General features: G+C 41.2%; 1 long non-coding RNA gene and 1 pseudogene across 1 annotated transcript; both read right to left on the bottom strand.

Moving 5' to 3' along the window:
• Positions 1–62,219: 62,219 nt before the first annotated feature.
• LOC148039449 (uncharacterized) lies at positions 62,220–113,836 on the bottom strand. The gene is made up of 3 exons (XR_015688309.1): positions 113,527–113,836; positions 62,369–62,488; positions 62,220–62,281 (listed from the first exon to the last, which is right to left on the bottom strand). It is a non-coding gene; the product is annotated as an uncharacterized LOC148039449 (long non-coding RNA).
• On the bottom strand, positions 94,898–95,967 carry LOC148039450 (ankyrin repeat domain-containing protein 2A pseudogene; annotated as a pseudogene).
• Positions 113,837–144,179: the final 30,343 nt, after the last annotated feature.

Genomic DNA, 144,179 nt, shown 5'->3' with positions numbered 1-144,179 from the left:
CAAAAACCCAGTATCCTCCATTGCGGGTAGTGAACCACAAATGTCTTAATTGATTAGGATAGACCATTCACATATTTTTTTTGAGGCTACATGTCTAGGATCCCACAAGAGGAGGCTCTCAATCTTGAGAGGCCTTTTATAGAGAAAGAGGTGAAGTATGTTCTTCACTTGATGAAGCATAGTAAATCAATCGAGGTGAATGAGATCCCCCCTATTGAGAAATAACAAATGATGTATGCTCTAGGAAGAGAAGTCTTGAATTCCATAGGCACAATGAGGATAGTGGAGAAGCTGGAAAGCTATAAAGGCATGTACTTGGTTCACTTTTTATGCAATGCTACAGTACTTTGTACTACACTCTGTGTCATTGTCACATCCTGCTTGAGATTGTGTTTATGAGTCCAAGCATTCAATATTGGAACCTAATTCACTCAAGTAACAATTAGCATCATCTATCCATGTTGCAATGATTCTAGTCATCACTTTCCAACCTCCATATTTCAGCCATGCTCAAGATCCATGCATTCTCACACCCCCTATACTTATTCTAGATGATTTGGTAAGTGTGCACAAAGGACTTGGTGATCTAGTCAACTAGGTTGAACAATCAAAGGTGTTGCTAGAATATTATAACTATGGGATGATTGAGTTAGTGGCCAAGGTGTTTAATAGATCTAGACCCAATCATTGCCAAACAATGGTCCTCTTTACATAAAAGATCATGGTAAAGATTTTGATAACAAGGGTCAAGCATTTGTTGCAAGAACTATATGCCCAAAGTAGTATGGATTTTCATACAATCGAAAGACTCATGACTATTCAATCTAATCCTATCTCTTGATTATGCCATGTCATTACAAACAATTTTTGTCTTTATCAATCTTGATCTAGAAAAATTATGTGGCCATATTAGTTGGTCTCTTATGACACTACTTTGAATGCATTTGCCTTTGTTCCAATAGCTAAAGTTTCTTGATGGTAGGGTATTTGGCTCTCCTTCAAAGAGAAGATCATAGTGCTCAAGACAATACTTGTTGCTTTTGTAGGGTTGATGCACTCACCGCCAACACAAGTAGGATGGGGGACTTGGCCTAGAGATGCTATAGGAAAGGCCAAAGACTCAATTTGGGGCCATTCAAATGTGGTGTGAAGGAGTCACAATTGTGGGCCATACTTATCACGCATAGGATTAGCTTGGCTAACACTATAGGTGGCAATGTCTACTATGCATTGGCTACCCAACAAGAATTCCATAGTCCTCGCATGTTGTATAAGACATAGTCAAGGCAACACTCACTAAGGACTCCAATCGCGTGAAGGAGTTGAAAAGCAATGGGGATACATCCATATTGATTAGCATTTGGTAGAGTCCCTCTAGCCTATGCATGACCTTCCTTTAGCACCATCCAAGGGAGGAACCCAAACTTGCCGAAGCAATTCACAACAACAAAGGCATAAGATAATGAAATGACACTTGAGTAGCCAAGTCAATTCTTGGACAAATAATGAATATGATAGTGCTTCATGCTAAATCACACACACACACACACACACACACATGTTTTGTGTATGTATGTGTGTAATGTGTATATACATATGCATGTACAAACATAAGTGCACATGTATCTAGCAATGTATGTATGCGTGTATGTATCTCCATGCAAGTCCATCACAAACATGATGATTGGATTCATTTATGATCAAACCCTTGGACATAAGTATAGTTGGAGTTGTTGTACTAGATGACCTAAGAAGATAGTGGAGTTGAGGGTGTCTTTCATGTCCAATCAACATGTTGAAGAGGGCATTTGTAAGGTGTTGGGACCAATGGAAGAAAGTGATGGAGCGTAGGGCCTATGCAATAGAGAGCCATGGAAGAGAGTAGTTAACATATTGAAGAAGTATAGGTTGAAAATACATACAAAAGAATGAAATTTCACACACACATGCATGCACACACACATGCATGCGTGCACGCGTGCACACATAGAGACACACTCTATCTTGCAAAGAGAAAACCTCAAATTAAGTTATTGTACTAATAAAACAATATGCTCTCATTTGTTTATTTTCCTAACTAGATCTCTATTGACTATAGACTTGACTATAGACAAAGGTGGAGTTACCACACTCTCTATGGTGGGGCTGCATCAAGCAAGTTCTCTCTCTCTCGCTCTCTAAGCCTAAATCTTAGCTTGAATGCATATATGGAGAAATGCAAAAATATTGGGAAGAAGGGAGATGGAAAGAATATGGAACTTTGATACTCTTTCTCACTCGCTCTTTACTACCATGTCCCTCCTTAAACTAGAGTATAGAAGAGGACACCCTCTCTCAAGCTCAATTTTACTCTTTGGAAGCTAATCTATAGGAAGCTTCCAACCAAAGATAGAATCTCAAAGTTCAAATCAATCTCTCCCTTGTGTCCTATGTGCAAATTGGTGGTTCCATGACAATCTAGAGAGTGTTAAAGCCTGTTCCTACAAGGCTAGTCTCAAATCTAATATTTCTACGAGATTGGCTCTTTTTGGTGATTAGATAGGTTTCAATTTGAATTCATTGGAGTGATGTAACCTTGCATGTTCTATGGTTATATGATAATTATGGAATAATAGAAGTAGGGTGCTCATGCAAAAAATACCCAATGTCGTATGGATGATCGTACCAAGAAGATACTTTCCACCTTGAACAAGTTAAGAAATTCCTTGTATGCCTTTAAAGCAAGTCTACTTTGCTTAACAAATCTTTAGGCTAAGCAGGTATATCCCCCACTACATGTAAATGATATTTGTAATGCCTTCAACATTAATTTATCTATTTTACTTTGCAATTAAAAAGAACTTCTATATATTATTGATAAACACCAAGGCACTTACCAAAATAACTCATCTTAAAATTTCTTTAATTGTAGCAATAATTTTTTGGATATACACCATCACATTTATTATGCTAAGTGATCTTCAAAATAAACAAACCAACTACATCAAGGTTGCATGTGAAATTTCACATGTTATATTTTCCTAGGTCCATTATTGCTTCAACTTACAATTAATACATTACTAATCAACAAAATGTCGTTAAGAAATTATTTGTGGTCAAAATTTATTTTGTTGTAGATCAATACTATCATTTTGACATAGGATGGATTTTGTGAATAAAAACCCAAAAAGTTGCGCTTTCATATTGCGTATATGTGACTCAAGCATCTACAATAAATAGCAAACACTAATATGGATTCTTTGTTATGAAGAACATAAAGGGCTATTGATGTGCTCATCTATTTGAAAATAAAGGAGAGTTGTTAAAATTGTTTCAAGCTTGTCGATTTGACTTTCACATAGAGATCACTAACTATTACTAAAGGTAGCTAAATGTTTCTATATTTACAAGGATAGACATGTGGATGTACATGTGTGAGAGAGAGAGAGAGAGAGAGAGAGAGAGAGAGAGAGAGAGAGAGAGAGAGAGAGAGAGAGAGAGAGAGAGAGAGAGAGAGAGAGAGAGAGAGAGAGAGAGAGAGAGAGAGAGAGAGAGAGAGAGAGAGAGAGAGAGAGAGAGAGAGAGAGAGAGAGAGAGAGAGAGAGAGAGAGATCTCAACTCATGAAAAACCTAGTAACACTAAATGAAAAATAGTTATTATCTTAGAACTACAACAATAAAGAAAAGGAGATACAAAGTTGGTTTGAAAATTACCCTCCAAAAAAAGACTCAAGCTCTAAAACAAATATTTGAGCTTTGAAACTTGTGCACTTACCTTTTTGGCATGACTTGCTTATTTTATTAGTTATGCTCAATTGTTTAAGTTCACTTACTTTGTGAAATATTATCTTTGCAAAATCTCAAATGGTCACACATTTCTATGCCATGTTTGTCATGGTGCTTCAAACGTGGTGTTAGACATTGGGTTTTTATATCTTAAAATGGCTTGAGAAGCTCATTCACTAGTAGTTATAAAAGATTTGCAAATTCCAATGACTCATTATATCATAAAACATCAAAATAGAAGGTTGTTGCACACTCTCATGAATATCTAGCATAATCTTTTTGGAAGGTAATCTTTTTGGCCTTCCAGACACTAGACCATTGACTTTAATCTTAAAGTTTCCAAAAACACACATGCATGCATAGGTGCACATATGCGAGCATGCGCGCGTGCAGACACACACACACACACACAAAAAATGAGAGAGAGAGAGAGAGAGAGAGAGAGAGAGAGAGAGAGAGAGAGAGAGAGAGAGAGAGAGTGTGTGTGTGTGTGTGTTACAATGCTTGGTTTTCCTCTCTCCTCATGTGGATAAGTAACACCTTATTCTTTTTGTCTTCTTTACAAAGCATCTTGATATAAGTACCTCTCTATTTGTGTCTATTTTCAAATTCTCTTCAACTAAACAAATATTGTAACTTGTTTAGAGCCTTACCAACTATTTTGTAATACACATACTTTCATGCAAACATACACAAGACCTATACATAATTATGTTTCTTGTATGCACACATGGTTATGTATATCTCTAAACATGAACACATTGAAATTATAGAGTCCATAGGCACCCATCATATATACATATGCTTATGCACTTTTTTTAATGAGTAACTTGCAACCATGCATGTTTGAATATAATTTACTAAAAGTGTATATATAAGTACATGTCTAAGCACACCTACACAAAACAAATGATGTTACCTAGGAAATTCGTTATACCTAGTCAAAGAGTGCATGTATAAGTGTAACACATGTAACTCAAACCAAACAAAAATGATAGCCTTACTATATTGGTTTCTATTTAACTTTTACTATCAAACCTTAACATTGGCTAATGAAGTATGAATGTTGATATATTGGTTTCTATTTAACTTTTACTATCAAACCTCAACATTGGCTTATGAAGTATGAATGTTGATATTATCCACAATTTTATTAAATCTTATCTATTTTACATATTTAGTACAAAAGTTAGCTCTAATTGTTATCTTTGATGTTCATTATTATTTATGGTCAGACAATCCCTTCAGCTTCACTAAGCCTGTCAACCTAGCTTCTACTCTTACCTTGATATGCACGTCTTTCTCTTAGAGAGCACCAAAGAAGAGCAAGGTAACTCAAAAGACCAAGGAAAGAAGTGCCACAAAAAAGTATGGTGAGATAGGACACATCCGAAAGGGATGTCCCAATAATTGATACTTTCATTCCAATGAGCTAGGGCATTCAAGTTGATTGTCCTAAACTAGATCCAAAAGATGAGACACCATTAGCGAAAAGAAGATGTACAAGTTCAGTATTTGGTTTCCCTCAAGAATTGGATAATGAGAAAGACCTAGAGCCCACTAAAATCCTTGAATGAAGATGATTAGAAATCCTAGGAAGACCTTTATAAAATACAATAAACCTTAAACCTGTAATGAGTCTTATTGTTGCAATAATAGTTGAAGCATAATATATTGCAATAAATTTACTTTTTATTTTAGTGAATTGCGTTGAGGTTTGAGTACTCGTGTAATCAATGTAGCAGAATGGAAGCATGGAGGGTCTTAATTCGCAGGTCCTATGATGCGATAACAAATTACCCTAGATAACATTAAAGACTAAGTTCTTCTCAGGATGAAGACATCTCGATTCGATTTCTCTGGGGGAGAGGATATAATGTCCCAAGAGAAAAAAGGAAAGCCAAAGTACCACATGAGAATGTATACACTAAAGGTTATAGTCATTCTTATCACAAACTACCGCCGTACTTAATATCGCTTCCAAACTGCACGTCGTCATCATCAGCATAATCATTGTGGAGCTGATCAACGAACACCGACTCATCATCGAACTGATTGTTATCCTCGTGCATAACATCCTCAAATGTATCGAACTGATCATCGTACCAATCGCTCGGCTTTAGTCCGACCTCCAGTTCGCCAAATAATCAAACCAATAGCCATGAGGTAATCGAGGTTTTATAAACCTTAATAATAAAGGCTTTTGGTTCCTTCTGGACATTATTCTCTCCGTTATAATGCCAAAAAAAATCGACGCCAGAGAGAGAGAGAGGCGTAGAGAGAGATAGGGGAACAAAGAGAGAGAGAGAGAGAGGGAGGGAGAGAGGAAATAACCAAGGAGAGAGGGAGGGAGAGGGGAAAGAAGCAAGGGGAGAGAGAGAGAGAGAGGGGGCGGGTGTGATGCATCTGCACTCATTCACTCACTCAACACGGCATAGAAAAGTAACACAATATGTGAGAGCAAGGTATACTATTGTATTATTCAATCAAAGAAAAGAGTACAACATAGACACATCCTAGGATTATACCCTCATGACGCCGCATATAAGAGGGTTCACCACTAGGTATAGGGAATCACATGTAGAGTGGAAACCACGTGGGGCTTAGAGTCACTACTACTCCCTATATAGGTATTTCTGGTAGCAATGCCGTGGTATAGCTACAAAGCCCTTACACTTACCCTCACTTATTGGATTATTGTCCTTAGCAATCTAAAGGTAGAGGTTATTTGACTCATCCATGGTCTTAACACACCTTCTACTAACAACTTGGCCAATGTTTGTCGATCTAGGATTGTGAGATGTTCACGGGGTCTTAACGGAACCTTTACTATCAAACTGGTTAGTGTTTGCGCCATACTAGGACTTGGGGTTCTTAACACAACTTTTTCTAGCAAGTTGGACAGTATCTGCCCATCTAGACTTGTTGGGGGACTTTTGGTTTATTCGGACTACCATGCAAGTCCACCCTCGATTCAATTACATTTGAGGAGTGGATGTGTTACTGGGCCTATGATGAGTGCCTTTGGGATGACTCAAGGGACATTTGAAGAATTGGTGGGATTTTCTTCGAGCCAGATGATAAAGGTATCTTTTCCACGTTCGTATGCCTCCGCTTTTGACATCAAAGTGGATTTATTGAGAGGGCGTCCTCCCCACTTGGTGAGATAATTAGGATACCCTTTGTATTCCTGACGTGTCGAAGGAATGCTTCTACTTCGAAGGGTCCATTGGAATGAAGCATTGGTACATGCCGCCCCCATTGGTTGCCAGGATAGAACTTGCGCAAAAGTCGAGCATGAAATGCATTATGAACACAAATAATTTTTGGGAGGTCAAGTTTGTAGGTGACTTTATTCAACACTTGAGTATGCATTTAGGTCCATAGTAGCAGTGATTGAATTTAGGGCTCATATTCTTTGGTGTCAAGAATCAGAGACCTAGAACTAGATGAGCTATGGTGGACGCAAATCAAACACACAATACATGATCAAATTGAGAAATTCTAACTCAAGTGAATTAGGTTCCAAGATAGATTAGCTTGGACTCATAAACACAATCTTGAGTGACTCAAACTGATTACACCATGTCATAGAAATTAGTCTCAAGTACATGTCTTTAAAGCTTTTTGGATAGTACCACTTTTTCTCTTTGTGCTTATGGGATTTAGGACCTCTCTTTCTAAAGCATACATCTTTGTCTATCTCTCATACGAAGCCTCTTATGGGCATCCTCTTCTAGGCATACATCCAGTCTCTATGGGCACACATGCATGTAACAAGCCGCTACCGTATAATGTTGTCTCTCCCCTTTTTCTTTCTGCTACCGTCGCCGTCAATCTTCCCCCCTTTTTTTCTTTTTAAACAAATTAACAAAGTAAATTTTTTTCGTCTCCCCCCTTATCAACGCCATCAGTTGGCGGTGGGAGGGGGAGTTGGATTGGGAAAAAGCAATGATGAGGGAAGGGATGTCTAGTACCTGACGGGGAAGGAGTAGATCACGATGGGAAAAGATGGGACGTGTGTTGAGATATCGAGCTCCACTCGTGATACGCCAGGGTGACCGTTGTGTATTTATGTCACCGACTTGTCAGTTGCATACGCGGTTGGTACACCGCCCATGAATAATAGCTACATGATAGCTATCCTTATCTACTCTAGTTCGTGGCTCAGTTAGTATACCACCTTAGTTAGTTGAGTTTGGTTTGAGACCCATATATAGGGTTTTTCTATTTCTTTGTACTTGAGTTCTTTTGGCTTACACAACTAAGAAGAGAAAAACTATTTTTAGCCTCCACCCTTGTGTGTATCCCCCCATTGTGCAAGCAAGAAAGCTTCAAGTGAGACTCCTTCCTTCTCTCCCACAATCTTGACATGGTATCAGAGCCTTGTTCGTGGTAAGGAGCTCAAGAAAGCAAGCCAAGCTCACGGTGTTCTGGTAAGAGGAGCAGTGTTGCTTTCATTTTTTGTTTTGGGAGCAGATCTCTGCAGGTAGCACAGCCGGAAAGTGCAGGAGTGCATTGTCTCAGGTTGAGACACCTTTCGCGGTGAAGCAAGAGGGCAGTATATGCTGCGGGTAAGGGCTTTAGCCCTTGGCGACCTTGTTTTTTTGATTTGAGGCCATTTCGGGGCCTGTTTTGGAGGCGAAAGTTTTCTGCACGCACTCAGGAAAAGGCCCAGTTTTATGCTGTGCGACCACTGTTCTACAGGTCGGTGAAAAGTTACTGTAGAAATTGCATTGTATGCATGTGCGCAGAGACATTGGGAGTTACAGAATCATCCCTGTTGCCTGTTGATGCAAAATCGTCACTAGGAAGTGACTGTGTGGTCAAATACCACTTTCGTCAGTTTTGCAGATTTGCCCTTGTGAGGCTGAAGCTGTGTTCTTTGCAGTGACAGAATTTTTTGCAGTGTTCTGTAATGGCGTCTGATTCTCTTTCACAGATTGTCACTGAAAAGCTTGACAAGAACAACTTCCAAGCATGGAAGTTTAGAATGACAAATTTCCTTATGGGAAAAGGATATTGGGAATTTGTTGCAGGAAATGAAGAAGAACCAGTTCTTCCTGATGTTCCCAATCAACAGCAAATGCAGGCATTCAAAACATGGCATGAGAGAGCCAGGAAAGTTATGTATTGGCTGTCTATCAGTATTTCAGACTCTATGATTGTGCATATTTAGGATGCAAGTACGCCAAAGGAGGCATGGGATACTTTGTCAAAAATGTATAGCACAAATACGCAAGCCAGGAAAATGCAGCTCAAGCAAGAGTTGCATAATGTGCAAAGAGAAAGTATGAGCATCAACGACTACCACATGAAGGTGAAGAAGATTGCAGATGCACTTGCTTCCATTGGGTCGCCAATGGAAGATGATGATTTAGTTTCCGTGACCTTGAATGGTCTAGGAAAGGATTATGCACAGTTCCGAACATCCATTTCCATTCGTGAAAGATTTCTTGATTTTGAGGAGTTGATTGCTCTTCTAATTTCTGAGGAGCAAAGAAATGGTGGTGCATCTTCTTTAGGAGGAACTTCAAAAGAAGATGTCTTCTACTCAAATGCTGGAAGAGGTAGAGGCAGAGGTAGAGGAGGCCGATTTGGAGGCCATGGCAGAAATCAGAATATGCAGCAAACTCAAGAAAACCAGTCCTATGGAGGAGAACGTGGTAACTCTAGAGGCAGGGGGAGCCAAAGAGGTCGTGATGGATGGCAAAGAGGCCAAAATGAAAATAGTAATGTTGAATGCTACTACTGTGGTAAAATGGGTCATATGGCTAAAGACTGCTATAAAAAGCAGAATGACATCATGAATGGAAAACTGCAACAAGGGAATTATGCATCTTCTAGTAGACAAGGTGATGACAGAAATGAGCACTTGTTTATGGTGCAGCACATGAACAATTCTGTGACAAGTGCAGAAGAAAGCAATGATGTATGGTATGTTGACTCAGGTGCATCAAACCACATGACAGGTCATGCAGAATGGATGGAGGATGCAAGAAAAATGGAAAAACCAGGATTTGTGGAGACTGGTGATGATACTGCACATCCTATTGTGCAGATTGGAAAAATTCCCTTGTCTATGCAGGATGGGAAAAAGAAATACCTGTCCGATGTATTTCATGTCCCGAATATCACCAAGAATCTGGTTTCTGTTGGTCAAATGGTTGAGCAGGGCTTGCAGGTCAGATTTAATCCTCATGGATACTTTGTTGAGGATATGAAAAATAAAGGTCGCTTGATAGCAAAAGGAAAGAAGAAGGGCAGAATGTTTACATTGGATGCAGACATGTCTGAATTGAGTGCAGCAATGTTTGCACATGGGACCGGTGTAGTTGTAGATATTGATGTCTGGCATAAACGCATTGGTCATATTAATGTACAGCGACTTAAATCAATGCAGGCCCAAAATATTGTTGTAGGTTTGCCAAAATTCAAGGTTGTAGAAATGCATAAGGTACGTGAAGCCTGTCAGTTTGGAAAACAGGTAAGGAAACCATTTCCTAGACATGTTCAGGAGAGTAAGAAGCCATTGGAATTAATCCACTCTGATGTGTGGACAACTAAAGCTGCATCTCTTGGAGGCTGTCATTATTTTGTCAGTTTTATTGATGACTATAGCAGAAAAGTTTGGGTGTATTTTATGAAAAAGAAAAGTGAAATTTTTGGGCATTTCAAAACTCTTAAAGCGATGGTTGAAAAAGAAACAGGCCTGCAGATAAAATGCCTAAGGTCAGATGGAGGGGGAGAGTACCTCTCAAATGAGTTTGCAAGGTTCCTACAGGAGCATGGCATAAAGCAACAATATTCATGCAGTCATACACCACAACAAAATGGAATTGCCGAAAGGAAAAACAGGCATATTGGAGAGGTATCTCGTGCCATGCTCAATGAAAAAGACTTGCCAGATTTTTATTGGGCTGAAGCAGTTGCTACAGCAGTCTACATAATGAACAGGACTCCCACTGCAGCAATACATGGAATGACTCCAGAGGAGAGGTATACTGGTAGGAAACCAGACATTTCTCATTTGAAAATTTTTGGTTGCATTGCCTATGTACATGTGCCAGATGAGTTGAGATCCAAGTTGGATCCAAAAGCTGAGAAGTGCATCTTTATTGGTTACTCTCTGCTGCAAAAAGGGTATAGATGCTATAACCCTTCTACTCGTAAGTTTACAGTGAGCAGAGATGTTGTTTTTGACGAGATGAGTAGCTGGTATAAACTAGTAAATGTGATTGATGATGTAGATGCACAAAATGGTAATGCTGCACACAATTCACAGCCGCAGTCACAAAATATTAGTGGACCTGGAACGTCCTCTAGCAGTGGTTCACATTCTTCGCCATGGACAGGCAGATTGAGATCAAGAGAATCTTCTCAAAGTAATGCAGATAGTGATATGCAGGTATCACGAAAAGGAAAAGAGAAGGTTGATCAGCCCATGTTTGATGTGAATGCAGGTCACTCTTATGTGGATGGTGAATCCAGTGGCTCAGAACAGAGCATTGATGATGAGTTGGGTATTCCTTCTATTGTTACACCTGGAGTAAGGAAGACCAGGGATGTTTTGAGAGCACCTGGGAGTGAACCTACTTTGCGCAGGTCTACAAGAGCTAGGTATCCTGTGGATAGGCTGAAATATGATGGATTTACAGCCATTCACTATGCATATATGGTCAAAGTGATACAGGAACCAGAACCCACTTCTTTTGAGCAAGCCATGGGAAAAGAAAAATGGAAGAAAGCCATGGATGAAGAAATGGATGCCTTGGAAGCAAATGCTACATGGGAATTGGTACCTTTGCCTAAAGGTAAAAATGCAATTGGCTGTAAGTGGGTTTATAAGGTGAAGCACAATGCAGATGGTTCTGTGAATAGATACAACGCAAGATTAGTAGTCAAGGGGTATGCACAAACATATGGCATTGACTATGAAGAAACATTCAGTCCGGTTGCAAGGATGGCAACCGTAAGAGCAGTTATTGCTATGGATGCATCAAAGGGATGGTCTTTACATCAGATGGATATAAAGAATGCCTTCTTGCATGGTGATTTGCAAGAAGAGGTCTATATGGAGCAGCCACCAGGTTATGTGCATGCTGTTCATCCTGAGTTTGTTTGCAGGTTGAAGAAAGCCTTGTATGGCTTGAAGCAAGCACCTAGAGCATGGTCTGACAAGATAGGACAGTATCTTGTCACTATTGGCTTTTAGATTTCCAAGGCAGATTTCTCACTTTATGTGAGAAAAACAGAGAAAGATATTATGCTACTTGTCATTTATGTTGATGATTTGATTATGACAGGTGACAGTGATGAATATATCTTTCATGTGAAAATGCTATTGAAGCAGAAGTTTGAGATGAAGGATTTGGGAGAGCTGCGTTATTTCTTGGGCATTGAGGTGATTAGATCACCAAGTGGGATACAGCTCTTGCAGAGGCAGTATGGATTGGACATGCTGTCCAAATATGGGATGACAAGCTGTAAGCCTATTTCAGTTCCTTTGGAGCAAAATGTGAAGCTGAGCACAGATGCAGGTGAGCTTCTAGAAGACCCTACTATGTACAGACGCATAGTAGGAAGTTTGATTTATATGACTATTACCAGGCCAGATTTGAGCTATGCTGTTGGATTGGTAAGTCTGTTTATGCAGGCTCCAAGGAAACCACATTTGGATGCGGCTAGATGCATACTCAGGTATGTGAAGTCCACATTGCAGTATGGACTATTTTATGACACTGGGGTTCAGATACAGTTGCATGGACACACTGATGCTGATTGGGCTGGTAGTATCTATGATAGATTATCTACTAGTGGATATGTGTTCTCTTTTGGGAGTGCTGCAGTCACTTGGAGCAGCAAGAAACAGCCTATAGTTGCCTTGTCGAGCACAGAGGCTGAGTACAGGGGTGCAGCAATGGCTGCATGTGAGGTAGCTTGGCTGCATAAGCTACTTTATGATATTCATCAGTCTACAGATGGGCCAGTTGTCATTTATTGTGACAACATGAGTAGTATACACTTGGCAAATAACCCAGTCTATCATGCTAGAACAAAGCACATTGAGGTGCATTATCACTATGTGCGAGAGAGGGTTTTACTAGGTCTTATTGATCTAGTTTATGTCAGCACAGAGGATCAGGTAGCTGACATATTCACGAAGGCATTGGGCGCAGAGAAGCTGCGCAAGTTTAGAGACCTGCTTGGTGTGCAGGAATTGGGATTGAGCTCGAGGGGGAGTGTTGAGATATCGAGCTCCACTCGTGATATGCCAGGGTGATCATTGTGTATTTATGTCACCGACTTGTGAGTTGCATACGCGGTTGGTACACCGCCCATGAATAATAGCTACATGATAGCTATCCTTATCTACTCTAGTTCGTGGCTCAGTTAGTATGCCACCTCAGTTAGTTGAGTTTGGTTTGAGACCCATATATAGGGTTCTTCTATTTCTTTGTACTTGAGTTCTTTTGGCTTACACAACTAAGAAGAGAAAAACTGTTTTCAGCCTCCACCCTTGTGTGTATCCCCCCATTGTGCAAGCAAGAAAGCTTCAAGTGAGACTCCTTCCTTCTCTCCCACAATCTTGACAACGTGGCGGGCAGAGGAGGTCGAGGATCATGAAAATGATAATTGTGATGGGGGAAGGGGCACACGTGTGCCACCTCCTGTCAAGATTGTGGGAAAGAAGGAAGGAGTCTCACTTGAAGCTTTCTTGCTTGCACAATGGGGGAATACACACAAGGGTGGAGGCTGAAAACAGTTTTCCTCTTCTTAGTTGTGTAAGCCAAAAGAACTCTTTTACAACGAAATAGAAGAACCCTATATATGGATCTCAAACCAAACTCAACTAACTAAGGTGGCATACTAACTGAGCCACGAACTAGAGTAGATAATGATAGCTATCATGTAGCTATTATTCATGGGCGGTGTACCAACCGTGTCTGCAACTGACAAGTCAGTGACATAAATACACAACGGTCACCCTGGCGTATCACGAGTGGAGCTCGATATCTCAACACTCCCCCTCGAGCTCAATCCCAATTCCTGCACACCAAGCAGGTCTCTGAACTTGCGTAGCTTCTCTGCGCCCAATGCTTTCGTGAATATGTCAGCTACCTGATCCTCTGTGCTGACATAAACTAGATCAATAAGACCTAGTAAAACCCTCTCTCGCACATAGTGATAATGCACCTCAATGTGCTTTGTTCTAGCATGATAGACTGGGTTATTTGCCAAGTGTATACTACTCATGTTGTCACAATAAATGACAACTGGCCCATTTGTAGATTGATGCATATCATAAAGTAGCTTATGCAACCAAGCTACCTCACATACAGCCATTGCTGCACCCCTGTACTCAGCCTCTGTGCTCGACAAGGCAATTGTAGGCTGTTTCTTGCTGCTCCAAGTGACTGCAGCACTCCCAAAAGAGAACACATATCCATTGGTAGATCGTCTATCAGAAATACTACCAGCCCAATCAGCATTAGTGTATCCATGCAACTGCATCTGAACCCCAGTCTCATAAAATAGTCCATACTGCAATGTGGACTTCACATATCTGAGTATGTGTCTAGCCGCATCCAAATGTGGTTTCCTTGGAGCCTGCATAAACTGACTTACCAATCCAACAACATAGCTCAAATCTGGCCTGGTAATAGTCATATAAATCAAACTTCCTACTATGCGTCTGTACATAGTAGGGTCTTCTAGAAGCCCACCTGCATCTGTGCTCAGCTTCACATTCTGCTCCAAAGGAATTGAAATAGGCTTACAGCCTGTCATTCCATATTTGGACAGCATGTCCAATCCATACTGCCTCTGCAAGAGCTGTATCCCACTTGGTGATCTAATCACCTCAATGCCCAAGAAATAACGTAGCTCTCCCAAATCCTTCATCTCAAACTTCTGCTTCAATAGCATTTTCACATGAAGGATATCTTCATCACTGTCACCTGTCATAATCAAATCATCAACATAAATGACAAGTAGTATAATACATTTCTCTATTTTTCTCACATAAAGTGAGAAATCTGCCTTGGAAATCTAAAAGCCAATAGTGACAAGATACTGTCCTATCTTGTCAGACCATGCTCTAGGTGCTTGCTTCAAACCATACAAGGCTTTCTTCAACCTGCAAACAAACTCAGGGTGAACATCATGCACATAACCTGGTGGCTGCTCCATATAGACCTCTTCTTGCAAATCACCATGCAAGAAGGAATTCTTTACATCCATCTGATGTAAAGACCATACCTTTGATGCACCCATAACAATGACTGCTCTTACGATTGCCATCCTTGCAACCGGACTGAATGTTTCTTCATAGTCAATGCCATATGTTTGTGCATATCCCTTGACTACTAATCTTGCCTTGTATCTGTTCACAGAACCATCTGCATTGTGCTTCACCTTATAAACCCACTTACAGCCAATTGCATTTTTACCTTTAGGCAAAGGTACCAATTCCCATGTAGCATTTGCTTCCAAGGCATCCATTTCTTCATCCATGGCTTTCTCCCATTTTTCTTTTCCCATGGCTTGCTCAAAAGAAGTGGGTTCTAGTTCTTGTATCACTTTGACCATATATGCATAGTGAATGGCTGTAAATCCATCATATTTCAGCCTATCCACAGGATACCTAGCTCTGGTAGACTTACACAAAATAGGTTCACTCCCAGGTGCTCTCAAAACATCCCTGGTCTTCCTTACTCCAGGTGTAACAATAGAAGGAATACCCAACTCATCATCAATGCTCTGTTCTGAGCCACTGGATTCACCATCCACATAAGAGTGACCTGCATTCACATTAAACATGGGCTGATCAACCTTCTCTTTTCCTTTTCGTGATACCTGCATACCACTATCTACATTGCTTTGAGAAGATTCTCCTAATCTCAATCTGTTTGTCCATGGCGAAGAATGTGAACCACTACTAGAGGACGCTCCAGGTCCACTAATATTTTGTGACTGCTGCTGTGAATTCTGTGCAGCATTACCATTTTATGCATCTACATCATCAATCACATTTACTGGTTTATACCAGCTACTCATCTCATAAAAAACAACATCTCTGCTCACTGTAAACTTACGAGTAGAAGGGTTATAGCATCTATACCCTTTTTGCTGCAGAGAGTAACCAATAAAGATGCACTTCTCAGCTTTTGGATCCAACTTGGATCTCAACTCATTTGGCACATGGTTTCATATCCTCAACAAAGCATCCATGAGGATTAAATCTGACCTGCAAGCCCTGCTCAACCATTTGACCAACAGAAACCAGATTCTTGGTGATATTCGGGACATGAAATACATCGGACAGGTATTTCTTTTTCCCATCCTGCATAGAGAAAGGAATTTTTCAAATCTGCACAATAGGATGTGTAGTATCATCACCAGTCTCCACAAATCCTGGTTTTTCCATTTTTCTTGCATCCTCCATCCATTCTGCATGACCTGTCATGTGGTTTGATGCACCTGAGTCAACATACCATACATCATTGCTTTCTTCTACACTTGTCACAGAATTGTTAATGTGCTGCACCATAAACAAGTGCTCATTTCTGTCATCACCCTGTCTACTAGAAGATGCATAATTCCCTTGTTGTAGTTTTCCATTCATGATGTCATTCTGCGTTTTATAGCAGTCTTTAGCCACATGATCCATTTTACCACAGTAGTAGCATTCAACATTACTGTTTGCATTTTGGCCTCTTTGCCATCCACCACGACCTCTTTGGCTCCCCCTGCCTCTAGAGTTACCATGTCCTCCTCCATAGGACTGGTTTTCTTGAGTTTGCTGCATATTCTGATTTCTACCACGGCCTCCATATCGGCCTCCTCTACCTCTGCCTCTACCTCTTCCAGCATTTGAGTAGAAGACAGCTTCTTTTGAAGTTCCTCCTGAAAAAGATGCACCACCATTTCTCTGCTCCTTAGAAATTAGAAGAGCAATCAACTCCTCAAAATTAGGAAATCTTTCACGGACGAAAATGGATGTTCAGAACTGTGCATAATCCTTTCCTAGACCATTCAAGGTCATAGAAACTAAATCATCATCTTCCATTGGCGACCCAATGGAAGCAAGTGCATCTGCAATCTTCTTCACCTTCATGTGGTAGTCATTGATGCTCATATTTTCTCTTTGCACATTATGCAACTCTTGCTTGAGCTACATTTTCCTGGCTTGCGTATTTGTGCTATACATTTTTGACAAAGTATCCCATGCCTCCTTTGGCGTACTTGCATCTTGAATATGCACAATGATAGAGTCTGAAATGCTGATAGACAGCCAGTACATAACTTTCCTGGCTCTCTCATGCCATGCTTTAAATGCCTGCATTTGTTGTTGATTGGGAACATCAAGAAGAACTGGTTCTTCTTCATTTCCTGCAACAAATTCCCAATATCCTTTTTCCATAAGGAAATTCGTCATTCTAAACTTCCATGCTTGGAAGTTGTTCTTGTCAAGCTTTTCAGTGACAATCTGTGAGAGAGAATCAGATGCCATTACAGAACACTGCAAAAAATTCTGTCACTGCAAAGAACACAGCTTCAGCCTCACAAAGGCAAATCTGCAAAACTGACGAAAGTGGTATTTGACCACACAGTCACTTCCTAGAGACGATTTTGCATCAACAGGCAACGGGGATGATTCTGTAACTCCCAATTTCTCTGCGCACAAGCATACGATGCAATTTCTACAGTAACTTTTCACCGACCTGTAGAACAGTGGCTGCATAGCATAAAACTGGGCCTTTTCCTGAGTGCGTGCAGAAAACTTCCGCCTCCAAAACAGGCCCCGAAATGGCCTCAAATAAAAAAAACAAGGTCGCCAAAGGGCTAAAGCCCTTTACCACAGCATATACTGTCCTCTTGCTTCACCGCGAAGGGCGTCTCAACCTGAGACAATGCACTCCTGTACTTTCCGGCTATGCTACCTGCAGAGATCTGCTCCCAAAACAGAAAATGAAAGCAACACTACTCCTCTTACCAGAACACCGCGAGCTTGGCTTGCTTTCTTGAGCTCCTTACCACGAGCAAGGCTCTAATACCATGTCAAGATTGTGGGAGAGAAGGAAGGAGTCTCACTTGAAGCTTTCTTGCTTGCACAATGGAGGAATACACACAAGGGTGGAGGTTGAAAACAGTTTTCCTCTTCTTAGTTGTGTAAGCCAAAAGAACTCTTTTACAAAGAAATAGAAGAACCCTATATATGGGTCTCAAACCAAACTCAACTAACTAAGGTGGCATACTAACTGAGCCACGAACTAGAGTAGATAAGGATAGCTATCATGTAGCTATTATTCATGGGCTGTGTACCAACCGCGTCTGCAACAACTGACAAGTCGGTGACATAAATACACAACGGTCACCCTGGCGTATCACGAGTGGAGCTTGATATCTCAACACCTCCAACTTCCACTAATCTCCCCTTCTCCTTCCAAGAGGCATACTCTGCATGGCGGGAGGGTCAGTCTGGCCGCCGTGATTATGACAAAGGGAGGGGGGCTCCCGTGCTGATACCCCCATAACACTCTTCCTTCCTACTCCCTATAAAAATCCCTCCCCCCCCCCCCCCTAATGAGAGAGATAATCCTTTTCTTTCATCCTCCTTAACGATCACAATCCCTCCATTATAATTCGTGTTCCTCCCTTTTTTCTATCAGGAGACCTGTTATTCCTCTTTTTCCCCCCTTTGTTACCAAAATTTTGAGAAAGAGAAGGAGAGGGAGAGATAGTGAAGGAGAGATGAGAGATAGAGGAGAGGGAAGGGAAATCTAGAGTAAAGAAGAGTAAGAGAGGGAGAGAAGTGGTTCAAGGATAACTCCCTTATTAGTCAAAGGCCCGAGTACTGCCTCTCCTCACTGCAAATCCCGTAGTCACTCCATTGACTGCCTCCAGAGATGCGAGAGTCAAGGTGAGTGCAGGGAACTCCGGCACTAAGGAATCCTTCGAAGGAAGTAAATGTCACTTCCAACTCCAAAATGGCCCCAAAGTGTAAGCCCTCCCAAGTAATTGGAAAAGCCACAACTACAAGAGAAGGATCGGGTAAAGACGCCACTATCTGTCAAGATTATGGGAGAGAAGGAAGGAGTCTCACTTGAAGCTTTCTCACTTGCACAACGGGGGAATACACACAAAGGTGGAGGCTGAAAACAGTTTTTCTCTTCTTAGTTGTGTAAGCCAAAAAGAACTCTAGTACATAGAAATAGAAGAACCCTATATATGGGTCTCAAACCAAACTCAACTAACTAAGGTGGCATACTAACTGAGCCATGAACTAGAGTAGATAAGGATAGCTGTCATCTAGATATTTATTCATGGGTGGTGTACCAACCGCATCTGCAGACAACTGACAAGTCGGTGACATAAATGCACAAAGGGTCACCTTGGCATATCACGAGTGGAGCTCGATATCTCAACACTCCCCCTCGAGCTCAATCCCAATTCCCGCACACCAAGCAGGTCTCTGAAATTGCGCAGCTTCTCTGCGCCCAATGCCTTCATAAATATGTCAGCTACCTGATCCTCTGTGCTGACATAAACTAGATCAATAAGACCTAGTAAAACCCTCTCCCGCACATACTGATAATGTACCTCAATGTGCTTTGTTCTAGCGTGATAGACTGGGTTATTTGCCAAGTGTATACTACTCATGTTGTCACAATAAATAACAACTGGCCCATCTGTAGGATGATGCATATCATAAAGTAGCTTATGCAACCATGATTGGGCAAGAAGGCCATGTGTGGCTTGTGTCACCATTTAGATGAGGGGGTAGAGTGTGAAGGTACCTCACATGCAGCCATTGCTGCACCCCTGTACTCAGCCTCTGTGCTCGACAAGGCAACTATAGGCTGTTTCTTGCTGCTCCAAGTGACTGCAGCACTCCCAAAAGAGAACACATATCCACTAGTAGATAATCTATCATAGATACTACCAGCCCAATCAGCATCAGTGTGTCCATGCAACTGTATCTGAACCCCAGTGTCATAAAATAGTCCATACTGCAATGTGGACTTCACATACCTGAGTATGCATCTAGCCGTATCCAAATGTGGTTTCCTTGGAGCCTGCATAAACAGACTTACCAATCCAACAGCATAGCTCAAATCTGGCCTGGTAATAGTCATATAAATCAAACTTCCTACTATGCGTCTGTACATAGTAGGGTCTTCTAGAAGCTCACCTGCATCTGTGCTCAGCTTCACATTTTGCTCCAAAGGAACTGAAATAGGCTTACAGCCTGTCATCCCATATTTGGACAGCATGTCCAATCCATACTGCCTCTGCAAGAGTCGTATCCCACTTGGTGATCTAATCACCTCAATACCCGAGAAATAACGCAGCTCTCCCAAATCCTTCATCTCAAACTTCTGCTTCAATAGCATTTTCACATGAATGATATTTTTATCACTATCACCTGTGATAATCAAATCATCAACATAAATGACAAGCAACATAATACCTTTCTCTGTTTTTCTCACATAAAGTGAGAAATCTGCCTTGGAAATCTAAAAGCCAATAATGACAAGATACTGTCCTATCTTATCAGACCATGCTCTAGGTGCTTGCTTCAAGCCATACAAGGCTTTCTTCAACCTGCAAACAAACTCAAGATGAACAGCATGCACATAACTTGGTGGCTGCTCCATATAGACCTCTTCTTGCAAATCACCATGCAAGAAGGCATTCTTTATATCCATCTGATGTAAAGACCATCCCTTTGATGCATCCATAGCAATGACTGCTCTTACGATTGCCATCCTTGCAATCGGACTAAATGTTTCTTCATAATCAATGCCATATGTTTGTGCATACGCCTTGACTACCAATCTTGCCTTGTATCTGTTCACAGAACCATCTGCATTGTGCTTCACCTTATAAACCCACTTACAACCAATTGCATTCTTATCTTTAGGCAAAGGTACCAATTCCCATGTAGCATTTGCTTCCAAAGCATCCATTTCTTCATCCATGGCTTTCTCCCATTTTTCTTTTCACATGGCTTGCTCAAAAGAAGTGGGTTCTGGTTCTTGTATCACTTTGACTATATAGGCATAGTGAATGGCTGTAAATCTATCATATTTCAGCCTATCCACAGGATACCTAGCTCTAGTAGACCTGCGCAAAGTAGGCTCACTTTCAGGTGCTCTCAAAACATCCCTGGTCTTCCTTACTCCAGGTGTAACAATAGAAGGAATACCCAACTCATTATCAATGCTCTGTTCTGAGCCACTGGATTCACCATCCACATAAGAGTAACCTGCATTCACATCAAACATGGGATGATCTACCTTCTCTTTTTCTTTTCGTGAAACCTGCATACCACTATCTGCATTGTTTTGAGGAGATTCTCCTGATCTCAATCTGCGTGTCCATGGCGAAGAATGTGAACCACTGCTAGAGGACACTCCAGGTCCACTAATATTTTGTGACTGCTGCTGTGAAATCTGTGCAGCATTACCATTTTGTGCATCTACATCATCAATCACATTTACTGGTTTATACCAGCTACTCATCTCATAAAAAACAACATCTCTGCTCATTGTAAAATTACGAGTAGAAGGGTTATAGCATCTATACCCTTTCTGCTACAGAGAGTAACCAATAAAGATGCACTTCTCAGCTTTTGGATCCAACTTGGATCTCAACTCATCTGGCGCATGAACATAGACAATGCAACCAAAAATTTTCAAATGAGAAATATCTGGTTTTCTACCAGTATACTCAAGAGATTAAGAAGTGGAAATAGTTTCGAGAGGGGAGAGCGAAAGAGAAGATGGTTAAATCGAGGATCGAGATAGAGGAAAATTGTGCAGCCTCTCGGGTAACTCTTCTCTCTCTCTCTCTCTCAAGCTCCCTCTCACAATCTCTTGGAGGGGTATACTCTCTCTCTCCCTCTCTCTTGCAGCCTTTCAGGGTCTCCTTATGCTCCCTTGTGCCTCCCCATGCCTCATATTTATAATGAATTAGAAAGGAGGGGATAAGTCTGAGAACAAGAGTGGAGGGGCTCTTGGAAGACTCAGTGATTTGATGCTCAGATCATAAATTTGATGGTTGCATTGGCTCCAAAAGGGGGGTAAAATTCCAAGACACTTGCTTAGACTACTCTTAGTTCACTCCTTCTTCTTTTCTCTGTTCGAAGTGCTGTCTACTGCCTGTAGACTGCGATCGTAGCGTGCACGATTTTTCCAGTCACTTTTCTTTATTTCTCTTTTTATAAAATCTCCAAAACTAACTAAAACATCACTTGTCTTTTCTTTTAAATGACATCTAGTTCTAAAAATCTCCATATCTTTTTTAGGATAATATCTAAAATATACTAGTTTTGCCCAAAATCTAATATTTTGGACCATCCAAACTATACACATTAAAACTAGTGATTAATATAGCTTATAAGTCTTGTTCAGGTTGTAACTTATGTAAAGGGTGGCTACGGTCCTTGTGAATCCGAGAAAAATATTGGATTTACGACTCTCCTTTTTTTAAACGTATATTTTCAATTAAATAAAAATCCTTAGTTGTTAACGTTAGTTAGTTTTTTACTTTAGTTAGTATTTAGTTAGTAACCTTACTAACTTATTAATTGACTAACTAACTTTCGAACTAACCAACTAACTTTTATTGTGTGAAAATATTACACTAATATTTTCACAAAGGCATTGAGTGCAGAGAAGCTTCAAAAATTTCAAAGCTTATTTGGAGTTGCAGAAATACAATTGGACTTGAGGGGAGTGTTGAGATGGCAAGCTCAGCATATGTGAATTTTAATGATGGACTATCTGGTTAGATAGGTCTACACATTTATACTTAGCACATCAATCATCATTATGATCCTCACATGGCCATTAACTTATTACTTATTATATTTAGTTTATTTCATCTACCTACAACTGGCATAATTATAATGCTAGTTGATTAGTATAGTCGATTATGCAATATTTGACTTAGTAGGTCACTTTCCTTTATATTGTATCTTATCTATACTTTGTGTACATTGTATTGTGTGTAAAGGAAGAAGAAGAAACCAACAAGAAAATGTGTTTTCCTCCATTTCTCTTCTTATGTTCTTGAGTGAGCTCCCTCTTATGTATATGGTATATGTTTGGCGCAATAGCTCAAGCAAGTCCCCCACCATATAATTTTTGATAAATAAGTATTAAATAATACCAAAAATACCAAAAAAATACCAAGTGATGGGGGTACTTTCCAAGCAATGGGGGACTCTCTACCAAAGTGATGGGGAGTCCTTTGCCAAGAGATGGGGAGTAGCAAACAATATTTGATATTCAAAAATAAAAAATACCAACATTACCAAAAATATTGAAAAAGTACTAAGAGATGGGGGTCCTCCCCCAAGTGATGGAGGTTCCTCTGCCAAGTGATGGGGGGTCCCCCACAAAATTTCACATGAAGGTCGCCACCAAGTGATGGGAGACCCTCCATCATAGTGATAGGCCTCCCTTTCTTACTGTTAACCTATCTTATGATTGGTGCATATGAGGGTCATCATCAAGAGATGCAAGGGCCCTCTGCCTAGTGAGGAGCCTCCCTTGCTTGGTGGTGATCCATAGGGCATTCGGTGCACATGAGGTCACCACCAAGCAATGTGGTGCCCTCTGTTGTAGTGAGGGGCCTCCCTCACTTGATGGTGATCCATATGGCTTTCAATGCATATAAGGATTGACACCAATTCTAATATACTAAAATCTACCAAAAGGTTTCAAAAGGTGTAAAATTTTTTGGGAAAAATGTACCAAAAGTACCAAAATTTTCTAAAATGATCCAAATTTTTGACAGGAACAAAATTAAATACAACACTAAGCCAATAGAGTATATTAGCTACCAAAAGAAAAGGATGATGCCAAAAGGTAAGGCAAAAGTACCTATTGAGCTTTCACCACTTAAGCAAGAAGTTGCAAATCCTTAGTGATTCCAAGTTGACGGAGCATGCACTTTGATGCATTCATATTAGCCTCTACTTCATTTAGCTCTTTAGCATAAAGTGGACCTTGCCAATGTAGTTTCTCCAGACATTGCTCAAATATGGTAATGTTGTCCTTAATTCTCTTAGCCATGACATTGGAGCCCTCAATACTCAATAAGCTCTCCTTCTTTCATTGGAGAGATGCCCTCAAATGATGTAACCTACTCAACTTCTATGCATGCAGCTTGTTAGAACCCTCTCACCAATGCCCTACAAATAAAAAATGTAATCTACTTCTAAATTTTTTGACTGAAAATGTTATCATCTTTAGTGTACATGTTGCTTGCACCCTATATACAGTTGGTCTTTCTATTCCACCCATACAACAAGCCACCTTGAAATATGTTGCTTATGCTCCTCCAATTGTCTAACTTGTTTTCCACCCCTCCAAGCTTTCTTTTGCATATGTCTAGCATGGTCGCCCTAAACTTTGCCCGTGAAATCTTATGCAAGGAAGGGTCTTCTTTTGCAACACTACAACTCTCAAATACATAGTACGTAGCAAACTTTTTCGACCGTTATCTCCCCACACAATCAAAGAGCCTAATAAACCTTGTGGAAGAGTAGTCTATAGTCCTCAAAAAATTCAAGTTGAAGATGGTTTAGGTATATCTTGGCATTCTTTCAATGTTGTAGCCTGAAAAATTGTGAGCCATTGTTCATTGGGGAGATCAACATCCCAAGAGACCTCCCCCCCAAGTCTTAGGCCATACTCCATGTGTAGTTCCCATGCTATAAAGCGATATTTGATGAGTACTAGCTACTCCTTCCTTTTTTTTCCCCCTACAATGCACAACCATATAATTAGTTACTACATGCACCCAAAATTCATCCTATAACTAACTACATGTGACCATGCAAGTGATGATGGGACTACTTACCCCTCATCCTTGTTGTTGACTTATTTCACTGCTAAGATAAAGTAATTTCTATGGTCTCACCAAAGAGATTGTATGTCCTCTTTAGCATTGGGGCAATGGCTATGGGGATCACCCTTGGTACACGTTTGTGTGCTAGTAGCCTCATAGTAGCTAGAAAAATGGAACTCAAAAAGCCTGAACCTTTGTACTTTTGGCACAAAAGACACTCGGAATAAAAACTCTCAACACAGTAGTCCTCATTGAGCAACAAGAATAGACCACTAAGTAGGAAGAACAAACCATTGAGTAGGAAGAATACACCACTAAGCAAAAAGAACACACCTAAAGGAATAAGAATTGTAGAAAACCCAATCATTGCATGGACATTCAATAGTCTAATCTCATGGGTAGTCATGTCTCCATGCAAGCTTCGAAGCCCTATCATTTCATGGACATTCGATAATCTAATCACGTGGATAGTTATGTCTCCATGCAAGCTTTGCTTCTTTCAAATTTTTATATGCCATTCTAAGTCCAACTTTGTGTTACATAGGTTTCTTCAAATGCATAAAAAGAGATATGAAACTCCCTCCAAGTTTGCAAAAAAGAAAAAAATGGAAAAAATAAAAATGAGTATAATCCTTGTGAAGTAAAATCAAATATCAGATGCAATAGAGGTTTGCGATATCCTGGAGGGACCAAAGCATTTCTATCCAACCAAATATGCTAGAGGTATACTCCCCTAATGCATGTCCATTGTAGAATTGGGAGGTTGTTTGTGCAATACTAGATACATTATCCTTTTGCTCGCTCACTGGGAGACCTTAAGTTTGCTTACACCAATATCATGCCACAGTTGAGCAAATGTCCTCCCATGACTTTCTTTTTTGTGATATTGCAATGGTGCCATGATCCCTTTCTTTAATCTTTTACCCAGGACTCTTTGTAGTATTGCATTGGTATTGAACTAACATCCACAGGATGCATTGGCTCGAAGTCATCACAACTTGGGAAGCATCTTAACTAGGATTCTCCATTTCCATACATACATACATACATACATACATACATACATACATACATACATACATACATACATACATACATACATACATACATACATACATACATACATACATACATACATACATACATACATACATGCATGCATGCATATATATATATATATATATATATATATATATATATATATATATATATATATATATATAGAGAGAGAGAGAGAGAGAGAGAGAAAGGAAAAGGGATGCTGAGTTCTAACCTCAACCCCTCCCTCCTAACCCTGCCATATCCAGAATTAGTTGCAACGGTGGGACCATGGTACTTTAGTCCTTGGATTTAAATATGTTAATCCTTCCACTTCTTTAAAAAAAATAGCCAATGGGGTCATATCATAGTGGTTGGTGCATGGGTTGAGTTTCATCAAAGGCACAATCATTAAGTGACAAAATTGATTTACTCTATGCATAATTCACCAAAGAATGTGGTTTTGTGCCACCAAACCATCTATTGTCTATCATTCATTTTCAATGAACTTTGAAGATGTCACATATACCACCTTCAATGCCTTGCCATTTCATAGAAACTACCATTAGATGACTCTCTCAAAACCTTCCCTCTCCATTTTCAAATCTTTGTTTTTGGAGACTCTAAATCACATCAACATTGCAAGTGTGGATCACTACTTGTAACTCGATTGCAAATATGACTGGCCATAAATGTCTATGCCATCTCCATATTGATCTAGAAGATGAGTATGATTCCATTTGCAAGACAAAACAGGTGTTTGTTAACATGCCAATGCATTGGAGGCAATGAGATCTGAGGGTAGAAAGATATCAATATGTGGTTTAATAGCAAGTTGTATCTTGTGGATTCCAAAATGAGAAACACCCTTTCATTCTCATCATGTTTCTCATTACTAAGGTTTTTTGGAGACGACAACTAAGGGTATCTAGCCTATATATAGAAACTAGTAGGTCAATCAAATGTTTTGAAGTTGCAAAACTAGTGGTTACTCCTAAGAGAGAGCTACAATGATGAAACAACTGGAGGAGAGCTAAGGAAAAATAAGGAGGCTTGAAACCTTGCTACATGCAACCAAGTGGAAGGAAACAATGCTCTGGTGGCATGAGAGCCAAATAATTCTCAAAAATATCAAGAGTCTCAAGCTTGGAAGCTAATGTTGGAAGAGAAGAATAACAGCAATACGGTAGCAATTGGTGACTCACCTTGAACTACTTGTATTATTCTATTCTGTGTTAGGAACATCAAGTCCAAAGTACGTAGTCATTCTGTGAATGTGTTATGAATCCACTCTCATATGCATGACATTGTTGTTATACCGGGCATGGCCATTCTCCATCTAGACAAAGGAATGAGGAACGTGGAGAAAGCTTTGAAAGCCTATAGCAACACCATTCCTCCCTAAGCTATAAGGATCTTGTTGATCGAGAAGAGGTTTAAGAAAGCCAAGGCTCAATGTGTTGGAAAGTTCCTACAAAGGTCTCTCTTAGAAAAAGAGGACATCCAAAGTACCCTAGATAGGGTGGGGATTAGTAGACAAAGCTACACCCAACTCTTCAAAATTATGCAAGAGACATTGAAGAAGAAAAGGGTCAAGGGGTCTTTGCTTCCAAAGCCATCTTCAGTTCAACAAACAAGATGTAACATCAACTAGTGAGTTCCTTGGCGAGCCCTTTTACATCATAGACAATTATCCTAGAAAGAAGACAATGCCAAACTATGATAGCTATAACAACATATTCTTTGAACTTGAGGACATTGCAAATAGCAATGATCATGTTTTACATGCTAGATCATGAAAAAGCAAATGAGATTGCCATTTTTATTATCAAGCTGGATGAAACTAAGATCGTGAAGGGCAAGAAAATTGAGAGAGTGACTATCACCTTGGTGAATGGGCTCTTTAGCCACATACTAAGGGGAGTGAAGGCTCAAAGAACTCAATGAACTTCAGCATGCAATCAAAGAAAAACATCTAGTAGTTGGGAGCACTTTAGGTTGACACGGAAGATTTTGATGTGTTGAACTACTGTTTCAACAAACTTCTATACCCAAGGTGATAAGTGCTCAATAATTAGGGAAGGAACTAAGCATCAAAGGATTTGGACAATATAAAGTGGAGTGGCACATGGCTACATATTTAAAGACACTACAGTGCATGTATAATGTGTCAAAAGGTGCTACTACAAAGAGTTCTTGCATTTACTACATGGCCAGGGCCAAGGAGTGCAATGTTGCTAGTTGGAACAAGGCACCTGATAGACACACTAAAGATCCAAACTTTCATGCCATTCTAGATATCCCTTTAACAAATATCCACATGTGCATATTGTGTGCCTGGTGTAGAATAGTTGAGAAAATTGTGCATATGTACAAAAGATTTCATGGAAATGGCAATCTCAAAAGACTAGGGGTGGTTCTATCAAGGCTATTGGAGAGGATTTTGTCAAACATTGGTCTCCATGGGAAAAATGTTGTGATCAAGGCAGATCCTTAGAGATCTAAAAATGGAAATACTATTTTCATAAAACCCTTAATAGGTGGAGTTAAGGCCAAAAGGTTTTTGGGCCTCCATGGCAAGCCCAAAAACGATTGTTCTCACATTCATCACAACCGATGGAAAGCGCTACACAATGTAATCAAAGACCACGGGGATGATGGAAGATCAAGGAATAGGAAGTTTGAAGTTTGGGAGGTATGGGACACACTATTCCTATATTGTGATAAAATAGCTTGGTCCATTTAGGATCTCCCAACCTTCAAGAAGACCCTCAACAAATGCAAAACCTCCATTAAGGATACCTGGGGAGAAAACAATTTCATGCATTATATGGTGAGAAAGTTCCTTCGATTTAAATTTTTTTTTTTGGTAAAAGGGATAGAAAATATGAGGTTTAAGTAGCACTTACAAAATGGGTCACTACCAACAAGCGATATGGGTTCCTCTCTGAGGGAGGTGCTTTTTTTGCTTGGTAGTGACCCTCCCTAGAAATGAGGTGCCCAACATTGCAACTCACTGAATTCAAGGTAGACGATAAAAAGAGGTCACTACCATGCAAAATGGTGGCTTTCTTATGCAGGAGCTCATTTTTCTTGGTTCTGACCCTCTCTGGGAATGAGATGCCCAACGCTCCAACTCACTTCGTTCAAGGTAGATGATAAGTAGATGACACAGATAATTGATTGGAATGAACTCACAATCAAGTAGATAGAATTTGACTTTTTTCAAACTTCATATGGAGCTTCAATAGGCCTTGAACTTACTGCTTAGCACTTGACTAATTCCGTCCCTTTTCTAATATATAGTATATTATTTATAGTCACAATCCCTAGTTTGTGAGACAAGATGTGAGTTTGTCGATTTGGTCCACCCAAGGAATGGAGAAGTCTCATTACCAAGCAAGGACTAGATACTTAGCCATACAAGACACGATGATAGTGCACAAAAGGAAAATAGCCAACTGGAAAATTTCCAATGGTTTTACATATGAATTTGGCACAAAACAAGGTTGGAATAAGCAAAAAGGATGTGCCAAAACTCAAACATTACTCTTACATTAAAATGATTGAAACAAAAGAGATAAAAAGCATACAATAACTCATGTGCAAAGTGAAAAACTTTTACAATGGCTAGAATCTACGGAGAGACAAGGTGAGAGATGGGGCTCAAGGAGTAGATAAATAGGCATTCATTCCTCACTACGTGGGCTCAAAAGGGATGGTTTTATCTTCTTTGTTGGAATTTCCTCATCCTCATTACCATCATCCCCCAAGGTTAGCAGCTATATGAGTGGTGTTGCCTCCATTGGAGATAGTGACTCTATAGCTAGCACTCTTGGAGGGGCATACTTTATAAAAACCCTATAGTTCATCCACTTCAAGAATTCTCATCTTCATAAGGATAGAAATCGCCCAGTTTTCAAACTCCCATTGCAATGGCATGAGTAGTGTACAATACGTAGTAAGGGACCCTCAAAGATTGGCATCCATATCCAACACCAAACACCTATAATGCATATCACTTCTTGACCAAAAATTATTTTCTCTCCATTTGTCAGAAGGGCATATCTCCACAAAACTTGGTAAGCACCTTAATCTCAAAAATGGGGAGCCTTGCATTATTTGGAGAATATTTAGTGTAAAACATTATAATCCATAATACCAAAGTCATTTATTTAGATCAATACATAATCTTTCTCTATAACAAGTTGCCTTATCCCCCTGTGGTTACCAATGAGAGCTATAATTAGGAGCTAGAAATTAAGTACAAAATGAGGCACTTGTGAGCAAAATGAATTGGCACCAAAATTTTCCAGAGCAAAAGAAGTGGCCCGGAACACATTAGAAGCATCTATTTGTTAATCAAAGTTTGTTAGAAGGCCCATCTAAAGAGGTGCAACTTTTGCATTACAAAGCAACTACTTGATCCAAAAGTCAAAAATAGCATCCAAGAGGCCAATCAGCAGTGGAAAAAAATGCAAGGAATGTCCTTGTGTTTTCAAATTTTGAATCTAAGTTTGTTGGGGCCTCAAATTTTAAGTAAACCACTTACCGACAGTGTGAACACAAAGGGTTGAATCAAATTTTTGACTCAATAAGGCTCAGTCTACATCCATTTATGTATAGAAGTGCCTATTTAGGGAGTGCTTCTATGAGAAAACGAGAGATAATATGTGAAGAACACTCCACATAATGAATAAATATCAAACAAGGATTGAAATATCAAATTTTTGCATTTAAAAAATAAATATTATGCATTGAACTACAACATTTAGGTTTCATTGAATATATAAAGAAACAAAAGGACGACTTAGCTCGATCGCGTCTTCTCAATGTAGCATCGTGTTAGAGAAAAGCATGCAAAGAATGTCTTTGCACAACACGACTGTTTGATATTCAAAAATTATTTGAGCACGTTAGGATATTCCACACTACATGTTCATTAAACATGGTATCAATTATGAACTCTTGGATGCATAGCACTTCTCTTTCACATTATTGGCCTACGATATTGAGTGAAAGAGACTTCCCTTGTTATAGGTTAGATCGGTTATCTAAGGGGACATTTGTATGAGAAAATAAATCTATCTCTTGGATCGTGCAACATCAAAAGTATGGACTATGTTTTGTTGTTCTTTATGTGTTAATGTGGTGCATCCCAAGGCCATCCCTGGTGGGCTGTAGGAGAGCCATAGGAGCCGCAGCATTCGGATGGGGAGTGCCCTTTGTATATGTAAATCGAAGTGAAGTATTCACCTATGTATGGGAAGCTCCCTGTTCTTGGAGCCAGGATTGAAAAAATGTTGGACTATAGTGACACTCATGTTTACAAATGTAGTATTTAGATAGATTAGTTCATATTATCCAAATACTCATGGCCACAAGGCTGTGAGGGTTATCTGGTGTGTGTAGGTTCCTTATTGGAGCCAATAGAGCTAGTGTGTGTCGGGTTATATTTAAAATTGTATGAGCACAATGAGTCATACACGTTTCATTTGCATTTAAGCTTGGTATCAAAAGGAAAACTCCTAGATGTATAGTACTTGTATGCCTAGTTGTGACCAATACTAAGTATGCGAGGTTCCTTTGCTGTAGGGTAGCATGGTGATCTTTGGGGAGATGTTATATAAAGCTGAAATATTATTGGATAATTATATACATCATGAGAGAATTTTTTCACATCAACTCTATCCTTCTTGCTCTCCAATAGTAAGATTTTATTGTTTGTTTTTTGGGTATCTCAATCCTTGATCTCATTTTGTTGGTATGTTGCCTTAATAATATTTTTCATGTCCCTTGCTTGATAGCTATACAATATCATTGTTGCCATCTCAAATCCAGATATTCGTATTTTATCTTGACCCACTACTATCAGTGGGTCCTCTACAAGACGAAGATGTCTTATAAATAGATGTTTTGAAGTAGTGGAGTTACATGTCGATTGATGATATAGTTGTTTTTATTTTGTACTATCAGTAGTAAGTGCTTAATTAAATAGGATTGCATGTTTAAGTACACCTAGTTATTTTATCTTTGTTTTGGGTTATTTTGTTTAACGATTGTATAGGTCTCATTGGAGTCTGATATTGTACAATGTACATCAAAACATCTATTATTTTACAAATCCTACTAGTAGGGGCTACGATAGAAGAGCTTGACAGTAAGTATATGCGCCTCTCCTTTGATATTTATCTCTTGATCTTTAAAGTTATTGACCCTAAACTAACTTCCCATGAGTCTCTAGGGCTAAGCGTAAACTTATGGCCTGTATGGAGGATGTTCTTTTTGTGCAAGATGTGCCTTAATGTGTTTCTCCTTCTAATAAAAGGTTATATAAGATCTTCCAAATATGAGGGATCTTTATAATGCAAGCTTGTTTTGCCACTCAAAGCTCACAGTTTGTAAGGCCTCTACATTGTAAATTTTTTGTGGTAGTTTACCACTTTGTAAATGGGAATGAAATGCAAAAAACAAAAAAAGGAAAGATTCTCATACGCATTACTAAACTTGTTATTTACATTTATCTCAGGGAAGTTACTATATGTATATCCTCTACATCACGTGCGTTCAAGGCCTATTTATAAATATCCTTATTTGTGAATTTTTCACGAATAAAAAATAACCATTTTCTATTCAATTTGTAAATAACCCGTGTATATTACACCCTTTTGTATGTTAAAAAATGTATAAAATTTGTATTTTAAAATACCTTATTTCGAACCCACGTGATGCACACATATATTCATGAGTAACTTATTTGAGACATTTATTTGATGGAGTATAAAAGCCTCATCAAATGTTCATCTTTTTTGTGGAAAATACATGTGTCTACAAAGCTTCCTCTATATTTGAACATTTAAAGCTATCTTTAGGGGTGATTAGCACTCAACATGTAAAAATTACACGACACAACGAACAGAATCTGAGAAAGAGATAGAGTGTACACAATAGATAAGAGGAGAATTTTAAAAAAATTCTGTAGCTCCAAACAACTGATACAAAGATGGCTATGTCCACCCATGGGCTTCCATTGTGGAGCTTAGATGGCGATCTAGACAGAAGATAGGTGAAGAGCTTAAAGCTAGCTGAAACAACTCTGACTAGGTGAAAGATAGATTATCAATGGTTGTGAAGGGGTTTAGCTTTTATAGCCCGTGAAGGCGGCTAGGTTGGCCTAATTGACCTACCATATGAGCCTCCACTAGTCAACAAGTGAATATTCCCTTTACCAGGGGTCAAGGGCACTGCCCCCGGACCCCCACCAGGGGGACTGATAGCCCTCCTAGGACTCCCCAACCAAGGGCTTCTTCCATGGCCCTCGGACCCCAAAATAGGGCCCCCTGATAACTCCCTTACCCTCCAACTCGATGCAATGTGCCTCGAGTTGCTACTAGCTTAACTACTCCATCTAACCTAAAGATTAGATCCACAATGGTCACCTTTTTGCCATCCAGTCACATAGACCTCATCTGGCATACAAGTCAGGACTCAAGCAATTGAATCCTTCTCAACCATATTGCTTCACATGCATCCAAACAAGCTACCTTGTACTTTGCTTTGGTAGAAGACAATGCCACTATTGGCTGCTTCTTACTAATCTAAGAGAAAATTCCTGAACCCAAAGAGAAACAATAACTAGAAACTAACTTCTTGGAATCACTGTCTCCTACCCAATTTGAGTCACAATTCCCCACAAGAGAAGTTCTGAAATTGTATGTGATACCATAGTCAAGAGTTTCCTTCAAGTATTTGAGCAACTGCATCCTAGCTGTCCAATGACTCTCATGAGTTTTTTTAAAGAACCTGCTCAAAACACCAATAGAAAAATTGATATTCGGTCTAGTGTTACACAAGTAGATCCCAACCTCTTGTACCTCCCAATGTCTGCTAGTGTTGATGTATCCTCAATGGATAACTTTGCATTCAACTCCATAGGTGTTACTATCTCCTTGCAGTTGGTCATGCCAAATGCCTTCAAGATCTCCCATGCATACTTCCTTTGAGAGATGAAGATCTCTCCTGACTTCAATCCCCAAACAATAGTGTAGCAAGCCCAAGTCTGTCATTTCAAACTCAGAACTCAAAGAGTTTTGAGTTTGGTTGATCATATCTTCATAGTCACCTGTAATATGAAGGTTGTCCACATATAGGACAATCACTACATACTTTTCACCATCTTGTAAACATACAAGTTAGCATCTAAGGCACATCTTTTGAAGTTTAAGCTTAAAAAGAACTTATCTATCCATTAGTATCATGCTCTGGGGGCTTGTTTCAACCCATACAATGCCTTCTTTAGCTTATACACTTTGTTCTTAGAATGGGGAACCTCAAACCTTGGTGGTTGAGCCATGTACACCTCCTCCTTGAGGTCACCATTTAAGAATGTTGACTAAACATCCATTTGGTGAACTCGCCACTGCTTGTGGGCAGGCACTACAAGTACTATGTGAATAGTGGTCATTCTGGTAGTTGGGAAAAATGACTCTTGAAAATCAAACCCTTCAATATGTGAAAATCCCTGGGCAACTAGTTTGGCTTTGTACTTTTCTAAGGTACCATCAGCATTATACTTTACCTTCCAAATCCACTTGGTGCAAATAATCTTCTGCTTTGCTGTCCGATCCACTAGCTCCCAAGTGTCATTTTTCATTATGCTATCATACTCGACTTACATAGCTACCTTCCATGCTGGATCTACAAGTGCTTCTTTTAAGTCAGTTGGCTCCTTTACTTCTCTCATAATCTTAGCCGTCAAGGCCATATTGACTATGTGAGCAGAAGCCCTCCTTTGCTCCTATATTCTCTAAGACCTCCTTGGTCCCATTTGCCTTCTCCTCAACAGATGTAGGCATAGGATTATTGTGGTCATAGAGCTACTTCACCCAATGCGGCAATGACTTTTCCGGTGGGGTGATGTCACGTTGGTGAACTTTTTCCTCATCATTTGAAGATAATGCTTCCTCCTCCTTAAGGATAGGGACAACTCATGGGATAGGTTCATAGTGGACTACTTCTTTGCTTGATGATAAACTGGAAGAACTTGCCTTCTCCTCCTCCACTGTATGTGGTTGCTCCTTGAACACCACATCATGGCTCGCAATGATATTCTTTGCCTCTTGGTCATATAATTTGTAAGCCTTCTGCTCATCACTATAACCTAAGAAGATACATTTTTTGCTTTTTGGTTTTAACTTGCTTCTCTTCTCATCTGGAACATATGTAACATTCACATCCAAAATTTTTGAAATGTGAGACAAATGGTTTCTTACCATTGTATGCCTCATGAGGTGTTTTTTCCTTGAGAGCCTTTGTGTAGATCCAATTTAGAATGTAGAATATAGTATTAACAGCTTCAGCCCAAAAATGGTCTCCACAATGGTGCGATTCCTACGTTCCACAACATTGTTCTACTAAGGTGTGTGAGGTATCGTCAATTGATGCTTGATCCCTTTGATCTTGAAAAAGTCTTTAATCTCCTTTGAGTTGAACTCACCACCACCATCTATTCTAAATTTCTTCACGCTTTTCCTTGTTTCATTCTCAACAAGTTTTAGCCATTCTTTAAACTTACCAAAATCTTGAGTCGTATCACGAAGGAAGGGTACCCAAATCTTCTTACTATAGTTGTCAACAATCAACATAAAATAAGAAGATCCCCCCAAGACCTATGTTGTAGGCATCTTACTGCACAAGTCTCAGCATGCACCAACTCTAGAGGAGCCTATGCTCTATTCTTGCTTTCTTGTGGAAATGCCTTTCTCTATTACTTGCTCATTATACAAGCTTCACATGGTTCCTTCAATTCAGTCACTCACTGCAAGTAGGTGAGAAACCATACCTTGCTTGTGCATCTCCTTTAAAACTGCAAATCCAATGTGTCCAAAACTTTAATGCCAAAGCTTATTTGTGCCCACTCTAGTGGTGGCTGTAAGAGCACTTAGTTCATATAGGTTGTTCCTTCTTTCTCTAATAACAAATTTCTCCTAATTTTGGGAACATACAACACATTTGAAAGATTTTTTACTTCACCATTTGTAGCAACAAAAGAAATAGTACCTATGCCCGCATTAGGGCATTTTGCATCATTTCCAATTGTCACAGACATGGATTCTTGTAGAGATTGCATAGAACTGTATAGACCTTTCTTGTTGGTCCTGTGATAGGAGGCCCCACTATCCAACATCCATGAGCTAGTGGTAGATTCTTCTTGTGCCGAGGAGCACACTTCCTCAATGGTTGCCATGAATAACTCCAACTCTACTTCAACCATATTGGTTGTCTCTTTCCCTTTACTTTTAAGGGTACCATTCTTTTCATCTGCCTTCTTGACACGACAATCTGCAATTGCATGTCCTTTCTTCTTGCAGTAGAAGCACTCTCCTTGAAACTTCTTCTTACCGCCCTTTTTCTTTTTGTCACCATCATTTTTGGTGGAGGAACCACCTTTGCCTTTTTCATTGGCAGAGAATACAACATCTCCATTATTGCTTCCTTCTCGGGCTTTCAGCCTCAACTCCTCCTCCATTAATAGTGCACAAAACTCCTCAAAAGTCAAAACTTGAGGTCTCACTTGAGTATTAAGGGTAGTTATTAGTCCAACAAACTTTTGTGGACAAATCCGAAGACACCTCCTCACTAGCTCCTCACTAGTCTTTTATATCCCAGCGCCAGCCATCTAGTTGCACAGATTCTTAATCTGAGTGATAAATGCTTCAGTTGTCTCTTCCTTAGCAAACTTCTCTGCTGCTAGTTGATTCTCCAAGTTCTGAATCCTTGTTTGGTTTCACGTTTCATACTGACTCCTTAGTACATTCCAAGCCTATGATGCTTTGGTTGTATGCTAAATCAAAGTCAAAACACTATTAGAACATGCACACAATGCATCTGCATTCCTTTGTTTCCAAGCTCGTAGAAGATCTGCATTTGGAGGAATCATCACACTAGAATTTGATGGGTCGAGGGTAGGCTATGGTTCTGCATCAGTCCTCGGCATATTCTCTAAAAGCTCATAAGAATCAAGACGAATCCTTAGTGTTTGAATAGCTGGTACAACAGCATCACCTCCTCCACCGCTTCCTAATGCATCAGAACCGCTTTTGGAAGATGACATTGCTCCTCTTTGCCATTGAAGCCTTTGCCTCTTAAGCACTCTTTGATCCCTAGAGCCCCCTAGGCTCTAATACCATGTAAAAATTACATGGTGCAGCAAATAGAATCTAAGAAAGAGATAGAGAGTACACAACAGATAAGAGGAGAATTTCTTTAGCTCCAAACAACTGATATAAAGATGGCTCCGTCCACTCATGCACTATCACTGTGAAGCTTAGATGGCGATCTAGATAGAAGATAAGTGAAGAGCTTAAGGCTAGCTGGAACAAGTCTGACTGGGTGAAAGATAGATGATCGATGGCTATGAAGGGGTTTAGCTTTTATAGCCCACAAAGGCAATTAGGTCAGCTTGACCAGCCTACCATATGAGCCTCCACTAGTCGGCCAGGGAATATTCCCTTTGCCGTGGGCCGAGGATGCTGCCCTCGGACCCCTGCTAGGGGGAGTGCTAGCCTCCCTGGGACCCCTCGGCTATGGGCCGCTTTTGCAGCCTCCTCCGGACCCCAAAATAGGGGGCCACTGATAACTCCCTTACTCGCAACTTGATCCAATATGCCTCGATTTTCTATCAACTTAACTACTTTGTCTAACCCAAAGATTAGATCCACAACTCTCACCTTTTTTCCATCTGGTCACATAGACCTCATCTAACATATAAGTCAAGACTCAACCAATATCTAGGCTCACATATGGCTTCTCCTCATAATGGGGGCCTTGCAACTTTGAGCACCATGGATCATTGGTGGCACCTTATGAGGGTGGGGCATTGAGCATATCTAACACAACAATCCTAAGAGGTGACAGGTTTGAATTACATAGTGAAGATGTTAATGGAGAACCTTAAGTGCAAATTTGGCAGCATTACAACTCGTTGTATGGGAAGCACACATTGCAAGGTAAGAATTGTGTATATACTTGTCTTCCCAATTTCACAAGAACACATATTTTTGAAATTAAATTACATGAAAGAAATTATCTTATATTTTGATGACTTGAAAAGCTAGATATAGGACATACACTAGTAGATCAAGAATCAGATGATAGGAAAGAAATAAAGGCTTCAATAGAGAAGTTAAATTCTTACATGGAGAAACATGAAGCTGTTATTTCCTTCTTCATTTAAGTTTATGGATATAATTTTTTTCCTCTTTTAAGAATGATATTATGTATCAGATGGGATTTTTTAATGCCAAACTTATTTATCAATATAATTTTACTTTTCATGTAGATTTGGATTTTGGAGTCATTGCAGCTACATTATATGATTTTAAAGAAAAAAGCTTTGTTCATCTGAGATACAAGTATGATGATACATGGTTACATTTGTGCCCGTCCAAGTCCAAATTATTTACCATTTTGATTGAGCATACAAATCCAATCTTGCATACAAAGGTGTTTGTGCCCTTCTTCAAGGTCCGATTTACATACCATTTTGACAAAGCCTTTCAAGCCTGATGGATCATATCTTCATAGTCACATGAAATAAGAAGGTTATCCATATATAGGACAATCACTACAAAATGTTCATCATCCCTGTAAAGATACAACTTATCATCTAAGGTATATCTTTTGAAATTCAAGCCTAAAAGGAATTTGTATATCTGCTAGTACCATGATCTAGGGGCTTGTTTTAGTACATAAAATGCCTTCTTCAGCTTACAAACTTTGTTCTTAGAAAAAGTGGGGTCTCAAACCCTAGTGGCTAACCCATGTACACCTCCTCCTTGAGGTCTCTATTTAAGAATGTTGATTTAACATAGATTTGGTAAATTGGACACTTCTTATGAGCAACCACTACAAGTACTATGTGAATAGTAGTCATTCTAGTAGTTGGAAAAAATTATTCTTGAAATCAAATCCTTCAACCTATGAAAATCCTTGTGTAGCCAGTTTAGCTTTGTAGTTTTCTAAGCTATCACCAACCTTGTACTTTGCCTTCTAAACCCACTTGGTGCCAATAATCTTCCTCTTTTTTGGCGATCCACTAGCTCCCAAGTATCATTCTTCATTATGCTATCATACTCGCTTGCATAGATGCTCTCCATGCTGGATTAGTACGTGCTTCTTCCAAGTCTGCTTGCTCCTTTATTTCTCTCATAATCTCAGTCATCAAGGCCACATGACTATGTGAGTAGAAGCCTTTCTTTGTTCCCCTATTCTTAGAGACCTCATTGATCCATCTTCCTTTCCCTCTCAACTATGGTAGGCATAGGATTACTATAATCATAGAGCTACTTCACGATCATGGCAATGGCTTTTCTAGTGGTATGATTGAAGGTTGGTGAACTTTTTCCTCATCATCCAAAGATTATGTTTCCTCCTCCTTGACGGTAGGGGAAAATCTTGGGATAGGTTCAAAGTGGACTACTTTTTTTTTGGAAAATAAAGTGGAAGAATTTATATTCTCCTCCTCCATTGTATATGGTTGCTCCTTTAATACCACATCACAGCTCGCTACTATGATCTTCTTTGCCTCTTGGTCATACAATTTGTAAGCCTTTTTCTCATCATTTTAACCTAATAAGTTACATTTTGTACTTTTTGGATTTGACTTATTTCTCTTATCCTTTAGAACATGTGCATAAAATTCACATCTAAATGTCCTAAAATGTAAGACAAAGGATTTCTTACTAGAATAGGCCTCATGAGGAGTTTTGCTCTCAAGCGCCTTTGTGTAACTCTGATTGAGAATGTAGACTATAATATTAACAACTTTTACCCAAAATTGGTTAGGCAATCACATGCATTTAAGCATGCAGCTTGCCATTTTTACAATGGTGCAATTTAGGCATTCAAAAATGTCATTCTATTGAGGTATATGAGGCATCGTCAATTGATGTTTAATCCCTTTGCACTTGCAAAAGACTTTAAACTCCTTTGTGTTGAACTCACCACCGCCATCTGTTCTAAACTTCTTCACACTTTTTCCTATTTCATTTTCAAAAACTTTTAGCCATTCTTTAAACTTACCAAAATCTTGAGCCTTATCACAAAGAAAGTACCACCACATCTTCCTACTATAGTCATATCAACATACAATAAGAAGATCCTCCCAAGGCTTGTGTAGGCATTTTATCACATAAGTCAATATGCACCAACTCTAGAGGAGTCTTCACTCTGTTCTTGCTTTCTTGTGAAAATGCCTTTCTTTGTTGCTTGCCCATCACACAAGCTTCATATGGTTTTTTCACTTTAGTTACTATAGGTAGATAAGCAACCATACCTTACTTATGCATTTCTTGTAACACTACAAAACTAGTGTGACCAAATCTTTCATGCCAAAGTTTACTTATGTCCACACTAGTTGTGACTATAAGAGCACTTAGCTCATATTGGTAGTTCCTTCTTTCTCCTTTGTAAATAACGTTTCCAACACTATTGATGATTTTTGCAAGGTATTTTACATTATTTTCAACCGTCCACAATGATAGATTATTAAAAAGGCTTCATAGACCTATATAGACCTTTCTTGTTGGTCATGTGATGGGAGGCACCACTATCCAATACCTATGGGTTAATACTATTTATTTCTTGCACCAAGGAACACACTTCCTCAATGGTCGCATGAATAACTTAGTTGTATTGGCTATCTTCTTCCCTTTGGTCTTCATGGTACTATTTTTTTCATCTTCTTTCTTAACACAACAATCTACAATTGCATGTCCTTTCTTCTTTTGCAGCAGTAGAAGTACTCTCCTAGAAACTTTTTCTTACCACCCTTCTCCTTCTTGTCACCATTGGTAGAGGAATCACCTTTTCATTTTGAATTGGTAGAGAATGCAATATCTCCATTGCTACTACCTTCTCAGCTTCTCTATTAGTAGTGTACAAAATTCCTTAGATATCAAAGCTTGGGGTCTCACCTAAGTATTTAGGGCAGTTACCAATCCATCAAAATTTGGTAGACAAATCTAAGACACCTTTGAGCTAGCTCCTCACTAGTCTTTTGTATCCTAATGCTAGCCATTTGGTGGGTAGATTCTTAATCTGAGGGATGTCAAGACGTCAACTATCTCTCCTTCAGTAAACTTCTCTACTGTTAGTTGATTCTCCAAATTTTGAATCGTTGTTTGATTTCGAGTTTTGTATTGACCACTCAATATCTTCCAAGCCTCTAATGCCTTGGTTATATGCTAATCAAGGTCCAAAATACTATTAAAATAGCTTGTAGCTAAGGCACCCAATGCATCTATATTTCTTCATTTCCAAGCTTATAGAATCTCTATAATTGGAGGAACCTTAACACTTGAAGTTGATGGATCAAGGGTGAATTGTGGTTTTGGGTTTGTCCCTAACACCGTCTCTATAAGCTCATAAGAATCAATGATATTTGTAATATCTATAATTGGAGGAACCTTAACATTTGAAGTTGATGGATCAGGGGTGAATTGTGGTTTTGGGTTTGTCCCTAACACCGTCTCTAGAAGCTCATAAGAATCAAGGATATTTGTAATTTTAAACTTCCACAAAGTGTAGTTTGTACCATCTAACTTGCCTTCACTGAGGGTTGATAAACGAATCTTTAGTGTTTGAATTATCACTATAGCACCACCATCACACCTGATACACCAGTACTTCTACCTAATATAGCAGATGGCATTTCTCCTATTTGTGATTGAAGCCCTTTTCTCTTGTATACTCTTCACTTCTCAGAGTCCCCCTAGTCTCTAATACCATTTAGAAATTACATGGCATAGTGAATATTAGAATTTGAGCAAGTAGATAACACACAACAAATATGAGAAGAATGGAAACTGCTTTAATTTCAAATGAATTGATATACATATGGCTCTATCTGCCCATGTGTTTCGAGTGTGAAGCTTAGATGGCAATCCAAATAGATAAAAATGCGAAGAGCTTAAGAGTAGCTAAAAGAACTCTGATTGGGTGAAAGATAAAATGACAATGACTTTGGAGAAGTCTTCCTTTTATAGAGTGGGAAGATAGTCTAGTCGGCTTATCTAACCATATTACAAACCTTCCCTAGTCAACCTGAGAATATTCAAGGAATATTTCCTTCAGCGTCGAGTTGGGGGTGCTACCCTTGGACCCCCATCAAGGGGGCCACTAGTCCCCTTGAGACCCCCTAGTTAGGGGCCCCTATGTGGCCCTTGGGCCCCAAAATAGAGATCCCTAATAACTCCCACACCTTGCAACTCAATGCATTGTGCCCACTTGAGTTGCTATCAACATAACTATTCTATCTAACCCAAAGGCTAGATCCATAAAGGTCAGATTTTTACCATCCGGTCACATAGATCTCATTTGACATGTAAGTCACGATCCAACCGTACTCACACATGGCTTCTTCTCATAATGGGGGCCTTACAACTTAGAGCACCATGGATCATTAGTATGGCATCATATGAGGGTGGAAAATTGAGCATATCTAATAGATCTTAGGCAACAATTGTTGCCGAATGATGTGTAAGAGATTTTACTCTTAATTTATGGACAACTAAATCTCAATATGTATAATGTCTCGAGTTCATCATCACAAACTTAACTCTCAAGCTTTTCCTAGTGTGCAAATCGGATGTCGTATGCATATGTAACGAGTACCAGAAGGTCCCCAAGAACAAAGAACTCTACTTTTTGCTCAAAATCCAAGAGAATAGACTTGCATGACATGAAGCAAAAAGACCAATTGGATACAATCTCCCCTCATGCCTTGTGTGAGCGCTCCACAAAGCATGTATTTAATATTTTATTCATCTCCAAGCTCAAAAATAGCCCAAGTTTACAATTATCATGCTTTAGCTTTTGTATTTGCTTTTGTCCAAATAAAGAATAAAGCGGTTGGGCACCTTAAGAGTCGGGCTATGCCCAAATACAATGACCAATAATGAATATTTAAATCGTGTGCCCATGCGCATACAAAATAATAAATATATGTCAAGGGCTTCAACAAATAAGCGTGTCAAAATAAATATTAGCGCCATGCCTAAGACGCGCGCCCATCAAAAATGATAATTTCTTCTAAATAACTTGAATACACGCTATCGCCCGGTGCTTCCCAGTGCCACCGCTGCCTGCTCTACACATCAACTGAAGCATTCACAATTGTTAGAAAATAATAAAATTAAACCAATAAAAGTGAATACCTAGTAGTCTTCAGCTACAAAATATATAAATAGGTTGGAACTCTGTCCTAACCTTAATTTAATACGAGTGCGCACTCTAAACTCATAAACATCCATTAATTTAAATATGTATTTTGCGAAATCACCCACTATGGAATGACCCACTTGCACATTAAATTAAGGTAACATCCACCGAAAAGGACAGGCATCCCCATCAATTTTTCGCACAAGGAATTCACCTTGTGTATGAGCCCTGGCAAATAAATATAATTTTACGGAATCCACTGCAAAACCTCACAGAATCCACCGTGGAATGTACCTCTTGGCATCATACACCCGGGGCGGGATAGCAATTGTCCTCAATTGCTATTAGCTTAATGTGGAGTGAGCAGTGAGGGGTAAGCACTTAGGTCGCGAGCGTGCATCCATTGGGCCTCTTCAATAGTGTAACGGGCCATAGGAACCCTCCCCATGAAATTTTAAAAGAAAAGGAAAAAAAAATTATCATTAGTTCAAATTTTTTTACTCCCCCCTCTCTCCCCGCCGACAACACATTGGGGAGAGAGAGAGAGAGGGAGTGAAGATGCTGGGGGGCATGCAACCCCCCAGGTGGGAGGGGTGGCCATGCCACCTACCTCCTCCCCTCCCCTATATAAGGGGAGGCTTCTCCCCTCCCTAGGCAGAGAGAGGAGGCTACGTCGCCACCCTCCCCCCTGTCAGCTATTGTACCACCCCCTGGCTGTCTGATCAAAGTCCCCCCCTATGATTTGCTCCAATGGTAGCCTCTGGCTGACATGCTGCTCCGTCACCCAGCCTTTCTCATGTCCTCCCCCCCCCCCCCCCGTCTACGCTGCGTAGGGCCACCTTGGTCCTTAGACTATAGTCAACCCCCCTCCCCTATTTACTGATGCTGCGGGACCCTCCCAAGGCCCTCCAAACAAGCTGCCTCCCCCCTAGTTGCCATCCAGTTTGGGCCGTGAGAGGAGAAGGAGAAGGAGAGGATAAGAAGGAGAATGAGAGAGAAGAAGAAGGAGTGGGGGAAGAGAAGGGAAGAAGAGGGAGAGAAGGAGGAGTGGGAGAGAGAAGGGAAGAAGAGGGAGAGAAGGAGGAGAGAAGAGAAAGGAGGGAGAGAGAGAAGAGGAGGAAGAGCGAGAGAGAAGGAGAAGGAGAGAAGAAGAAGGAGTGGGAGAGAAAAGGGAAGTAGTGGGAGAGAAGGAGTGAGGAGAGAGAAGAAGGAGTGGGGTAGAGAAGAGGAAGAGAATGAGAAGGTGAGAAGAGAAAGAAGGAGGGAGAGAGAGAAGAGGAGGAAGAGGGAGAGAGAAGGAGAGAGGTAGAGGAAGAAGAGGAAGAGGTAGAAGGAAAGAGGAGAGAAGTAGTAGAAGAGGAAGAAGAAGAAGAGTAGAAGGAGAAAAGAAGAGAAAGAGAGGGAAGGAGAAGAAGGAGAAAAGAAGTGGGAGAAGGAGAAGAAGAGAGGGAGAGAGAGAGAGAGAGAGAGAGAGAGAGAATAGGAGAATAAGTGAAAAGAAGAAGAAGAGAGAGAGGGAGAAAGAAAGAAGGAGAGGGAGTGAGAGTTGGTAACTGCAACAAGCCACACCCAAACCACTCCCTCGGCAAAGGACCCCATCCAACGGTCTTTCCCACCCAAACGTGTCAACCCAAAACCCGTTAAGGTCCGGACTGCCCAATCTCCACAAGGCGAATGGCTCCCAAGAAGAAAGTCGCAAGAAGCGTAGGCGCCCAAGCTACCAATAATGTTGGAGAGGCAAGCGGAGTGACCAACGCCGCACATACGAATCAAGCCCAGGTTCTAAGCTTTAAAATTAATTAGGAATTATTTCTCGTGGAAGGGATGAAAGGATTGATGACGTGCACGGAACAAGAACGAGTCTTAGGGTTCTGTTTACTCTAAGTAATAAGATGCATGCACAAAATGGTAGAGTTTGGAATTCGCATAAGATTTTAAGCATGAAATGATAGCTTTTACTCACATAAAATGATAATATTATCGCCTTACTTCACATAAAATGATAGCTTTTTAACGAATTCAGTGCATGAATAGTCATTTAGAATTCACGTTTTACAATCATGGTTAAAAGAAACACATGAAATGTTAATTTATGTTCATGAGATGCACTTGCAATGTTAGACAAAACCCTAGACTTCATATACGCAAGTCACATTGTGAGAGCTTTCGCTCAACCGCCAAGACCCACGGACCGCTTATTGTTTCAAGTGTTCCAAGCCGAGAACTAATGGCTACCTCTCACATAGCCAACGTGCCATCCATACCTACGGGTGTAGTGAGCTTACCTCCATGCCGTTCAAGTTACCTCCTCTCCCGCGCACTCCGGTAGCTCCATGATCCAAGTGCAAGCTTCAAGCAAGCTCCATCCTCAAGCTCCATGCTCCAAGCTCCAAGCTCCATCACCGTGAGAAGAGAAGAGAAGAAAAGAGAAGAGAAGAGAAGAGAAGAAGAGAGGAGAAGATGGAGAGCTTCTCCACCCCACGGTCCCTCACCCTCACACACTCACTCCCTCACACTCTCACACTCCCTCTCACAAGCACAAGCTCAAGCAAGCCAGAACAAGAAGAAGAAGAAGAAGAAGAGGAGGAGGAGAGCCACTTTTTGCCACACACAAGAATGAGCTTCTCATTCACTTTTCAACTTTATATGCAAAACCCTAAATCCCTTTTGGGCAGTGATCCCCTTTTTCCCTTTTTTACATGGCCGGCCGTAGCCTAGGCCCTTTTTCCCATCGTCATTCTATCTTCCTAGCTTCCTTTTCATTGCCCGTCTACATTTATAAATTGCACGGGTGAGAGCTCGGCGCTCCTTGAATTAAACCGCGATGCGCTTGTGCTCTTTTACACAAGTTTTGTCTTGTGCTTTTCCTTGTGCGCCTTTGCCTTTCATTCCTCTTGCCTTGGCCTTTGTCTTTGTCTTTTATTTTAGCTTTTTGGATTTTCCACCACCTAGCACTCTTTTACAAGATTTTAGGGTGCGCCTTTGTATTTTAAAATGCACCTTTTCCCTTTTGCAGTTGCCTTGGACTTTTAAGGTTGCCCTTGCGCTTTTGGCATTTTCTCCTCTTCTTTCTTCAGTCGAGCTATCTTTTTTCTGCCTTTGCCTTGTGTCTTTTTTATTTCCTTTTGCTTTCTTCGTTTTGGGGTTAACACACATGTGATCCGGTGCATTGGAAATAAGTACTTGTTGCCGGAAATAAAGAAAGATAAAAGTCGTTTAGGAGGTACAACTATACTAAAACGCACAATGTGCATGATGATTAAGGTTGCTTGGGAAATCCTACATAGAACCACACTAAGAAAATTGGAAGGATCGCATGCATCTAGTCTGCATCTTGAAGGTCTAAATGAAGAATCAAGTGTTGCCATGTATGTTAACTGAGCTTGGTTGGAATTAGAGATTAAAATAACATTGGTTGGGTTGCGAATAAGGCATGTCTGTTGCCTTGACTGACCAGCTAATGCTTGAGTTAGGGACTAAGATACCCTAAGGTAAAATCCCAAGGGAAAGGGCAAGTATAAGTTACCAAGACCATTTGCTTGCGTAATCTTGTTTGAAATCATTGGGTTCTCGCCAAGTCGCGAAAAGACCCAAGATCAGACGCTGGGAGCATCTGGGGAAAAAAGGAGTCACACCTTAGCAGTCGGTCGTACAAACGACTTCCGAAATGTTAGTGCTTGTACTTAGGTGTATTATTTGATCTCTTTGCTCAAAGAACTAATTCAAGGGAAACACTTAATACTTCAGGTTGAAAGCCTGGAGGGAGAGGCAAGAACAGATACCTTCGACTGTCTGACTGGCCCTATCCAAGGGGGTTGTTAGCTGCACCGCGTATATGGACCTAACCCATCGCGAGAGGTCTCTCCGTGGGTGCTACTGGGAGAGGGAGGACGCTTGGGTACCAGGGAAGGCTGTGGCTGTAAATCCCTTGCCTCTGGATCTTGTACAAGAGGCCGACGTGACTCGAGATGGGATCTCGAGGCCCGTGTACTAGTCAACGAACGGAACTTAGAGCAGTAATCTTGTAGATTGCTGGGATAGCTTTCGGGTGTGATATTGATATACTCTAGGGTTTTGATAAATAAAGAGCAGTTATTGGAGAAAAAGGAACTTGCTTGGCATTATTTTTGTGTCAGTGCCTAAGTTACGTGAAGGAACCCGTGATTAATTTTTTTAATTAAGGAAGCTAGTTTTTCATGTCAAAACGTAATGTGTTAGGTAACTAGATAACTAAAGCAAACTGAGAAAAGTGTGGTGGACGTGATTTAGGTCCATCCTATGGAAGCTAGGAACTTTTCTCAAATGATGAGATAGTAAGACAACGAAGACCCAATGTCAGTAGATGTAGAATTTCTGGTTTATTCTGTTTTAGGGGAAAGGAATGGGACTATGCCGTACAGCAGAGTGGTTGAGATTTGCATCTCTCTAATTTCCCATTCTCCATGAACCAAGTGCAGCTTGAAACCGCTTCATCTCTGTTGTTCCTACGAAAGGTGGTACAACTGGAGCTCGACGCTAGCTTCTTCCTAGAGACTTTGCTGATAGGAAAGGAACCCTGACCTCAGGTCGATCCCAAGTGGGAACAACTGGACACTTTCACTCGGGGAAGACTCGAGAAGACCTAGATCACAAACCCTATATCATTCCCTACAAGTGCAAGGCGGAGCCTTCTAGACTCTCCTCCTGATGGGCTGCTAAGACATGTCCCACAAGTGGACAAGTGGACACGTTACAGTTGGTATCAGAGCGAACAAATGGGATCTAAGATTTACAAAGGAACTTAATGGAGGAAAGTAAAGGGAATAAAGGGACAACCAGGGGAAGGTGAGTGGAATAGAGCAGTGTTTTCTGTTAAAAACATTTCTTACTCACTTATGGATGCTGGGTTGCAGAGTCACGAAGCATGGAACAAATTCTTGGTGTTCCAGGTTATGTTTATGACAACAATGCATGCTTCGGATTATTGACGGAGGCTAGGCATGATGAATATTCTAGACCGCATCTACAATCCTTCACCACTGTATGCGGAACGGAGATGGACGAGAGAATCAGGAATATACTACATAGCAGGCCACTGATTTGCGTACCTTCAGACCAACTTGAAGAGAAGCAAGTGGATGGAGGATTTAAAGATCGTGAAGTTGTTCATCTTTGTCGAAGCTCACGCAAACACAAGCCTGCATGTTGGCAGTCGACAAGTCAAGCAGAACAAATATGTGTATGAAGAAGTGACTCGGGTGATCCTTGCTGACAGAATCAAAGTGCTAGGGCGCTATGAGAAGAACGGGTATCAAAGGAAGGGATGCCCCAAGCTTCCTATGAATTATTGATTCTTGAAAATCCATGATCCCACTCCATATTATTACTTAGTCCCTATAGCCGATTGTAACACAATCCTATTTTCCCCAAACTGATACACCAATCAGCTTGTTCTACATTCCCAAAATAAATGTACTCAAAGGGCTATGTCCTCATGAATGAATAAGACTTCTTACTATTGTCTATCCTGATTGTAAATGTTGGCAAAGGAGTTAAGTGATTCGGTCTCTTGGCTAAAAGCTGTGCTGGTCATATTAACGTAATATGGGAAACATTTGATAAGTTTTTAACATAAAGAATCTTATTGCCCAGGCGCAACCCCAAGTGCAAGTTCCAAGTCGGACCCTTGCACTAAGTATAGCTGTGATTCAAGAGAAGAAGTTCCTTCTCAAACAAATTAAGCCACCTGAGTTCGATAGCAAGGGAAGGACTGTTCAAGTTGACGCTGAGATCTAGATCAAGTCCATGGAGGACTACTTTAAGGCAGCAGGAACTGCACTTGCTAACCAAGGTATGCTCGCCAAACTTAAGCTTGCAGGCAAAGCAAGACTTTGGTGGAAACAATGGTGCAGAGACCAAACAATCTCAGAAGGAACAATCACTTGGGAGAAGCTTAAGGAAGCTGTGCGAGGGAGGTATCTGCCACTTGCCTACCGCACACAAAAGATGAATGAATTCTATGAATTGAAGCAGCTTGGACTATCCCTTGATGCATATTATTCAAAGTTCATTTCTCTCCTAAAGTACATGCCTCCAATGGATATGACACAACAGGTGTCAAAGTTTTGTGCTAGGTTAAATCCACCCATAAACACCTGCTTGGAATCAATGCACCCAACAACGGACCTACAAGACACACTCATTCAAGATGCACCAATAATACAGGAGATGCAGACCAAGCCAAGGAACAACAGGACTTGGCCTTACAGGGATTAGAACAAGGGAATGTAAAGGGCTTAGACTAAGAGAACGCAGGGTCAGAATCAGGGACAAAGGAAGAAAGCTAGGACCAATGCTGTCAACAACTTTGTTCCTACACAAGGTAATGGCCGCAATCTATGTTGCATCCATTGCAACGAGCCTAGACACTTCAAGAGGCAGTGTCCCAAGCTTAGTAGAGGACAACGCCAAGGGAAATTCCAAGGAGCTGCCCATCGCCAAGGAGCCATAGTCATGGCCAGAGGGAGAACCTCCAGTGTTTCCAACAAAGAGCTGGGTGACAAAGAAGATCCATCCATGGACGCTGACATTGAGAGGGCAACGGTTCACGCCGCTCTTCATAAGAAGGGTTCAAATTGCCAATTCTTAGTGATCCAAACTCCATCGGATTATGAAGGTAAAAGCTTCAAAACCCTAATCGATTGTGGTAGTACACATTCCTTCATTTCACCGATTTGTGTAAAAAGGCTAGGGATAGCCACAATAGACGCACCTACTTTACTTGTGGAATTGGCAAATGGTCGTGAGGTCTCTTGTACTAGGCAAACTGCTAAGGTAAAATTCCTATTAGGTGGGAAGCCAACTTCGGTGAGATTCCTATTGGGTGGGAAGCCAACTTTGGTGAAATTTCTACTAGGTGGGAAGCCAACTTCAGTGAGATTCAGGGTAACAAACCTAGGTGTCCACGAATGTTTACTTGGAATGGATTGGCTAATACCCAATGATACCCACATCCATTGTGGAAAGGGCCAAGTCTCCTTCCAAAATTCTGAAGGGGAACTAGTTACAACTCAAGGAGAGGCTGGTAAGCCAAAAATTCAGTTGGCAAAAGCAACACGGATAATAAAAGGAGTTAGAAAGGGCCTACCTATCTATCTGATTAAACTGAATAAGCTAGATCAGAACGAGGAATCTGGGGAATGACCTTCATGGTTAAAGGAATACGCAAACGTATTTCTTGAGGAGCTGACAGAACTTCCTCCTCAAAGGGAAGTCGACCATGAAATCAAGCTGGGCCAGGAGCTGCACCAGTCAAAGAGACCATATAGGATGTCCATCCCGGAAGCTATTGAACTGAAAGAGCAACTCAAGCAATTGTTAGACCAAGGCTACATCCGTCCTAGCAGTTCACCATGGGGAGCTCCAGTACTGTTCCAAAGGAAGAAAGATGGAACGCTTCAGCTATGCATTGACTACAGAGGGTTGAATCAATCAACCATTAAAAACAAATGCCCCATTCCAAGAATAGATGAACTACTTGACCGTCTTCAAGGTGCGAAGATATTCTCTAAGATAGATCTCAGATCTGGATATTATCCAATAAGGATCAAGGAAGAAGATATCCCGAAGACTGCATTCAACACAAGGTATGGACACTTTGAATTCCTAGTGATATCGTTCGGGCTGACAAATGCTCCTGCTACCTTCAATAGGTTAATGCAGGATATCTTTAGGCCCTATCTTGATGACATCGTACTCGTCTTCTTTAATGATACACTAGTTTACTCTAAACAGGAAAAAGATCATGAACCCTAGCTTCGCATTGTTTTTGAAACAATGAGAGCACACAAGCTTTATGCCAAGAAGAGGAAGTGTGCATTTTTCAAGCAATAGATTGAATATTTGGGATTCATTGTATCAACGGAAGGAATTTCAGTAGATCCAGCCAAGGTCAGAGACGTTCTGGAATGGCCAACACCAACTTCTATCAAAGAAATACGTAGCTTTCTTGGATTGACAGGATGGTACAGGATCTTCATCAAAGATTATGCTTTGATTGCAACGCCTCTGACTGATCTACTAAAGAAGCAAGTAGCAATTGTATGGTCACCTGCCGAACAGACCAGCTTTGACAAGCTAAAGCAAAGCTTAGTATCAGCACCCATCCTGAAACTTCTTGATCTTAGTAAGGAGTTTGAAGTGGTAACTAATACTAGTGCACTTGCCTTAGGATGTGTGCTTATGCAAGAAGGTCATCCCATAGCATATTCTTCAAGGAAATTGAAGAGCCATGAAAGGAATTATGCTACGCACAATCTGGAGCTGTTGGCTATCATCCATGCTCTCAAAATTTGGAGACATTACCTGCTAGGTAATAAATTTTCCTTAGTGACGGACCACAAGAGTCTTAAATGGATCTTCACCCAGAACGAGCTCAACATGAGGCAAAGTCGATGGATCGAAGTGCTAGAAGAATATGACTTTGAAATCAAATACATGACTGGAAAAAAGAATGTATTTGCCGATGCACTCAGTTGCAAGGAATTTCTAAACTCTCCTATTTTGCAAGATCCATAACAGCAAGGTCACTAGCCACAAAGGTATCAATGCCAAACAACCCAATTCTTGAGCTAGCTAGAGAAGAGGCATGTCATGACCCAGTCTATCAGAAATTGCTAAGGGAGATCCCCTTCAAGGATCAAGACCTGAAGCTAAAAAAGAAGTATCAAGAATTCTCTGTCAGTAGTGGACTTGTCTATTTTAGGACAAGATTATGTATCCCCGCAAGCCAATCTCTCAAGCAGAAGATACTCTGGAAAGCCCATGACTCCCCTTTCTCAGGACATCCTGGCTATGCCAAGACCCTTGATGCGGTTAGGAAGAGCTATTATTGGGATCTCATCCCTGTCAAGACAAACTATAAAGCCTTAGACATTGCAAGATTATTCATCAAGAAAATATTCAAACTGCATGGGTTACCCAGAAGAATCATTAGTGATCGTGACTCTCTCTTCACATCACACTTCTGGAGGCCTACCTTCGAGGCCACTAGGACTCAACTCTGTTTCAGTACAGCTTACCATTCCCAAACTAATGGTCAAACGGAATGAGTCAACCAAATCATTGAAGATATGCTTAGGGCATACTGTTGTCGTAAACCCAAAAAGTGGATTCAATATTTGCCCCACTAGTTGAGTTTGCCTATAATGCTTCTTACCAACAAAGTATTCAGATGATCCCTTTTCAAGCATTGTATGGGCATGATTGTCGTACTCCTTTGAGCTTCTTGGATCCAACCTTGAGGGTAGAAACTTCAAGGTAGATGCTGGAAGACATGGATGACCAAATCAAATCAATAAGACAAGACATCCAAGATGCCAAGGATAGACAGAAGGCTTACTCGAACTTGAAACGGCAAGACAGATCCTTTATTGAAGGTGATATGGTCTTCATCCGTGTATGCCCTAAAAAGAGTTCACTATCCTTGGGAGAGTACAAGAAGCTAAGTCCAAGGTATTGTGAACCTTATAAGATCACTAAGTGCCTAGGACCTAATGCTTACAGACTACAGCTGCCTACAACCCTAAAGGTTCATAATGTATTCCATGTTAGCCTATTGAAAAACTATCTACCTAATCTGAAGCATGTCCTTAATGATCAACAAATTGTAATGCCTAGCCAAGGAGTTCTTGAGCTACGGCCTGATAGAGTCCTAGATGTCAGGGAGAGGCATTTGAGGTCAAGGACCTTGAGAGAATACTTCATCCAATGGAAAGATTATCCCAAAGAGGATGCTACCTGGATGGACAAAGATACTCTCAACCAACAATACCCCTAGGTCCTCTCGAGATGAGGACATCTTCGATTCCTCTAAGGGGGAGAGAATGTAACTGGCCATAGGAACCCTCCCCCTTAAATTTTAACAGAAAAGAAAAGAAAAGAAAATTTATCATTAGTTAAAAATTTTTTACTCCCCCCTCTCTCCCTGCCAACAGTACGTTGGGGAGAGAGAGAGAGGGAGTGAAGGTGCTGGGGGGCATGCAACCCCTAAGTGGGAGGGGTTGCCATGCCACCTACCTCCTCCCCTGCCCTATATAAGGGGAGGCTTCTCCCCTCCCCAAGCAGAGAGAGGAGGCTACATCGCCACCCTCCCCCCGTCAGCTTGCTGTACCACCATCTAGCCGTCCGATCGAAGTCCCCCCCTATGATCTACTGCAATGGCAACCTCTGGCTGACGTGCTACTCTACCACCCAGCCTTCCTCACGTCACTCCCCCCCCCCCCCCCCCCCCCGTCTGCGCTGTGTAGGGCCACCTAGGTCCTTAGACTATATTCAACCACCCTCCCCCATTTACTGATGCTGCGGGACCCTCCCTGGGCCCTCCAAACAAGCCGCCTTCCCCTTGGTTGCCATCTAGTTCGGGCTGTGAGGGGAGAAGGAGAAGGAGAGGATAAGGAGAGTGAGAGAGAAAAAGAAGGAGTGGGGGAAGAGAAGGGAAGAAGAGGGAGAGAAGGAGAAGGAGAGAAGAGAGAGAAGGAGGGAGAGAGAGAAGATGAGGAAGAGGGAGAGAGAAGGAGAAGGAGAGAAGAAGAAGGAGTGGGAGAGAGAAGGGAAGAAGAGGGAGAGAAGGAGAAGGAGAGAAGAGAAAGGAGGGAAAGAGAGAAGATGAGGAAGAGGGAGAGAGAAGGAGGAGAGAAGAAGAAGGAGTGGGAGAGAAGGAGTGGGGGAGAGAAGAGGGAGAGAAGGATAAGGTGAGAAGACAAAGAAGGAGGGAGAGAGAGAAGAGGAGGAAGAGGGAGAGAGAAGAAGAGAGGTAGAGGAAGAAGATGAAGAGGTAGAAGGAAAGAGGAGAGAAGTAGTAGAAGAAGAAGAAGAAGAAGAAGAGTAGAAGGAGAAAAGAAGAGAAGGGGAAGAGAAAGAGAGGGAAGGAGCAGAAGGAGAAAATAAGTGGAGAAGGAGAAGAAGAGAGGGAGAGAGAGAGAGAGAGTAGGAGAATAAGTGGAGAAGGATAGAGAGAGAGAGAGAGTAGGAGAATAAGTGAAAAGAAGAAGAAGAGAGAGAGGGAGAAAGAAAGAAGGAGAGGGAGTGAGAGTTGGTAACCACAACAAGCCACTCCCAAACCACTCCGTTGGCAAAGGAGCCCATCTAGCAATCTTTCCCACCCAAACGTATCAACCGGAAATCCGTTAAGGTCCGGACTGCCCAATCTCCGCAAGCCGAATGGCTCCCAAGAAGAAAGTTGCGGGAAACATAGGTGCCCAAGCTACCGGTAATGTTGGAGAGGTGAGCGGAGCGACCAACGTCGCACATACGAATCAAGCCCATGTTCTAAGCTTTAAAATTAATTAGGAATTATTCCTCGTGGAAGGGATGAAAGAATTGATGACGTGCATGGAACAAGAACGAGTCTTAGGGTTCTGTTTATTCTAAGTACTAAGATGCATGTGCGAAACGGTAGAGTTTGGAATTCGCATAAGATTTTAAGCATGAAATGATAGCTTTTACTCACATAAAATGATAAGGTTATTGCCTTACTTCACATAAAATGATAGATTTTTAACCAATTCAGTGCATGAATAGTCATTTAGAATTCACGTTTCGCAATCATGGTTAAAAGAAACACATGAAATGTTAATTTATGTTCATGAGATGCACTTGCAATGTTAGACAAAACCCTAGACTTCATATAGCAAGTCGCATGTGATCAGGTGCATTGGAAATAAGTAGCCAGAAATAAAGAAAGATAAAAGTCATTTAGGAGGTACAACTATACTAAAACGCACAATGTGCATGATGATTAACGTTGATTGGGAAATCCTGCATAGAACCACACTAAGAAAATTGGAAGGATCGCATGCATCTAGTTTGCATCTTGAAGGTCTTAATGAAGAATCAGGTGTTGCCATGTATGTTAACTGAGCTTGGTTGGAATTAGAGATTAAAAGAACCTTGGTTGGGTTGTGAATAAGACATGTCCGTTGCCTTGACTGACTAGCTAATGCTTGAGTTAGGGACCAAGATACCCTAAGGTAAAATCCCAAGGGAAAAGGGCAAGTATAAGTCAACTTACCAAGACCATTTGCTTGCGTAATCTTCTTTGAAATTATTGGGTTCTTGCCAAGTCACAAAAATACCCAAGATCGGATGTTGGGAGCATCGGGGGAAAAAAGGAGTCACACCTTAGCAATCAATCATACAAAGGACTTCCGAAATGTTAGTGCTTGTACTTAGGTGCATTATTTGATCTCTTTGCTCAAAGAACTAATTCAAGGAAACCACTTAATACTTCAGGTTGAAAGCCTAGAGGGAGAGGCAGGAACAGTTACCTCTGACTGTCTGCATGGCCCTATCCAAGGGGGTTGTTAGCCGCACCGGGTATATGGACCTAACCCGCCGCAAGAGGTCTCTTTGTGGATGCTACTTGGAGCGGGAGGATGCTTGGGTGCCAGGGGTGTCTCTGGCTGTAAATCCCTTGCCTCTGGATCCTGTACAAGAGGCTAACGTGACTCGAGATGGGATCTTGAGTCCCGTGTACTAGTCAATGGGCGAAACTTAGAGTAGCAATCCTGTAGATTGCTGGGATAGCCTTCGAGCATGATATTGGATGTACTCCAAGGTTTTGATAAATAAAGAGAAGTTATTGGAGAAAAAGGAACTTGCTTGGCATTATTTTTATGCCAGTGCCTAAGTTACGTGAAGGAACCCGTGATTAATTTGTTTAATTAAGGAAGGTGGTTTTGCATGTCAAAATGTAATATGTTAGGTAATTAGATAACTAAAGCAAATTGAGGAAAGTGCGGTGGATGTGATTTAGGTCCGTCGTATGGAAGGATGGTCCCAGTCAGCTAGGAACTTTTCTCAAATGATGAGATAATAAGACAACAAAGACCCAGTGTCAATAGATGTAGAATTTTCGGTTTATTTTGTTTTAGGGGAAAGGAATGGGACTATGCCATACGACAGTGCGGTTGAGCTTCGCATCCCTCTCGTTTCCCATTCTCCATGAACCAAGTGCATCTTGAAACTGCTTCATCTTTGTTGTTCCTACAAAAGGTGGTACAATTGGGGCTCGACGCTAGCTTCCTCCTAGAGACTTTGCTGATAGGAAAGGAACCCTGACCTCGGGTCGATCCCAAGTGGGAACGGCTGGACACTTCCACTCAGGGCAGACTCGGGAAGACCTAGATCACAAACCCTGTATCATTCCCTACGAGTGCCAGGTAGAGCCTTCTAGACCCTCCTCCCGATGGGCTGCTAAGACGTGTTTGCTTGTCCCACAAGCGGACAAGCGGGCACATTACAAACATGATGATTTTAAAATTTCACCAAATATCTAGAATATCTACGACCAATTCTAGTGGTCATAAAGTTGGTATCTAAAATAGTCTCAAGTTCAAGGATTTCAGTTTCTTCTTCTAACAAACGAGGATTTTCATAGACAGGGTGGACAAGTAATTGGCCTTTGAAAGGTCGTAACAAGTTGATATGAAAAGTGTTGTGGATTTTCCAGTGTTGGGTAGTTCTAATTTGAAGGCATTGTCATTGATTTTGTGAATGATTTTGAAAGGTCCATAAAATCTAGGAGCTAACTTTACATTAGGGTGTTTCTCAACACTTTGTAGTCTTCGCTTTTCAATTCGTAACCAAACATAAACATCAACTGTGAAATTCATTACTTTTCTTTTCTTGTTTGCTTGTTTAGTATATGATTGCTGGGCTTTCGCAATCATATACTTTGTTTGACAATGAAGTATTAGGTGTAGGCAATCTATATCCATAAATGATTTCAAAAGGTGCTTTTCATGTAGCTATATGTGGAGTGTTATTGTATGCAAATTGATTAAGTAAATGCAAGTGTGTATCCCATGTTTGTGGTTTTGAAATTGTGTATGCACGTAAAGGATCCAAGATTGTACTATTTGTAGCTTTTTTTTATCCATTTGTTTTAGGATGAAATACAGATGAAAAATCAATCTTTGATCCTAAGTTTGCAAACAAAGTAGTCCAAAATTTATTGCAGAATCTAGAACCACGATAAAAAATAATAACTTTTGGTAAACCATGGTTAGTGAAAATAGTTTTCAGAAACAATTGAGTAGCATGAGATGCAGTTAATGTTTTCTTGCATGGAATAAAATATGCATGTTTGCTAAAATGATCTACAATAGTCCAAATCATATCGTGATTAGCTTAAGTATTAGGCAAATCAGTAATAAAATCCATTGAAGTTTGTTCCCATTGTCTTTCAGGAATTGATAAAGGCATTAACAAACCATATTGCTTACCATGGTGTCGCTTAACTCTTTGACAAATTAAACACTCAAATATAAAGTTAGAAACATCAGATTCCATCTGTGGCCAATAAAAAACTTCAATCAATGCATGTAAAGTGGAAATAATACATCTATGGCCTTGATATGGGGAACAATGAATTTCCTGCAATACAAATGATCTAAATGTAACCGTTACACATAACCTTTTCTCATAAAACATGAATCTATCAGCATAAGACAATGAATCAATTGGAATCCAGTTATTGGCAATTATTTTATTCCAATCAGCTTGAAAACTGGGGTCTTGATCATATGTATCTTTCATAAGGATAAGGGAATCAAATGATATCACAGAGATATTATGAATAGATGGTCTTCTACTCAAGGCATCAGCAACAACATTTGCTTTTCTGGGTTGATATTGGATGGATGAAAACTTTGAATAAAAGCAGCCCATTTAATGTATCGGTCAGATATTTGTGGCTAACTAAGGAGATGTTTGATACTTTATTGGTCAATTTTAATCATGAATTCAGATCCCATTAAATAGTGTTTCCATTGGCGTAAAGCTTGTACTACAGCTAGCAATTCCTTATCATAGGTAGAATATTTAATTTCAGAGGGTTTAAGCTTGTAGCTAGAGTAGGCTATGGGATGTGAATCTTGCATAAGAACAACTCCTATTCCAAATCCACGAGCATCAGTGACTACTAGGAAAAATGGTCTATTAAAGTTAGGGAGTTGCTATACATGAGCATGGGTTAGAGCATGTTTCAGTAAATCAAAAGACTTTTGCTGATTTTCACACCAATGATATAGAATACCTTTCTTTAATAATTTTGTCAAAGGTAATGCAAGAAATGAAAAATTTATCACAATTTTTTTGTAAAAGCTAGCAAGACCTAAGAAAGAACGTAATTCATGCACATTTTTAGGTATCGGCCAATTCAAAATTGCTTCTATCTTTTTAGGGTCAACTTTAATACCTTCAGATGAAACAATTTATCCTAAGTATTCAATTTGGGTTTGGAAAAATTCACTCTTTTCAGGGTTTGCATATAATTGATTCTCTTCAATAATTTGAAAACCAAAGATAAATTTTCATCATGCTCATTCTCATTCTTACTGAAAACCAATATGTCATCAAAGAAAACAATGACACAGTGCTGATGCTTCAAAAATATGTGATTCATCATACGATTGAATGTGGCTGGTGCATTAGTTAAACCAAAGGCATAACAAGGAATTCATAATGTCCAAATTGAGTTCTAAATGCATTTTTGAAAATGTCCGATGTGTCTAGTCATACTTGATGGTATCCAAATTTAAGATCTACTATGCTAAATATTGTAGCCCCTTGTAGTTTATCCATGAGGTCATCTACCCTAGGGATTGGATATCTATTCTTGACAGTGATCTTATTTAGGGCATGATAATCAATGCACATCCTATAGGTGTTGTTTTTCTTTTTAATTAGTAGAATAGGTGCACCAAATGGAGAACTACTGGGCCTAATGAGTCCTCAGGTTAACAATTCTTCAACTTGAGTTTGAATTTCTTTCTGTTCAATTTGATTATGTCGATAAGGTGCTTTACATGGTGGTTGAGAACCTAGAATTAATTCTATTTTATGATCTTCAGGACGTGTGGGTGGTAAACTAGGTGGTAAGTCAACATTAAAACAATCTTTAAATTGTGAAAGAAATTGTGTGTGCTTAGGATGCATCTTATTTTCCTTAACTTCAATTTCATTTGCCCAGATTAAGTAGGATTTGCTACCTTTTCTTAATGCATGTTTTAGCTTGTGTATGACTAAGCAATGAAAAATTATCAGACGTGTGCATATCATGCAATGTGATTTGTTTTCCATTAGAATGAATTTTCATTGAATGCATGAAATAATCTATATCACGATTATACTGATGACACCAAGGCATTCCTAAGATAATGTCACTAGATTGCAAAGGCACAACTAAGAAATTTCTACATTCAATATAATCACCAATTTTAATTTCTAAGTCATGCACTTATTGTGTTCCATTGTATCTAGTGCCTAAGAATGCAGCCTTGATGCGATAATGAGTAGAAACATTATGTAAATTCAATTCTTTGACCAATTTTGCAGAAATAAAATTGTGTTTACTTCCATCATCATGTAAAACAGTCTTTTCTTTACCATGCACAAGAATTTCATCATTAATAAAGAATGAGAATTTGGTATACTTGGTAAAATATCTAAAGTAGTGCTGTTATCATCATCGTCTTCCATGAAATCTCGCATTTCTTCATGGTCTTCATCTTCAATCGCTCCCAAATAGTTGATATGAATAGTTGACTTTTTGGATTGACAATTCATCGCTAGATGTCCATGTTGATGGCATTTATAACAGACTATAGATTTGGCTTTAGAAAGATTATTGGTAATAGCGGAAAGTTTAGGAATGTTGGGATTTGGCTGAAGAGATGGCTTAGAATTTGGATTTGTGTTTGATGGTAAAGCAGAGGGTCGTGTCCTATATTTATGAAATGAAGATGGAACAAAGTAATTTTGATTGAATCTTTGAAAGTTAGAATTGAATTGCTTTGTACCAAAGCTACCATTGTTTGAGAATTGTTGTGGTCGCTTCTCTTGTCCTCGACTTTTGTCTTCAGCATCATGGGCCAAGGAAATTGCATCCTCGAGAGTCGTTGGCTTGAACATGTTCACTTCTGCATAGAAGTGACCAAGCAAACCAAACATAAACTTGCGCTTATGGGTCGCCTCATGTACATCTTTGAGCATTTGAAGTTGTAATAAAGCATTCCAAAAATGCTTGGTATATTGTGAAATAGGCTCGCAATCTCTTTGTTGCAGAAGATCCCGCTGTTTGATTGCTTTTTCGTGGAATTGGGGTGGAAGAAAATTCTGCAAAAATTTCTTTTGAAAAGTCTCCTAAGTAGTAGGACAGTCAATGCTTTTGCAGACAACAGTCCACCATAGCGACACTCTGTCCACTAAATGATTAGTGACACACTTAATTTTGTCTTTTTTGGCATATTGTTCTTCATGGAAATAATCATCAAATTGACTAATAAAAGCAAGTACAATCTTTCCATCGCGTAACCCATTGAAAGTATGAAATTTGAAATTTCCTTTACTTATCTTGGCTTCTTTCCGAATAGATTGTGCTTCAAGTGTCGCATTGATCGTATGTCTTATAATATCTTCAGGTTGCGGTCCATCTCGATCGGTAGTAGATCGTTCAAGACTGGCCAATTGAGCTTGCAAAGTTTGACGTGCTCTTCGTTCCTCTTGAAGCTGCATCATAATTAGGTCTAGTTTTTGTTCCATCGTTGGTTCCGATAAATCACCTTTGGCCATAAAATCTTCCATATTTTGATTGGTCATCCTATAAAATTTCAAACAACCTCACACACTTGAAATCTTGTTAGCGGGATGAGCGTAGCTCAAGGTCGGGTTTACAAGGCTTGCTTTTATTTTTAAAGTGGCTTTTTAACAATCTTTCTTCTTCACGATTACAGAAATTGATGTCGGCCTTCTTCCAAGCGGATACGTCTTCCGTATAGTCTGAGTGTGATTCTCTAATTGTTGGAATTCATCTCTTCACACCACAGGTGTGAACAGGGGCTAGCAAGGAGGTTGAAATAAATTCGGTTTAGACTGAGTGTGAATGCCCGCTAAGAGGAGATTGAAATTTGAAGGTTTGAAACCTTAGTAGCTTAGAAAGGAGTTAAGCTTTAATTAAAAAGCTTTAATCAATCATTTGCTGTCAACCAGGATAAGAGTATGTTGTCGACGGATTCAATACATGCTATCACCGCAGTCGACGAATTTATGGAGCTAAGCTTTCTTTTAAGCTTTTTTCAGCTAAACAAAGTTTAAACTTGATAAAGCTTCTTCTTTCTGTCTTCTAACTAAGAAAAAAAAAATGTGTTGATAAGGGAGCTTCCCAGGTGGTCCTTCATCAGTAGAGGCTAGTCCTTCACGATCCGACTGCATAGCAAGGGGTTCTTCACTGCCAGGAACACGCTGGTATTGACAGATTGTTGTGAGACTGACTATAGAGCTCGATCATTCCAAGAGCTTCGCCTTCGCGCAAGATGGTAAGCGATTGGAAGCCCTCAATCTTAGCTTCACTTTGATACCACTGGTGTGCAAATCGGATGTCATATGCATACATAGCAAGCGCCAGAAGGTCCCCAAGAACAAATAACTCTACTTTTTGCTCAAAATCCAATAGAATAGACTTGCACAACATGAAGAAAAAAGACCAATTGGGTACAATCTTCCCCCATGCCTTGTGTGAGTGCTCCACAAAGCATGTATTTAATATTTTATTCATCTCCAAGCTCAAAAATAGCCCAAATTTACAATTAGCATACTTTAGCTTTTGTGTTTGCTTTTTTCCAAATAAAGAATAAAGCGGTTGGGTGCCCTAAGAGTCGGGATGTGCCCAAATACAATGACCAATAATGAATATTTAAATTGTGCGCCCATACGCATACAAAATAATAAATATATGTCAAGTGCTTCAATAAATAAGCACGTCAAAATAAATATTGACACCACGCCTAAGACACGCGCCCATCAAAAATGATAATTTCTTCTAAATAACTTGAATACATACTATCACCCAGTGCTTCCCAGTGCCACCATTGCCTACTCTACACATCAACTGAAGCATTCACAATTGTTAGAAAATAATAAATTTAAATTGATAAAAGTGAATACCTAGTAGTCTTCAGCTACAAAATAAATAAATAGATTGGAACTCTATCCTAACCTTAATTTAATACAAGTGCACACTCTAAACTCATAAACGTCCATTAATTTGATTATGTATTTTGTAGAATCACCCGCTATGGAATCACCCACTTGCACATTAAATTAACGTTATCCCTGAAAGGATAGGCGTCCCCATCAACTTTTCGCACAAGGAATCCACCTTGTGTAAGAGCCCTTGTAAATAAATATAATTTTACAGAATCCACCATGGAATCTGCCTCCTGGTATAATTTTCATTTTCTAATCATGTGTAAAATGCTATCTTGGGATTAGTGTTCTCATAAAAGCATGAATGAGCATTCCAAAGTTGGCCCACATAAACAATACTCTCGATCCTTATTTCCTTCATTTTCTACCCAATGCAAAAAGACAAAGGTTAGTATGGGGGTTAGAAGTTTAAAAATAAAATTACAACATTTAAGAAACTTTTTTCACTTACCTTTTAGCTGCCTCTAAGTGATCGCCACCATCTCCCCTCCACATTGACATCATCATTACGTGCCATCAATCCATGTGCTCTACCAAATGTCGCCATCGACATAGCCTACTCATTGTCCCCCTACAAGCACATGCAATCGACACCTAGCATATTCAAGAAGAAGACATGAAAAGATTCCCTTAGCCTATATAAAGCTAGCCAACAAATAGGACTTGAGGGGTATGATTTGAACACTAATAGGTTGCTTTAGAGGGGAGAGGGATAATAGACTTGATGCTAGCCTTGGGAGAATAGAAGAGAAAGAGATAGATATGTGAAGATAGAGAAATAGATAGACAAAGAAAGAGATAGATAAGTGAAGATAAAAATAGATAAGAGAAGATAAGGGGTAGAAAGAGAGAATATAAGAGATAGAGAGAGAAGTGAAAGAAAGATATAGAATAAGAAGAATTTGTCTACTATCCACATGAGAATTATTCAAGTCTGGTCAGAGCACATTGAAGTCAAGAGCATACAATATGGCTCCTGTAATATTCCTGTCATAACACTTCATATTAAGAAATGAATTCCAGCTTGAGACGTTTTAAAAATTACTCATCAAGTTATCACATAAGTGACCACACATAATTTTTCTTAATTCTGCAATCCGACACGAGAAGATGCCTCAATGTTCCCAGTCAACAAGAAGCAAAGACACCTCGTAAATAATATTATGACAAGTTGATCATAAATTTTCTTGCATTATATTTGATTTAGTATTTCCGATTTCATTCAATGCACCAAAGATCGTATTGATTTCATAACCACAAGACAAATCGCAAAAGCCTTAATCGGTAGACAAAGAATGTGTAAGAACGAGTACGATATTGAGTAAGTTAAGTATCAAAGAGTATGGCATGCCTTTATAGACTAGATAAGTCATAAGGTAACTTGGCCAAAAACCACTAGATGAAGTCATTTTGAAGAAAAAAATACATTTTTTAAAAAATAGGGCCAAAATCATGACTTTTTGATGCCTTGAGGGAGAGAAAGCTTTTTAAAATCATCCCCATTCCACCATCCAATAAGTAGGCAATCAAAAAGTATTTTTTATAAAGCTTACTTAGCTCTTGACAAGTAGCCAAAAGAATGAGTCAACTGCATGTTCCCCCTCATGGCTATAAATGCACCCCCTCTCATTCACAAAGAAAGTAAGAAGGAAGACCTCCTGATGATGGAAAAATTTCTCCACTTCTCTTTTCTATTATAGCTTGAACCTTGAAGGAGGAAAATACCCCTCTTCTACCTCATTTCTATTTTCTCTGCCCCCTATTACGCCTTCCTCCCCTACAGCCAAATTTTTTTTGGAATTCTCCCTAAACTACCACGTTAATTTCGCCTGACATCCATGCTCCATGAGGTTGCAAAATTTCAAGAAGCCCATTTGAAGCAAGAAAAGTAAGAAACGTGGCCAATGGAGAAAATGGTGCGGCATGAATTGATGAAACCCCCATTACTACAAACTTGATACAGGTAACATCTCATCAATTTGGAAAAATTTAATGCTTTATAAGCTTATCGATATATTTGGCTTTAAATGATTATAAATGCATTTTAAAGAAAATGCATATGAATGCAACTTAGGAAAATAGCCTAAGTAATATAAAAATTAACTATTTAGTGAAAAGATTCTTTCACTTGGAAAAGGATTATATGCTTATCATTAAGAAAATATCTTAATTGTGGTTTACTTTGTGATATTTATTGTTATTTCATTCATGACGCTTGTGATTATAATATCAGAAAAAAGGTAGACAATGTTAGGAAACTAAATATTTTATAATTTTTCCCTAAAAGTGACTATCACTATTTTATTTTGCTAATGATAAATAGACACATATGAGTTTTATAATAATTTATAGAAAATCATTTAGATAATATCACGAAATAATCAATGCATTAAATCAACAAAAATTTGCATAGGATAATATATACTAGACATGCATAAATTAGGTGCATGAAAATATGATTCGATGTATGAAAGATGAAAGAAAAAGTGCACTTATGATTTTTGCATTGCCGCTTAGAATAAAGTTTTCACAAAAACAATCAGCATTGTACTTAGGACATAGCTAAATGAAAATTGTTCTTTCTAGATAACGTTGAAGTTCTCGACAAATGGTCGAACATTGTCGATTAAACCATGGAATATGAGTAGAATAAAATAAAAATTATTTTCTTACTGAAAACACATGCAATGTTAATATTAATAATTACATTAGCAAGAGCATCAATATCATGAGTTAACCCACATATGAATCAGCGAGAAAACCTAACCTAAAATATCAAAAATATTGAAGAATAAACAACTATGAAATACTTGACAACCCTGAAACTATCAATATCAGAAAATTAAATAAATATCAAAAGTCTATAGAACTTGTTAGACATTGATAAGAATTTGTCGATACAAATTCTAAAGTCTAAGAAAACTTGAAAAAGCATTTAAAATCCTGCTAAGTGTGGGTTAGGGCAAGGCAACACATGAATTGCTTGCCATAGGTATGAATGCCCATATTATCTTTTAGGGTGAAAATACCAATTTTTTCATAAGGATAAAATAGACTTCAGATTCGCTAAATATCCTATGGATCCCGAAAAAAGAGTTGCAAGTAGGAAGCGAAACCCTAAGAATAAGGTGGGACCTTAAAAGAGAAACCCTAGATTTGGGTAGGGCTGCTTCCTATACTAAAAACACTTGATGTTGTTTTTTTAAATTTGTGCATGCATTGATGGTTGCACATGAAAGATTGATTGTGCTTGTAGCAATTAGATCTGATTGTAAATATATAATCAAGATAATAAGAGGAAAGATCACGCTATGCCTCCCCCACGGCTAGACACGAAACCTTGCTCCAAGGGGGATTGTTTTGTACTGCCACGAGGAGCTTTGGACCAGCCCTAATGGCAAGAGATCGCTCGGTGAGGAATCCATTAGGCAGGAGGAGGTGGGAGTGCGAGGGGGGCTTTGGCCATAAATCTCTCAATCACTCCTAGGAACTACTTAACCCTCACACGAATCATGATGGGATCTTGGAGTTTCAGGTACTAGTGAAGGGATAGAAATCTTGGAGGGTTTGTTTTCTTTTGCATAGAAAAAATGATTTTTTTTGTGAATGGAGGTTTATCTTCTGCATAGGCAAAAGGGGAAAAGCATAGTAAATAACTTTGTGAAATATGTTTTGCCAAAAGACTATTTTCTCTGTCTTTTTGTTGTGCCATAAAATTATGCAAAGGAACCTATGATAACGGGTTACTTAATGAATTTGCTTTCATATGTCATAACTTAATGTGATAGGTAATTAGAAAACTAAAGGAAACCATTTATGGGAAGTGGGTGGGCGAGATCCCTGATAGATCTGTCCTATGGTGGTCCTGGTAAGCAAGGAGCTTCTCTCAAGAGATTGAACGAAATGTTAATTAGGAAAAATTAGGTAGAGCTAAGCATTGACTTACCTAGAGACGGGTCTTAAAACCTTGATAAAAAATTATCTTAGGGGAAAGGTGCGGTGGCTATGCGAGAACTCCGTTAAGGTTCCCTGAATCCTAACCAGCTGGCTGGAAAAAAGTGTTGCACTCCATGAACCAAGGGTGACTACAATCGCTCCAATCTGACGAGAAGCCCTTGTGGGACACATCTGATGGAGCTAGCTCATGCATTGAGAACTCATTTGTCAAATTAGGATCCTGAGCTTGTAGATTGATCCTCAGTTTTCAAATTAGGACCCTAATCTTGCAAATTGATCATTGTGGGGAAGTCTGCTACCTTCCGTTACGGGGTGGACTTTGGGAAACCTAGACAATAGACCATGTGCATTCTCATGAGTGCAGGGCGAAGCCATCCAGGATAGTTCCCCGATGGACCACTAAAATATGCTACTAGGGAATTGTTAGGTAGGCACATGATAGCTCCTAAGAGAAAGGCTTGAGAGTTAGAGAAGTCATGGGAGCTATAGGAGCCATAGTAGCAAACAGAGTAGAGATAACATTCCAATCTCTACCATACAAACTCAGGTTTCCCTAATCTCTATAGTTACAAAAATTAATTTGTTCTATTGTTGAAAAGGATAGTTAGTTTGAGATTCAAATAGGGTTAGTGATGTTATCCGATATTATCTTAAAAGAATATGTTTCTATATAGAATTAATAGCCATTACTCATTCTTAGTCAAGGAAAAAGGAAATGTGCATCAATTAGGTGAAAGATCTTTGTATGACATATCTCACGGGGATAGCTCAATAAGTATGCATCCTTTGGGTTCTATCTCTCACAAAGAAGGGAAATCCATAAGTGTGGTGCCCTATTATAGTTGTTCATAGCTCAATCCTAAACTCTATCTTCTCTGGATTTTCCAAATCTAATTCTATATGCTACTATTTTCATTGAAAAAGCCCGTGACTTGTAATATTAAGGATGGTGTGCTCTTGTAGTTAATCATGATGTATGCCACAAGTCTATGTCCTAATCTTGAAAATATGATGTTGTATGCTATTGTTCTTGATTTAGGAAACATATGACCTCTAATATTTAGGATAGTGTGTTCTTGCAATTGATCAGGATGTACGCTACCTATCTATGTGATAATCCTGAAATTGTGATGTTGTTTGCTCATGTTTCTTCATTCAAAAAGCTATGATTTATAAAATTTAGGACAAGATAATCTTGTAGTTTATTATGACATACGTTTATGTCTGAGGGAAAGTCCTAAAAATTACATACTGTCTATGGTTACTTCTTCATTTAGAAACCTTGTGATCTATAATGCTTAGGATAGTGAGTTCATATAGTTGTTTATGATTGTAATCGGTGTCCAAGAATAGCCACCAAAGAAATAATGATGGGCATACTTAGAGCTTACACAAATAGACACTAATATCACTTTTTTGACATATAGTGCTTGGGTTCGAGAGAGAGACATGATCACAACATAGAGATCAAACACAAAGTGTACTCAAAATCATTCTAGAATGTATTATCGAAGTAGAGGCTAGTACATCCATTCAGAACCAAATGGTCATAACACAATACAACAGACTAAACAATTTCAAGATACAATGACCAGGGCAGTACTACTACCGATAAGGACAAAAATTGGAAGTACAAAGTATAATAGCATTACATTGAAGCAAGAACCAATGGCATTGCATTGAAATAAAAACCAAGTACATGCTTATGTAGCCTTTGGGTTTTCCACTCTCCTCATTGTGCTTATGGGATATATAGCATCTCTTCCTAGAGCATACATCATTTGTCATATCTTTTAACACAAAGCACGGTATCATTGCCTAAGAGAAACATAGAGTTAATTTCTCATGGAGGAGAGCACTCTAGATTACTAGGTGGCCTTACTACATTAGCATTTTGCTAAAAACGTAGCTTTCTTCTTGAAGACAATAGCTTCTTTATGCGAGCAATAGTATTTCTCTCCCAGACAAACCCTCTACACATCCTTGTGATCTTGTAGCCATTCCTTCTAATTTTGAGGCTATCTACTACCAAAATGCAAATTTCTTGTGGGTATCTTGTAGGATTTTGAAGATGTCTTACCACCAATTTCACACCTTTGCTGATATAGATGAGGAGCTTTCTTAGTATTCCTCCGAACGGCAATGAGATCATCACACGAATCATGAAGAATGAAGGTCCCCTGGCCCATTTTTTCAAGAAGCCTCTCCTTCCTATTGTCTCCATGTCTCATAAAAGGCTTGTTCTGCTGGCCTTCATATGCTATTCATGGCAACCTCTATACATGTGCCCGTACTCCCTTCTTTACCCAATGAGAATCAGCTTAATGGTTTAAACTACTCACTTTGGTCATGTAAGGTGGAGTATATCCTTGATAGCTTTGGTCTTTGAGAGTTTGTTACCCACCCTATTTCCCATCTAATTGAGGATCCCACTGTTGGATAATTGATGGATTGAATGGCCCTATGGGATTGGCTCAACTCTAAAGCCTGACCTTTCCTCTTTATGAGATTACAAGATTATGACCTAGTGCATGTGCGCATGTTGCAAGTGTTAACCCCAAGTATGTTAACCCCAAGTCGAGATGGCAAAAAATGGTGAAAAATGAAGGAAAAAGAGGAAAAAGCATGGAAGAAGAGCAAAGACACACAGGCGACCTCTAAAGGCTAAGTCGAGACCAAAGGCACAATTATAAATGAAAGGCGCCTCAAAAAACTTGGAAAACTCTTGTAAAAGAGCGCCAAGCTCCCTCTTGTGCCAATTGTAAAATAGTAGATAGGCATAGGCTAGAGGCATAAGGATAGAAGAGGGAAACGGAAAAAATACCTTGTCACAATCGCCGGTCATGTAAAAAAGGGGATGGGTGCCCATGGGATTTTAGGGTTTGTATATAAAGTTCAAAAAGTGAATGGAAGCTCATTCTTTGGTGTGTGGCTAACAAGAGCTCTCTTCTTCTTTTCTTCTTCTCTTCTTCTTCTTGCTTGTGTCTGCTCTTGAGAGAGGGAGTGTGAGAGTATGAGGGAGTGAGTGTGTGGGAGTGAGGGATCAAGGGGGTGAAGCTCTTCACCATCTCCTCTTCTCTTCTTCTCTTCTCTTCACTCGCGCGTGCGGCTATGGAGGATGGAGCTTGGAGATGGAGGAGGCTTGAGGATGCTTGAGCTAGCATCAAGAATCGTGGAGCTACCGAGGTGTGCGAGGGAGGAGGCTACTCACATCGGCATCAAGGTAAGCTCACTACACTCGTAGGATCGACGGCGTATCGGCTAGGTGAGAGATAGCCATTAGAGCTTGCTTGAAATGCTTGAAGCAATAAGCGGTCTGTGGGTCTTGGCGGTTGAGCGTGAGCTCCTACTACATTTTGGTTCCATTGTCGGGACCAGCAGATTCAAGCTTGAGCACTTGCGCACCTCATATCGAGCATCGAAGTAGGGGATCCATCCCCGAAACGGAGCTTGAGATAGGTAGGAAGTTTGGGTGTTTTTTATCTCCAAAACAAGTAAGTATTTTGGGACATTTTGGTTGTTTGATGGTTGGAAAACATGGAGAATCTATTTCAGTTTTTTGCCTTTGATTTTTGTTGCATTTAGCGTAGGTTAGAATTAGGAAATCGAACCGGAGAAGGGTAGGGTTTACTGTTACAAAACAAGGCAAAACAGGGCAAAAATCGTGCAAAAATTGGTGAAATGCTCACTAGGAATGATGCCTAAAATCGGCAAGTGAGTGATTGGGGGCATCAACACCACACCCGGGAAGGGGTATAAGAGCCAGAAGGCCAAGGGAGAGCTCATTTGTGCCATTTCAGTGAGAGAGAGAGAGAGATTAGAGAGCTCCAGTCCACATCGATTCGATCGCATCACCGACGCGCTTATCGGCCCGTTCAGGTATATGAATCTCTCCCTCTACTCCCCTAGATAGGATCTGGAAGTGCATGTCCATGGTGCTTGCCTACATCTTGTGAATCAATCAAATTTGTATTCGCGCTGTTTACGCGCGCCGCACTCGATCCGTCTGAGTGGCCTTTTCTGGGCCGAGTCCCAAAATCGGCCCTCGGCCCTTGTCACTCGGCCCACTCGGCCAAACCCTAGTTGGCCCTTGGACGCGGCCCTTAGACCAAATCAAAATTGTTCGAGCCCACCCATTCGGCCCGTCCGAGTCAAACTTTCGGCCACGTGGCACATTCGGCCTTGGCCCGTCCAAATGACCCGTCTGAGTCTCAAATTTGGCCCTCGGCCACTTTCCACATTCGGCCCTCGGCCCAAGTGCCATTCAGCCCATCTGAATCACCTTGTCCGAATTTTCCATTCGGCCTTCCGAATCAAAATCGTCCGAGTCAAACCCTGAAATTCGGCCCTCGGCCCTGTGCCTTGGCTCGTCCGCGTGACCTACTCGGACCCTGTAATTTGGACCAGTTGGTCCGAGTGCAACTTTTTATCAAATTTTTCATAAATTTGACCCGACCTAGAAAATACACATCAATGCAAACTGTCGAAACCCTTCGAGCGCTCAAAACTTGATTCTAGCACACGTAATAGGAAAAAGTCGTAGCACGCAGCCGCTTAGCAGCTAGAAGTGGGCAGTTGCGAGACCCAAGGACTTAGACGCGAGCCACTGAGCTGTAAACCTGATTGACAAAAAACGAACAAGACGACATATGAGAAAAACCCTAAACCCTGACAAAATGGCTAGAAAATTGATCTACAAGCCTAGCAAGCCCAAAACAAGCGAGAGTGCGTAAGACGCTGAGGAATTTCTTGCTGCACTCACAATGAATTTCCACACTTGAAGTACACTTAAGAAAGCTGAAAGCTTGATTGAGCACAAGTGCACGAGAAACGACACACGCACTGAGTGATCATAAATTGAGGTCTGTATTCAATAACTAAAGGAACTCACTTAGATATAAACCACTCAAGGAACCCACCAATAGGAGAGGACCCAAGACATAGACAAACCATCAAAGCACAGATTAGGACCAAGAAAGGAGCGCCAACGATGTGGATTTAGCAAGTCTACTGAACCTGATCGACAGCTTGGTGGAGCAAGACAACTCGACAATGACAGAGGAAAGCTCAGACCGCTGGTCTAATGAGGAACTTGATTTGAACGTCTTCCCAGATGCTATTCACTAGAGCTGGTAAGCAGTTACAACGCACACGCCCGGTGTGAGCACCGCAGTAGGACAGCTGACACTATCATCGCAGATCTAGAAGAGGAGAGAAAGCTAGCCCGCAAAGCATTGCAAGGCATAGCTGAATACAATAGAGATCAACATGCTAGAAACCAAAGGCAAAGTACGGAGTTGCGCGAGGTGCAGTGAATGCTGAACTTAGCAAGTAGGAACTGAATAGATCATGAGAGAGCCCTAGAGGGGGACTTGATGTTGAGCGAGCTTCTCATGAAGCGACTACTAGATAACACGGCTGCAGAACAAAGTGCTGCGGCACTAGCGACATCGCTGCTCGTAGGACTAGGGGCGAACCAATGCTCAAAGAGCCAGTCCAAAATACCAATCATTGCCAAGTAACTCGACAAGTACCAACCCCATGACAACCCATACAGCTTTGTTGAGTAGTTTGAGCAAGTCTGCAAAGCCAACGGCCTCAACGACCTAACTCAACGCTCGCAAGCATTCGGGCTTTGCCTAGGCGGCAAGGGTAGGACATGGTATACGAGCCTAGATGCTGTAGAGCGAGCAAACTTCAATGGCCTCAAGCATCTCTTCATCAAGAGATTCACCGAGCCTGGATACTCTGATAACCTACTAGTACGCTTGATGAACATCAAGCAGAAAGAGAAGGAGAACATCCGTGACTACATAACCCATGTGAGGAGTCTCTTCAACAGAATCCCTCTGGGCGAGCAACCGACTGAAAGAGCATTTTCGATTGTATTCATCAGCGAAATTCGAGATGAAGAGTTATATAAGGCTTTGGCAGGCAATTCAAGCCTGCAGCGAGATGCAGTAGCTAGAGTGTTCGAGGAAGCCATCAGAGTCGATGATCAGCTGAAAGAGCAGAACTCCAGGAGCTCGAACGTAGAGGAGACCAACTCGCGAGGTTCAAAGAGAGTGTCAGCCTCTAGTGAGCGATCAATCCCATCATCCCAAGATACGGGGAAGGCCACCAAGACAAACCAAGGCTTGGCTGATGTCAAGATGGAATTGGCCAAGTTGCAAGACATGTTGAGACGACCAACGTGCCGGCACATCCAATGTGTGTACTATGGCGGAAACCACTTACCGGCCGAGTGTCAAGACCCTAGGTCAATACCTTGTGCTAACTGCGGTAGGTTTGGCCATGACGTCGCGCATTGTAGATTACCAAGAAGACTTCCGTACTTGCAACCCTACGGCTAGTCTTACCTAGCGAACAGGCCACATCCATTCTTTGGAAGGGGAGTCCCATTGGCCCTTCCCATGCCTAACGATACGAAGCCAACTGTTCCTAGGATGGAAATAAATCCTACGGGCATCCCTAGACCACCTAGTCCTTACGTGACCCATCCACCGAGCGATGCTCCAGTCCACTACGTGGAAGAGCCAAGTGAGGAAGAAGCTTACATATACCCTTACGTCTCACATGACAACGAGGGCAACGTTGTCCTCATGGACCATGGACCTGTGCCGATGATGGCGTTAGGAAGAGGATAAGATAGAGGCCTAGGAGGGCAGATGCAGGATCCAGTCATCTGTTGGACTTGTGATCACCCCGATTATGTCTCATCACGCTGCCCTGAAAGAGAGCAGCAAAACAGAGACAAGGCTGACCAAAGGTGCGCAGAGTACGGAATCACCCATCTCTTTGTAGACTGCCCAAAGCGAAAGCCATCTTCTAACTCAGCCAACATACCATCTATCCTATTGGGGCTATTTGGTGTCGAGAACCTTGATGAGGAGGCCACACCTATCCCATTGCGGGTCATGACCCTAGCCCAAACGAAGCAGGCCGGCATCTCTCTGCCAGGACCTAGCAATCTTGACACAGCCTCGATAGGGAATAAAAGCCGTAGGCGGAAAAAGAAGAGATCAGAAGCTAAAGTCGCACTAAAAACCGAGAGTACTACGACTCTACCTATTGAAAGAAGGTTTCAGACGCAGAGGCAGAGACTTCAACCCCTAAGACGGTCGAAAAGGGAAGCGCCAAGGTAGGGGAATACCCACATCCGAAGCGACAGTTAGAGAGGCCATAGAGAAGGTGAAGGAATGGGTGAAGGAAGCTCAAGAGCATCTCAAGGATGCTAAGCCCATCATAGAGGACGAGATCAATGATCTCTCCAGTGTAAGCATGCCAATATCACCACCCCAACCCAAGTCGACAAAAGCAACCGCGCCACAAGCAGTGCTGCTAAGACCAAGCCTTGATGCTACAAAGACGCAGATCAGTCACGGCCATTGGCCAGGACAATCTAGGTTAAGGGAGAGACGAGTATCCAATGATCTCCTGACCACGCTAGTGACTATCCCTGTAACACTTAGCCTGGGAGATCTGCTTAGGCAGCATCCTACCCTATGGCAAGATCTTAAGCAGTGGGTCGAAGGGTCACGAAAGCAGGTTACGGCAGACCCTCAAGACCATGATGCAGAAACGCAAATACCGAGTTTGATGCTGCACTCTGTGCCTAAATCCTTGCACATCAATGCCTTCTGGGAAGGTTCTGGGATGCACACAGTCTTACTGGTCCTAGCCCTATGTGACACAACAAGAAAGGGAATTGTAGACACGGGAGCTGGGGTTAGTGTGCTTAGCCACGTAGTGCTTTAGACTTGGGGGAACCCATCTATCGAAACTGCTAGGTTTAATGTCACACTAGCAAACGGTATGAGAGTAAAGCCATTCGGGGTACTTAAGAATTTGCCAGTAAAGATTGCAGGGGCCCAGTTCTCTATTGACTTTATAGTCATGAAGGGAGTGGACTACGATATCCTATTAGACCGACCCTGGATGCACAATGCTAGAGTCATCGAAGATTGGGGTAACGGCTTGATCTTCCTTGGCAATAGAATGGGTGCCGTAAGGATAGAGATGGATACTTGGAAGACCTCACCGGTCGACCTAGATGCCATCTTTTCTATGCTCAAGGGTAACACTCAGGTCAAGGAGTCCTATAGGCCCTTGACCAAGTATAACCCATGCCCAGAGGATGAGCAGGATTGGTTGCACGTTCTTGCTGCAATCAACCTGCCATTCTCAGACCATGAGGCGTATGAGCAAACCATGAAAACGATCGGCAAGCCTAGCAACACACTCTCTGTACCAGTCTGCATGATGGCAGGAACCCTTTAGGGAAAGCCTAAGCTTGTCAACTCACAAGTCCCAACTAACAAAAGGGAACTCCAGGAGATGCTGGAATACTTGATAGACAAGCTAGGTTGCAATTCAGCTGCACACTTCAAACCACTACAGGATCTCTTAGGTGAATCCAAGTGGCAATGGACTAGAGTGCATGACTTAAACCTCATGTATAACTGGGCTCTACTCCCTGACCAACGACAAGAGGTGTACCAAGCCCTAGGAGAGGATGAGTAATCTGATGAAGGGGATTCTAACGACGAATACGAAGACTGCCAATCCTTCAGTGATGGAACTGAGGGTGAAGTAGATACCGTAGAATACGACACTGAATGACAAGAAATAGAGCAAATATGAGCAGACTCCAAGCCGCAGAAAAGAAATATCTTTAGGATAGAGCAAGGGGTCATGCGCAGGGAATGTGACCGCACCTGGTTGGAACACATAGGAGCAATAGACCTTGAACAAGCAGGCTTAGCCCAGCCAGGGACGACACCTGTCCTTAGGACAGAATCACCATCTGAACTGCGTCCACCAGTAGGGGAGACTACCTCTTCTAGCGAGGACCGGGAGTTCGACTCTAAGTCAAAGGTTAGTTCGGACAGTGATCTAGAAATCCCTAGGCCACCCACGACTAGACGCATGAAGGGGGACCTACCCGTCCACCTGAGGCGCAGACGATTAAGGTAGGAAAAGGTAAAACAACCCAGGGGTACACGAACGGAAGAACAGCGAAAACCGCAGGACCTCCCTAAGCACTTCACGAAATTCAAAAAATGGGATAGGGTAGTAGTTTAGGTGCCAAACATCAAGGACAAACCAACGAACCAATCGAGGGACTAGCCAAGGTCAAGGAGGTGAATCTGGCCCAGGAAGGGGAAACTGTTGAGATATCGAGCTCCACTCATGATGCGCCAGGGTGACCGTTGTGTATTTATGTCACCGACTTGTCAGTTTGCAGACGCAGTTGGTACACCGCCCATGAATAATAGCTACATGATAGCTATCCTTATCTACTCTGGTTCGTGGCTCAGTTAGTATGCCACCTTAGTTAGTTGAGTTTGGTTTGAGGCCCATATATAGGGCTCTTCTATTTCTTTGTACTTGAGTTCTTTTGGCTTACACAACTAAGAAGAGGAAAACTGTTTTCAACCTCCACCCTTGTGTGTATTCCCCCGTTGTGCAAGCAAGAAAGCTTCAAGTGAGACTCCTTCCTTCTCTCCCACAATCTTGACATGGTATCAGAGCCTTGTTCGTGGTAAGGAGCTCAAGAAAGCAAGCCAAGCTCGCGGTGTTCTAGTAAGAGGAGCAGTGTTGCTTTCATTTTCTGTTTTGGGAGTAGATCTCTGCAGGGAAAAGGCTTTAGCCCTAGGCGACCTTGTTTTTTTGATTTGAGGCCATTTCGGGGCCTGTTTTAGAGGCGGAAGTTTTTTGCATGCACTCAGGAAAAGGCCCAGTTTTATGCTGTGCAGCCACTGTTCTACAGGTCGGTGAAAAGGTTACTGTAGAAATTGCATCGTATGCTTGTGCACAGAGACATTGGGAGTTACAGAATCATCCCCGTTGCCTGTTGATGCAAAATCGTCTCTAGGAAGTGACTGTGTGATCAAGTACCACTTTCGTCAGTTTTGCAAATTTGCCTTTGTGAGGCTGAAGCTATGTTCTTTGCAGTGACATAATTTTTTGCAGTGTTCTGTAATGGCATCTGATTCTCTCTCACAGATTGTCACTGAAAAGCTTGACAAGAACAACTTCCAAGCATGGAAGTTTAGAATGACGAATTTCCTTATGGGAAAAGGATATTGGGAATTTGTTGCAGGAAATGAAGAAGAACCAGTTCTTCCTGATATTCCTAATCAACAACAAATGCAGGCATTTAAAGCATGGCATGAGAGAGCCAGGAAAGTTATGTACTGGCTGTCTATCAGCATTTCAGACTCTATGATTGTGCATATTCAAGATGCAAGTACGCCAAAGGAGGCATGGGATACTTTGTCAAAAATGTATAGCACAAATACGCAAGCCAGGAAAATGCAGCTCAAGCAAGAGTTGCATAATGTGCAAAGAGAAAATATGAGCATCAATGACTACCACATGAAGGTGAAGAAGATTGCAGATGCACTTGCTTCCATTGGGTCGCCAGTGGAAGATGATGATTTACTTTCTGTGACCTTGAATGGTCTAGGAAAGGATTATGCACAATTCCGAACATCCATTTCCATCCGTGAAAGATTTCCTGATTTTGAGGAGTTGATTGCTCTTCTAATTTCTAAGGAGCAGAGAAATGGTGGTGCATCTTCTTTAGGAGGAACTTCAAAAGAAGTTGTCTTCTACTCAAATGCTGGAAGAGGTAGAGGTAGAGGTAGAGGAGGCCAATATGGAGGCCGTGGTAGAAATCAGAATATGCAGCAAACTCAAGAAAACCAGTCCTATGGAGGAGGACGTGGTAACTCTAGAGGCAGGGGGAGCCAAAGAGGTCGTGGTGGATGGCAAAGAGGCCAAAATGCAAACAGTAATGTTGAATGCTACTACTGTGGTAAAATGGGTCATATGGCTAAAGACTGCTATAAAAAGCAGAATGACATCATGAATGGAAAACTGCAACAAGGAAATTATGCATCTTCTAGTAGACAGGGTGATGACAAAAATGAGCACTTGTTTATGGTGCAGTACATGAACAATTCTGTGACAAGTGCAGAAGAAAGCAATGATGTATGCTATGTTGACTCAGGTGCATCAAACCACATGACAGGTCATGCAGAATGGATGGAAGATGCAAGAAAAATGGAAAAACCAGGATTTGTGGAGACTGATGATGATACTGCACATCCTATTGTGCAGATTGGAAAAATTTCTTTGTCTATGCAGGATGGGAAAAAGAAATACCTGTCCGATGTATTTCATGTCCCGAATATCACCAAGAATCTGGTTTCTGTTGGTCAAATGGTTGAGCAGGGCTTGCAGGTCAGATTTAATCCTCATGGATGCTTTGTTGAGGATATGAAAAATAAAGGTCGCTTGATAGCAAAAGGAAAGAAGAAGGGCAGAATGTTTACATTGGATGCAGACATGTCTGAATTGAGTGTAGCAATGTTTGCACATGGGACCAGTGTAGTTGCAGATATTGATATCTGGCATAAACGCATTGGTCATGTTAATGTACAGCGACTTAAATCAATGCAAGCCCAAAATATTATTGCAAGTTTGCCTAAATTCAAGGTTGCAGAAATGCATAAGGTATGGAAGCCTGTCAGTTTGGAAAACAGGCAAGGAAACCATTTCCTAGACATGTTCAAGAGAGTGAGAAGCCATTGGAATTAATCCACTCTAATGTGTGGACTACTAAAGCTGCATCTCTTGGAGGTTGTCATTATTTTGTCACTTTTATTGATGACTATAGCAGAAAAGTTTGGGTGTATTTTATGAAAAAGAAAAGTGAAGTTTTTGGGCATTTCAAAACCCTTAAAGCTATGGTTGAAAAAGAAACAGGCCTACAAATAAAATGCCTAAGGTCAGATGGAGGGGGAGAGTACCTCTCAAATGAGTTTGCAAGGTTCCTGCAAGAGCATGGCATAAAGCAGCAATATTCATGCAGTCATACCTCACAACAAAATGGAATTGTAGAAAGGAAAAACAGGCATATTGGAGAGGTATCTCATACCGTGCTCAATGAAAAAGACTTGCCAGATTTTTATTGGGCTGAAATAGTTGCTACAACAGTCTACATAATGAATGGGACTCCCACTGCAGTAATACATGGAATGACTCTAGAGGAGAGGTATACTGGTAAGAAACCAGATATTTCTCATTTGAAAATTTTTGGTTGCATTGCCTATGTACATGTGCCAGATGAGTTGAGATCCAAGTTGGATCCAAAAGCTGAGAAGTGCATCTTTATTGGTAGTATACTCTCTGCAGCAAGAAGGGTATAGATGCTATAACCCTTCTACTCGTAAGTTTACAGTGAGCAGAGATGTTGTTTTTGATGAGATGAGTAGCTGGTATAAACCAGTAAATGTGATTGATGATGTAGATGCACAAAATGGTAATGCTGCACAGAATTCACAGCAGCAGTCACAAAATATTAGTGGACTTGGAGCATCCTCTAGCAATGGTTCACATTCTTCGCCATGGAGAGGCAGATTGAGATCAGGAGAATCTTCTCAAAGTAATGTAGATAGTGGTATGCAGGTATCACGAAAAGGAAAAGAGAAGGTTGATCAGCCTATGTTTGATGTGAATGCAGGTCACTCTTATGTGGATGGTGAATCCAGTGGCTCAGAACAGAGCATTGATGATGAGTTGGGTATTCCTTCTATTGTTACACCTGGAGTAAGGAAGACCAGGGATGTTTTGAGAGCACCTGGGAGTGAACCTACTTTGTGCAGGTCTACGAGAGCTAGGTATCCTATGGATAGGCTGAAATATGATGGATTTACAGCCATTCACTATGCATATATGGTCAAAGTGATACATGAACTAGAACCCACTTCTTTTGAGCAAGCCATGGGAAAAGAAAAATGGGAGAAAGCCATGGATGAAGAAATGGATGCCTTGGAAGAAAATGCTACATGGGAATTGGTACCTTTGCCTGAAGGTAAAAATGCAATTGGCTGTAAGTGGGTTTATAAGGTGAAGCACAATGCAGATGGTTCTGTGAATAGATACAAGGCAAGATTAGTAGTCAAGGGGTATGCACAAACATATGGCATTGACTATGAAGAAACATTCAGTCTGGTTGCAAGGATGGCAACCGTAAGAGCAGTCATTGCTATGGCTGCATCAAAGGGATGGTCTTTACATCAGATGGATATAAAGAATGCCTTCTTGCATGGTGATTTGCAAGAAGAGGTCTATATCGAGTAGCCACCAGGTTATGTGCATGCTGTTCATCCTGAGTTTGTTTGCAGGTTGAAGAAAGCCTTGTATGGCTTGAAGCAAGCACCTAGAGCATGGTCTGACAAGATAGGACAGTATCTTGTCACTATTGGCTTTCAGATTTCCAAGGCAGATTTCTCACTTTATGTGAGAAAAACAGAGAAAGGTATTATGCTACTTGTCATTTATGTTGATGATTTGATTATGACAGGTGACAGTGATGAAGATATCCTTCATGTGAAAATGCTATTGAAGTAGAAGTTTGAGATGAAGGATTTGGGAGAGCTGCGTTATTTCTTGGGCATTGAGGTGATTAGATCACCAAGTGGGATACAGCTCTTGCAGAGGCAGTATGGATTGGAAATGCTATCCAAATATGGGATGACAGGCTGTAAGCCTATTTTAGTTCCTTTGGAGCAGAATGTGAAGCTGAGCATAGATGCAGGTGAGCTTCTAGAAAACCCTACTATGTACAGACGCATAGTAGGAAGTTTGATTTATATGACTATTACCAGGCCAGATTTGAGCTATGTTGTTGGATTGGTAAGTCAGTTTATGCAGGCTCCAAGGAAACCACATTTGGATGCGGCTAGACGCATACTCAGGTATGTGAAGTCCACATTGCAGTATGGACTATTTTATGAGACTGGGGTTTAGATACAGTTGCATGGATACACTGATGTTGATTGGGCTGGTAGTATTTCTGATAGACGATCTACCAGTGGATATGTGTTCTCTTTTGGGAGTGCTGCAGTCACTTGGAGCAGCAAGAAATAGCCTACAGTTGCCTTGTCGAGCACAGAGGCTGAGTACAGGGGTGCAGTAATGGTTGCATGTGAGGTAGCTTGGTTGCATAAGCTACTTTATGATATGCATCTATAGATGGGCCAGTTGTCATTTATTGTGACAAGATGAGTAGTATACACTTGGCAAATAACCCAGTCTATCATGCTAGAACAAAGCACATTGAGGTGCATTATCACTATGTGCGAGAGAGGGTTTTACTAGGTCTTATTGATCTAGTTTATGTCAGCACAGAGGATCAGGTAGCTGACATATTCATGAAGGCATTGGGCGCAGAGAAGCTGCGCAAGTTCAGAGACCTGCTTGGTGTGGAGGAATTGGGATTGAGCTCGAGGGGGAGTGTTGAGATATCGAGCTCCACTCGTGATACGCCAGGGTGACCGTTGTGTACTTATGTCACCGACTTGTCAGTTTGCAGACGCGGTTGGTACACCGCCCATGAATAATAGCTACATGATAGCTATCCTTATCTACTCTGGTTCGTGGCTCAGTTAGTATACCACCTTAGTTAGTTGAGTTTGGTTTGAGACCCATATATAGGGTTCTTCTATTTCTTTGTACTTGAGTTCTTTTGGCTTACACAACTAAGAAGAGGAAAACTGTTTTCAGTCTCCACCCTTGTGTGTATTCCCCCATTGTGCAAGCAAGAAAGCTTCAAGTGAGACTCCTTCCTTCTCTCCCACAATCTTGACAGAAACACCCCGACTAGTCTTCATTGTCGACAACTTGACTGAGGAAGAAGAAATTAGTCTTGTCGCTCTCTTGCAAGAGTATATAGATGTATTAGCCTGGTCCTTGGAAGAGCTTAAGGGGGTAGATCCGAGTGTTGTGACTCACAACATACCCATGATGCCAGACGCAATGCCGGTCAAGCAGCGACCGTACCCTATGAATCCAAAACACGCTCATGCTGTCAAAGAGGAAATTGACAAGCTGATGAGAGCGGGATTCATTTACAAAATTGAGTACACAGACTGGGTATCACCCATAGTCATGATGATGAAAAAAAATGGAAAAATCCGAGTGTGTGTCAATTACAAGAAGGTGAATGTTGCTACGAAGAGGGATAACTATCCATTGCTGTACACTGAGCACATGCTTAAGAGGGTGGCGGACAAGGAAGCCTACAGTTTTCTGGACGGCTTCTCAGGGTACAACCAGGTGCAAGTGCATCCTACGGACAAGCACAAGACTGCCTTCGCCACTGAGTGGGGCGTCTTTGCTTACATAGTCATGCCCTTCGGGTTTACTAACGCCTCTGCCACTTTCCAATGCCTCATGTGCACCATCTTCGAGGACATGCTTCGTAAGGAGTTAGAAGTCTTTGTCAACAACGTGTGTGTCTATTCAACCTGGATCGAACACTTAGACAAACTTCGCGCAGTCTTTGAATGGTGTTGCTTGTATGGTCTCTCCTTGAACCCCTTAAAGTGCCAGTTTTGGGTAAAGCACAGATGCATCTTAGGGCACGTAGTGTCAAAGAACGGCATTGCCACTGACTTCTCGAAAGTCAGGGTTATTGTTGACCTTCCACCCCCAATTAATTACAAGGGAGTTCAATGCTTCTTAGGCCATATGGGGTACTATCGGCGGTTTGTACTGAACTATGTGTTGATCACCAGACCATTGTACAAGCTGCTGATTGTCTTCGAGTGGACCGAGTCATGACAACGAGCGTACGAAGAATTGAAAAAGGCTCTAACCACAACACCAATTCTACGAGCCCCAGATTGGGACCATTACTTTCCATGTGCACATCAATGCTTCTAAGTTTGTCGTGGGGGTAGTGTTGTGCCAACCTGGTGAGCACAACTTAGATTATCCAGTGAGCTTTGCTAGTAGACAACTCACTGAGACAGAAATGAACTACTCGACAACAGAAAGAGAGGGATTAGCCATGGTGTTTGCTATGAAGAAATTCTGGCATTATCTATTGGCCACACCCTTCACCTTTTTTGTGGACCATCAAGCCCTTCTCTATCTAGTAAACAAACCTTGTGCTACATGATGCATAGCTCGATGGCTCCTTCTGCTCTTGGAATTCGATTTCTCCATGGTTGTGTGAAAAGGAAAATAGCACTACATGGCTGACCATATGTCACGCATTCCCACGGGAGAAGCCGCTGGACAAGGCATCATTGATGAATTACCCGACGCCCATCTATTCCACCTGTCCAGCGCGAGAGAGATTTGTTTAAGGCTGATCTAACGCCATATTGGGCATATGACATAGTCCAAGTGCTTGAGCACGGATTACCTGAGCGACCAATAGAAAAATCCCAACTTAGGCGCTTGATCCTTAAGATCCAACCCTATCAGCTAATTGCAGGCCAACTCTATAGGTTGGGGCAAGACGGATTGCTACATAGATGCGTATGTGAGCATGAGATACACGATGTGGTCTTGAAGGCACACAATGGCATTGTGGGAGGACACTTTAGCGGAGACATGACAACACGGAAGGTGCTGCAGTCTCAACTGTGGTGGCCCATGCTTTTCCGCAATGCCACACGATTTGTCAAGCATTGTGACGAGTGCTAGTAGACAAAAGTCCCGATTCGCAAGGATCAGATGGAGTTGATCCCAATTATTGCTTGTCGACAACCCTTCGAAAAATGGGGAATCGACTTCATAGGACCCATCAGTCCTGCGGTGTAGTACTCACAAGCCAAGTACATCATTGTGGCCACGGATTACCTCATGAAATGGGTAGAGGCAAGAGCCACACGTAAAAGCGACGCTAGGATGACTGCCATGTTCTTATGGGAGCAAGTAATCTCGCGATTCAACTGCCCCATCGAAATGGTCCAGTGACCAAGTTACGCACTTCATCAACGAAGTGATAGCACATCTCCTGTCCACCTTTCTCATTATCCACCGTAAATCATCGCCATACTACCCTGAGGTGAACGGTCAGGCAGAATCCACGAATAAGATTCTCATCAATGTCCTGACCAAAGTAGTCTCAGCCTCACGTAGCGACTGGGACAACAAACTTATGGCGGCTTTGTGGGCTTACCGTACAGCTTATAAAACGGCTGTCGATCGAACCCCGTTCAGGCTGACCTATGGAACAGAAGCAATCCTACCCTTAGAATTCTTTGTTCCTAGCCTGAGAATAGCCCTTCAAGAACGATGGGAAGAAGGAGGCATGGACACAATGCTTGGTCGAGCTCGAACGCCTATCAGAGACCCATCTTCTAGCCACCCATGCACTTATATGTGAGAAGGCCCATTGCAAGAGTTGGTTTGACAAGCATGTCAAGCAGCGTGACTTTGAACAGGGCGACTTAGTGCTCCTCTACTCCGTTAAGGGACATAAATAGAAAATGAAATTTTGAGGCCTTGGACCCTTCAAAGTTCGTGCAATCAACCGCACAGGCAATGTCGAACTCGAAACCTTAGACGGTGAGGGAATAGGCTTCTTCAATGGCAGTCGTGTCAAGAAGTACTACCCTCCCACCCATCCTTTGCACGAGCCCCCGATGTTAGAACCGCATGTCAAGGTACGAGTGGCCACAATCACTGAGATTGATGACGAGGATGAGGAAGCCGTAGAGCCCGCATACCTCCATATAACGGTCACTGCAAAACAAACATGCGCTTTCAACGCTCTGATCGATGAGGGAGCAAACTTCAATGTCCTATCTCACGATCATTGGACCAAACTTGGCAGACCACCACTTCAGCCCACGAATGCTAAATTAAGCCCCTATGGGGCCCATTCCTACGCACTCCTCGGCAAGTGCAAAGTAGCCGTTTCTATCGAGTCTGAGACTGTCGCAATGATTTTTTACGTGTTGCCAAATGCTAAAGACGCAGGCACGGAGTCGCTACTAAGGCACACTTTCAAAAATCAAACTCACTGCAATGTTGATTATGAGTCGCAGTGCATCCACCTCGCAATAGGCAACGTTCGCATTGTCACAGCTTTCAGCAAGGGCTACGCGACTTCATCACTGTCCGCAAAGCCCTCGATAGAATTCTCCATAACCAAATCTTAGGAGGGGGGTAATGCGCGGCTGCCACCTCCCAGAATTCAGGACTCACAGCCCACAGTAGCAAAACATAAAGCTCAACAGCCTAGATTTCAATGGAAGCCTAAGCAGCCACAACCGTCGCCTAGGAGTCGGCGCCCCTATCCTCATACGACCAAAAAATCTAAACCTAAGGGGCCAAGACACAGTCACAGAAAGCACCGCATGATCAAGCAAGGATGGGTCCTGAAAGCCCTCTTATGTGCGCAAGGCTACTACGAGGGAAATACCTGGCTGTGGATCCCTAAGGCCCACATGACCAAGGCACCATTCAGACACTGCCCTCAAGCTTGATCAAACCATGTTCCATCAACCCTCAAATCCACAAGCCGTAGTGCTCTCCTGAACCACAGCCATCTACCTCATCCATGCCTAGGCCCAAGAGAGTCCCACAAACCTACCAGCCCAAACCGCAGGCTCCGTCACAAGAGTCATCACCTGCCGAAGTCAATCCGCCTCCCCAACTCCAACCTGAATGCAGCAGCTTGTCCGTCGTGGCTGCTCCTAATCCACTCAACATCCAAGTGGCCCAACCACAAACTCACGAACCCTCCCAACTGACCATCTTTGTTGTCAAAAGCTCTTGTTCTGTCAAACCTCAACCACTTGTTGGCCTTACGCCCTCCTATGAATGGAAATCATTTTTAGCGTTGATCTTGCTGAGGACACCGGAGATGACGTGGTGGATTGTATTAAAAGACTAGATGACATTTTTGTGTCACTCACACTAAGTTACGACCGCTTGGACTTAGGTCTATTAGAAGAACCCTTTGCAATTGAAATGAATATGCCTTGCTCTTGGGAAACCTTTGAATTCGTGTTCACAAAAGCTTCTCACTCCACTGCTGAGTTGATTAACAGCAAAATGTCCAAGGAGCAATCCATCAAACAGTGCCTTATCACATCATATGATCCAGAACCACTTCTGCTATCACTGACCAAGAAATTGCGGAGTTATCACACCTCGTTGATACTGGATCACCTTTCTTGAGGCAATGGTACGCTCTTAGGTTGCAATGGGAAGTTGAAGGATGTCGCATAATGAGAAACGTTGAGCTACGCCGTGCCATCAAAATAGCAGAGTATGATCCCACTTATGTCGCGCCCACCTCGTATAGAGTGTTAACCACTCTTCGGGGCCGACCCATAGAAGAACACATCAAAGGACACCCCTACCTCGATCACTTGTTGACTGAGGAAGAGTTACACATTGCTAGCCGTGTCAACTCTGGTGACTTCCTCACAGATGTTCTCACATACATCATGCATGTGGGAATTCGACCCTTTGATTTGGACCACGAAGCTCAACTGGAGTACAATCCAAATTTCTATACTTGGCTCCTTCACAAGTAACTCCTACACCAACATGCCGAAAGCCCTTGACCTTTTGATCCTCAATTCTAGGAAGGATTCTTCTCAAGATGGAAGGGGAGGGGGTAAGGTGAAATGAATCAAATGAGAAAGGGGTAAGGTGAAATGAATCAGATGAGAAATGAATCAAAGGGGATAAATCAAAGCAAAATCAGTGAAAAACATAAACATATATTATGAAAAAACGGATGGGATAGGAAAATGGGCATGAAAACTTTGAAGTAAAGGGCAAAAAGTCCAAGTCTAAAAAGGAAAATCTACATTGCTTCTTAATGAATTCATTCAAAAAGCATAGAGTTTTTCTTTTCCAGCAATCAGCGAATTAATATGTGGAAAGCACTAATGAAAGTTAAGATTTATGGCAGGAGCATAAAATGTCACAGCAATACCGTGCCCATCGACTCCCATTCACAGACGAGGAAAGGGAGCAATACTGCATCCATCTAGAGAACCGCGCCTTCAGCCAGCTTAAATTTCGAACCATCCATAGCATAGAAGTGGTGGTGGCCAAAGAGGAAGCAGCTAGGAGGGTGGTTGAACAATGCAACCTCACGAAGTATCTTGAAAAGTTCTCGCAGGAGCCGGACCACCTGAAGTGCATGGAGTTCCTTAGAATGTACAACCCAGAACAAGAATGTGGTACTGTGATGGTGGGCAGAGGAGAAGATGCAAAGCAGGTACAGGTCCGCTTAGACCCGGCCTTGGTGGAGAAGGCTTTGGGGTTGGATCCAAAGACGGAGAGGAAGAAGAAAAGGGATGTTTATGCCATGCTTAAAATAAAGAAGAAAGATGTGCTCACAAATGACGGCATAAGCATCCAAGATATCCCCGATGCAGAAGCCAGGATGCAAGCCAAGCTGATACATGTGCTCTTCTCCAGCCAGCGCTACAATTCATTGATGCATCGAATTAGCGTACTTGTGCTGGAGAATGTAGCAACCCATACCCTAGATAAAGTGGACTTGAATGCGTATGTGCAAAAAATGATCGACCAGGCAGCCAAAGCCTTGGCCCTAGGAAGTGTACCAGCAGGAGGAGAATCCCCAGCCTCTAAAGCTACAGAAAGAAAGAAAGCCTCCTCCAAAGCCTCCTTCATCGGGTATGGAGGTGTCTTGACTGCGCTCATCCAGGAGGCAGTGGAGGAAGCATAGGATGCAGAAGAAGGAGAAGGAGAAAAGCTAGAAAGGTCACCTCCTCACCAGGACAAGGATAGGTCCACCGATAGAACTGAGACAGAGGAAGAAGGGGAAGGACAGACAAGCAAAAAGACAACCAAGAAGCCCAAGAAGAAGACAACACAGAGAAAGAAGAAGGATCACGAAGGCAGAAAAAAGGAGAGAGAAGACTTGGAAAGGGCAAAGAAAGAGTCCCTAAAAGAGGCCAAGGAGAGAGAGAGGAAGAAGAGACAGGAGAAAGAGAAGGAAAAAGAAGAATTATAGAAAGCAAAGAAGGAATCGAAACAGGAAGTAGAGGAGAAGAAAAGAAAGGAAAAAGAAGAAAAAGAGAAAAAGAAGGAAGAGCAGAGAAAAGAGGAGGAGGAAAGGAGAAGAAAGGCGGATGAGGAAGAGGAAGGACTAAGAAGGAAGGAGGAAGAGGACCTGGCTAAAGCCACATGCCGGTCCATCGAGCAACAAAGCTGAGCTGATGAATTGGGAAACTGGAGCCCACAGAGAGAAGAAAGGCCAGGGTCTAGCATGCAGGTGCCAGAGATTGTGCCACCTGCAGTCACTGAGGGCAAGGGCAAGGCCCCAATTCATCCAATTCCTACCCTCCTGGTGCCTTCCACTGAACCCACCACCATGACCCCTAGCATCCCGACCAGTGCCGACGTGTTAAATTTCGTGGCATGGATGCAATAATTCATCAACAAAGAGATGGACCATGGACAGAGCACGAGAACCACGGCCACCACAGGACAAAAGAGGCCAGTTACTGATGCGGAATCCAAGCAAGATCCTAAAAGGTAGAAGGTAGAAGCCTCAACCTCACCCATCCACACAACGATGATGCCATCGGCTAACTACGATGAGTACGTCGCCAAGCTGCTCTCCCGATTGGAGAAAGCTAAGGAGGAATGCAAGATCGCCGTGGCTAAGTTGCACTGAGAAGGAATCAGTAGCTACCTTCCAGCTGGATAAAACGAGGATGATAGCCATGCAGCAAAGGGAGATCGCAGTTCTCAAGCAAGAAATGAAGGCTAAGGATGACAGGGAGGAGCACTGGAGACAACAGCTTGAAAATGAAACAGAGGAGTTAGTGAAGATGCAAAGAGAGCACAAGCTCCTGATAGTGCAGTACCAGGAGCTCGTTACGAAATCTGCTCAGGTTGATGCGCTTGTTCCTGAGCTAAATGCCAGAGATGAGGAGAGAAAACAAGACATAGAGAAGCAGCAAGAGGAGATTGAGCGCCTGACAGATCAACTAAACTCTGAAAAACAAGAGCAAGAGAGGATGGTCAGGGAGTTGGAGGACCAAGAGCAGAAACTCATGATACTAACCCTAAAGCAAGGAGGAGCTTAGAAGAAATGAACAAAAGAGCAGAGGAGTGGGCTGTGCACAATGAAAAGAGGGTGAAGACACTGGCACAGTGCCTTGCTCTGGTAGAGAAGGAGAAAATCATTGCAGAGAGCAAGGCAGAAGCCGCCCAAGTGGCCTTCGGTTGTCCAACAAAAATCCTTCCTTGACACCATCATGGACAGCACTCGCTCAGCGCAAGGAGAGTTATTGGAGGTGACGCAAAGAAAGTTCAGCATCACACACAGAGCCTTACATGCTGGATTGCAGATGCCACCCCTACCTGCAGAGGTTAGGCTTGCAACGAAAATACCTATGCTGGCTGGCCTAACCCCCCAGGAAATCGACGCCCTTAGATTCAAAGAGGAAGCACCACAGGGAGAACGGCAAGGGGAGGAAGCAGAACTTGAAATCAACATGAACCGATACAGGGAGGATGTAGTCCCACAACCCCCCTTACCGCAGTCTTAAGAGCCACCACTAGAGGACCCATCTGCGGAAAGAAAAGCCGCATCTAGGAAAAGATGTAGAAAGCTAGTAGAGGAAGCCAGGAAACAGCTGAGAGCCAAACCAGCCATGCTGCCGTCCGCACCCCTCCCACCTTGCCCTGATGATATCCCCACGGGATTTCATGCAGAACTGGTGCTGTGGGAGATACAAGAACAAGGAAAGGATCCATTCACCTTTAGTTTTCTCCTACCCAACAGCCTGCGAAGGGTCTTGCCGCTCAAGGTGATGGATGAGTGATCGCGATCGGTGGCCGGTTGGGGCAAAAATGGCTAGAAGAGCGAGAAAAAACCCCGACCTCTTGGGGCACAAAAGCAACTAATTACTGGCAGAACAAAGTTTTTGAAGTCCCACACACTATACAGGGCTACAAAAGCCAACTCCTATGGAGGAGGCGAGCATGCAACATCAGTATGCTCGCCTAGATGGCGTTTTGTAACACCTTGCCATTCGAGCGGAACAACCCTACCTATATGGCATACCCTCGAAGGGTAGGGGTGGATTTTGATGCCACCCTCTACGGGCGGTATGACTTCCCTATTATTTATAACTCTAATGTAGTATCCTTTCCTCTGGAGTCATCCCATGTATTGCTGTAGTGGGAGTCCTGTTCATTATGTAGACTGCTGTAGCAAGTGCTTCAGCCCAGTAAAAATTTGGCAAGTCTTTTTCGTTGAGCATGGCACGAGATACCTCTCCAATATGCCTGTTTTTCCTTTCTGCAATTCCATTTTGTTGTGGGGTATGACTGCATGAATATTGCTGCTTTATGCCATACTCCTGCAGGAACCTTGCAAACTCATTTGAGAGGTACTCTTCCCCTCCATCTAACCTTAGGCATTTTATTTGCAGGCCTGTTTCTTTTTCAACCATAGCTTTAAGAGTTTTGAAATGCCCAAACACTTCACTTTTCTTTTTCATAAAATACACCCAAACTTTTCTGCTATAGTCATCAATAAAAGTGACAAAATAATGACAGCCTCCAATAGATGCAGCTTTAGTAGTCCACATATCAGAGTGGATTAATTCCAATGGCTTCTTACTCTCTTGAACATGTCTAGGAAATGGTTTCTTTGCTTGTTTTCCAAATTGACAAGTTTCACATACCTTATGCATTTCTGCAACCTTGAATTTAGGCAATCCTGCAACGATATTTTGGGCTTACATTGATTTAAGTCGCTGTACATTAACATGACCAATGCGTTTATACCAGATATCAGTATCTGCAACTACACCGGTCCCATGTGCAAACATTGCTGCACTCAATTCAGGCATGTCTGCATCCAACGTAAACATTCTGCCCTTCTTCTTTCCTTTTGCTATCAAGTGACCTTTATTTTTCATATCCTCAACAAAGCATCCATGAGGATTAAATCTGACCTGCAAGACCTGCTCAACCATTTGACCAACAGAAACCAGGTTCTTGGTGATATTCGGGACATGAAATGCATCCGGTAGGTATTTATTTTTCCCATCTTGCATAGACAAATGAATTTTTCCAATCTGCACAATAGGATGTGCAGTATCATCACCAGTCTCCACAAATCTTGGTTTTTTCATTTTCCTTGCATTCTGCATCCATTCTGCATGACCTGTCATGTGGTTTGATACACCTGAGTCAACATACCACACATCGTTGCTTTCTTCTACACTTGTCACAGAATTGGTCATGTGCTGCACCAGAAACAAATGCTTATTTCTGTCATCACCCTGTCTACTAGAAGATGCATAATTCCCTTTTTGCAATTTTCCATTCATGATGTCATTTTGCTTTTTATAGCAGTCTTTAGCCATATGACCCATTTTACCACAGTAGTAGCATTCAATATTACTGTTTGCATTTTGGCCTCTTTGCCATCCACCACAACCTCTTTGGCTCCCCTGCCTCTAGAGTTACCACGTCCTCCTCCATAGGACTGGTTTTCTTGAGTTTGCTGCATATTCTGATTTCTACCACGGCCTCCAGATCGGCCTCCTCTACCTCTACCTCTACCTCTACCTCTACCTCTACCTCTTCCAACATTTGAGTAGAAGACAGCTTCTTTTGAAGTTCCTCCTGAAGAAGATGCACCACCATTTCTCCGCTCCTCAGAAATTAGAAGAGCAATCAACTTATCAAAAGTAGAAAATCTTTCACGGATGGAAATGGATGTTCGGAACTGTGCATAATCCTTTCCTAGACCATTCAAGGTCACAGAAACTAAATCATCATCTTCCACTGGCGATCCAATGGAAGCAAGTGCATCTGTAATCTTCTTCACCTTCATGTGGTAGTCATTGATGCTCATACTTTCTCTTTGCACATTGTGCAACTCTTGCTTGAGCTGCATTTTCCTGGCTTGCATATTTGTGCTATACATTTTTGACAAAGTATCACATGCCTCCTTTGGCATACTTGTATCCTGAATATGCACAATCATAGAGTCTGAAATACTGATAGATAGCCAGTACATAACTTTTCTGGCTCTCTCATGCCATCCTTTAAATGCCTGCATTTGGTGTTGATTGTGAACATAAGGAAGAACTGGTTCTTCTTCATTTCCTTCAACAAATTTCCAATATCCTTTTCCCATAAGGAAATTCGTCATTCTAAACTTCCATGCTTGGAAGTTGTTCTTGTCAAGCTTTTCAGTGACAATCTGTGAAAGAGAATCAGACGCCATTACAGAACACTGCAAAAAATTCTGTCACTGCAAAAAACACTGCTTCAGCCTCACAAGGGCAAAACTACAAAACTGACGAAAGTGGTATTTGACCACACAGTCACTTCCTAGTGACAATTTTGCATCAACAGGCAACAAGGATGATTCTGCAACTCCCAATGTCTCTGCGCACAAGCATACGATGCAATTTCTACGGTTACTTTTCATCGACATGCAGAATAGTGGTCGCACAGTAAAAAACAGAGCCTTTTCCTGAGTGTGTGCGGAAAACTTCCGCCTCCAAAACAGGCCTCGAAATGGCCTCGAATAAAAAAAACAGGGCAACCAAGGGCTAAAGCCCTTGCCCGCAGCATATACTGCCCTCTTGCTACACCGTGAAGGATATCTCAATCCGAGACAATGCACTCTTGCACTTTCCGGCTGTGCTACCTACAGAGACTTGCTCCCAAAACAGAAAAATGAAAGCAACACTGGTCCTCTTACCAGAACACCGTGAACTTGGTTTGCTTTCTTGAGCTCCTTACCACGAACAAGGCTCTGATACCATGTCAAGATTGTGGGAGAGAAGGAAGGTCTCACTTGTAGCTTTTTCACTTGCACAATGGGGGAATACACACAAAGGTGGAGGCTGAAAACAGTTTTTCTCTTCTTAGTTGTGTAAGCCAAAAAGAACTCTAGTACATAGAAATAGAAGAACCCTATATATGGGTCTCAAACCAAACTCAACTAACTAAGGTGGCATACTAACTGAGCCACGAACTAGAGTAGATAAGGATAGCTATCATCTAGCTATTTATTCATGGGCGGTGTACCAACCGCATCTGCAGCTGACAAGTCGATGACATAAATGCACAACAGTCACCCTGGCATATTACGAGTGGAGCTCGATATCTCAACACTATCAACACAAATAATTTATCAAGCGAAAATGCTAACTCAACTCTCCAAAACCAGGTACCGCTACCGTGTCTAGAAAACTGAAATCGAATATCGAAGCATAGGCATCATTAGGAAAAAGTCACACCTCACATGAGGTAATTTGCATATTTTGAAAGGTAGCCGAAAGGGTTTAATAATCATGAGTTGTTAGGAATAGATTGAGTATCTACGGGTATAGTGGAAACAAGTCAAGTATTAGGATCTAACTTCCACAGATGCATCATAGATTGTTGGGATACATAAATATTCCGTATAGGTCAATTGTACTCCATAGACCATTGTAGAGAATTAACTTACATTTACAATGAATGCATGTACACTCGCATTTGAGTAATTAGGTCATGCCTTTTGAGTTGCATAAATGTATTGGAAGGGATTTCTATGAATAGGGTCACATTGATAAATCAGGGAAGACTTGCATTGGGACTTGCATGGCATCATGAATAGCCTCAATTGCACCACATAATGGGATATGCATCTAAAAAGGTAGATTAAGATGCGCATGTGAAATGTTGAGCTTATTTGAAAGGAATGGTTTGGTAAATGAAGTCCTGGCCGGTAAGTGAAGCCAATATTTAGCTTGATCTAGCTAGGACCTTAGTCACAAATAAATCGATTTGTCCTTATGATCATATTTTGACTTGGAGCCAGCATGCTCTTTGGTTTCTACCCTAATAGCCAACCACGATAAACCCAAAATACGCTTAGGTATATCATTTTCAGAATATGAAACATCCCAAAGCTAACACAAGGAAGCTCGAATGTAGTATCCACAAGGAGAATGACTTTTCGCCAAGCTACATTCGATGCTCGTAACTATTGTGGAATGGTAAATAGACTTGTTTTACGCTTGACTTGCAAGAGGAGTAAATACAAGTTCATGTTATCTTGAAAGGAGGATACCCTAGGGTGAACTTAGAACCCAATAGAGTTATAAGATGGAAAAGATGATTACCAATTGACAAAAAAAAACCCTAGACCAATATCTTAAGATAGGGGACTAAAGGATAGTAACCCATGGCAGCCGTCATCTGAAACTATACTGTAATTGCTCTACCCTAATACATAGTAGTGAGGTCAAGAGAGGGTATTCTCTATCCCTCAAAAAATAATGGAAAATGATGCCTAGGCAGGAAAGATCAAGAAGGGTGATGCTAGCGTCAAAGATGAGGACTCCACCTTAGCAGATGTTGTGAGCACTCATCTTCATCAATTGTTTATGCTTGTAAATTTAGACTCAATGTCTGCAAAAGGAATGTATGACTCAAGCTCACAAAAGAAAATTTGATTAATGATTCAGGTTGAATTCAAGGAGGGCATGCCAAGCTACCCCAGCTGGCCACTAACCCTAGCCAAGGGGGTTCCAAATAATCGTGACGGGAACTGGACAGAACCCACCATGAGAGGTCTCTCCGTGGTTAGTTTGAATGTAGGAGGACGCTTGGATGCCAGGGGGCTCTGACTGTAAATTCCCTGCCTCCGGGTCCTAGTCAAATGATTTACGTGACTTGAGATGGATTCTCGAGGCCCTGTTATTAGTGCAAGGGTGAAAACTTGGAGGAAATAAGACGCATCCCCACGAATTGCAAAATCCATCCTTTTTGGACGAGACTTGTATTTTAGTTAAGATGATAATATAAAGTTTACTTCCAAAGAACTTGCCTAGATTGTTTTTGTGTTAGTGCCATAAGTTGCGCAAATGAACCCTGTTCCTAAAAGGCTTAATTAAGGAAGCTGTTTTTAAATGTTCCGCATAAATGTGATAGGACCTAATTAAATAACTAAAGAACGCCCAATGAGGGAAGCGGGTGGGTGGAACCCCCAACGGGTTTGGCAGGGTGGTCCCAGAGAACTGGAAGGCTTCTCACAGGTTTTTATCGGCATTCAACCTTTAGGAATTGTTAAATTGGAATCGAACTCATGCCATTTTAGGGGACCGGAATGGGATTGTGCCCTACGGGTAGGGAGGTTGAGCGACGCATCCCTCTTGTTTCCCATTCTCTTTGAACCAAGTGTGGCCTAGGTCTGCTTCGGCTTGGGTATCTCTACGTAAAGTAGGATGTCTAGGATCCGGCACAAGAATGCTGTTAGGAGACCTTGGCCTCTAGGAACCTAGATTTTAGGTCGATCCCAATGGGTTTGGCCACGAATGTTCTGTTGCAAAGCGGACTCGGGAAACCCTAGGCGACAAACCCTGGAACATTCCATGGGAGTGTCGAGCAACGATGCCTAGATTCGTTTCTTGATAGATTGCTAAGAATGTGCTTGGACATGGGCATGTTACAATGCAAACATCATTTGCTATTTTCAACACCCCCCTCAAATGATGAGTCTCTACACTTGTTGGCTTTTGCCCCCCTGGAATGTAAACATGGCCCGGGAGACTAGCTCTTTGGCAGCCTAGTCAAGTTAAGGCTTGAAACTTTACATCTTCGTAGGCTCTCTGCAAAATCCACTTTGGGAAACAAGATCCACTAAGGGAGATCCATTATGAAAATTCTTTGTTTGTTTTAAAAAATATATATATCTTTATCTTCTTCTTGCTTCTTTGGCAACCTCTTGGTTTTCATGCCCTCGTCCCTTTTGTTGATGCATGGCACTTTTCGTTTAGTCTTCTTGACAATGTCATTTTGCTTCATGCTTTTATGGTTGCTTTGCTTGACAAGCTCTCTTTTGACATATATGTCATAGATTTTGGGATACATGATTTTTTGGATTTATTTGGCTTGGGCTCATGGCTCATCATTGCATTTGTATTGATTGTTTGAGCATGGTGCAAAGAACTCATTTTGAATACGAGAAGGTCTTACCGCGAGTATACTCGAGCAGCGTCTAATTCCTTTTTACACGGTTATTGAAAACACAATGCTAATGTCTAAAGGCACTTGATGGAGTAGAGTGAAAGAGATTAGAAGCAAATTGGTTTTAAAATGGTGATTAACGTGAATGGACTTTGTGAGAGAGAGAGAGAGAGAGAGAGAGAGAGAGAGAGAGAGAGAGAGAGAGAGAGAGAGAGAGAGAGAGAGAGAGAGAGAGAGAGAGAGAGAGAGAGAGCTAACTACTACAAATTCAATGGAAAACATAAGAATCTATCACACAAATGCATCCTTCTCTAATAATTTTAGGATATCATCTTGCTTATTCAACTTGGCAACATCAATTAGTGTTTTTCCATCTTCATTCTCAAAGGTAATAGTAGCTCCACGCATTCACGCCTTCCATAGCTAGCGGCATAATGAAGCATTGTATTGTTTTTGCTGTCCACAACAACCACATCAGAGCGTGCTTCTAATAGTGCTTTAGCACACTTCAGATTTCCATAGACACATGCAAATTGTAGAGCTGTTCTCCCTTCAGAATCTTTTTCATTCTTGTTAGACCCATCAGCAAGTAGTTTTCGTAACCTCTCGATATCGCCACTTTTTGCAACTTGATGTAGGGAAGCTTGATTTGATTCAGCAGTAGATCGACTATCTTGTTGTGTGGCTCCATCCTCTTGTGAAAAGTTGCTTGTTGCTTTGCCCAACTTGCCCAATACTATAGGATCATTCTAGTACTTTATCATTGCAGAAGGTCCACCAATTTGAATTTCATCAAGAACATATTTCAACTCAGGATCTTCTTTGATCTTTGCAAGACAAGCCTCTAATTGCTCTTTTTGAGTAGGGTTGGAGAGGGCTTGCATCATGCTTGAGAGAGAGGGATCCTGCATCATTGCAGAGCCAAGCTTCTATGCCATTGTCACAAACTGAGGATTTTGCATAATTTTTTGCAACAAATTGAAGTACTTATGAGGATCCAATGGTAGTGCTGATCCTTAATCGGAGGAATCTTGTGTCATTGATTGCAGTTGTTGGGCAACGCTAGTGAAGCTGGGATCTTTCGCAATCTACTCAGCCAATTCCTTTACACTAGGATCAGAAAGTAGACTTGACATGGTAGAGAAGTCAAATGGATTGACACGCCCAGCTCCATTTGCTCGCTCCCCTTGCTTTGTCTTTGAAGCTGTAGTGGGAGAAGTTTTAGAATCTGGAAGATGAGGAGGCAGGGCCATGGTCGCGGCACGCGTGCTTCAACATCTCCCGAAGGTGGTGAGAAGAAGAATAAGAAATCACACCACTAGGCTACCTACCTTAGCCATGGCTCTGATACCATGTCGAGAATCACGGACCTAGAACTAGATGAGCTATGGTGGATGCAAATCAAACACACAATACTTGATCAAATTGAGAAATTATAACTCAAGTGAATTAGGTTTCAAGATAGATTAGCTTGGACTCATAAACACAATCTTGAGTGACTCATACTAATTGCACCATGTCATAGAAATTAGTGTCAAGTACATGCCTTTATAGCTTTTTGGATAGTACCACTTTTTCTCTATGTGCTTATGGGATTTAGGACCTCTCTTTCTAGAGCATACATCTTTGTCTATCTCTCATACAAAGCCTCTTATTGGCAACCTCTTCTAGGCATACATCCAGTCACTATGGATGTCCATGCAAGCACCATTTGCTATTTTCAACATTTGGGAGTTACATATGCTTGGAGATGACTAGGACCATGCTGCCTTTGGTGAAAACTACCTTTCTCTTTTTGTTGGCTTGTTTTGTCATGGTGATTTTGCTTTGTTCTAGACTCTTTTTTGCTACCGCATTGCGGTCTCTCCATTTCTTCAAGAATTCTTCTACATCTTGATCTCTTCAGCTTTGGCTACCTCTTGATGCTAAGGCAAGGGGGATAATGACTTCTTTTCCAGTGTAGCTAACTCAAAGGGTATGTAGCCCCGACAGTAGTAGAGTAGATCGAGTTGTTGTAGTGAAACTCCAGCACATCGAGGTACAAGGCCCAATCCTTTTGGTCCACTCGGGCATAGCTCCTGATATAGTATTCAATGCCTTGGTTGACTCACTCTATTTGCCCATCTATCTTGGGGTGGAAGGATGATGAGAATCACAACTGTGTTTCCAGGGTCTTGAAGAGTTCCTTCCACATGTCACTCATGAATCTTCCATCTCTATCTGACACTACGGCCAAGGGTAGACCATGTAGCTTGAACACATGTGTGAAGAAGAGGTGGGATACCTCCTTGGCATCCAATGGTGGCTTGGCAAGTATGAAGTGAGCTTGCTTGGAGATATAGTCCACCACTACAAAAATGATGGTGTATCCATGGGATTCGAGGAGCTTCACAATGAAATCCATGCTTATTACATTGCATGGTTAGCCAAGTACTAGCATTGGTTGGAGTAGGCCTGCTAGCTTAGAGCGTGGTGCCTTCACAAGTTGGCACGTAGGACATGTCTTGATGTAGTCTATGACTTCTTCCTTCATGTTTAGCCAAAAGAACTGCTTTCTGAGTGCTCTAAGTGTTTTTCTTTGTCCTTTATGTCCACATAGTTTGCCATCATGCACTTCATGTAAGATGACTTTCTTTAGTTCTATGTTGTTGGGGATGTACAATCTCTTTCCTACAAATAGAATTCCCTCCTTGAGGGTATACATGCCATGTGGTGTCTTGTCATCTTTCACATCTTCTATAATTTTGCGCATGTTTTGGTCTTGTTCCAAAGCCTCGTTGTTGTGCTGCTGACCACACTGACGTCTTTCAAATCAGCTTTGCAACTTAGGGCATTTGCTATCATGTTGGTGGATCCTGGTTTGTGCTTGATCTCCAAGACAAAATTGGCAAGGAAGTCAAGCCATTGAGCTTGTTTGGTAGATAGCTTTGGTTGGTATTGGAAGTATTTGAGGGAAACGTTGTCGGTGAAGACTATTGTGTGTTTGTTCTTGACATAATGCTTCCATTTTCTAAGGCAATGTATTGCTACAAGCGAGATCTTCTCGTGTGTGCTCCATCTGGTTTCAACATCTGAGAACTTCTTGGATTCATAAGCTATGGTGTGGCCTTCTTGTACCTGCACGCCCCCAATGCCATAATTTGATGCATCTATGGTTGAGATCTCAAAGGGTTTGGTGAAGTTGGGTAGTTTCAGGACACAGGGGTTTGACTCATGCATTTCTTCGTTAGCTCAAACGCAGTCTGTTGCTCACTGCCCCATGTAAATTGTTATCTTCTTTAGTTAGGTGGGATAGTGGGGGGGTGATGAGGATGTAATCTTTGATGAACCTTCTACAGAATACTATGAAGCCTAGGAACTCCCGCACTTCCCTCATAGTCTTCAACACATGCCAATTTTTTATGGCTTCTACTTTTTTCTTGGGTTCCACTTTGATACTAGCCGCTCCTACAATGAATCCTAAGAATTCTAACTCCTTTATTGCAACTCACATTTTTCTGGTTTGGCATATAGCTTATGTTGTCTTAGCTTCTCAAAAACTAAGTGTATGTGTTTTTTGTGTTTCTCTAGATTTTTGCTATATACTAGGAGATCATCGATGTAGATAATGACAAAGACATCTATTTCTGACCTAAAGACTCCATCCATGAGGCCACAAAAGGTGCTTAGCCTATTACTTAGTACGAAACCTAAGACTAGCCATTCAAAATTGCCATATCAGGTACAGAAAGCTATTTTGGGGATATCTTCTTGTGCTATGCAAATCTGATGGTATCCTGAACTAAGGTCTATGCGGCTAAAGTACTTGGCTCCATGTAGCCTATCTAAGAGGTCCTCAACTAGAGGCATGGGATATTTATTTTTGATAGTAATCTTATTAAGGACCCTATAATCTACACATAGCCTAAGGCCCCCATCCTTCTTCTTGACAAATAGTACTATGGCACCGAAGGGGGATTTGCTAGGGCGGATGAAGCCTTGTTCTTCTAATTCATGCAACTGCTTCTTCAACTCCATGAGTTCTGTTTGATTCATATGATAAGGGGCTCTAGCCAGTGGGGTGGATTTTGGAATGAGTTTGATATTGTGATCCACATCTCTTTTGGGTGGTAGGCCCTTGGGTAGTTCTGCCGACATTACATCCTTAAACTCCTCAAGTATTTCTGCCACTCTATATTAATAGCTTGGGGTTTGGGCTTCTTGGTGACCTCCTATTCAATGGGTCAAATCATGCATAGATAAACCATGTCTCCTTGCTTAACTGACTTCTCCACTTGCTTGGCACTGCATGTCATGATGCGAGGTTTGATATGTGTCACCTCACAAGGTGGTGCTTGGATCGGTGCTCCTGGTTGGCTTGTACTTGATTTTTCCATTTGGCATGAGACTCCAGGTTTATTGTCCTTCATTTGCACTTTGATTGATGTTTTGCCTGGCAACTACATTCTTTCATAGGGTACTCTAACACCTTCTCCTTGCATATCCAACATCATCTCATTAATTCCTTTCCTAAACATTGCGATGATATACTTGTCATAGAATTCTAGGCCTAAGATGACTTTAAAATCATCCATGGGAATGACTAATAAGTTGAGTTTTGCTTTCCACTTTCTTGCTTCTACTTGTATTGCAAAGACCTGTTTCACCTCCTTAGCCTCTCCTTGTGTAAAAGTTATTGTTAACCCTTTTGGGACCTTAGACAATTTTAGCCCATTTTTGGCTGTAGAGTCTGGTGTGATAAAGTTGTGGGTGGCCCATGTGTCCACCATAATGGCTTGATCCCTTTCACTCACTCTGCCCTTGATGTATAGACGTTGGGCTACTACTTCCTGGGCCACCATGCATTGGGGACGAGCATTGACTGTCCCCACCCTTGGTTGGTCCATGCTTTCATCACTTTCACTTGGAATTTCTTGGTTTGTGGGGGTTGTGGTTCCCTCTCCTCCATATGTACTAGTGACTACCACTCTAGACTCGCTTGATGAGGCTATGTCTTCCATGGGGCATCTATTTTGATAGTGGGGTCCCGTGCACTTGAAATATCTAATCCTTGTGGTTGCCTTGGGGTCTCCACCATGATGTATTTGATCCCATGAGCCCATATGATGCACTTGGAGTTGGTCTGTAGTGGTTACCCCCCCATCTTCCAATTGCTCCTCTTGGTACTAAGGTGGATTGTGATATGCGGTTTGACTCCGCATCTCTAGGAATGGGCCTATAGGGGTATTGGGTCTCGGAGTCCATGAGTTGTTGTTGAAGTTGGTGTTGAATCTGGTCTGCCCCCCTTGGGTTGTCCTCCTGCCTACTAGATCCACTAGTCTTTTAGCCATCCTCATAGCCTCGGCTAAACTGGTTGGCTCCTGTCTCTCTACATCTCTTCTAGCCATTCTTGCATGCCAAATAAGAATCCATGTAGCTTAGTGTCAGTGTCCATGTTGTGTAGTTGTAGCATGAGCTGCTTGCATTTGTTGACATACTCCTTCATCTTCCCTTGTGTCTATTTGAGGTTTCTCCATTCATCTCTGACTTTGAATTTCTCCATCTTGGGAATGAAATAGTCTTTGAGTTCCTCTTGGATTTCTTCCCATGAAAAGATGGTGTGTCTTTACTCCTGTTCCAGTAGGTACCAACAACTAGCAGTGTCCTCCTCTAAGTAGATTGCTACCACCTCTCCCTTATTGTCTTTAGTGATCCTGGCATACTTCAAGTATCTATCTACCTTAATGATCCATTTCTTCAAGACCAATATGTCCCTCTCTCCTTTGTACTTGGTGGGTTGGGGCATTTTGAACTTGCCATAGTTGTCTTCTAAATTGTCATTCTCCTCCTCTTCTCTATGGTTGTGCCTTTTGTCCTTCTTCTTACTTCCAACTTCCACTACGTTCTCCTTGTCCTTTCTTATATCTTGCGCCCTCTTAGAAGTCTCATCTCTCCCTAATCTATCCATCTTCTCTTGTAGTTTTTGCCTTCTCTCCTCCTCTTGTTGTTGTAGCACTCTCTATAACCCTACTCCACTTCTAGTTTTCTTCTCCTTTCCTCTTTCTCCTTTTCATCTGCATGTTCCTCCAAATTGAGTCTAATAGGCTTGACATGCCTTCCAACTACCTCTCTAGTCCCAGCTACCTTCTTCTCTTGAGCTACTTTCCATTCTTGTCCTTTTCTCTTCTTCCTCTCTTCCGTTGTTGGGATGGGTGCATTCTCTCTATCATCCTCCATGTGGTTGTGGAGAGTTGCGTCTCAGCTTTCGGGGTCGTCGATGCGGGGAAGCTGTGTTTCACCTTTGGGTGGTGGTTGTGTTGTGGGGAAGCCATGTCACATCTTCAGGTGGTGGATGGTGTTGGGGTCTTGGCATTGAGGGTCATCACGTTGGGGGTCGATGTGATGGGGTTGATGTGATGCGTGGCATTGTGACATGGGGCAACATGACGTGGGTCATTTTGGCTCGTTCTCTTTGGGGCATTGGATCTCCTCTCTTACTTTCGTGAGCACTCCCCCACTTCGAGCAAGAGTTTATTTGATACCAAGTGTGATGCACCTGCACTTGTTCACTCACTCAACACGGCACAGAAGGGTAACACGATATGTGATGACAAGGTATACTATTGTATTATTCAATCAAATAAACAATACAACATAGGCACATCTCAGGACTACACCCTTGTGATGTCACACATAAGAGGGTTCACCACTGGGGTAGAAGGAATCACACGTAGAATGGAAACCAAGCACGGCTTAGAGTCACTACACCCTTGTGATGTCACACATAAGAGGGTTCACCACTGGGCATAAGGAATCACACGTAGAATGGAAACCAAGCAGGGCTTAGAGTCACTACTACTCCCTATATAAGTGTTTCTGGTAGCAGTGCCATGGTATAGCTACAAAGCCCTTACGGGGGGGGGGGGGAGAAAGGGGGTACTAGGCCAATAATGGAATTCAATGTGTGTAACTATTATCAAGCCAAGGTGAAAAGGAGTGAATGGGTGAGAATAAAGGGTCATGATGGCACCCAAGAAGAGGGCCACTAGAAGTGGATGGGAAGTTGCAAGGATAAGCGGAGCTCCCCCACCATCAACTAATGGTCTAGATGCCATCAAATCCAACTAATCTCTAGATGCCATCAAATTCAATAAACATTTGTATTATAATAAATGAGTTTTAAAGTCATAGAGGTGTATAGCTTAAGTTTTGATTGACTTTTTCCTTCAAAGGCATCAATTGACTTAATTTTAGGGGTAGGGATTCTTGTATGATGCACCATGAGGGACTTTAGATCTTGGAAAAAAGGATGAACAAATTAAACCCAAAACAATGTACAAGTAGAAGTTACCTTAAGAGGAACTAAAGTTAATAAAGAAGTGAAACTATAAGATTATTTTACATATTTTGAAGTATTTACTTTCTCCTTAGATAAGGATGACTTGTAGGTCACTTACAAGTACTGATTGGACTTAATGTTATCACTACTTTGGGAAGAATGGCTTACCACCCAAATGCATACTCGCTAGAATATGGGCATGCTCTTGAGACTCTCCCAAGGGGCAAAGAGGGTCAATGACTAAAAATAACACTCCTTCCTTGTGAGTATAATTGAATTGCAATCAAATTTTGCAAGTTGTCTAATGTGACTAGATCATGATGCTATCCATATAGGTAAAATTGAGATATTAAGATAAGTATTTAGAAAATTTATCAAAGTGATGGGTTGTTAGCCACTCTAAAAGAGGGCTACAAGAGTTTGAAGAGAACCAAGACTTCAAGGACAAGAAGAATAATCATGAAACTTCAAACTAAAACATGAGATGCATGAGATGGAGCTACAAGTGACTTAGGAACCCTAAAGCAAGACAAGACATGGGATAGTCTTTAGATGTCTATGAATTACAATTTTGATAGAGAATAAAAATATACATGGTACAATATTATATCTTTTCTTAGAGAGGAACTTATAATTTTGTTATTCTAAATTGGGGATGTGTAAAATGAATTTTTGAAGTAATAAGAAGTTATGTTACTAGGATGGGAAGGAGACAATTTTCTAGTTTGAGATAGGGTGTTTGCCTTGCTTTTGATTAAATGTTGGAGAGGAGCTAATGAACCTTAAGTCACTTATTACCAAATTCCCTCTCCAAAAATTGAGTTCCATCCTGAAAGCTAGGGTCAGCTCCAATGATGAGAGCTCTCTTTGTAGTGATTGACTCTACTCTTGAGGCACGTGGAAAGCAATGGGGCTTTGGTTGCGATTCCCATTACATACTTGATAGTGGACATGGATACAATAGAAACCCTACAAACCTACAAATTTATTTATGCAAGATCCGGATGCTAGCTAAGGGTGGCTTGGTGGATTTTGTCTATGGAAATTGGATACATGTATTTATATACTTTACATATGGGTCCTAGATTAGGGGTTGGGATGCTAATATGGCATTGCACCTTGGAGAAGGTGCAAGATAAATACATTATTTGTAACCATTTTCAAAATATTGTTTGATATTTTCTTTGCATGGTGCCTAAATTATATGAATGAACCTTCTACCCAATAACCTAATTAAGAGACTATTTTTTATATGTCAGGCTAAATATACTAGGTAATTAGACAATTAAGTAATTAGCAGGAGGGTAGATTCCTCCGATAGTTGGGCAGTCTCGATGGGGTTTCGATGAGCCGAGAGGTTTCCCTTAGTATGATAAGATGGCTTGCTAGTAAGAAGGGCTAAAACATTGACCATCTTCGAAATGTTTAGAATATGGCCTTGTGTCATTTTAGAGAGATGGGGTGAAACTTTGTTGTTAACTCTATCAGACGCAATAGGTGATGGGAAAGAAAGCAAGGCACTAAAACTTTTTAGTTTTGATAACATCAAGCAGTAACAAATGTAATTTGAGTGTGAGGATCACTCCTGTACAAGTTATAATAATCTTTACGAAGTCGAGTTCCACTTTGTCTAGGCACCCAGGGGGCAAAAGGGATTGGAGCTGTGAGGTTTCTGCTGCCAGTCTCAATCCAAGGCACACCTTTTAGTAGTCCATTAATAGGTTTTCCAAAAATGATGCCGCTTGTTGGCACTCCCCTGGAGTATCACGGGGTTTGTCACTTAGGCCCTACTGAGTCTACTTTGCAACGTTTTGGCCGCCAAACCCACTAGGATTGACTTGAATTTTTGGGTTCCTAAATTAGACGGGTCTCCTAATAGCCAGCTAGCATCAATAATTTTGAGTTTTCACTTTCTACAAATTACTTGAATTGAAGTGAACTTGCCATTGCACTTGGTTCAAAGAAAATGGAGACGAAGGGGAGTGTAGTACATCAACCCTCCTGCCCATAAGACAAAATTCCATTCCGATCCCCTAAAACAATGCAAGTCGGTTCTACCTAATGACTAGTTAGTTAATTTATCATCTTTCTATTTCTATCGCCGAGTTAGAAAAGCTTCTAGCTAATCGGGACCACCCTACCATCGAACAAATCCGTCGGGGTCATGCCCACCCGCTTCCCTTTGATGACGGTATCATCTTTAGTTTTTTAATTACCTACAACACATTTATTGAAACATATACAGCTAGTTTCCTCAATTAGTTCGTTAAATCATAGGTTTCTTTACATAATTTATTTCACGGACACACATACAATTCAAACAATCCTTGAATAAAACAAACTCTTTTATTATATTGGAAGTTTTTTACAATTTCCATCTTTCTGTCTTTGTCGAAGATATACAGAATTCCATGAGGATATTCTACTCACCAAGATTCTGCCATTGTAAACTAGTATTTAGGGTTTCAGGATCCCATCCTGGGTTACGAAGGGGCTCATTAGATTCTAGGAGTAATGCGGAATTTACAACTACAGCCCCCTTGGCACCCACATCTCCTACTGCCTAAGGCTATCCCTAAGGACACACCTTTCGCACGGAGCTGGTTTAAGCCTCTCAAAGCAATAACCATGACCCCCTTGGAGTAGAGTCTTGAAGCTAGCTTGGGGGTAGCCTAGTGCAATCTTTTCCTTTTATCCTGTTTGTCAATGTTTTTAATCAGAGATCTAGTTTCTAGCAAACACAAACAATCCTTTCAAACATATGTCAATGATGCAATGACAATCATACCATTGTGTAGATCATAGCTTCACATAGCGAGGATAGTCCTTATCTTAAGGTAACCTTGCATTCTAATGAGGATTCTCCTCCCCATAAAGAAGTGTTGAGTACATTTCTTATAATATGTTAGGCAAGACATGAATTTTCCATTTGGGGCTAACTTACCCAACATAAGCAAATTTCCTTTAGAAAAAATGTTGCGACAATAATTTAACGAGATGATTTTCAAGACTCTTAAATAGACATTCACTTTTTATAACAAGTGTTAATCAACCTTAACCCTGTTGCATTGAAAATATATCGAGTTATTCTATTAATCTCGAGTGCACATATAGTAATTTGCTCTTTCGTGCAATATTCTCCTGCAACTATTTCCATCATGATTTTATGAATTATAATCTCGATTATTCTAATCACAAATCATAGGTAGCAATTAACCATTTATGCATGTATTAGTACGCTCTCTAGATGAAATTGCCATTTTGTGTAAGTGTAAAATATGAAAGCTAATATTTGATGGACTTAATCCTTATATGGATGATGTCCATGCAATCTAACAAGTAGATCTTATACCATTTAATGCAAAAGCTAATATTTTATATAAAAATTTGGCATAAATCTTATTATTTTATGTGGAGATATGAAAACAATAGCCTATTTTTGAAACATGAATAACCTGGTTTGGCACGACAACATTGGAAATTTAGTCTTTGCTCACACTTTCATTTCCCAAGCCCAACGTTCCATTGGGTAGTGGTTGAAAGGGAAGTGGAACCCAGGAGGAAGAAGCTTGGCGGTGAGAGCTATGGCGGATGGAGAGCAAGAGCTAAGAGAGTGAGGACTCAAAAGTGGAAACTCCAATAACCACAATGTGTGGCCAGGCATTCCTTTATTCAAATTGCCACTAAAAGAATAAAGAATAAGTGACTGTGACGGGCACCTGCCACCTGCAGTGTGCATTGGCGGGTACTGTTAGTGTAGTAATACACGAGTGGCTGGGCAGAGGCGCCTTTACCCCCAACAACCTTCCACTTAAAGGAAAATCTACCCCAGTGAGAGAGAGAAAAAAAAGACAGTATAGCATGTATACATATACAACAGGATGAGGAAAAAAAAGATGTCATCTCATGCAATGCCTATCAATCTCTTGAGGAAGGCAAAGTGCTCAGTAGTGAGGCTCTTCGTGAGCAAGTATGCAGGATTTTGCTTAGTCGAAATCTTGACAAGGTCAATAGATCTGTCCTCAATGACCTTGCGAATGAAGTGATACCTCACCTCAATATGTTTCGTATTTGCATGGAAGACCAGGTTCTTGGCCAACTGAATGGCACTCATAGAATTCGAATGCAGTGTAGGCATAACATCTGTCATACCAAGGTCAACAATCAAACGGCCCAACCAAATAGCATCCTTGCAAGCCTCTGTGGCTGCAATATACTTGGCCTCTATAGTAGAAAGGGCCATACACTTTTGCGCCCTAGACATCCAAGAGATAGCCCCTCTAGCATAAGTGAATACATAGCCAGAAGTGGACTTCCTACTATCTGCATATCTTGCATAATCAGAGTCAGTGTACCCCACGACTCTTGTATCCTGGCTGCCATAACAAAGACACATATCTACTATTCCCTTCAAGTACCTCATGATACCCTTCACGGCATCCCAATGTTTCTTGCCAAGTGTAGCCATATAATGTGCCACAACCCCAACTGCAAAAGCAATATCTGGATGGGTGGCTATCATGGCATACATAAGATTGCCCATGGCTGATGCATAGGGAATCTTGGCCATCTTAGCCCTCTGCTCATTTGTCTGCGGACAATCAGCCTATGAAACCTTCACATGAGAAGGTAATGGACAACCAATAGGCTTAACATCCTACATGCGGAAGCGCTCAAGGACTTTATGAATGTACTCCCTCTGTGACAGATAGAGTAGTCCCTGAGATCGATCGTGCGTAATGCGCATACCAAGTATATGAGAGGCATGTCCCAGATCTTTCATCTCAAAGCTCTTCTTGAGCTGAGCCTTAAGAGCATCTAGCTCTTTATGAGCGGTCCCTGCTAAAAGCATGTCATCCACATAGAGTACCAAAATTACTAAAGAATCATCACGGGCTTTCTTCGTGTACAAGCACAGATCCATAGCACTACGGATGTAGCCCTGTGATTGCATGAATGCATCAAACTTATGGTACCACTCCCTAGGTGCCTACTTCAAACCATATAGACTATTCTTTAGCTTGCACACTAGGTGTTTCTTACCAGGGTGCGCAAAGCCCTTAGGCTTCTCCATGTAAATCTCATCATGCAAGTCCCCATGTAGAAAAGCCGTCTTGACATCCATCTGGTACAAGTCCAGGTCAAGTTATGCAACCAAGGCCAAGACTAAGCATAGGGTGGTCATCTTGACCACAAGAGAAAATACTTCATCAAAGTCAACACCATGCTCTTGCTTAAAACCCTTAGCAACCAATCGAGCCTTGTCTATCGGCTTGGGGTGTTCAGGGATACTTTTCAGCTTGTACACCCACTTGCATGGCAAAGCCTTCTTATCCTGAGGCAAGGAAACCAAATCCCAAGTCAGATTCTTATGCAATGAGTCAAGCTCAGACTGCATAGCCCTCTCCCAAGAGTAACAATCACCCCTGCGCATAGCCTCATCATAAGTGAGAGGCTCTCATGCATCTGTAACCAGTATACATAATCATCCATAGAGGGCACAAAATGGTTAGTCTCTAGTAGAATGTCTCAACCCAGGATTTGCTGCCTGACCAACATCCTGTCTAACATCAACATGTCTAGCATTTGGGACATGAGCATTAGGTGATGCTACACATTGTCTAGTTGGTCGTGGAGAGAGCTGAACGGGAGCAGGTGGCTCCTCTTGAAAGATAACTCTGCGTACCTCAACCACTTTCTCAGGCTGCATATGCATTTTGTCCTCATGAAAGATGACATCATGGCTGTGAATCACTTTTTGCGCTTGCGGATCCCATAGACGGTAGCCCATCTCTCCTGCATCTCCATAGTCAACGAAAATGCATTTGACACTTTTAGGATCCAATTTATTGTGTTTGTCCTTGGGCACATGGCAGAATGCCTCACATCCAAAGACACGCAAATGATCATAAGAGGGGGGCTTGCCTGCCCATACCTCCTCAGCAACCTGAAAGTCAATGCCACTGCTAGGCGATGTGTTAATGAGATGCATTGCAGTAGTAACTGCCTCAACCCAAAAGTGCTGCAGTAAGCTAGCCTGGCTAAGCATGCTACGGACGCTTTCCTGAATGGTCCTATTCATGCATTCAGCATACCATTCTGGGGAGGGATGTAAGGGGCAGTCAATTGATGCTTAATACCCCGCTCATCACAAAACTACTCAAAAGCACGTGATACATACTCACCCCCATTATCTGACCTTAGGCATTTGAGCCTTTTCCCAGACTGGTTCTCTGCAAATGTGTTTAAGACATCGGATTTTCTTTTTATGGGATAAGCCCAAACCTTACGTGAGTAATTATCTATGAAAGTAAAAAAGTACTTTGCCCACCAAGTGACTGACATGGCATGGGCCCACGTACATCGGAGTGCACAAGAGCCAAGGGCTCACCCATGCATTTCTTATCAGACTTTTTATGTGTATTTCTAGTCTGCTTGCTATACAAATAATGATCACAAGAATCAAAATGCGAAGATCAAAAGGCAGAAGATACTGTAAAGCACGGAGCATTTTCATTCCTTTAAGAGACATATGTCCCAAACAAGCATGCCAAAGGGATACATGGGGAATAGAGCCCATAGAAAAAATATGATCCAATGTAGCTCCAGATACAATTAAGGGATAGAGGCTACTAGACTTGGCACCTCTTGCAAGCACAAGCTTGCCACTAGTAATCTTCCATGCAGAGTATCCAAAAGAAACAAAATACCTTGTATCATTAAGCAGTCCAGCTCACATAAGGCTGCAAGTCAACGTAGGTACATGGCGTACATCATGCAAAACAAAAGAACTGCCAGGAGGAAACTGCAACCTAACATCTCCAATGCCCACAATGTCAAGAGACCTATCATCACCAAGACTCACAAAACCAGACATGGTACGATAGGTATGAAACCAATCTCTATAGGGTGTCGCATGAAAGGACGCACCCGAATCCAGGAGCCAACACTGCGCATATATAGAATGTATATCATAATCCTGTAAGGCATTGCACGAAGAAGCTGCAAGTATGTAATCATCATCTGAATCAGTGGCCTGCATGACATTAACCTCTTCTATCTTCACACTGGACTTTGCAGGTACAATACTGCGCTCAGAAGATTTTTCCCCTACACTTTTTCTTTTCCCTTTTCCTTGCGCTTATCATTGCGCATTTTATGGCACTGCAGCCTAATATGTCCTAATTTCCCACAATAATGACAGGTAAGATCAAACTTCAATCCACGGGATTACTGTGACCACATGACTTGGACCTGAACTTCTGAGAGTCCATGCCCTTATAATCATTATCATGCTTGCCATGTCTGCCACCTCTAACGGTCTCAATGCATGTGAAGAGCAGGAAGCATCATTGTTTCTCCTGCTGTTTTCCTCAGTCAATAAAGCACTCTCAACATCTTTAATTTTCAACCCATCAAGCTTGTTCGTGCATATGGGAGTACGGAGGACATCCCATGATTCAGGCAAGGTGCCAAGTAGAAATAACACGTGCAAGTTGTCTTTGAACTCAATACCCTTTGACAAAAAAATCTTCACGATAGCATGAAATTGACTAAAATGAGATGAAAGGGAGGTCCTCTCTTTCATATGAAGGTCCATTAACTGCTTCAGCCCCAATACATCTATGGAGTAGGACTTTGCTGTGCATAGAGCTCCTGAATCTTCTCCCATAAATCCCATGCACTCTGATTTTCATCTTCAACAACATTATGATGGACCTTTTCTGAGAGTGATAAAATAATGGTAGACTTGCATAGCTCATCAACTTCCATCCAAACATCATCATCCATATCCTGAGATTTGACACCCTTGAAATGCAAGGGTTTAATCTGCAACTTCTACACCAAAACTTGCCATATTTGGGACTTCCAATACGCATAGTTGGTACCATCCAACTTGGCAATGTTAAAGAGAGCTTTGTCTTTCAGATGACTAGCCATACTGTCCCAAATCAATGCAAAAAAGTAAAATTGCAAGTTGCTGTAATTAGCAAAAAATGCACTAAAACCACTGCTAAAACTAGCTGAAAGAGTGGATTTCACCAAGAGAAGCCCCTGTCCAAAAAATATGACCAAGATAACATCAAATAGCAAGCATTACCCCCATAGAAGTGCTCAAAATCTGTAGATTTCAGCTTGCTGTAATAAATGATAGTAGTATGTAAAACTGTCCCAAAATGAAGCAATCACTAATACATATGTCACTGACATATGTCACTGCAACTGCCAGGTAGCAAGATACATCCAACAGTGAGTTTCCAGGGGCAAGAAGGTACCAAGAAATGTCAAACCAATCACCTGTCAAGCAAGATACATCTCATAGGTCTAGAAGTCATGCATGTAATGGGTCTCGGGGTAAGAGAGGAGACCAAGCACAAGCACAACTGATATAGCAAGAAGCTCAATACATAACCATCCAAGATGCATATAAAATTGACAAGCCTGTGATAGAGATAGGTGCTTGCCCCAATAGGTGTATCAAATCATCCTGCTATAGACAAATTGTAGACATAAAGCTTTCAAGAGACCAAATGCATGTAACTATCCCACAAGCTCAAGGTCAAGTGTAAGTAAAACTCTATGTACTTTCGAATATGCCAAGAGGTTCCCACTGGAAGTAAAGTCAGATGCAAAGAGAGTAAGCGACACTCTAATATATCGAATACATAGCATCAGACATGCCAAATCCAAGTAGGGTACATTCGGAGCAGAAATCCCAAGCTATCTTAGACTCGTAAAGCATAAGCCTCAAAGAGCATGTAATTGACAACCAAATGTAATGCCCAGTAGATCTAGGATGCTCAAATATATTTGAAGATGAAGCTCCAAGTAACTATCAAGCATGGAAAAACCAAGTGGCATCCATATCTGACCAAAGCATAAATGCAAGAGGCCTAAATATCAAGCAGTGACAATAGGCATAAACTGGTCCAAAGCATGCCAACTGAAGCCAAATGCAAGCAATGACAATAGGCATAAACCGGTCCAAAGCATGCCAACTAGAGCCTAATCCAAGCTTAGAAGCATTCCGGAACCAGTAAGAAGTATTTGACAACCTCCAAATACATCTATATGATCATTCCACCCTCTAGTAAGCACCCCGTATCCATGAACCAATGCATATACCAAGTAAATGAGCTTCAACCCACTATATTACAACAAGTAATTTACTATTAAATGAAGCTCAAACGGTGCTCAAATATGCTCCAAATCAGTCCCAAAGCATAGACATAGAATCCCATAACATCCGGGTATCACCGGGTATCAATAGGCATCAAACATGCAATGCTGCCAAGAAGCATCAAACAGTAAATGTCAAGTGTTGCCCTGTTTTGACACTTCTAGGACTGTGTATATAGCAAAGGGCTGAAGGGGGAAGCACTCAAATTGGTCACCAGGAGTTAAGCACTAATGCCGGGGAGTCAAGCAATGCTCAGGAAGGTTGCTAAGAGTGTCGGGAAGCCAAGGAAGAGCAAGGAAATGTCGGGAGTAGGTCAACCCAGCCCCCTAAAAATGCGCCAAAAATTGCGTGTGCTATTCCTGGGGGCTGGGGGTCTTTAAAAGCCCTCGGGGGTACTTGGCAATGTCAAGGGGGCTCCAATGCAGCCCCGGAAGAAGCCGATGAAGGTCCAGAAGCTTGGGGAGGAGGCATGAGATCAAAACATACTTGCAAATGAAGGTGCTATGGTTGCCATTAAAGCTCAGGTTGAAGCTCTTCAAATTTGGGCTGAAGAGAATGCCGGGCAAGCTCCAATTCCTTTGCTTTGATACTAGTTGAAAGAGAAGTGGAACCCAAGAAGAAGAAGCTTGGTGGTGAGAGCTATGGTGGATGGAGAGCAAGAGCCAAGAGAGTGAGAGACTCAAAAGTGGGAACTCCAATAACCACAATGTGTGGCCCAGCCTTCCTTTATTCAAACTATTACTAAAAGAATAAAGAATAAGTGACTGTGACAGGCACCCGCCACCTGCAGTGTGTAGTGGTGGGTACTGCCAGCGTAGCAATACACGGGCGGCTAGGCAGAGGCGCCTTTACCCCCAACAATGGCAGCTTTGGCAACCTCGGGCACTCCCATATCTCCAACAATACCCATTCTTTGATTGATTGCGATGGTTCTCATGGTCTTTCCACCTTGTCACTTTGAAGCCATCATTCTCACAAGCGGGTTCGAGAGATAGAGAAGATGGAATGAATTTGAGATGGGAGAGCATGAGAGAGGATGGCTTAATCAAAGACTGCAAGAGAAGGGGGGGTTGAGCTAAGTCTCTCCCTCTCTAACTCTCTTTCTAACTCTCTCCATCGCAGCCTCTCAAGGTAACTCCCTCCCTCTCTCTCTCTCTCTCTCTCTCTCTCTCTCCAGCTTCCTTCCATAACCTCTCGGGATCTCCCTTGGCCTCTAAACTGAGTAGAGGTCATGCCTTTTTATAGACTGAAGGAAGTGCAGGCTGCCTCTCCCTTCCCCTCTCTTTCTGCCCTCTTTTAGGCAAAGACAGTTCCTCCACTCATAGTGGGGAGCTTCTTTCTCTCTTCTTTTATTATTTTTAATTTTTCTTTCTTTAATTTTTTGAACTAAGAAAAGAGGGGGAGGTGTCGTGAGGCTATCAATGCCTATAAATGGAGATAAAGAAGATTTTCTCTTTTTTAATGGTAAATAATATTTTTCTGGTGATCATGACAATGAAGAAGATGATAATTATAATGACAACGATCATGACCCCCTTAGAGTAGGGTCTCGTAGCTAGCTTGGGGGTAGCCTAGTGCAATCTTTTCCTTTTATCCTATTTTTAATGTTTTTAATCAGAGATCTAGTTTCTAGCAAACACAAACAATCCTTTCAAAACATATGTCAATGATGCAATGACAATCACACCATCATGTTGCTCACAACTTCATATAGCCAATAGTCCTTATCCTAAGGTAACCTTACATTCTAATGAGGATTATCCTCCCCATAAAGAAGTGTTGAGTACATTTCTTACAACATGTTAAGCAAGACATGAATTTTCCATTTGGGGCTAACTTACCCAACACAAGTGAACTTCCTTTAGAAAAAATGTTACGACAATAATTTAACAAGATGATTTTCAAGACCCTTAAATAGACATTCACTTTTCATAGCAAGTGTTAATCAACATTAACCCTATTGCATTGACAATATATCGAGTTATTTTATTAATCTCAAGTGCGCATATAGTCTTTTACTCATTTCGTGCAATATTCTCATGCAGCTATTTCCATCATGATTCTATGAATTATAATCTCGATTAATTTAATCGCAAATCATAGGTTGCAGTTAACTGTTTATGCATGTATTAGTATGCTCTTTAGACGAAACTTCCATTTCATTTAAGTGTAAAATATGGGAGCTAATATTTTATGTACTTAATTCTTATATGGATGCTGTCCATGCAATCTAACAAGTAGATCTTGTACCACTTAATGCAAAATCTAACATTTTATGTAAAAAATTGGCATAAATCTTATTATTTTATGTGGTGATATGAAAATAATAGCCTATTTTTGAAACGTGAATAACCTGGTTTGGCATGATGAGATTGGGAATTTCATCTTTGTTCACACTTGCGTTCGCCACACCCGATGTTCCATTTTGGTAGTGGCAACTTCGGCAACCTCGAGCACTCCCATATCTCCCACAATACCTATTCTTTGACCCCCGGTTGCAATGGTTCTCATGATCTTTCCACCTCGTTACTTTGGAGCCATCGTTCACAAAGTAGGTTCGAGAAATGGAGAAGGCAGAATGAATTCGAGATGGGAGAGCATAAGAGAGGATGGCTTAATCGAAGACGGTGAGAGAAGGGGGGGTTGAGCTAAGTCTCTCCCTCTCTAACTCTCTTTCTAACTCTCTCTCTCTCAGCCTCTCAGGGTAACCCCCCCCCCCTCTCTCTCTCTCTCTCTCTCTCTCTCTAGCTTCCTTTCACAACCTCTCGGGGTCTCTCTTGGCCTCTAAACTGAGTAGAGGACATGCCTTTTAATAGGCTGAAGAGAGTGCAGGCTACCTCTCCCTTCCCCTCTCTTTCTGCCCTCTTTTAGGCAAAGACAGCTTCTCCACTTAGTCTGCAGGAAGCTTCTTTCTCTCTTCTTTTATTATTTTGAATTTTTCTCTCTTTAATTTTCTGAACGAAGAAAAGGGGGGAGGTGTCGAGAGGCTGTCAACACTTATGAATGGAGATAAAGAAGATTTTCTTTTTAAAAAAAAGGTAAATGTGATTTTTCTAGTGATTGTGACGATGAAAAAGATGATAATTATGATGACGATGATGAGGATGATGAGGTCTGTGTGATTGCAATGGCTTTACGAGTTTGTTGAGCTCTATTTGTCAAGCTAATCCAAGCGATCTTTATGACATGCTTTGTGTCCTGGTGTAACCAATCAAGTTGATCATCATGATTTTGCGGATGATGATGATTAGGATGTCGATGATGATGAAGATGATGATGGTGATGTCGACGATGAAGATGACGTTGATGATGATTAGGAGGGGGTGGCCTTTTTTTCGGTGGCCGTCAGTTCGAGGGCCACCCCCCTTATTTCTTTAATTAGTTTTAGCTTTGTTAGTTTTTAATCATTAGTTTTTAAAGTTTTATTAAGGCTAGTTTTTAGACATAGTTAGTTTTTAGTTAGTAATTCTACTAACTTACTAACTTAACTAACTTATTATCTAACTTACTTACTCTTAACTAAATTACTAATGTATAAGATAATTTAACTAACTAGCTAACCTTACTAACTTATAATTTGACTAACTTTTATAAATTTCACGGAAATATTATAGGAGCCCTCTAGACCTATGTATAAAAGCCAAAAAGTTAATGAAAGAGATCATTCAAGTGTGTGCCAACTCTTGAGTGAGTTCTCTTCTATCTACATTCTATTGCTTGAAGCTCTTGTGTGTGCCATTTAGAGAGAAAGCGAGAGGGGGAGAGAGTGAGGGAGAGAGACTTACAAGGGGAGTGTGAAGGAGGGGTCGTGAAGCACTTGTGGTGATCCTCCACCTCCTTTTATCTTAGCACGTTTCACTTGATGATTGCAAGAGGCAAGTGGTGGACTACATGTTATTTGAGAACTTGCAAAAGAAGGTAGTGCCACTCGAATCATGAGACCACCTTGGCTTTCAGGTGTCTACTACAAACTTAGTCCCATTGGTTGCTTTTGCCGATTGTGAGAGTAGCCATTGTATGAGAGAGGTGAGAGTTGGCTTACCTCAAATGGTCAAACTCCTAAAACAATAGGAGCCCTGTGCATGTCCTAGAAATCAAGCACGATTGTAGTCCGACATTTTGGTTCCATTACCAAGACGGTGGAATCAATCATCCAAAGCATTTGCCTCTCTATCATGCATAGGAATGGGAAAGGGGGTGTGAAGGGCAAGCAAGAGTTGAGAGGTTTGATTTTTGCTGGCACAATAGTTTTTTTCAAAACATATATGGTTGGATTGAGACAAGAGAGACAGTGGTGTTAAGGTTTCTCTTTGTTACAGTAGGTTGCACTAGGTACTTTAGAATTTGGAAGTAGTCTCAAGTAGGAATATAATAGGTTAGGAGTAAATACACATTGAATACCTACTATAAAACTCCAAGGAAAAGACTTAGAGTGGTTGAGAAACAAATGTGATAAGGGAGATCCCTTCTAGATAGAATTGTGAGACAACAGTTGATTGTTTGCCAACTTCTAAGTGAGTTCTCTTCTACCTATGTTCTATTGCCTGAAGCTGTTATGTCTGCCATTGAGAGAGAGAGTGAGAGAAGGAGAGAGGGCTGCAAGGGGATTGTGAGGGACAGGTTGTGAAGCACTCGGTGATCCTCCACCTTCTTTTACCTCATCATGCTTTGCTCGATGGTTGCAAGAGGTGAATGGTGGACTGCACATTTATTTCGAGAGCTTACAGAAGAAGGTGGTGCCACTTGGATTGTGAGACCACCTTGGCTTCCTAAAACTACAACAATGAGCGACCTCCAGGTATGTCTACTATAAATTTAGTCCCATTGGTTGCTTGTGCTACTTGTGAGAATAGCCATTGGATGAGAGAGGTGAGAGATTAGGTGACAGCTGGTTTTCCTTGGATGGTCAAACTCTTGAAACAATAGGAACTCTATACGTGTCCCACATGTCGAGTGCAGTTGTAGCTCGACACGTACTTTTGTATCTTTATTTACTCATTTATGATGCATACTATGCATATCCCCCTCCCCTTTTAATATAGAAGTAATTTTGATCTAGATACACATTACTAAAAGATAAAGATGCTTATGATGTGCATCAACAATTCCCAACTATTGTATATGTACTAGTTTTGCTATAGACTTATAATCTTTGTTGGATGTTTTTTATTCTTATCATTGTCTATGATTGTCCCCTGTTTTTTCCTTTTCCCTTACAAGAAAAAAGATAAAGCAACTTTCTCTAGAAATTTTGATTGAAGAAACAAGTATAATGACTTAACCTATTTATCTTAGCGGTCTATTGCTCTTTTCAAAACACCTTTATGATGTCTTACTTTGCTTCTTATTGCAATCAAGTCATAGAATCATGAAAATAACTCTAGTAATAGAGAGAAAAGCGTGTCTCATAACTTTCTATTGGGTAGGTATGCATATCTTAATTGTTTTAAACCAGACAATTCTACCTTGTTAGTTTTAAGAACATATACACTGTACTCTTTGTACATAAGTTTAGAATTTGTACTTTTCTTGCTTCACATAGTGTTATCTCTTGACCAATCAAACTAGCCTCAAGCAAAATTTGCCACAATAGTCAAGGCTATGTAGAGTTATTCGAAAGAAAATTATATAACTCAAAAAGTATGGAGCTAGAGTACCTTAGAAATGAAAATAAATCTTATAGGTTGAGAGCGGATTTTAGAGGTAATTTTTGAAGGAGAAAAGAGCCCAAGAGGCCGTAGAAATCCAAATTTTTGTGCAAAATGAAACACAAAACTCTATATTAGGTTATTTAAGAAAAAATGTGTGGTTTTTGGGTTTTTAGTGTGCATTTGCCGTTCCCATGGAATGAAATATGCTAAGAAAATTATTTTCTATAAGCGTAACTAGTCTACACTTGAAAATCAGTAATTATCTACAATTTTCTATAAATAAATAGAAAAAACAAAGAAAAATAGGAAAGTTTAGATTTTTTGCATCATAAAAATAAGGAAAAATAAGATTTACGTTTGTGGGTATAGGATAGAGATGAAGTATAAGGTTTAGCCTTAGTTCAGCCCTATCCCTTTGTTAGAGGGAATTTTTATCACTTTTAATAAATAAAAATACATTAAAAACCATATATTACACCTATCAATGCATGAAAATTTTTAAAATATGGTGGGGAGTAAGGGGTTGATGAGTGGTTGAAGTACATTAAATTTTGATGTTCCATGTTCATATCATATAGGGTTCCTGGTTGTTTAAAATTAAAAAAGGACTAGTAGTGCGAGGAAGCTCGGTGCTAGCCCTAAGCAACGAAGCATTATCGTAGTAAAAGAAAATCATGAAAATAATTGTCTTCTCACTTTTACGTTGCTGATTTTCAATGAGAATTTGTTTGAGAACGATGGTCATATTCACACTTGCATTGATACACCACATGGTATCGTATCTTGGATGCATAACACCTATTTGTATAAGTGATGACTGATGCTGATGAGCGTGTGAATTATGCCAAGCTGTAAGGCTAAACATTCGATTCCTTGGGAGTAATTTGGTGAGGTTTATATATCGTCTCTTGGATCATTTATCAAAAGAGTGGACTTTGTGTCGAATGTGTTTTATGTTTATGGTGCATCTTGGGGCCAATCCCCGAGGTGTAGGAGAGCCATAGTGGAGCCACATTGATCAATCGAGGGGTGCTTCCTTTGTGTATGCTACGTGGTGTATAACACCAACATAATTAGGGATTCATTGTGTGAGGAGTGGGAAAATAATTATTTGGTGGACTACGAAAAACTAACAAATGCAAAGTCTTAGACGCTCTTGGCCACCACGAGGCCGTGTGGGGTGGTTTTAGGTGAGTAGTAGAGGTCCCCGGCCAGTTCCTTAGGGCCAGTGTCTAGCCCGTTTTAGATCTCGACAGGTGGTGTGTTTGCCGGGAGCCACTAGTAGATCTCGACAGGTGGTGTGTCCAGCCCGTTTTAGATCTCGACAGGTGGTGTGTTTGCCGGCTTTTGAATATTGGCTAGAAGAGGGACCCATTATTTTTCTTAATTTCTAATTGGGAGTTGCCTTGAAGCGGTGGATATTGAATTTAGGTTGATTAACAATTCGGTTACCAGCATAACATTTAATCTAAGGAATCCCCATAACCTAAAGGATACTTTGTTCATCCTAAATGGTTTAGTGGGATCTTTGGTTATTTTATCATTTTCCCCGAAAGTGACACCATGCTTGAGTTTGGGTGGGCCACTGTGGGGAAGTACCCATGGAGCGACTTTTGAGATTAATAGGCCATGGGAGTTAGAGAACACATTATAAAGCAAAAGTGAGGCTAAGAGGGCACAATCATCCACTAATGATGATGAAATTTTAGATGAAAATACTGTGATAACAATGGTTAACATGCATGACTCCTAATCCCGATCCAAGAATACATTTGATGCTAGTGCTTGACATAGTTGGGTACCGTAGTGCAATTGCTAAGTTCCAGAAAGCATTGGATGATATCTATGTGTGTGGGAAACCATTGTTGGCAAGAAATATTCTATTGGGACCTATCCTAGGTTCTAGAGCAAAGTGATGGCAGATGAGAATAACCTCGCTAAAGTACCACTAGTCTAGTGATGGGGTAGATTCCCTATTGCGTCATGTTGGACTCCCTAAACCACTCTATGAGTTGGCAGAAAGGGAAGCGCAAGGAACTAGTGACTCTTCTACATCGATAAAGGTGGAAAAAAAAGAGATTAGGGGCCATGAGACAATGGGATTAGGTCAAGAGGAATACGAAGATTTTGAGGACCTAGTCTTGATCCCAAGGAAGAGGACTAAATGTCCTTCTCCTTATAGGGATCTCGCAATGTTTCATGGGCTACTAGATGAGGATCCGATGCTACATTTGAAAGAATATGGCCTAACTTGCCTTGCAAGTGGGTTTGACAATCTGCATCGGATGCTTGTGTTCTCGAGTACCCTAAAAGGAGAGGCTACAAAATGGTATTGGAGTCTCCCAAGAGGGTCAATCAAATCATTCAAGGACTTATGTGATAGATTTTTAGATGAATATGAAAAGAAGGTTCCCGTGACTGGGGTCTTGGGACAACTTATACAGATTTGGCAAGAATTATATACCTATGTCAAGGAGTACACGAGAGCCTTTGATGACTTTCTGAAGCTTTGGCCAGTCAATTACGAGAAGATGTGCTTGGTGAACTATTTGTTAGTGGCTTGGGAATAAGAACATAGTTCCAAGTTAGGATAAAAACCCTAAGTCACTAAAGGAGACAAAGGTTTAAGCAGATGACTATGAGAGATATATTTAGAGGTGTTGGGAGAACTATTGGAGTTTTCCCCACACCCTTGAAATCCATAAGGATTGGCAACATTTACTGAATGTTAGTTTTGTTGGAGGTGAAATGACATGTATACTAGGGAGAATCCTGGCATTAACTATAAAGATGCTAAGGCCCAGGAACCTTGGCCTCCTAGTGCAACCAATCCCATGTTCCAAAGCCATGAGCTAGATGGAAATGGGTATAGACTTAATTGTGGAAAATCAGAGTTACAGCATTGGAATGTGTGCACAAGAGGAAGGAGAGACCTCAAAGTACAAGAACAACATCTTGCTTACTAAGTTGCTTAGAAGTACAACTTGGATACACTCTCCCTTGATTGATAGTGACCCATAGGCTGTTTATATAGCCTCTGTCAAGCTAGGGTTAGGGTTTCCCCTGCCCCTAGGGCTATTCACACCCATCTGCCCTCATACTCCCTTGCTTATAGTGGCTATCTTCTAACACCCCCCCTCAATGACAAGATGTCATTGGATTACAAGGCATGTAAGATGTCCCCCCCCCTTCTTGGGATGCCTTTATAAATTAGGCTTACAAGAGTGTTTTAGGTAGATGATTTAAAGAGTCAAAATAGTCGATCTTCAGATGGATTGGAGGCATATTTGGCCACCAATTCTTTGTGTACATCAGGAGTGTTGGGGCATTTACTAGTAATATGCCCTGTCTTCTTGCATTTGTTACATTTCATTTTCTCAGGATACTTCTTCCAACAATTGTTTACAAGATGCCCTTTTTTCTTACAGAAAGAACATCTAGTGAGAGCTGTATGTATCAATACTTGATCACGAGAAGTTGAAGATGCCTAACCGTTGTTGCTTTCTTTGTGGTTCCTCTTTTCTTCATCCAAACAGGATTGAATGGTACTTGCCAATGTAGGATCTGGAATGTTGGTGAGAGTGGTTACAAGAGTAGGAAACACCTGTTTTATAGCTTTTAGGAGAATAGCAATAGCATCTTCTTCATGTATTGGAGCTTGTACAGAGGCAAGCTGTGGCATAAGTCCCTTCATGTGAGAGATGAATTTTCCCAAATCTTCTCCTAATTTATATTCTAAGATAAAGAATTCAATTTTAAGAAAGATTTTTGCATTTTTACCAGTGGCTCCATAGAGCCTTTCAAGCTCATCCCATTTTTCTTTAGCAGTGTTTAGTTGATCAACATGATGAATTAGGGACTCATCTAAGTGTAACATTATGATTGCTTGAGCATGTTGGTCATCCTCTCTATCAACCAGATTTGTAGAGTTTACAACTCTAGTGCCTTGAATGAGAGGCCAATACCCTCTCCCATCATTTGTATTTTATAAGTACCTGCCATGGGTGGAAATCTTTGCCATCAAACTTTTGAATTTGAGGGCAGACATCAGCATATGTTGTGGCCATTGGGAAGGTCTTACCACTTGTTAGGACAAGGGCAGTGTCTAGTCGCTTACAAATTTTCCACTGAATGTGGAAGCAAATTAGACAATTTGAAATCAAAGTTGCAATGAAGGGAAAGGCTGAAAATCATACAGATGTAATATTTCAAGGTATGACTGTGGTGGTCCTTTCTTATGTGCAATCTTCTTTCGAGGTTTAATAGTCTTTTTAGGTTTTAATGAAGTAAACCTAGACTGGACTTCAGGCTCCTCCTTGTGGTATGGCTTAGTGGATGAAGCTTGTGTTGGACAAGGTTGGTCTATGATCTCAATGCTTGTTGCTGATGATTCCGAGGAGAGTACAATGACACTCATCCTTTTGATTTCATTGACCAGTATACTTGAAACAAAGTCACTCAAGATATGCAATACACTTCTAGTGTATGATGGTCTATGTGTTTATAATTGTACACATAACCTTACAACAATATACGAAGAGGAATAACACTCATTAGATTTTAGTAAATACCCAGCAAGCAAATGATTAGATGATTAATGATTAGTGTTTAGAAACACTAACGTCAATCTTAGTGAAATGCTTGAATGAAAGCAGGTTGAGAGTCGGCTTCCCAATGCACTTAGTGATGTCCATTGAGCATGTCCAAGAGCTTTCAGATTTGGAATAAGCTTCAGAGAACATGCTTTAGTGATTAGAATCACTGTTTAATAAAGCTCAAAGTGAAAAAATGAAAAATGCCAAGCTTAGAGCTTGATGGCTATGGCTACCACAAGGTACACAGTTAGGGTTTGGTAGAGATCTCTCTCTGTGGAAGGAATTTCCAGAAGCCCTCTTGTGGGAAGATGGCCCACTAAGGGGGCTAACAAAGCCCCAAGGTAGCCGGCATTATTGTGCCCTGTACCAAACGAGCTTCAGCTTGAACCAATCACCTGTGAAATCTGCACCAGATCTAGAAAACACACAATGCCAACTCCCATGTTGACTAATGTCCGCCTCTGTTGTGCCAGGCTGAGTCACCCTGGGATAGGCAAGAAGTTCCTAGAAGAAATCAGAAGGAGATATGGCCTCATTTGTCCTCCTCAAGTCCTCTAATGGAGGTAGGTTGCAGAGGCAACTATGGAGGAAAGAAGGATAAGATGAAAGAGATGAAAGCTCATGTGCACTTAGTGATAGTTGAGGCTAAGGGAAGCTGAGGAGATCAGAGATGGCTCTGATACCATGTGGAAAATCAAAGTTGTAGCATTGGAATGTGTTCACAAGAGGAAGGAGAGAGCTCAAAGTGCAAGAACAACATCTTGCTTACTAAGTTGCTTAGAAGTACAACTTAGGTACACTCTCCCTTGATTGATAGTGACCCATAGGCTATTTATATAGCCTTTGCCAGGCTAGGGTTAGGGTTTCCCCTACCCCTAGGGCTATTCACACCCATCTTCCCTCATACTCCCTTGCTTATAGTGGGTTCCTATGCCTATCTTCTAACACTAATAAGGGAAGCGGAGTGGTTAAGCAACCCCTTGGTGGTCTAAGATCGAAACAAAACTGTCAATGAGATGACACCCCAAAACATAGCCGATATATGCTATTGTGTGGGACTATCTCAATTATTGAGAGCCAAGGTGATAAGAAACCTAGGGTTTACAATGGTGAAGATCCTCTAGAGATGGATCTAGTAAAATGATCCGCTTTAGGGTAAGTGATAGTGAGCAAGTGAGCCGAGATAGATGGGTCAACATGAAAGAACATAAAAATAGGAGTGGTGGCAACCAATCGATCCATGCAAATATTAAAAGGAGATGGGTTTGGAGGCCCTGAATCTCTAAAAGTGTGGTTGGTGTGCTAGATGAAAGGCAAAGAGTTCCAAGTGGATATACATTGGTAAATACCCAGGTGGATGAGACCAGAGGACATAATAATACATCTAGCAATGTGCATCGGGATGCATTGTTGTGATGGGGCCTAGGATTGAATCCCTATGACACTTTCAAAAACCCAAATAGAGAAGGGTCAAATGAGCCAAAATCCATGGATCTCTTTGTAGAAGAGGCCTTTGGGAAGTTGGAACAACCAGTCTATTTGAAAGGTAAGATATTTGAGCCTAAAGAGGTCATTCGTTCAACTAATAGCATACAAAAATGAATAGCCCATATTGATGTTATATTAGTAGGAAGGCTTGGACTTGTGGATATACAAAAAGTCAATAACCTAATTACCCTTATACCTTATGCTACTTTGGTTCAGCTTGGTTAGTCTAATAAGATGCAATTTACATGCCAAGTAGACCATATTAGGTTAGGAAAAAATGATTCATGTTTTGATAGGCCAAGAGGACTAGTTTTTTTTTGTCACAATGTCATTTATCTCATTAGGCCAAGAGGGCCCTGTGTCTGTTTGGTGCAGGTGTGTTTAATGGTTTTTTGTTTTAGTGATTGCATCAGACAGGTTTGAGAAGTGTGCTTGAGGGAGCATTTGCTACACAGGAGCTTCTTGTGGCCATTCCAGGTGGCATCGTTACCTTTTCGAGTTTTTCCCTTAAGCAGATAATGTTATATGTGTATGTGGGGTTATCTTCTTTTCATTTGTGGGGATCAAAAAATCAAGGCATGAAGTCCTAGGGTTAGGCTAGGTATACTTGAGGGAGATTTGAATAGTTGTCTACCTCCTGTCAAGACATTGTCAAGCATTAAAGATCTATTATAGAGGATAGTTCTACCCTATTCTCCTAGCCTTCAAAGCAGTTGTTGTTCTAGGAAGTCCTTGCTAGGGTGAGGCAATTAGAGAAGTTGCCAAAATAGAAAAGAAGACAAAGTTTCGATTATATCTAATGATATAATTATAGAGGTGTGTAAAAAGGGGTTCTAACCCCTCACCTAGAAAGGAAAAGGAAGAAAAATCCTAAAAGCATTTGATTATCGCCTTGTAAAGGCATGGTAGGTTTCTAGGGATGAGTCACTCAAGGCCGATGCCTTGTCTTCCTAGGGGTAGCAGCTAGCCTAAATAAAGAAATAAGGAAGGTTAGAGTGAAAATAAAAGTGAGCGTAAAAAAAGGATTCAGTGCCGCCTCGCGAGAGCTTGGTAGGTTCTTGTCAGGACGACTTGAGGCTGATATCCTATTCTCATTGGGTCACTCTATGCTCAGCTCCCTCCTTTTTACACACCCGAGTATGGAATACTTGAAAGACAAATGTGTTAAAAGGAAATATAGAATGATCAGGCTATAGGAGTCCTTGCCTCGTAGGAGTTCCTGGTCCAGTTATCCTAAGATAAGTAGGTAGTTCATGCCACCACTAGGATGACCTCTTTGATAGTTCTTTTAGCCAGTTCTTTGTAGGAGCAATTGGTTTGTGACTTGCTCTGGATTTCTATTAGATTATGCTAGGCCTATCCTTTGTAGATCTTCATGCCTTGATTTTGTTAGCAAGTAGGGTGAGAGCTGTTCTCGTGCTTTGTTGAGAATATTTTTTGTGGCAATTTGATTCCTTCTATGGTTGTTGTTTGTGTATATTACTTGGGATTCGATAGATTGAGTCACCCTATCACGAGGTTGCCAATGAGAGTGGATTTTAGAGGAAAATTTTGAAGTAGAAAAGAGCCTTGGAGACCGTAAAAGACCCAATTTTCATGTAAAATGAAATGGTTGCAGATCGATGAGTTAGTTTTCCTAGATGGAGTTCGATGCTAGGAACCCAACGCAAGTCTCGGTTTGTTGATTAGAGTCCATTTGACCCCTCATTTAATCCCTGTAAGGTTTTGCATTATGAAGCAAATATGCGATCTGAGAGCTGAAAAGTGCATCACGGTGGCCAAATTTGTAGATTTCGATGTCACAAAGCCGGCTGTCCAGATAGATCTCAAATCCGAGCTCGTTTGCACCTTTGAAAGCAAAAAACCACTTGGCCCCATAGTATGAAACCTTCAAAGTGAATCCCTTTTTTTGTAACTAAAGTTTAAAGCTTAACTTAAGTTTTATGGGAATGAAAAGCCACAAATTCTGAAAACATGGGGGGGGGGGGGGGGGGGGGGGGGGAGCACCGTATTCTTCAATGCCCCCTCAATCATTAAAAAAAATAATTTTTGGCTCTGCAATCATGAGAGGAACCCTCTTGGCTGTAATTTTCACCATTTTCTCACCCTTCATTGCCGCATAGATCATCAAATTGGATGCATTATAGAAGAAGATGTGATTTCAGTCTTTCTCTTTTGTCTTGTGGGCTGTTCTTATGGATCAATGTAAAAGAGAGGGGGATGGGCTGAGATAGACGTTTTTGGTCAAACGATGATGCGGGAGTGGAAAGAGACGTGAATTGGAGTTGGGGCCATGGAAGAGCATCAATGGGCCTCCAACATAAAAAAATGCGTCATTAAAATGAGAAATTTTATGATAAAAAGGTAGACTTTACTGTTTTATGATGAATTCTTGTTTGAAATGGTTAGTAATATTGCTTGGATTTGATTGCTAATCCTTTGTTTGATCAGTCATGTTGAAAGAATCATGAAAAAATCAGTCATATAATAATTTATGCAAAATGAAATGCAAAACCTGAGACGAGGTAGTTTAAGGGAAAATATGCGGTTTTTGGGTCTTTGGTGTGCATTTGCTGTTCCCATGGAATGAAATATGCTAAGAAAATCATTTTCTATGAGAGTAATCAATCCACACTTGAAAATTAGTAATTATATGCAAATTTCTATTAATAAATAGAAAAATAAATAAAATTAGATTTTTTACATCATAAAAATAAGGAAAAATAAGATTTATGTCTGTGGACATATGATACAGTTGAAGCATGAGGTTTAGCCTCAATTCAGTACTATCTCTTTGTTAGAGTGAGTTTTTATTGCTTTTAATAAATAAAAATACATAAAAACCATGTCTTACGCCTATCAATGCATGCAAGATTTTAAATGATAGGGAGTATGTAGGGGGTTGATGAGTGGTTGAAGTACATTAAATTATGATATTCCATGGTGCATATCATAAGGGGTTCATGGTTGTTTAAAATTAAAAAAGGACTAGTAGCACGAGGAAGCTCAAGCAACGAAGCACTATTGTATTAAAAGAAAATCATGAAAAGAATTGGCTTTGTACTTTCACGTTGCTGATTTTCAATGAACATTTGTTTTGAGCACGATGGTCATATTCACACTTGCATTGATGCATCACATGGTATCTTATTTTGGATGCATAGCACCACCTGTTTGTATAAGTGATGACCAACATTGAGAGCATGAGGAGGTATCCCAAGGTGTAGGGCTAGATATTTAGTTCCTTAGGAGTAATTTGGTGAGGTTTATCTATCATCTCCTGGATCATTTATCAAAAGAGTGGACTTTGTGTCAAATGTGTTTTGCATTTACGACACATCTTGGGGCCAATCCCGGAGGTGTAGGAGAGCCATAGTGGAGCCGTGGTGATCAATCGAGGGGTGCTCCCTATGTGTGTGCTACTACGTAGTGTATAACACTAGCATGTTTAGGGACTCCTTTTGAGCGGGAAAGAATATTCCTTGGACTACAAAATTGCATGTTTAGGGACTCCTTTTAAGGAGTGGAGAAAGAATATTCCTTTTGAGGAGTGGGGAAAGAATATTCGTTGGACTACAAAATTGCATAAATGCAAAGTTCTTAGATGCTCCTAGCCACATGAGGCTGTGTGGGGTGATCTTAGGTGAGTGGTAGAGGCCCAACTAGTGCCTTAGAGCTAGTGTGGGCCCGTTTTAGCTCCCCACATAGGTATAGAATAAAATTGCTCATTAACTATAGTCAAAAATCTTAAACTTAAGTTGGTAAACGCTTCTTAGGGACTCTAAATGAGTATCCAAAGTTTGATTCTTTCCATATGGTAGAGTTGCCACTTGTTTGATCCATAGGTAGACACATTTTTGAAGTGTTACAAACCAAGAGTAATCTAACTCATTCATCTTGATAGAATGATAAGAAGGTGGCAAGTATCTTTGTTTCATGGTCCTCTTGATTTCTTCCTAGCTTAAATGGTTTTAGTGGCAGCATTGTCTTGACACCACTGCTTCTACCACAAGTCTATCCAACCTACGAGCCATAGCTTTGCAATCATGACCTTGCTAGCTGTGCTTGTTCCCGTTGCATCAAAATAAATCTTCAACGATCTCAATCCATACTTTATCATCAATCTCGGCATAAGATCATTTCTTTATGAATTCAGGTGACCTTATCTACTTCAATAGAAATCTGTTTTAATGGAGCTTAGCAATCACAGTTTGCAAAAGATTCCTACCAATCCAAGATCATATAATTTAGGGTGTTTATTGTAGGATATCTTCAACTCTTTTGCTTTGGAGATTATAGGTCAAAGCATTAAGTAAAAACATGCATTTTTAGATTAGATTATTCATATTATTTTTCTCTAATACCATGTGTAACATGCCTATCCAATGCTCCCTCGATGTCACAATTTCGATAGTCCATCGACCTAGGCAATGCTATCCAAAACTCCCTTAGAATATCTCAAAATTTGTCGCCTAGGGTTGCTTGAGTCTACCTCACAGGGGAAGGTTGATCTATTCTCATGATGAGGATCCACTTAAAATAAGGTTTTTAAACAATACTAGGGTTACCTAAATTTTATGGAGCATTGGTCATAGTAGGCAGCTCCTTGTGCAAATCAACCCAAACCAAAGTGCACCTATGTTGCACTTGATTCAAAGAGGGTGAGAAATGAGGGGGAGCTACCATGTTGATCTTCTATCCATAAGGCAAATTCTCACCTTAGTTCCCTGAAATGATACAAGGTTTGATTCTAAACTAATCTCCTTGGGATGATCAATGTTTGAGCCCTTCTACTTGTGAGAGTGTGCAAAAACACAGAGACAAAGGAATAGAGAGAGACTACAAGAAAAAAATATTGAAATCTACACTGAACAATAAAGAATGTTGATACTACAAATAGGAAAGCAAGAGACTAATTAGTCCTCCCTTGCATACATCCCATAGTGTCACTAAAAGCACCAAATTAGGCAAATGATGATGGTAGCATGCGAGATGGAGACAGATAACGGAGTCAAAATGTGCTTTGCTAGGGAAGAAGAAATATGAATGAAAGATGGAAGGGGCATGCTATATCCAAAAATGCCCAAATATGGTTGATTTTCATCAATGGAGGCCATAAGTGCTAGTCAACCAGTAATGAATATTGCTCAATGATGAATAAAATGCTAGAAAAATAGGGGTGACCCAACAAAAATCCTAGATGGAAATGACAATGTCCAGCAGGTGTAGGCAGATTGTGGAAAATAGGAATTGTCTAGAAAATGCACACAAAATCCCAATTGGAGGAGAAAATGCACTCAAAGGCAATACAATGAGTGCTCTAGAATGAGCTACCTCCTCCATCAAAACAAGTGATAGAAAGGTCAGAGCTCGTAAAGTCCTCCTCATGACTCATACCGAGACTCATAGGCAAGAAATGACGAGGGATGATAAACATGATTGCTAACATCCCCTCTTAGATCTTGGATGTGGCAAAAGGCCAAGGAAAAAAATGGATCTTGGGGTAGCGAGAGGAATGACAATGTTGATGAAGTCCATCGATGTAGATTGCTGATAGAGAAACTCCTCATGATCCTAGGAAGTCCCCCTCTTAAACACTAGGGGCCAAGGAATCCATAGATGCATCACACCAAGATCATTCCCCTCTAAAAAAGATGGGGGTTATGAGGAAATCACCAAAGGAGGGGGTAGGGGATGGGAAGGAACTTATGGAATAGATGGTGCATAAGCGGAAATAGGTGTAGCAATAGACAATTGCCTTGAAGGACCTACCATAAGTGAATGGGACTAGGGCCTATAAAGCCCACTCTTTTGCCAACCTATCATGATAATAGCCCCTATAGAAGGATCCTCAATACAAATGGCCTACTTAGTGAAGATAACCCAGGTACCAATAGCAAGCATAGTAAGGCCATAAAATGAGAGGATTAGAGAGGCTAAGTCTAGAACACAAAGAGCTTATGAAAGGTAGCACAAAGCATAGTCAAGAAACAAAGACAAAAGTGCCAACACCACAAATAGGCATCAATACAATGTCATTGATAGTGACTGAACCCTCAAAAGGGCGTAGATCATGCAACAAGTCACGTCATGGAGTCATATGACTAGAAGCTCCACTATCAATCAAGCAAGGCATCTGAGAAGATGAAGCAACCATGAAAGAAGTCTCCTCAAGCTGAACAATATGAAGGAACATAAACTCATAGGAAGATCTTGGAGTAGAGATAGAAGGCTCAAGCACTTTAGGTCCATCCTTCACCCCTGGACGAAGGTGAGGGTACTTCTTTCAATATTTCTCCTCTAGATGTATCCCTTTCCCATAGTATATTTAGGCTTCTCCGAATCAAAGCCTAAAGAACTCTCCTATCTTTTAGTCTTTGACTTCCCTTTCTTCTTCTTCCCCCTTCCCAAACCTACAACAAAAGCCTTATTGGAGGTGGATCCATTGGCAACCTCTTTGGCTCAAAAACAAGTGGGGCAAGATCCTCCCATCGAAGCTTCAACCTCAACGTAAGAAGGCTGGTGTAGAAGAGATCAAATCGGGGAGATGGTAGCTGAGTCAAAAGAATCATAGCCATATTCTTTGAAAAGATCATCCTACCAAGGGACACAATCTCATCCCTCATATCCTGCAACCTATTAGTACGATCCTTCCTTCATGGAAGAAGAATCATCAATACTGAGCATCCGTAATTTCTTCTCGAGAGTAATCAGGTGGAAAAATGTCTTTTTTGATGGTACAAAGAAGTAAGCTTTGTCCACACTTCCACTACTTTCCCCGCTGTAGTGGGAGCTCACGCTCAATCGCCAAGACCCACGGACCACTTATTGCTTCAAGCGTTTCAAGCGAGCTCTAATTGCTATCTCTCACCTAGCTAACGCGCCGTCGAGGATCCTACGAGTGTAGTGAGCTTACCTTGATGCCGATGTGAGTAGCCTCCTCCCTCGCACACCTCGGTAGCTCCACGATTCTTGATGCTAGCTCAAGCATCCTCAAGCCTCCTCCATCTCGAAGCTCCATCCTCCATAGCCGCGCACGCGAGTGAAGAGAAGAGAAGAGAAGAAGAGAAGAGGAGATGGTGAAGAGCTTCACCCCCTTGATCCCTCACTCCCACACACTCACTCCCTCATACTCTCACACTCCCTCTCTCAAGAGCACACACAAGCAATAAGAAGAAGAGAAGAAGAAAAGAAGAAGAGAGCTCTTGTTAGCCACACACCAAAGAATGAGCTTCCATTCACTTTTTGAACTTTATATACAAACCCTAAAATCCCATGGGCACCCATCCCCTTTTTTACATGACTGACCATTGTGGCAAGGTCTTTTTTCCATTTCCCTCTTCTATCCTTATGCCTCTAGCCTATGCATATCTAATATTTTACAATTGGCACAGGAGGGACCCTAGTGCTCTTTTACAAGAGTTTTCCAAGTTTTTTGAGGTGCCTTTCATTTAAAATTGTGCCTTTGGTCTCAGCTTAGCCTTTAGAGGTTGCATGCGTGTCTGTGCTCTTCTTCCATGATTTTTCCGCTTTTTCCTTCATTTTCCGCCATCTCGACTTGGGGTTAACATACTTGGGGTTAAGATTACTCCCCTCCGAGATCGGTGCCAGTCCCATGGCACTTCTATGTTATTGTAGGGTGGTAGACACTTGGGCAATGATGGTGTAAGGGGAAGGGCCACATGTAGATTCAGGTGCGTGTGGAAGCTGATGCTTGTCAGGGAAGCCAGATGGATAGCGAGTGGTTGATGGGGGCCTCTGAAGTTGGCGGTTTGCCACTTGTGTGATGCCTGAAAGGAGAAGGTGCGGTGCTCTTCCTAAGGGGAGTGTCTACCTTACTGTGTTGGTGCAGTGTGCTCGTGCTAGTGGAATGGGGAGGTGGGTCTAACCGCATGCAAGCCTCGGTGATGTCCCACACTTGAGGACCCCATTTGTGTTAAGGGAGGTGGGGTGCAAGTGGCTTAGGGTGACAGGTCTAACCATATGCAAGTGTTAACTCCCTAGGTATGTCCTGCCCTTAATGTACCCTAAGCATGAAGTGGGGAAGCAAAAAGGGTTAGGGGGTTAGGAGCGGAGCCGGCCGATCGAAGCCATTGGGCACGCCTAACTTGAGAACCCCTAGGTGCAGTGATAGTGCTCTATGTGGTGTTTGAGTGCTTCTGCAAGTGAGTGCTTGTGTGCTTTTCCTTTCATGTTATTCTTAAAATATATATATATATAGTTGCGGAATGACAGTTAGGCCTAATTGTCTTCATCTGAATGAGGAGGGGAAGGGGGTCGGATGGATTTGCTCAAAAACTAGTGACTTTGCATGTAATCTTTCAAATTCATGCGGACATGAAGAGAAGTGGTGGAGAGGAAAGGGTGATTGCACCTAGTGAATTGGCTGTCATTCATATCTTCTAGGAGGGCTAGGCAAAAAGAGGGGAGGAGACTAGCCCTCATCATAAGACGAGCCATGGCGCAGCTGTCAATAGAGTTAGGGTCAAAGAAGAGGGGAGGTAGGCCACGCTCTTGTGGAGTCGGGTCCTACTTAAGGAGTAGCTTAAGTAACCTAAGATAATTACAGGTTGTTACAAAGGCGGGCTCAGGGCATGAGGAGAAATCCACAAGAAAGCGTGCCATAGAATCATCTAGGCTTTCGGAGGTAAAGAGAAGGGCATGCTCGCATGACCTGTCATGTGGTTTGATGTACCTGAGTCAACATACTACACATCGTTTCTTTCTTCTGCATTTGTCATAGAATTGGTCATGTGCTGCACCATAAACAAATGCTCATTTCTATCATCACCCTATCTACTAGAAGATGCATAATTCCCTTGTTGCAATTTTCCATTCATGATGTCATTCTAGTTTTTATAGCAGTCTTTAGCCATATGACTCATTTTACCACAGTAGTAGCATTCAACATTGCTGTTTGCATTTTGGCCTCTTTGCCATCCACCACGACCTCTTTGGCTCCCCCTGCCTCTAGAGTTACCACGTCCTCCTCCATAGGATTGGTTTTCTTGAGTTTGCTGCATATTCTGATTTCTACCACGGCCTCCAGATCGGCCTCCTCTACCTTTGCCTCTACCTCTTCCAGCATTTGAGTAGAAGACAGCTTCTTTTGAAGTTCCTCCAGAAGAAGATGCACCACCATTTCTCTGCTCCTCAGAAATTAGAAGAGCAATCAACTTCTCAAAATCAGAAAATATTTCACAGACGGAAATGGATGTTCGGAACTGTGCATAATCCTTTCCTAGACCATTTAAGGTCATAGAAACTAAATCATCATCTTCCACTGGTGACCCAATGGAAGCAAGTGCATCTGCAATCTTCTTCACCTTCATGTGGTAGTCATTGATGCTCATACTTTCTCTTTGCACATTGTGCAACTCTTGCTTGAGCTACATTTTCCTGGCTTGCGTATTTGTGCTATACATTTTTGCCTAAGTATCCCATGCCTCCTTTGGCGTACTTGCATCTTGAATATGCACAATCATAGAGTTTGAAATGCTGATAGATAGCCAGTACATAACTTTCCTAGCTCTCTCATGCCATGCTTTAAATGCCTGCATTTGCTGTTGATTGGGAACATCAGGAAGAACTGGTTCTTCTTCATTTCCTGCAACGAATTCCCAATATACTTTTCCCATAAGGAAATTCGTCATTCTGAACTTCCATGCTTGGAAGTTGTTCTTGTCAAGCTTTTTAGTGACAATCTGTGAAAGAGAATCAGACGCCATTACATAACACTGCAAAAAATTCTGTCACTGCAAAGAACACAGCTTCAGCCTCATAAGGGCAAATCTGCAAAACTGACGAAAGTGGTATTTGACCACACACTCACTTCCTAGTGACGATTTTGCATCAACAGGCAACAAGGATGATTCTTAACTCCCAATGTCTCTGGGCACAAGCATACAATGCAATTTCTACAATAACTTTTCACCGACCTGTAGAATAGTGGTCGCACAACATAAAACAGGGCCTTTTTCTGAGTGCGTGCAGAAAACTTCCGCCTCCAAAACAAGCCCCGAAAGGGCCTCAAATAAAAAAAACAGAGCAACCGAGGGCTAAAGCCCTCACCTGCAGCATATACTACCCTCTTGCTACACTGTCAAGGGCATCTCAATCTGAGACAATACACTCTTGCACTTTCCGGCTGTGCTACCTGTAGAGACTTGCTCCCAAAATAGAAAAATGAAAGCAACACTGGTCCTCTTACCAGAACACCACGAACTTGGTTTGCTTTCTTGTGATCCTTACCACGAACAAGGCTCTGATACCATGTCAAGATTGTGGGAGAGAAGGAAGGAGTCTCACTTTTAGCTTTCTTGCTTGCACAATGGGGGAATACACACAAAGGTGGAGGCTGGAAACAGTTTTCCTCTTCTTAGTTTGTAAGCCAAAAGAACTTAAGTACATAGAAATAGAAGAACCCTATATATGGGTCTCAAACCAAACTCAACTAACTAAGGTGGCATACTAACTGAGCCACGAACTAGAGTAGATAAGGATAGCTGTCATCTAGCTATTATTCATGGGCGGTGTACCAACCGCATCTGCACAACTGACAAGCACTTGTCATACCATGCTCTATGTGCTTACTTCAGCCCATAGAATGCCTTCTTTAACCTCCACACATAGGTGGGATGCTCTATATCCTCATAACTTGTTGGCTGCTCCATGTACACCTCTTGTTGCAATATTCTTTATATCCATTTTTTGCAAACTCCAATCTTTAGTTATTTCCAAAGCCATTGCATATCTAATATTACCATCCTAGCACAATTGGACTAAATGTCTCTTCATAATCGATGCCAAATATTTGAGCATAGCCTTTTGCAACTAGCCTAGCCTTATACCTTCTAACAGAACCATCTGCATTATGCTTGATTTTGTAAACCCACTTATAGCCAACGGCTTTCTTTCCCTTAGCAATGGTACTAGATCTCGAGTCTTATTAGCCTCTAATACAACCATCTCCTTATCCATTGTTGCATCCCAATGAGTATGACCAACAACATCCTCAAAATGTGGGCTCAGTATTCTCAACCACCTTTACCATGTAAGCATAATGGTGAGTTGTATAGCCTTCAAACCCAAATCTTTTAATAGGGTATTTGACCGTGCTAGACTTGCATACCACTGGATCACTCATTTGAACATTTACATTACCATGTGCTCTTTGTATACCAAACCGCAAATGACTAGTAGATGTATCATTACCATCCGATACTTTCTTTTTCCCTTTGTCTTTACTTGCAACACTTCTAGATGCACTTGAAGATGTGGAGCTCTCTTTAGTCTTCCAGACCAACTGTAGATGAAGTATTAGATGATGTTTCTGGTCCACAAAGACTCTGTGACTCTTGCTTTTCTTTTTGCACCTAATTATCATGATCATCATCATCATCCAGTGCATCACCATTAGATGTAAACCAACTACTTATCTCATTAAAAATAATATCCCTGCTCACTTCTTTGAACTCACTTGTGAGACATGGTTATAATAGTCATACCCTTTTTGCTCTAAAGAGCATCCAATGTGAATACATTTTTTAGTCTTTGGATCAAGCTTCCTTCATAGCTTACCTAGCACATGAACATGTGTAATACAATTAAACACTTTCAAGTGTGACACATTTGGCTTCTTGCCTCTAAAGTATTCTTCTGGTATCATTCCGGCCTCGAGTCTGCCCTGATTTGTTCTATCACTTTTCCTTCTGTGTTGTACTCTATTCTATCTATCTCTTCTTCACTCTCCTCTCTTGTAGAGCGATAGTCCTCATACTCCTCGTCATTAGAGTCATGTCCTTCTGATTGCTCATCATCACCGAAGCTTTCTTCTCGAGTTTCCTTGTCATCAGTAACTAAAGCCTAGTTATATAACAAATTCAGATCGTGGACCTTGGTCCATTTCCATTCTGGCTTAGCTAATAGATCACGTAGAGGTTTTAAGTTAGCAGCCAAGTTGCCTTCCAATTTATTGGTCAGATACTCTACGATTTCCTGAAGCTCTAGTTTGTTGTTGGGGATATGGAACGAGGCTGGTTTGCCTGGGTTGAGTGATCTTCCTGCCATCATGCAGAGTGGCACAATTGGCTCCTCAATTGGCATGGTTGCGGCTTTAGCAGCCTGCCAATATAGTTCTTCCTCATCCGAGAATGGTAGGTCAATGGTTGCCAAAACGTGCATCCAATCCCTCTCATCCTCAGAGCAAGGAATATATTTAGTGAGTGATCCATAGGGTTTGGTCATTTGAGTATCGCCTTTCAGCATAGCTGAGATGGCATCTAGGTCAACAGGGGTCGTCTTCAAAGTGTCCATCTCTACCCTTAATGCACTAGTTCTGTTCCCTAGGAAAATCAAACCATTGCCCCAGTCCTCAATGACACGCGCATTCCTCATCCAAGGTCGGCCTAATAGTATGTCATAATCCACTCCCTTCATGACAATGAAGTTTACGGAAAACTGCACACCGACAATCTTTACTGGCCAATTCTTTAAGACCTCGAATGGTCTTACCTTCATTCCATTTGCTAACGTGACGTTAAACTTGACAGTCTCTACAGGAGGGTTTTCCCATGCCTCTAAGACTGCATGGCTTAGTACACTAACACCTGCACCTGTGTCTAGAATTCCTTTTCGCGTCATATCTCCTAAGGCTAGGATGGGTAAAACTGCATGCATTTCAGTGCCTTCCCAAAAAGCATTGATGTGCAACGACTTAGGAGTTGAGTGTAGAGTTAGACTTGGGATCTGTGTAACCGCATCCATCCTTGGTTATAGCACATTTATTGTGCCACCTCTTCTTTCTAAGCGGGTGTACACTTACTGACCATGTGTATATACATTGTGGTACTTTTATATTAGTATTTTATTATATTGTAGACTTAATTATTTTATGTGAAAAAAGAAGAAAAAAGATGAAGAATATTTAAGCCCTGTCTCTTTGTGTTCTTAAGTATCCATTGCTTGTGTGTGTGTGTGTGTGTGTGTGTGTGTGTGTGTGTGTGTGTGTGTGTGTGTGTGTGTGCGCGCGCGCACGCGCGCATTCTTGAGTACTTCACCTCTCTTCCCTCTTGTATATTTTCTAAAGAATACCTCTCTAATGAGTTTAATGACTTTTTGAGATCTCATGGGATAAAGAGAGAGTTTACCTACAAGTATACCCCATAGAAAAATAGGGTTGTAGAAAGAAAAAATAAGCATATTTCAAAAGTTGCATGAGATTGATGGTTGAAAAGAAATGTGGGTATAGTCAAGTTGTAGAATCACTGGTGAATCCTCATATTGGTCACCTAACATGCTAGTGAATAATATCATGCCACATCACCAAGGCACGTAGTGGATGCCAACAACATCAACAAGGCATGTAGTGGATGCCATCTCTCTCATGTAGAGCTCGATATCTCAACACTTCCCTTGAGCTTAGTATGAAACACAGACAGCCACAAAGAATACCTGCAAAACAACCAAAGGGCTATAAAAAAGAAATCAATCCAAAAAGAAGGACACACATACATACATAGACGTAACTAACCCATTTACCACCCCAAATAATCCACATCCTAGAAAAAATTCGGCATGACCTCAACACAGATGCGACCGAAAACTTCATGCGATGCAATAAACAAGCATCCAAATCCCCGTATCAGGCAAGAAAGAAAGAACTACACACGGGACCCGTAATCGTAATACATGGACATATCAGACTACCACAAAAATATACCTCAACACTTGACCATAACCTTGACCATCAATGTCAACTAAAAGACCTTTACAAGCATGTCCCACGAAGAGTGTTTATTAAAAAGGGGAAAAAAAGTGCAGTGAGGGGGAATTATTTTAATGAAGGGTTCATTTTAAGAAACTATTAACAATGGGTGACATTTTATTAGGTTATAAACCTTAATAAGAAAACGGTGGTTCCTTCTTAAAATTTTAATTACAAATTATTAAGTTGAAACGGTGCTTTATCACAACTTGGACTACAATTCCCAGACTGGGTCTCTAAATGCAAATTCCTCAATTAAAAGTTAATAGTGATGTGGAGCGCTTTTTTGCCAGCGCGTGCTTCTTCGTGACAGCTGGTTCATTATTATTACAAATTAAGGTGCCTCTTAAGCGCACGTAGTGCGTGCAAAGTGAATGGCTGGTTGATTTTAAAATTATTAAATGGTGTGTTTAGCGCGAATGTGCATGGAAAAGGTGGGTGAATAAATAGTTCATTTTAGCAATTAATTGTGATTAAGGGGGTAATGAAAATAAATAAAGCTCACAAAATAAATACTTGGTAGGGGTGTGTGTGTAGTGGCCTGAAGGTGCACGGAGTAGTCTCCCAAAAGCAATGAATCCAATCAAACAAAATCAAAGACCACTAACTGAACAAAAAAGAAAACACTTGAGTGTTTGTTGATTTTTAATGTATTTTGAATTTTTTATTTTGTATTGTGTTTGTGTTATATTTTAGGTGTGTTTGGTTTGTGTTTATAGTGGGGTGAGGTTAATTTGGTTTATTATGTGTTTTTGTTTGTGTGTTTGTTTGTTTGGTTTTTTTTTTTTAAATTTATTTGTGTGTGTTTTTTAAAATAATAATAATTAAATCAAGATATTTAGCACATGGATATGTGATGAAGGAAAAAAAAAATTTAGCCATGTAGAAAATGTCCACAATTTATGTTAATTCAACCAAGATTTTTAAATGGTTTGTAGGATTTAAAATGAATTTGTATGATGGTTTTGGTGCTTCAAAAAATATTTTTGCCTTGTATGAAAATATTTTGTTAAGTGAAAGATTAGTAGAAAAAAAGGACAAAGGGGTGTGTGGACTTTTTTGAGATTTTTTTGACTTTTTTTTGTATTTTTACTAATTTTAAATGAATTTTATCCATTTTTCATGTAATTTTGAATGAATTTTCAAATTGTTACTTTTCTGTAATTTTGTGTGTGTAAATTTCCACCTTACAAATATTCCAAAAAAGTGCAAAAATAGGGGGAAATTTTTAGAAAATTTTTGGTAATTTTTTTAAATTTAAATGAATTTTTGAAATTAACTAAATCAAGTAAATGATGTAAATCAGGTTAGTTGGTTAAGTGAGGTCAAGTCAAGTCAAGTTAGTCTGGGTAAGTCAATTAAGGCAGGGTAAGTCAAGTCTGGGCTAGTTAGGTTAGTCAGGGTTGATTAGGTTAATCTGAATTAGTCTAGGCTAGTTAGGTCAATTAAGTTAATGTAGGTTGGTTAGTCAAGTAAGTTAGTTAGTCAAGTCCTAACTAACCAGGGTTAGACTAACTAACCTAGGGTGAGGTAGTGGGGTTGATAACTAACCATAGTACAGTTAGTAGGGGTGGAAACTAACTAGGGGTCAATTAACTGGGGTCAACTAACCCTAGGTTAGGTTAGTGGGGGGTGGAACTAACCTGAGTTAGGTTAGTGAGACTAACTACAGTTAGGTTAGTTGGGACTAACCGTAGTTAGGTTAGTTGTGACCTAACTACAGTTAGGTTAGTAGAGACTAACCCTAGTTAGGTTAGTTGTGACCTAACTCTAGTTAGGTTAGTTGGGACCTAACTACAGTTGGGTTAGTAGGGACTAACCCTAGTTAGGTTAACTTTAGTGGGGTTAATTAACTAAAATTGGGTTAGCTTAACTAAAGTTAAGCTAGTAACCTGGGCAAAGGTGGTGGTGATAGGAGGAGGTGGTGGGAGGAGGAGGAGGGAGGAAGAGGAGAAAGAGGAAGGTGCAGCCGAGGAGAGGCGGAGTCGGTGGCTAACGACGGTTGGAGAGGCAGAGTCGGTGGTGGCTGACGGTGGTTGGAGAAGGAGGCCGATTCGTAGGCGATGGGAGGGCGGCAGTTGGAGGAGGAGGCCGATTCGCATGCGATGGGAGGGCGGCGATTGGAGGAGGTTGGAGAGGAGAGAGAGGAGGAGGAAGAGAAAGAAGAAAGGGGGGAAAAAAAGAGGAAGGGGAAGGAGCAGGGAGGAGACGTGCGCAACGGACAGGTAAGGAATTTCGTTTTTTTTAAAACTAAATAAAAATAAAAATAATGCATTTTCTTTTTTTCTTTTTATTTTGTTTGTTTCCTGTTTGTTTTTCTCTTTTGTTGTTCTTTCTTTTTATGTCTTCTTCTTTTTGTTTTCTTAGTTTAAAAAAAAAATGCGTGGTTTTCTTTCTATTCGTTTGGTTTTTTTTAACTGTGTGTTTGTATTTTTTTAATAATGAAAAATAATAATAATAATAATAATAATAAAATAGAAGAACACATTCCCCGGCCCATGCGCATGCGCGGGCAGGGGTAAAAAAAATTTATAGTGACGGGGTCAAACGGGCAGGGATAGGGACAGGCTGGCCACGGACGCCACAAGGGAGTCTCGAGGCGTGTAAAACAAAAAACAAGTGCGTTCACGCACGAGGCGAGAAACACGGTTAATGGGAAAAATGAAGAAAATTTAATAAAATCCAAACCGTTTGTCGGATCAAAAATCCATAAAAAGAAAAAAATGGGTCGGGAGACGAAGGGAAAATGTTGGAAACATGCGACATGGGTTCCGGGACAAAATTAGGGTGTTCACATGGAAAAAACGCAAAAAACAAACCCGAAAACACATACGGGCATTAATATCGAAAAATCCGCGCATCGAAACGAAGTGCGAAAAGAAGGAAAAGTGTGCAAAACAATGTGTCCGACAACCCTATCATGACAAAACACAGTTTCGATTGAGATAGGATGCGAAAATTAATACGGAAAGAACCATACATCGGAATAGAGGACAGTAAAAAGGAAAAATGTCTAGAAAAAATGAATTCACAGGACACATGGAAAAAACATGAAAAATGCATTTAAAAACTCTCAAAAAAATTCATAACTAAAAATCCGGCAGGTAGAAGAGGGGGGAGGGAAAAGGAAAAAGTGGGGGAAAGGCTAGCAGGATACGGCTGCCAAATCAAACTGGAATTCCGTTAAAAGTAGGGCAAGTTCACATGGAAAAATGTGAAAAATAGGTACAAAAAAGGCCCCAAAACCCAAAAAATTTAATAACGGATGAACCGTGCATCGAAATGACACGAAGTAAAAGGGAAAAATGTCAAGGAGAATGCGTAAGACAGGCCTGGTGCGTCAGATCAGGGTTCCAAAGAATTAATGATGCATTCACATGGAAAACTATCCAATTTATGAGAATTGCTTCAAAAATTAATAACTTTAGAACTGCCTGTCGAAACAGGGGTCAGTAAAAAGAAAAAATAGGCAGTTCGAAGGGCGAATAGGGCTATAAGGTTGGATTGAGTTTTCGATGAATGTAAGATCCGTTCGTATGAAAGAAGCGCAAAACCAAGAATAAGGGCAAACGGTCAAGGAACAACCCCTAGGACAGGGTGAAATAGAACGTAAGGGTGGGGAAGGAACCCCATCAGGGTAAAATGAAATCACGGCATACATGCATGATCAAAATAAGATATATGCATGGGGATATGCAACATAGACGCGTAGGGATGCATCCCCACACTTAAGACCTTAGTAGGAAGATTAAACCAAACTTCACGGACTTGGTACCTCATATCAAACCAACCACAAATGTCCCCACACTTAAGACATGATCAGTACTGAGAAACAGAAGGTGTATGGTTAGAAAAACTTGGCCCATATTGCAGAGAAGGAATGTCGACTATCGAGATTGTGTGTGGAGGCATCGTCGGCTGCAGGAGGTAACAAGGTATCTTCACAGCACACGTCCTTCGTCCTTCATGGCAAGGATCGCGCAGCAGCACCTAGGGAGGTAGCTAGTTGAAGGAATCACAGGAACTTCGTCGATAGCGAGGGATATTGCACTCAACTCACGATTACTCAAATGGATTGAAAGAGTAGGCACTCGCCCCATGACTAATATCACTCGAGGAAATAAGGATAAAATCCTAGATCTAACACCCGGTTTAGGAATTGACAAGGAAATGATGCATAGGGTGTCAAGATTGTGAGAGAGAAGGAAGGAGTCTCACTTGAAGCTTTCTTGCTTGCATAATGGGGGAATACACACAAGGGTGGAGGCTGAAAACAGTTTTCCTCTTCTTAGTTGTGTAAGCCAAAAGAACTCTAGTACAAAGAAATAGAAAAACCCTATATATGGGTCTCAAACCAAACTCAACTAACTAAGGTGGCATACTAACTGAGCCACGAACTAGAGTAGATAAGGATAGCTATCATGTAGCTATTATTCATGGGCGGTGTACCAACTGCGTCTGCAACTGACAAGTAGGTAACATAAATACACAACGGTCACCCTGGCGTATCACGAGTGGAGCTCGATATCTCAACACTCCCCCTCGAGCTCAATCCCAATTCCTGCACACTAAGCAAGTCTCTGAACTTGCACAGCTTCTCTGCGCCCAATGCCTTCGTGAATATGTCAGCTACCTGATCCTCTGTGCTGACATAAACTAGATCAATAAGACCTAGTAAAACCCTCTCTCGCACATAGTGATAATGCACCTCAATGTGCTTTGTTCTAGCATGATAGACTGGGTTATTTGCCAAGTGTATACTACTCATGTTGTCACAATAAATGACAACTGGCCGATATGTAGACTGATGCATATCATAAAGTAGCTTATGCAACCAAGCTACCTCACATGCAGCCATTGCTGCACCCCTGTACTCAGCCTCTGTGCTCGACAAGGCAACTGTAGGCTGTTTCTTGCTGCTCCAAGTGACTGCAGTACTCCCAAAAGAGAATACATATCCACTGGTAGATCGTCTATCAAAAATACTACCAGCCCAATCAGCATCAGTATATCCATGCAACTGTATCTGAACCCCAGTCTCATAAAATAGTCCATACTGCAATGTGGACTTCACATACTTGAGTATGCGTCTAGCCACATCCAAATGTGGTTTCCTTGGAGCCTGCATAAACTGACTTACCAATCCAACAGCATAGCTCAAATCTGGCCAGGTAATAGTCATATAAATCAAACTTCCTACTATGCGTCTATACATAGTAGGGTCTTCTAGAAGCTCACCTGCATCTGTGCTCAGCTTCACATTCTGCTCCAAAGGAACTGAAATAGGCTTACAGCCTATCATCCCATATTTGGACAGCATGTCCAATCCATACTGCCTTTGCAAGAGCTGTATCCCACTTGGTGATCTAATCACCTCAATGCCCAAGAAATAACTCTCCCAAATCCTTCATCTCAAACTTCTGCTTCAATAGCATTCTCACATGAAGGATATCTTCATCACTATCACCTGTCATAATCAAATCATCAACATAAATGACAAGTAGCATAATACATTTCTCTGTTTTTCTCACATAAAGTGAGAAATCTGCCTTGGAAATCTGAAAGCCAATAGTGACAAGATACTGTCCTATCTTATCAGACCATGCTCTAGGTGCTTGCTTCAAGCCATACAAGGCTTTCTTCAACTTGCAAACAAACTCAGGATGAACAGCATGCACATAACCTGGTGGCTGCTCCATATAGACCTCTTCTTGCAAATCACCATGCAAGAAGGCATTCTTTACATCCATCTGATGTAAAGACCATCCCTTTGATGCAACCATAGCAATGACTGCTCTTACGGTTGCCATCCTTGCAACCGGACTGAATGTTTCTTCATAGTCAATGCCATATGTTTGTGCATACCCCTTGACTACTAATCTTGCCTTGTATCTGTTCACAGAACCATCTGCATTGTGCTTTACCTTATAAACCCACTTACAGCCAATTGAATTTTTACCTTTAGGCAAAGGTACCAATTCCCATGTAGCATTTGCTTCCAAGGCATCCATTTCTTCATCCATGGCTTTCTCCCATTTTTCTTTTCCCATGGCTTGCTCAAAAGAAGTGGGTTCTGGTTCCTGTATCACTTTGACCATATATGCATAGTGAATGGCTATAAATCCATCATATTTCAGCCTATCCACAAGATACCTAGCTCTCGTAGACCTGTGCAAAATAGATTCACTCCTAGATGCTCTCAAAACATCCCTGGTCTTCCTTACTCCAGGTGTAACAATAGAAGGAATACCCAACTCATCATCAATGCTCTGTTCTGAGCCACTGGATTCACCATCCACATAAGAGTGACCTGCATTCACATCAAACATAGGCTGATCAACCTTCTCTTTTCCTTTTCGTGATACCTGCATACCACTATCTGCATTGCTTTGAGAAGATTCTCCTGATCTCAATCTGCTTATCCATGGCGAAGAATGTGAACCACTGCTAGAGGACGCTCCAGGTCCACTAATATTTTGTGACTGCTGCTGTGAATTCTGTGCAGCATTACCATTTTATGCATCCTTTTTGCTGCAGAGAGTAACCAATAAAGATGCACTTCTCAGCTTTTGGATCCAACTTGGATCTCAACTCATCTGGCACATGTACATAGGCAATGCAACAAAAAATTTTCAAATGAGAAATATCTGGTTTCCTGCCAATATACCTCTCCTCTGGAGTCATTCCATGTATTGCTGCAGTGGGAGTCCTGTTCATTATGTAGACTGCTGTAGCAACTGCTTCAGCCCAATAAAAATCTGGCAAGTCTTTTTCATTGAGCATGGCACGAGATACCTCTCCAATATGCATGTTTTTCCTTTCTGCAATTCTATTTTGTTGTGGGGTATGACTGCATGAATATTGCTGCTTTATGCCATGCTCCTGCAGGAACCTTGCAAACTCATTTGAAAGGTACTCTCCCCCTCCATCTGACCTTAGGCATTTTATTTGCAGGCCTATTTCTTTTTCAACCATAGCTTTAAGGGTTTTGAAATGCCCAAAAACTTCACTTTTCTTTTTCATAAAATACACCCAAACTTTTCTGCTATAGTCATCAATAAAAGTGACAAAATAATGACAGCTTCCAAGAGATGCAGCTTTAGTAGTCCACACATCAGAGTGGATTAATTCCAATGGCTTCTCATTCTCTTGAACATGTCTAGGAAATGGTTTCCTTGCCTGTTTTCCAAACTGACAGGCTTCACATACCTTATGCATTTCTGCAACCTTGAATTTAGGCAAACCTGAAACAATATTTTGGGCCTGCATTGATTTAAATCGTTGTACATTAACATGACCAATGCATTTATGCCAAATATCAATATCTGCAACTACACCGGTCCCATGTGCAAACATTGATGCACTCAATTCAGACATGTCTGCATCCAATGTAAACATTCTACCCTTCTTCTTTCCTTTTGCTATCAAGCGACCTTTATTTTTCATATCCTCAACAAAGCATCCATGAGGATTAAATCTGACCTGTAAGCCCTACTTAACCATTTGA

The sequence above is a fragment of the Lygodium microphyllum genome, chromosome 2 (assembly GCF_053477565.2).
Source record: "Lygodium microphyllum isolate KBCC chromosome 2, Lygodium_microphyllum_v1.1.10, whole genome shotgun sequence".
Taxonomy (NCBI): Eukaryota; Viridiplantae; Streptophyta; class Polypodiopsida; order Schizaeales; family Lygodiaceae; genus Lygodium; species Lygodium microphyllum.
Note: the sequence above shows the minus strand (reverse complement) of the source record. Positions and strands in the feature narration are given on the sequence as shown.